Source organism: Pituophis catenifer, unplaced genomic scaffold, assembly GCF_029215685.1.
Source record: "Pituophis catenifer annectens isolate HBS135680 unplaced genomic scaffold, rPitCat1.0.hap2 SCAF_13, whole genome shotgun sequence".
Classification (NCBI taxonomy): domain Eukaryota; kingdom Metazoa; phylum Chordata; class Lepidosauria; order Squamata; family Colubridae; genus Pituophis; species Pituophis catenifer.
In genome coordinates, this window is record NW_027256893.1 from 1526871 (window position 1) to 1652353 (window position 125483).

At 45.3% G+C, this 125483-nt stretch overlaps 4 protein-coding genes across 6 annotated transcripts; 3 read left to right on the top strand and 1 right to left on the bottom strand.

The window, feature by feature from the left end:
- Positions 1 to 439: 439 nt before the first annotated feature.
- On the top strand, positions 440 to 42652 carry LOC139323394 (fatty acyl-CoA hydrolase precursor, medium chain-like). 2 transcript variants are annotated; one of them, XM_070952725.1, is made up of 15 exons: positions 440 to 556; positions 2006 to 2089; positions 6717 to 6921; positions 9031 to 9175; positions 9627 to 9760; positions 15542 to 15695; positions 20154 to 20258; positions 21037 to 21141; positions 21742 to 21777; positions 34924 to 35064; positions 35165 to 35245; positions 35640 to 35787; positions 38338 to 38469; positions 41399 to 41471; positions 42042 to 42652. In XM_070952725.1, the coding sequence occupies exons 2-15, from the start codon at positions 2026 to 2028 to the stop codon at positions 42214 to 42216; spliced, it is 1698 nt and encodes a 565-aa protein (XP_070808826.1). In that variant the 5' UTR covers positions 440 to 556; positions 2006 to 2025; the 3' UTR covers positions 42217 to 42652. The 2 variants fall into 2 exon arrangements, with proteins under 2 accessions (XP_070808826.1, XP_070808827.1); XM_070952726.1 differs by lacking the exons at positions 440 to 556; positions 2006 to 2089 and adding an exon at positions 2160 to 2284.
- Positions 42653 to 56945: 14293 nt separating this feature from the next.
- CFAP263 (cilia and flagella associated protein 263) lies at positions 56946 to 77755 on the bottom strand. 2 transcript variants are annotated; one of them, XM_070953018.1, is made up of 10 exons: positions 77380 to 77754; positions 72042 to 72165; positions 68813 to 68974; positions 68296 to 68451; positions 66959 to 67039; positions 61838 to 61993; positions 61384 to 61491; positions 60063 to 60218; positions 57587 to 57688; positions 56946 to 57304 (listed from the first exon to the last, which is right to left on the bottom strand). In XM_070953018.1, the coding sequence occupies exons 1-10, from the start codon at positions 77646 to 77648 to the stop codon at positions 57296 to 57298; spliced, it is 1323 nt and encodes a 440-aa protein (XP_070809119.1). In that variant the 5' UTR covers positions 77649 to 77754; the 3' UTR covers positions 56946 to 57295. The 2 variants fall into 2 exon arrangements, with proteins under 2 accessions (XP_070809119.1, XP_070809120.1); XM_070953019.1 differs by lacking the exon at positions 66959 to 67039 and having other exon boundaries at positions 77380 to 77755.
- A 463-nt stretch (positions 77756 to 78218) lies between these two features.
- Positions 78219 to 105465, top strand: CSNK2A2 (casein kinase 2 alpha 2). Its single transcript, XM_070952809.1, has 11 exons — positions 78219 to 78366; positions 79871 to 79982; positions 91887 to 91988; positions 92503 to 92553; positions 95324 to 95383; positions 96964 to 97047; positions 98109 to 98219; positions 99331 to 99432; positions 100444 to 100544; positions 102754 to 102902; positions 104170 to 105465. The coding sequence occupies exons 1-11, from the start codon at positions 78263 to 78265 to the stop codon at positions 104244 to 104246; spliced, it is 1053 nt and encodes a 350-aa protein (XP_070808910.1). The 5' UTR covers positions 78219 to 78262; the 3' UTR covers positions 104247 to 105465.
- Positions 105466 to 107937: 2472 nt separating this feature from the next.
- Positions 107938 to 111671, top strand: CFAP20 (cilia and flagella associated protein 20). The gene is made up of 6 exons (XM_070953105.1): positions 107938 to 108201; positions 108371 to 108450; positions 108606 to 108717; positions 108899 to 109087; positions 110493 to 110603; positions 111263 to 111671. The coding sequence occupies exons 1-6, from the start codon at positions 108118 to 108120 to the stop codon at positions 111266 to 111268; spliced, it is 582 nt and encodes a 193-aa protein (XP_070809206.1). The 5' UTR covers positions 107938 to 108117; the 3' UTR covers positions 111269 to 111671.
- The last annotated feature ends 13812 nt before the right edge of the window (positions 111672 to 125483 follow it).

A 125483-nucleotide genomic window follows, 5' to 3' on the forward strand; every position in this document is an offset into this window, starting at 1 on the left:
CCACCCATCTACTAACGGATTGGCTGAAAAATTGAACTCAATAGTGGAACAATACATTAGATGTTATGTAAATTATCAACAAGAAAACTGGGAGGACTTATTACCATTTGCAGAAATGGCTTATAATAATGCAGTACACAGCAGTACTGGGTTGACTCCTTTTCAGATAACTATGGGCATGGATTTTGGGCTGATGCCTGAGTTGCCTAGAGAGCCACCCACTTCCATGTCCCAAAAAGGGTTGGGAGAATTCTAAGAAAGCTTTAGCTGAATCAGCGGAAAAATATAAGGCCCAGGCAAGAAGTTTGGACCCAAATTCATAGGTCCCTTCCCTATAGTGAAAATGATTAACTCAGTGACTGTCCAACTTAGCTTCACTCGCATATTAGGGAAAGTACACTCCGTTTTCCTCAGTAGCTTATTGAAACCAGCAAGAGAATCTAACTTGGTAGTACAGTGGTTTAAAGCACCCTGTTATTAACACAGCTGCCTGCAATTACTGCAGGTTCGAATCTTACCAGGCTCAAGGTCGACTCAGCCTTCCATCCTTTCTAAGGTAGGTTAAATGAGGACCCAGTTTGTGGGGGCAATAAGATGACTTTGTATAAATATACAAAAGTATGAAGGCTATTGCTTAACGCATTGTAAGCCACCCTGAGTCTCCGGAGAAGGGCGGCATACAAATCAAATTAAAAAACAAAACAAAACTTAAGGCCCTTGCCAGCTGCTCCCCCTTCCTTTGGTAGTGCAAGGAGAGACTCATTATGAAGTGAAGAAGATCCTTGACTCTAGATTCTACAGGGGCCACTTACAATATTTGGTACACTGGAAAGGGTACCCATTATCTGAAGCTACTTGGGTGAAAAGTTGGGATGTGAATGCTGATACTCTAGTGAGGCAATTTCATGATAAATTTCCCGAGAAACCAAAAGGTCCCCCTGGGGGTGGGCAGAGGGGGTTAAGAGGTCCTGTACAAGTGTTAACCCCTTCTTTTGTGTTTTGTCTGTTTTATTTTTCAGGGTGTCTCTTTTTCTGCAGGGGGGCATGCCTGTCAGCTTTGGAAGCCATATTAGGCTGGAAACTTCCATGCTGCCATGTTCTCATGTGTGGGAAAGTAGGAGGGGGGATTTAGAAGAGGGGTTGTCTGTAGACATAATAGCATTCTTCCTGTCGGTCAAGGTCAGGGCGATCCTGCATCTGGAGAAGGAGTGGTCGGAGTGAGGTCTCGAGATGGGAAGGATGGTGATTGGAGCATGTGATCGACTGAGGAGTGAGGGGATGGTTTGGGGGGGGGTTTGATTTACTGAGGAAAAAACCTGGACCTCTCAGATTCGGGTTTTCCCAGATGTGCCAGTTTACCTATTCTAGTAAATAGAACTTTGAAAAATGCTTGCTTCAGAGTCTTTACTTGGAGCTGGGAGGGTTTTCTGGAATGCTGACACCTATTTTCCAAAGCATCAGGATAGAGGACAATGGATGGAAACTCCATTGAGAATATTCTATTATTCTGTTAGTTGTATCTCCTGACACCTCTAAGGTGATGAGAGTTTTAGGCTGATCCATCTCCAGGACATGAGTTTGAGGAAAGTTGGTCTGAGAAGAGATGATAAAGAAAATATAACCCTTGAGGTATTTCAAAACACTTGATATGCCACAACCCTGCCACTTTGTAGGTAGAATTAGATAACACCTCTGAGACAGCTGATGCCAGCAACTGCCTGAGCCAACTGCCCATTGGTTGAAGGAGCAGCTGTTCCTCCACCAGGAGCAAGCACAGGAGATTAAATCAAACCGACTTGTTTCAGCCAATGCCACCCTTCTGAGCTTTTCCTTGCTTCTTGGTTTCCCAATAATGTGGGAGGGAAAAAAGGACCATCTTAGAAACAAGATACAGAGACACAACAAGATACAGCCTGTCTTCCTTGAAATTTAACACTCAGAGATTAAAGGTTATGTAAGCATTTCTGTTTATAAGTTCCCACTCACCCTTCTGCTCGTATTTCAGGTTCTGAGCACTAAGCAGAAATGAAGCTGGTCTTGTGGTTGTCCCTCCTCCTGGTCTTTTGGGACTCGTTTCTGGCAGATGGAGGTAAGGTTACAAAATTTGAAAAGAATTGATCCTCTCACAGGAGCCAAAAACAGAGAAGAACCACTCATGACAGTAAACTGGAGCTCTGGTGGCTCAGCAGACTAATTAACATCCACTTACATCAGCTGCCTGCAATTACTGCAAATTCAAATCTCACCAGGCTCAAGGCTGACTCAGTCTTCCATCCTTTCAAAGGTAGGTAAAATGAGGACCCAGATTGTGGGGGCAATAAAGTCAATACAAAGTCAGTATAAATATGCAAAAGTATGAAGGCTATTGCTTAACGCATTGTAAGCCGTCCTGAGTCTCTGGAGAAGGGCGGCATATAAATCAAATTAAAAAAAAAAATCTGTCTTTGAGGTACTGATTTGGAAAACTAAATCCTGTTTTTGTCAATCTGGAGTCCCTTGATGAAAAATATAGACTTGTGTAGAAGAGCATCTGCCTGATTAAAGTTTTCAAGATTAGAAACTTTGGTTCCCTTACTCAGTACTTACAGTGTATTGCAGAGCTATGAAAATTCACTTTCAGCTTTGGCGCAGAAGTCTTTCCCAAATCCAAAGCATTTTTAGACAGAGACCCATCCTGGGTTGTATTTTTTAAAGCTAGTTGATAAATTCACTGCTATATGTATTCCTCATTGCTTGTCCTCATTCAGTAACATCTAGCTACCATTTGCACTTTTGACCTTATGGCAAATCTGTCAAGTATTTGCAAGCCATTGGCACATGTGTCATATAGACACCAATGGAGACAGAGAGTGTCTCCACCCCTATGTGGAAAGGAGGGGCTTACCCTGAGTATAAAACCCCCTCCAACCTGCTCTCTCCATCTCTTTCTCCATCTCTCTCTTTTCATGTTTGTTCCTCATGGGACTTGATCTCTGTTGTACATAGTTAATATGATTTATCATATGAATAAATACGTTTAAGACATTTATTTATGCATCTGCCTCTGAACTCTTCTATGCTCCTGGGTGTTTCTACGATCCCAATTCCACAAAATCCTTCTATGAATGACCTTTCATAAAATGAAATGACCCAGAATGATCTGTAAAGCAAAGGAAAGCTGAAGTAACATCATAAACTCACTTGAAGTTCCATCTAGTGACTGCTTCACTTAATGGTTGAGTTGCTCATCCCAATTGTGGTTCCTAAATGAGGACTAACTGTATGTGTAAATGTCATCCCAATGCTAAAGCAAAAATGTATTTAATCTTGTTTTATAGGAATTTCAATAACAATTTTAAAATTTTGATCAGTTGATATATTTTTAGACATCTCAAATCCTCAAGTCTGATCACGTGTTACCTATTTTGCTGTTGTATTGTTTTTCTGGGATCTTTATATCCCAGAATCGCATCATCCACTGTCAGCAATGCTCCAGCTGGAACAGGCAGAGGTTGTGGCTTAAAGGCCATGCCCTGCAAGTGGTGCTTTCCACATGCCCACCTCAAGACAAGTGAGCAGTGTGGGCAGGAGGGCGCGAATCATCAGGGCAGCCTGAAGCAACATGCTCTGGACCAGCAATCGGACTGCAACATTCTTGTCAGACCACCTCTTCAGCTGATCCCCAAGCCCCCCCGCCTATTTTGACTGCAAGCAAGACCAGAACACCAAACTTCCACACAACCATTTCTAAGTGGGTGGACCTTGAAACTGATTATTCCAGGCCTGTCTGAAAAAGTGAAATTTAAAATATACTGAAAAGACTTGGGTGAACTTCGTAGTGAACCCCTTTCTCAGAAGCATGTAGCTCCACAATCTACATTACTCTTGAGGACACTCAAGAGTTACAACCACTCCCTTTGCTGCCACCTATTGGTGGAACAGTTTCCTGCTCAACCAGGGGTTTAGGAACAATTTTTTAACAGATTCAAGTAGTTGATAAAACAAAGGGAAAGAAAAAAGAAAGAAAAATGCAGCATATTTCAGTCAAGGGTGCTCCTGTAATCACATGTGGAATGACCTCACAATAAAATAGCTCTCACAATTCACAATAAAATAGCACTGTTCCAATATTTGAGGGGCTCCTACAAAAATGAAGGGGGTCCATCTATTTTCCAAAGCACCAAAAGGCAAGACAAGAAACAATGGATGGAAACTAACCAAAGAGAGAAGCAACCTAGGATTAAGGAGAAACTTCCTAAGGGTGAGACCAATAATCCCAATGGAATCACTTGCCTTGAGAAGTTGTGGCTGCTCCATCACTAGAGGTTTTCAGAAAGAGACGGGACAACTATTTGTCTGACATGATACAGGGTCTCCTGCTTGAGCAGGGAGTTGGACTAGAAGACCTCTGAGGCAGGGATGAAATGCTACTGGTTCGGGCCGGTTTGCCTGAACCAGTAGTAAAAAATGCTACTGGTTCGCCGAACCGGTAGTAAAAAAAATGTAAAAAAAAAAAAAGTTCCGACAATCAGCTGGGCAACATGCGATCATCGGAAGTTTTTTTTAAGCATTTATTAAGCATTTTTTTACTACCGGTTCTCCAGAAATGGTAGTTAAAAATGCTTTAAAAAGTTTTTTTAAAAAACTTCTGACAATTGTGCATCACTCAGCTAATAGTTGGAACTTTAAAAAAAAAAAATTTAAGCATTTTTTTACTACCGGTTTGGGTGAATGGATAGTTAAAAAATGCTTTAAAAAAGTAAAAAAAAAAAGGCTCAGACGATCGCACGACACAGCTGTGATCTACTACTTACTAACTACTTATTCATCCAAATCGGTAGTAAAAAAATGCTTTAAAAGGGTAAAAAAAGGCTTCCAAGATCACAGTTGTGCCACACGATCATCGGAACCTTTTTTTAAAAGTTTTTTAAAGCATTTTTTTACTACTGGGTTGGGCAAATAGGTAGTAAAAAAATGCTTTAAAAAGGTTTAAAAAAAGGCTTGGATGATCGCACAGCATAGCTGTAATTGTCAGAACCTTTTTTTTACTTTTTAAAAGCATTTTTTACTACCTATTTGCCCGAACTGGTAATAAAAATGCTTTTAAAAGGTTTTTAAAAAGGTTCTCAAGATCGCGCCCCACAGCTGACTCCCCCCCTCGCTGTTCTATTTATCTTCCCAAGCCTCCTTTTAACATGTAATGTGCATGTGCGTGCAGCACGTGTTTGGTGTGGACTGTGCATTTGCGCATGTAGCGGCCAGCGAACCGTTAGCAAACAGGTTCAGATTTCACCACTGCTCTGAGGTCCCTTCCATTATTCTACGTTCTCTATGTTCTAACTTGGGTGTTTCACAGCAGAAGCAATACAGCTGGCTGGACCACACATGCACTACATTCAGGGCCCGTAGGATCAAGCTACATTATTGTCTCCTCCTGTACCTTTTCCCCCCAGGAAGAAACAAGAAGTAGCCAACACTGCAGCAGCTATAAAAGGTCTTGGGGAACTCCAGGGAGTATCAGCTGATGACAGAAGTGTAAATTAATACCCTTTATAATTGAAAATGTTTGTAATCTTGTCCTTCTTCCTGAAAGGAAGAGGTTAATCCCATCCCTAAATGGGTGATTGATGGGTTTTCTGGGTGTTTCCCTGCCCTAATCGTGTCAGTTTCTATTGTTTATTGACTTTATTCAAGGTGTGTGCCGGTTGCATTCCTGTGGTTTTGTTATCACAGCTAAGTAGCCTGTTAAATGGTTCTTGGCCGTCTGCCTGGAGCTATTAACTGACGGGAGAGAGAAGGAAAAAAACCTCTTTTGCCCTTTATTTTCAGCCGGTTCTCCGAACTACACAAGCAGTTAGCTAGCAGTTTGGCTGAACTAGTGCGAACCAGCTGAATCCCACCACTGGTTAAAGAGGTGTTAAGGAAGCAGCAACATGGTCTCATCACTTCCTTAACTCAAATGAACATTTTCTTGAGCTCAGGCAGTTTATGTGAGCCCAGAAAAATTGAGGATGTTGAAGGAGGTGAAGTTAAGGCCATGAAGTTCTCCACCATCTCTTCTGCCTTGGATCTGGAGCTGCACAACCCAAGAACTAGGTGGGCCCCAGCTGCAGTTTGGCATGATGGTCATGTGTAAGCCATGAATTTGTGGTGACACACTGGAGGAGATTTTGTCGATCACACTATCTGCAGTCTGCAACATATAGACTTTGGCCTCTCTTGACTTTCTGACCGAAAGATGCCATTAGGTTAGGGTAGAGAGAATGAAGGACTGGCTCTCCCTCACGCCCTTATCTGCTCTTGTGGAAGAGATGGCTAATCTGAGATTACTTTCTTCAGTCGTTCTTCTGGGGGAGGGCAGGGCTCTCTTCCTGTCTGACTGGTGGCAACTGGGTGTTTTCATCTGTTGATGATGCTCTAGGATAGATTTGATTTAAGTAGAAGAGGAATCATGGCTCTCTCTTTACATTCATAAATACTGAACACATACAGTGTTCTGCATTCCTCCAAAGCAACCGTTGTGTTTCTTTCAACTACTCTATTTTGGAGTTGATTTTTAAAAAACAAACAAACATGAAAACTATGGTGGTGCTTTCCAAGAAAAAAGTACACAGCCCAGCCACAACGAACTCTATAAGAAAATATGTGGTGTAACTATCTTATCTCCTGTGTAAGAAAGCCCGCGAGGTCTCTGGCTGGCCTTCTTATTTACAAGTGCCTCTTCCTTCCTTGCACAGGGAAAACTCCCGGCCCTCCCCGGGTCCTCACCCAAAACGGAGAACTCCAAGGACAGCGGATCAGGGTGAGAGGAGCTGAGAGGGATGTGGAGGTTTTCCTCGGAGTTCCCTATGCAAAATCCCCTACTGGATCTTTGCGGTTTTCCCCTCCGCAACTGGCAGAACCCTGGACTGGTCTCAGAGACGCAACCTCTTACCCACCCATGTAAGTCAAGAGCTTTTGCCAAGCCAGAGAAGGTGCTTCCCTCTCTGCATCTGATCATAGAGTGATGACGGTTAACCATCTAGAAAAGCCTATGGCTCTTAGCTTATGGCTCCTGACAATCAGGAAGGATTGTCAAAGAATTATAGGGGGGAAAGAGTCTCCATTCACTTTATTTCTTCATGAAACTTGAGTTTCCTGGGTGGCAAATTGGAGGAGGGGATATGATTGCACAGGAGTTTTTCAGATCCCAACCTTTTCTTGTCTTCCAAACACCTTACAAAACATGTTAAATCAAGTGGACCCTTTTTGAAAGATCCCTGCCAGTGCCATCGTCTTGAAGTGACCTATATTTTATTCCAAGGATGAAAAATCAACAAAATTCCCTTTGTCCCCACCCATAGAAATGCTAACTTGCCAACCTTTTCAGCAGCAATCTTCTCACACATCCATTTGTATTTGTGAACATTTGGCTGGCAATTTGAGCAAAATCTCTTTCTTGTAAAAGATCCCCTTTTCCAAATGACTGCCTGGTGGCTCAGTGGCTAAGACACTGAGCTTGTCAATCAGAAATGTCAGCAGTTCAGTGGTTCAAATCCCTAGTACAGGTCTCCTGTGTGAGAAGTGGGTTGGACTAGATGACCTCCAAGGTCCCTTCCAACTCTATTACTGTTAAAAAATGTGTCGACTATCCCAGTTGTGCCCAAGTTAGTTTCAGGAAAGAAAAACAATAACAAGAAACAAGAAACAAAATCAGGGCTGGAAGAGTAGAGCTCCTTGGCTTTTTTCCAAGAAAAGAGTAAATTGAAATTTAATGAGGTAGTTAGGTTGGATTTTTATAAGCTTGATATGTGTATTGAAAGAAAGCTCTAAGGTAGTTTTATATTTATAAAATGAGTATGCAAATGCATGTTTTCTGTCCTTTTATGTAATGTTGAATTTCTAAAGTTTGTAAAATTTGCAAATAAGAGAAGAAAAAGATTTTATTCCAAAAACTTGAGGGAGAGATTTAAATAATGAGCTAATTGGAGTTAATTGAATTTTTATTAGCATAATATATATAATTGAATGAAAGCTTTAATGTAGTTTTGTGTTTAAAATGAACGTTTTTTTCCCTTTATATATAATAGTTGAGTGATTTTTAAAGTTTCTAAAATATCAAAACTAGAAAAAGTGTTTTCTCCCTTTAGGGTTAAAAAAATTGAAATAATATAGGGAATTTTTTTAATATAATTAATCAGTAAACAGAAGTATATACTATTCCCCACACCAAAGAGAAGCAAAGATGGTCAAATTGACTCTTTTATCCAAAGACGGGTATATATTTAATTTTGTTTCTAATTGGAAATTGCTTCCAGACTTTGTGCTTGCAATGAAAAAAAAATTGAAACTTTGATTTTGTTTTTGTTGATTACATAGGTTTGTTGCTATAGAAATGGCTAGTATATACTGTTGTGTAAAAGTAAAAAGTCAAGGTTGTAATCAGTGATGGGATTCAAATAATTTAACAACCGGTTCTCTGCCCTAATGATTTCTTCCAACAACCAGTGTGCCAAATTACTCAGAAAGTTAACAACCGGTTCTCCCGAAGTGGTGCAAACTGGCTGAATCCCATCACTGGTTGTAATGTTATCTTCTACTGTGTTAAAGAGAGTTGGAAGTCCATGCCTGTTTCTTTCTTTTTCCTCTTTACACCATATTTTCTTTTATTTTTCCTTTCCCACCTCCTAGTTTCGTATTACTTTTTAAAATTTCTCTGTGTATTTTATATTTTGATAAACTAATAAAAATATATTACAGAAATGATTTCAAAGGCAGAAAAGCTTAGACAGGGTCCCCAACCCTCAGACCATGGCCCAATACTGAGCTGCGGCCCACTCAGAAACAGGCTGTGCAAGAGGCAGGTGAGCGCACACGCAATTCTATGTGTGCAGGTAGCGGGCACTCTCACACGCACATGAAGCTCCATTTATGCAAGTGGTGGGCGCACAAGGTTGGAAAAGCTGGAGACCACCGGATTAGACAATGCCTTAAGTGCTCTTAGGCAACTGCAGGCCACCAATTCTGCTGGTGGTTCAGACCCTGAAGACTCTTCTGCTTGGTTTCTACAAGGTGCCTGCAGGATCCGCTGGTGGGACAAGCTCTCTCAGATGCCTTTACTAACACAGGGCAAAGGATCTCCTTGAGCATCACGGAGGACTGCTTGTACCTGAACATCTACGTGCCAGCCCACACTGATAAGGCAGAGCAATTACCGGTAAGCAATTACTCTGCTAGGCAGTGTGGCTTTCTTGTTTCTGGATTTGATTTGGTTCCGTAGCCTAAGGTGAAATCAAGTCACATTCAATATTGTTTACTGATATTTTTAAGTATTGAATGAACGAGAGGAACCAATCAGGAGCGAGTAACTGGAGTGAGAAATTTGAAGGCGCGTCAGTGGCTGAAGCCGCGGACAGCTCCGTTTAAAAGGGGCTGCTGCGGCTCGCGTTCCTCATTGCTGTACTGAAGCTGAATAAACTGTTTCAATAGCCGAGCGTGTCCTGCCTCTTCTCTCTGCACCCACTACCCAACAAATATTGCATCTAAACCTACTTTTATTTCATTTTGTACAGTAAATCTCTCATTGTCTCCATTTGCAGAAGGGCTTCTAATTCAGTTCTCATCTTCCAGAGAGACACTTCCATTGCCCTGTTGCATTTTGCTTCCAGGTGATGGTCTGGATCCATGGTGGAGGACTTGTGCTGGGCTCAGCATCCACATATGATGGGTCTGTTTTGTCTGCTTATGAAAATGTAGTGGTGGTGGCGATCCAATACCGCTTGGGCATTCTCGGGTTTTACAGGTAAGCTCATATTGTCATCTTCATCTTCACCTGGATGATAGCACATCCCTCTCATCTTTGTTTTAATGCTGTCCTTCCTCTAAAGAGCTCAGGTTCCCTTAAATACTGGGTTTCACCAGCTGCTCTTGCTGTTCAGAAAGAGAGCAGAAATGCACAGCATGAAGTAGAGGGCATAAGATGCTGGTCTTTAATTTCTTTTAATTTATGCTGCCTAGTGCTTTTTCCTTTTGTCTTTGCCCCTCCTCATTGAGATCTGCTGGAGGATTGCTTACAACTGTCCACAAATCCTCCCTCCACAGAAACATCTCCATCTTTAGGCTCCATAAGAGATAATTAGTCTTATTAAGAGGAGCCACAGGAAATCTTCCTCCCATTTCCATAATAGATAGCATTTACAGACCAATAGTCCTCAATCTCCCTCAGGCTCATGAAGAAACTTTTATCTTAAAAAAATACTACTGGTGCTTCTGGACCCATAATCTGTCAGGAACTTGAACAGCCGGTGTCCAAATAGAGTCAGAGGTGCTGACACAAACTTGTAGTTTTATGTAAATAAATGTATTTTACAAATATATATACAGAAACTAGATAGCCAGGCAAACAGGAGCATCATCAGGTAAATCACCACAGCAGGAACATCTTGAGGTAAATTACAGAGCACACAGAGCACCCACACAGAGGAAAAAAGGCGGGAAACAAGGAAACTCCCCCTTTACATTTGCAGCAACCAATCACAGCTCAGGTTGCCTCACTCAGCGGCCGGCTGTCTTCAACCAATGAGCTACAACTTATTCTTATTCTTTGTCCAACCCTTCATTGCCCCAGCTATTAAATTGAATATCTTAGCAAGCTTCCTACTTAGCTACAGTCCATATACAGTTTCTATATTGATTCCAGTAAACATGTGACTGGTGATAAAGATGCTGGTTGGCTAAAGTTTTCAAGATATTTCACAATAAAGATTTATACACAGGTGAGCATATTTGCCTACAAGAGAGGGAGGTGTCTAATGATCATAATGCCTCATAATGTCTTTACAAAGTACGGTAGAACAGTGAAAATGGTACCATGTGGAAGTATATCAATTTATCTTCATTTTGAGAACAGCAAGGCAGATGACTATGAAAAACATGTGGAAAATATGCTTCAGTCCTCTAAAGCAGTGGTCCCCAACCTTTTTATCGCCGCGGCCCGCTGAGCGCGTGCAGGGGTGGGGGCACAGCCCAGGAGCTTTTGCGCACGGCCCATTGCGCACGGCCCAGGAGCTTTTGCGCACGGCCCAGGAGCCTTTGCGCTGCAGCGTTCATGTCCCCCAGCCGCTGCGCGGCCCGGTGCCAGGTACTCCACGGCCCGGCACCGGTCCACGGACCGGGGGTTGGGGACCACTGCTCTAAAGCACTTGGTGTAAACATGTCACTGAAAATTCACTTCTTACACTCGCATATAGACTATTTCCCTTTGAACAGTGGGGCAGTGAGTGATGAGCATGGGGAGAGATTCCACAAGGATATTGCAGGCATGGAGAAAAGTTACCAAGGGAAATGGAGTCCATCCATGCTTGCCAATTATTGCTGAAATCTCCCCAGGGATGGTCCTACTGCAGTTCACAAGTGAAAAGCCACTTGTGTTTAGTTACCGAATAAATATGGAACCTTGTTTAATCTGATTTATTTTATTTATTTATTTTTCAAACATGTATAAAATAACAGATATGTATAAGCATGATTATGAATACATGAAATAGATACAAATAAATGGGGACAGTAGGAAAGGGACAGTAGGCATTTAGGTGCGCTTATGCACACCCCTTACAGACCTCTTAGAAATGAGGTGAGGTCAACAGTAGACAGTCTAAGGTTAAAGTTTTGGGGGTTTGGGGAAGAAACCACAGTGTCAGGTAGAGCATTCCAGGCATTGGCCACTCTGTTGCTGAAGTCGTATTTTCTGCAATCAAGTTTGGAGCGGTTTACCTTAAGTTTGTATCTATTGTGTGCTCATGTATTGTCGTGGTTGAAGCTGAAGAAGTCATTAACAGGTAGGATGTTGTAGCAGATAATTTTATGTACTACGCTTAGGTCAGACCAGAGATAGGTTTCAACAGGTTCTGACCAGTCCTGGAGAACCAGTAGCGGAAATTTTGAGTAGTTTAGAGAACTGGTAAATACCATCTCTGACTGGCCCCGCCCCCATCTATTCTCTGCCTCCCAAGTCCCAACTGATCAGGAAGAAATGGGGATTTTGCAGTAACCTTCCCCTGGAGTGGGGTAGGAATGGAGATTTTACAGTATCCTTCCCCTGCCACACCCACCAAGCCACAGCCACAGAACCGGTAGTAAAAAATTTTGAATCCCATCACTGGGTCAGACCGAAGGCAGCATAGTTCTAAGTTGTCCAAGCCCAAAATTTCAAGCCTGGTGGCATAAGGTACTGTGTTGCGAGCAGAGGAGTGGAGGACTCTTCTCGTGAAATATTTCTGGACTCTCTCAATTGTATTAATGTCCGATATGCAGTGCGGGATCCAGACAGATGAGCTGTATTCGAGAATTGGTCTAGAAAATGTTTTGTATGCTCTAGTTAACAGTACAATATTACCAGAGAAGAAGCTACGCAAGATTAGGTTAACAACTCTTAATGCCTTTTTGGCAATGTTGTTACAGTGGGCTCTGGCACTTGGATCATTAGAGATGAGTACTCTCATCTCATTAGAGATGATGTTAGAGCTTGTCAGTTTTTCATGCAAAAAGCATGAAAAAGTTACATGAAAAACCAATAGATGAATGGAAAGTTATCTTATTAATATCAATAAAAAGATAAATTTATAATGATTGGTGTGGCACCATTCTCATTGCTATATCACATTTTGCAGAAAAGTTATGGAGCATAATCACACCTCCCTCTCATAATTTTGAATGATTTTGATATAATTTTGACCTGAAGCTGTATCTTGGAAACTGGAGTCTATTAATACTCAGGACTTATTTTTCCTTTATTAGGAAATTCTGGTAAATTAAAATACTTTCATTTCCGAGGTTTTCTCCTTGTACACCAGTGATTTTGGGCTCAATTGTGATTTTAAGTTGAGGACTACCTGTACTTAAGATTTTTACTCAATGGGGTTAAAGATATCGAACAGGCTGCTTGTACCTGCAAAGTTTATGAAGGGAGTTTCCGCTCTGGATTTCACAGGTTAAAGTGATGGGGGAGCTCTTGCAAAGGAGATCCTTCAGGACCTCCAAAGTCCTTCCCTGAGTGATTGCTCTTCTTCCCTGTGGCAAGAAAGGCAGACCTTTCCATCATCTTTTCACTCTGCTCCCTTGAATGGTTTTTAAAAAGTCTTTTCTGTCTTCACTGTTTGAATTCTTGTGTTTGTGTTTTAACATGGTTGTAATATTTGCTGAGTTTTATTTCTTTTGGGAGACCAGCTTGGTCACAAAATAATATACAGATTTTAATACAATTAAATAAATACCCCAGGAGAAATATACTCCAGGGGTGTTTGAGGAGGACTCAGAAAAGTCAACATGGCCTCTGATCAAAACCTCCATGGTATTTTTCATCTGTGCAATGCAGGTTAAAAACCACAGGTTTCAACCACAGGACCATACCCAATGATTGACTTTTTAACCCCCACCCCCAGTCCCTCCCCTCCCACGACAGAGTTTAAGGCTCAGGGTGGAAATATAAACTATGTGCATGATAAGTGTACATAATAGAGAGAAAACGGATTGGTTGGTTGGTTATATGTTGGTTGGTTGGTTGGTTGGTTGGTTGGTTGGTTATGTGCCATCAAGTTGGTTTCAAATCACAGCAACCAGGAGGATCCATCTTCAATCTGGTCCTGAAGGTGTTTCAGTGGTGCTTCCCTTGTATCAAAGCTTGTATTCCTTGCTGCTGGTTGTCCTCTTCTGCTCCTTTTTTCTTCCTTTCTCAGAACTATAAACATCTTCTCAGAGATGGATAATATGTGTGTGATCATTTCAGCCTGGTTCTTTGGGCCTTGAGTGAGAACTCCAGATGATTTCTTCCTTTCCTATGTGCTCAAGGTTGCATTTTCCAAAAGTCCCATGTGCCAGTCAATGCCCTACTGTAAAATGGCTCAGGCTGGCTTGATTCTAAGCCATCTGGAAAGTCCTGTCCAGATGGTAGTACTATGGATTGCAAGTATTCAGCCAGGGCGGCAAGTGACCACATCCTCTGACTGAGAAATTTGCTCCTGCTGGGCTCTCTCGACTTTCCATCCCAGGAAAACAATTGATGGGGAGTCAGGATTTTATTTATTTATTTTATTTATTATTCAAATTTCTATACCGCCCTTCTCCTTTTGGACTCAGGGCAGTGAACAGCCAGAATAAAACATTTATACATAAAGTACGATTAAAAATAGATTTAAAATAATTAAATTTGGCCCATAGTTTAAAATTTATCAATTTAAAATCCATATCAAAATTTAAAATCAACCATAAAATCATAAAATCAAGAGAGACCGGCTAACTGAAAGAGATGAGTTTTTAGGGCCCGACGAAAAGTCCGGAGGTCGGCGATCACTCGTATCTCTGGGGGTAGATTGTTCCAAAGGGTAGGTGCCACCACAGAGAAGGCTCTCCTCCTGGGGGTCGCCAGCCGGCATTGTCTAGCCGACAGCACCCTGAAGAGGCCCTCTCTGTGGGAGCAAACCGGCCGGTGGGAGGCTATTGGTGGCAGAAGGCGGTCCCATAAGTACCCCGGCCCCAAGCCATGGAGCGCTTTAAAGGTGATCACCAACACCTTGAAGCGCATCCGGAAGTCCACCGGAAGCCAATTTTAAGCAAGTACCCCAAGTAGGAAGTTAATGGCTGCCTCCAATCTTTGTTACCTAGTCGTCTGCACATGTTAAAATAGAAGGATTATAATAATGTGGCAAGCTTTTAGCCTTTCATAAACCTGGAGAGAAGAAGGCTAAACATGACAGCAAATACAGCATAATGACTGACTGGTATTTGGAAGCTCATGTTGGGCACAGTCACATCCAGCTATATTTTTAATGGTGGTCCTTACATTTTTTAAAGTTTGACAGCACCCCAATCTGGAAAGGCTGGCCTGTGTCTCCCCTAATAAAAAATGGGGGCCCTGAAAGAGTGGCTAAGTTGGCCAGGGAGCCTATTTTGCTTACCCAAAACTCAGGTCCTCTATTATACCCTGGGAAAGTTCCCACGCTTCATCTGGACCTGAAGAGATGACATTAGGGTCTTGTTTATTATGATCATCCTCATGTAGTGGTAGGATTCAAGTAATTTAACAACCGATTCTTCCTAGTGACTGGTTGGGCAGGTGTGGCTGGGGGGGGGGGGGGTGTCATGTGACTGAGTGGGTGTAGCCAACTCGATGTCAGTCAGTGGTGGCAGTGGTGCAATTAGCTGGTTCTCTGAACTTTGCAAAAATTTAACAACCGGTTTTCCTGAAATGGTCTGAACTGGCTGAATCCCACCTCTGCCCTTGTGCCTCTTGGAATTCTTTTCTCCCCTGAAAAGTGGGTTGCATCTGCACATGAATACCTATTGCATTTGATACAAGGTGGATCCAGAGAGGCCAATCTGGCATGGTGAGTTCCTGGGTGCTGGCTGATCGCAAACGTCTGGCCCAGATTTGCCCCTGTCACAGCCCTGCAGACCAGGAAGAGGGAGGGCATCTGCTCGTGTTATTTGGGGGCATTGTTTGAAGGCCAAGAGGGATAATGGTCTGGCTGCAGAATGACTCTGGATCTCCTCTGGATCCATATTTCCTTGCTTCTCTTTCTCCCCCCAGCACTGGAGATGAGCATGCTCGAGGGAACTGGGGCCTGCTGGATCAAGTGGCAGCTCTGCAGTGGATCCAGGAGAACATTGCAAATTTTGGGGGTGATCCGGGATCAGTTACCATATTTGGGAATTCAGCAGGTGGATTCAGCACTTCTGCCCATGTAAGTTCATGTCCTATTTCATTCTAGTAATTCCCATAAATTTTGGCCTATCTGTAATGGCTTGAGACAAGGTTACTGTCAGACTTGCCACAAAACTCTAAATAGAAATGATCCTTGGCTCCATTTGTTGAGATCAAGTGTGTTGCAGTAGTTCAAAATTGCACGCCAAAATCCCTGAATTCTCCTTTATTTTATTTATTTTATTTGATTTGATTTCTATACCGCCCTACTCCCGAAGGACTCTGGGCGGTGCACAGCCAAACAATAAAAACACATACATACAAAATTTAAAAGTAGAATAAAATCAAATTAAATAATTTTGGCCCTGACAAATTTAAAACCCCAAACTTTTAAAACCAATTTAAGATTGAATGTATAAAATGCTTGTTGCAATATTTTCAGGATCAGACTCAATAAATCATTTGAGAATTAAGAGTTCAAATATATCTCTCTTTATTTACATAAGGCATTCTATATTCACTGAATATTCACAGATAGAAGCAAGGAATGGGTGCGTGCAGCTCCTTATATATACAATGGGTGGAGCTAGATATGGGAGTGGTGAAGTATTAATACATTAAGAAGTGAAGAATAAATTAACCCCTGATATCCCGTTCATATACTATTTACATAATGGAGAATAAGGCATTTACTTGTGACAATACTAAAAGATATTTAAAAATTAAAAATCTTTTATAAAAGAGGGGGAAAATTAGGCCTGGTGAAATAGTAAGGTCTTTAAAGCGCGGCGGAAGATGCGCAGATCCGGGATCCTCCGTATCTCTGGGGGGAGCTCGTTCCAGATAGTAGGTGCCCCCACAGAGAAGGCTCTCCCCCTGGGGGCCGCCAGTCGGCATTGTTTGGCTGACGGCACCCGGAGGAGCCCCTCTCTATGGGAGCGTACCGGCCGGTGGGAGTCTATTGGTGGTAGTAGGCGGTCCCGCAAGTACCCAGGTCCTAAGCCATGGAGCGCTTTAAAGGTGGTAACCAAAACCTTGAAGCGCACCCGGAAGACCACTGGGAGCCAGTGCAGCTCGCGCAGGAGGGGTGTTACATGGGAACGCCATGTCGCTCCCATTACCACTCGCGTGGCCGCACTCTGCGCCAGTTGGAGCCTCCAGGTGCTCCTCAAGGGGAGCCCCATGTAGAGAGCGTTGCAATAGTCCAGGCGGGAGGTGACAAGGGCATGAGTGACCGTGTGTAACGAGTCCCAATCCAGAAAGGGACGCAACTGGCGAATCAGGCAAACCTGATGAAAAATCCTCCCGGTCACGGCCGTCAAGTGCTCTTCTAAAGACAGCCGTGAATCCAGGAGGACGCCCAGGTTGCGAGCCCTCTCCGTGGGGGGCCAATGATTCGCCCCCATTTGTCAGTGATGGCGTCAACTGACTATATCGGGATGTCGGAAACCACAGCCACTCGGTCTTGGATGGGTTGAGCCTGAGCCTGTTCCTCTCCATCCAGATCCGTACGGCCTCCAGGCACCAGGACATCACTTCAAGGGCATCCTTGGGGTGATCCGGGGTGGAGATGTACAGCTGGGTGTCGTCAGCGTACTGATGGTACTCCACCCCGAAACCACGGATGATCTCGCCCAGCGGCTTCACATAAATGTTGAACAGGAGAGGCGAGAGGACCGACCCTTGCGGCACCCCACATATGAGGGGCCTCGGGGTTGACCTCTGTCCCCCTGTCAACACAGATTGCGACCGGTCAGAGAGAAAGGAGGAGAACCACCGCAACACAGTGCCTCCCACCCCTAACTCTTCCAACCGGTGCAGCATGATACCATGGTCGATGGTATCAAAAGCCGCTGAGAGATCTAACAGGACCAGGACAGAGGAGCACCCCCTGTCCCGAGCCCTCCAGAGATCATCAACCAACGCGACCAATGCCGTTTCCATGCTGTACCCGGGCCTGAAGCCTGACTGGAACGGATCCAGATACGTTGTTTCATCCAGGTGCTGGGGAAGCTGTTGCGCGACCACACTCTCAACAACCTTCGCCACGAAGCGAAGGTTGGAGACCGGACGATAATTTACCAACATTGCCGGGTCCAGGGAAGGCTTCTTGAGGAGAGGCCTCACCACCGCCTCTTTCAAGGCAGTGGAAAAGTCACCCTCACCCAGCGAAGCGTTTATAATCCCCTGGAGCCAGCCTCATGTCACTTCCCGGGAAGCCAGTACTAACCAGGAAGGACACGGGTCCAATAAACAAGTGGTCGCGTTCAGTCTACCCAGAATCCTGTCCACGTCCTCAGGGGTCACAGGATCAAACTCATCCCAGATAACATTCTCAACATAACTTAACTTTTGTTTCCCCAAGCATTTCCCCTTCATTCCCCCTCCCCACAGTTCCCCTCCCCACAGTTCCCCCTCCCCACAGTTCATAGCAGTCTGTCACTGCATAGCAGTGAAGTACAAGCAAGACTAAGGTGGCAACTGACAATTGCAAATTATTATATTGCTTGTATTAATAATAAGAACTCAATGTAGCAATGTTAAAACCATAATTTAAAATGCAATTTTGGGTAGATTAACAAAGCATGAATTAACTGTCAAGACTTTAAAAAGTAACATGTGAATGAGTGACTTTTTCAGAGGCAGGGTCTTTTGTACAGTTAACTGTCAATGGTCCGACTAGCAGACCCAAAAGAAGTAAACACTCTCGGGAGCATTGAATTCCCAAAACGGAACGTTGGACCACCCCAACGATGCCCTTGAAGTGATATCCCAGTGCCTGGAGGCCGTACGGATCTGGATGGGGAGGAACAGGCTCAGGCTCAACCCATCCAAGACCGAGTGGCTGTGGTTTCCGACGTCCCGATATAGTCAGCTAATGCCATCGCTGACTATTGGGGGCGAATCATTGGCCCCCACGGATAGGGCTCGCAACTTGGGTGTCCTCCTGGATTCACGGCTGTCGTTAGAAGAGCATGTGACGGCCGTGTCCGGGAGGATTTTTCATCAGGTTCGCCTGATCCGTCAGTTGCGTCCCTATCTAGATCGGGACTCCCTACACACAGTCACTCATGCCCTCATTACTTCTCGTCTGGATTACTGCAACGCTCTCTACATGGGGCTCCCCTTGAGGTGCACTCGGAGGCTCCAACTGGCGCAGAGTGCGGCCGCGCGGGTGGTGATGGGAGCGACATGGAGTTCCCATGTGACACCTCTCCTGCGCGAGCTGCACTGGCTCCCGGTGGTCTTCCGAGTGCGCTTTAAGGTTCTGGTTATCACCTTTAAAGCGCTCCATGGCTTAGGACCTGGTTATTTACGGGACCGCCTGCTACCACCAATAGCCTCCCACCGGCCAGTACGCTCCCATAGAGAGCGGCTCCTCCGGGTGCCGTCGGCCAAACAATGTCGGCTGTCGGCCCCTAGGGGGAGAGCCTTCTCTGTGGGGGCACCTACGATTTGGAACGAGCTCCCCCCGGAGATACGTAGGATCCCGGATCTGCGCACCTTCCGCCGCGCGCTTAAGACTTTTCTATTTTATCAAGCTGGCCTGGCCTAAATCTTCCCCCTTTTTAAATGTGGAAATTTTAAATTTTTAAATTTTAAATTCGTCTTTTTATAGGGGTATGGGTAAGGCATTTTAAATTGGGGAGCCATTTTAGATTTAATTCTGTTTTAAACGTATTTTAATTGTTTATATTGTATGTTTTTAACTTTGGCTGTTCACCGCCCCGAGTCCTTCGGGAGAGGGGGCGGTATAAAAATCTAATAAATAAAATAAATAAATAAAAAGTATTGGATTTTATCGGATACACCATTTTGGTATTGAAGAATCAAAACCATCTCTGGTTTTCCTCATACAAATGCTTTCTTAGTTAAACAATAGCTTCCCTTGGGTGTTCACATTGTCCAATTATGGGTTGTCCTTTTGTAATGGGAACAATCCACCTCCTTCTCAAGCACCTGCAGTGGTGACCTTGATGGTTTCCAGGCTCTCATGATCCGTGCAGAAAATCTCAGCTTTCCATTCCACCCTTCCCTCCCCGCAATTCATTGGCATGTTGAATAGCGATACGGTTCGAAAGAAGCAAAGTGGTTCAATCTTGACACTAATGATTGAAGCAAATTGATTGGATAATCTCTTGCCAAATACAGTCAGAGCAAAACCAATACAGTTATTGGGTGATGCAATGGGTTGATTGAAAAAAGTGGCTCTTTTTTTTTTTTTTAATTTGATTTATATGCCGCCCTTCTCCGGAGACTCAGGGCGGCTTACAATGCGCTAAGCAATAGCCTTCATCCTTTTTGTATATTTATACAAAGTCAGCTTATTGCCCCCACAACTGGGTCCTCAATTTACCTACCTTAGAAAGGATGGAAGGCTGAGTCAACCTTGAGCCTGGCGAGATTCGAACCTGCAGTAATTGCAGGCAGCTGGTCTTAATAACAGGGTGCTTTAGACCACTGTACTACCAAGGCTCTTGCTTTCCTCCCTGGCCAGGTGTTATCCCCTCTGTCCAAAGGCTTGTTCCACAAAGCGATTTCAGAAAGTGCTGTTGCCATAACAGACGTGATGTTCCATGCCCATCCAGAAAAGCAGGCTAAGGTGAGTTTTGGAAAAGCAAGACAGCAATTGCTCTGGATCTGGGAATTTTTTTTCCAAGGGAAGATGAAAAGAGGAAGAAGACATGTAGGAGAAGGGGGTTCCCCTGGCCTCTCCTGAGGATTCTCTGGAGCAAAGCAGCTGGGGTGCCCTGGGGCCACTGGAGACTTGGAGATGCAGTATGTGCACCTGCTCCATTACATGGCCATTAGCTGGCTGATGCCACCTTCAGCCAGATGTTTCTAAACAGCTGCACAATTATTTGTTTCAAACTTACTATTGGAGCACAAATAGAATGAAGCGTGCTTTTAAATCATTCTGCTCTGCAAATTTTATCCACTGGCTTTTTTTTTTGTTTTAATTTGATTTATATGCCGCCCTTCTCCGGAGACTCAGGGCGGCTTACAATGTGCTCAACAATAGCCTTCATCCTTTTGTATATTTATACAAAGTCAGCTTATTGCCCCCACAACTGGGTCCTCAATTTACCTACCTTAGAAAGGATGGAAGGCTGAGTCAACCTTGAGCCTTGGCGAGATTCGAACCTGCAGTAATTGCAGGCAGCTGGTCTTAATAACCAGCTTAATAACAGGGTGCCTTAGACCACTGTACTACCAAGGCTTTGAGCCCAGTTTAGATAGGCAGCCAGAAGAGCCTTCCTCCCTCTTCCTTAAAAGACCTCCTGCACCTTCAATTTTCCAAATGCCAGATGAAGAACTATTGCAGGATGACCTGCTTCTTATTACATTTATTAAAACTGAATTGTTGGTCTGGATTGCAGAAAATTGCTGAATCGATTAGCTGCCCTACCTCCAGTTCGGCTGAGATGGTTCGCTGCCTCAGGGGGAAAACAGAGAGTGAAATCTTATTGGCTACTCTGAAGATGGTAAGAGGCCCCTGCAATGCATTGTGATCCTTTCTGGAGAGGAAGAGGGAGGGATTGGTCCTCATCTTATCAAAATAGAAGTTGGTCTGCCGGGTGTGGGCAGCAGATGGTGGTCACAATGGTGCTGTAGAAGCCCCACCCGTCTCCTGTGTATACTGGGTGAAGCTCCGAACACACACCCTGGGCGCCAAGACCCCAGGACTCTCTTCCTCTTCTGCTGATCACCGCAAGCAGGTCCTGCAGGCCTCACAGAGAGGCTCCTGATAGCACTGATCAGCTCTTAATGAAGACCCAACTGGGTTGCACAAGACCCAGCAGACCTCATCGCTGTCCATTTCTTTTTCAAGGACAGTTCAGGGGGGTTGCCATGGCCATGGCTGTTGTGGTCCCAGTGGGGGCGGGGGCAGTGGAATCATGTTCAAGATCATTTCATGTCATTCAGTCGATTGAGAATCATACTTATTTTTGATTATGTATAAAGAGTAATGATCATAAAGTGTAGACAGAGGAGGCTGTCCTATTATTTTCCGCAAGGCTGCTGCAGGACCTTCCCCTGGAGCTGTTCATCCTTAACTGATCTGCTTTCTACTGTGATTGCAGGATTTTACCCGGCTGCATCTAGGTGGAGAAGAACAGGTGAGTTCAAGCACTTGCCTCATCAAAAGGAGGCAGGAAGCAACAGGGTAGACCTTCTCCATCAGGAAAATGCTCCGAGCAAATCCAAAGTAGATCAAACCTAGAAAACTCCTTTTCACCAGAACAGGAGAGGTAATTCAAGATGTACAATAAGATAACAACATTGATAGTGTAAATTCCTCCCGCACCCAGGGGAACTTTTTCTGTAGTTGAACTGCTTTCCCTTGCAGGAGAAACCTGATTTCGCCTGGCCAAATAGGGCATAGCCAAGCAGATGCCCATATTGGCCTCCATATTCTGGAGAGGCTCAAATGTTGGCCTGGCTTTTTCTTGGCTAGCTACTTCTACCCAGAGTAACCTTCTTCATTAATTATCCAAACTTTCCTCTGTCTTTCTTACGTCATGGTGTTGCTGAGCAACCTTTTCTTCCAAGGCTGTGGAAGATCTAAACCCCTTTTTGGGAATCATTGTTGGGGAGTGTTAAGTGGGGTGAGTGAGGATGCAGCAAGCCAGAGTAGTTAGTGACAACAGCTCTTTATTATATGGTGAGACTCCAGCAACTGACCAGGGGAGCCAGCTCCCTTTATATACCTTGCAGCTGTGGTGGTCAGCCAATCAGCTGAGGGTCAGTTAGTTCAAACTTCCCGCCAAACAAACCTATTTACATAACACTCCTCCCCTCCCAGAAGTCACTTGGGGTGTTATTTGCATACAAAGTCTCTCAGGTGACTAGGGCGTGTACGAGTCCTAGTTGACCTGCGCAGTTCAGTCGGTGGGGCGGCGTCGAGCAGGTCGGAGGGACTTTCTGTTTCTCCCTGCTCCGCCAATGAGGCCTCCGGAACCTCCTCGTGGGCGGCGACTTCTTCGGCTGCTGGGACTACCTCGATGGGGTGGCGCTGGATACCAGGATCCTCAGCTAAGTCCTCCGCTCTATCTGGGCTAGTGGTTTGTGCCTCTGGTTGGTAGTCGTGGTCGGAGATGGGGTCGTCTAATGTATCGTCGGTGTTTGTGGTTACTCGTTTTCTTAATTGGTCAATGTGTCTGCGCCAAACTCTCCCGTCCCCCATGTCTACCCGGTATGACTTGGGGCCTGTGATTTCTGTGATTGTTCCTGCTTCCCAGAGTGGGCCCTGTCCATAGTTTCTGGCGTGTACCGGTGTTCCTATTGTGAACTCTCTAAGTTTCCTCTCTCCCCCCTTGAATACCTCTGGGGAGTAATTGGGGTTGAGTCTATCTAGTATTCCCCGGAGTTTCCGCCCCATTAATAGTTCGGCCGGACTTCGGCCCGTGGCTGTACAGGGTGTGGAGTGCTGAGCTATTAGGAACTTGTCTACCCTTTCCTGCCAGTCCCCGGGGCTTAAACGAGAAAGGGCCTCCTTTGCTGATCTAACAAATCTCTCAGCCTGTCCGTTACTAGCCGGATGAAACGGGGCAGAAAGGACGTGTCTGATCCCAAGTCCCGCTAAGTAACCCTCGAACTGTGTTGCGGTGAACTGTGGCCCGTTATCTGACACTAGGATGTCCGGTAACCCATGTGTGGCGAATAATTGTCTTAGCTCTCTAATGGTTGCGTCGGTGGTAGTGGCCTTCATTAGCTTGATCTCCAACCATTTGGAGAATGCGTCTACGACGACCATGAAGGTCTGTCCATGGAAGGGGCCTGCAAAGTCAATATGTATTCTGGACCAGGGTCCCTGGGGTCTTTCCCACTCTCTCACGGGTGCCGTTGGCGGGTCTGATCTGGACTCTTGGCAGGGCTGGCATTTCCCCACCCACTCGGTAATGTCTGCATCCATGCTGGGCCACCAGACGTAGCTCCTGGCTAGCCCCTTCATTCTTACAATCCCGGGGTGCCCCTCATGCAACAACGTTAGAAACTTTTCCCTTAAGCGTGAAGGAATAACAACCCGATCGCCCCATAGTAAACAACCCCCTTGCATTGTCAACTCGTCCCGTTTTCCCGCGAATGGTTTAAATTCCCCGTTCCCAATCCTTTCCGGCCACCCCCTCATAACCCAACTTGCGACTGTCCGGATCACGTGGTCTTTGGTTGAGGCTTTCGCAACCTCGGCTGATGTGGTGGGCCCAGAGTCCAAAGCGTCTATCAGCAGGATGGGGATGCCGGGTGTGGGGTCTTCTAAACTGTCGGGTAGTGGGCATCGGCTGAGTGCGTCCGCGTTGCCCATGTCCGCCCCTGGTCGGTGTACCAGGCGATAAGAGTATGCTGCGAGGAAAATGGCCCAGCGTGTCATCCTGGGCGAAAGTGCTGCCGGGGTTGGTCGATCTCCCGCGAGGAGACCCAGGAGCGGGCGATGGTCTGTGATCAATTCAAAGTCTCTCCCGAACAAGTACTTGTGGAATTTCTTCACTCCCGAAACGGCGGCTAGGGCCTCTTTGTCGAGCTGGCTGTAATTTCGCTCGGCACTTGATAGGGTTCGGGAGTAGTATGCGATGGGCGCCTCTAGGCCATTCGGGAGTCTGTGGCTCAGGTCGGCTCCCACCCCGAACGGGGATGCGTCACATGCTAGAACAAGGGGAAGCGTTGCGTTGTACTGAATTAGAAAACTCTCGGCTGACAGCAGTTTTTTAATGCCGGCGAATGCCCTGTCTTCAGCCTTCCCCCAATTCCAGGTGGCTTTTTTGGTTAACAGTCTATGTAGGGGTTCTGCCACTGTTGCCTTGTCTTTTAGAAAGATGGCGTAAAAGTTTAATAGTCCCAGAAAGGCCTGTAGCTCTGCCTTGTCTTTGGGGGTGGGTGCTTCTTGGATTGCCCTGATCTTGCTTTCTGTGGGGTGGATGCCAGTGCCATCAACCCTGTATCCAAGGAATTCGACTGAGGGGACTGCGATCATGCATTTGTTGCGTTTTAATCTGAGTCCTGCGTCCCTGAATTTCCTTAACACCTCCCTCAGCCTTTCTCTTAGCTGGTGCTCATTGTCGGCGGTGATGAGCACGTCATCGAAATAGGGCACCACCCCGGGGATCCCCTGTAGTAGCCGCTCCATGGTACTTTGGAACAGTCCGGGGGCCACGCTTACTCCGAATTGCAGGCGGGTGCACTTGAAAGCCCCTCTGTGGGTTACGATAGTCTGTGCTTCTGCGGTAGCGCCATCTACTGGCAGCTGCTGGTACGCCTGCGCAAGATCGAGTTTCGCGAAAATCTTGCCGGGGCCCAGGGAATGCAATAGGTGGTGAACGACGGGCACTGGATAGGCGCTCTGCTGCAGGGCCTTATTAATTGTGCATTTATAATCGGCACATATGCGCACTGACCCATCCGGCTTGACCGGTGTAACGATTGGGGTCTCCCATTTGGCGTGGTCGACTGGAACGAGCACCCCTTGCTTGATTAATTTGTCCAGTTCAATGTCTATTTTGGGCTTCAGGGCAAATGGTACCCGCCTAGGCTTTAACCGGATGGGTGCAATATTGGGGTCTAGATTAAACGAAATCGGGGTCCCCACATACTTGCCAAGCCTTTCGTCGAACACGTCCTGGAATTCCTGCATCAGGTCTTCCTTCAGGGTGCTTCGAACGTTCCGCACTCCGGTGAATCCCATGCCTAGGGCCCTGAACCAGTCCATGCCCAGGAGGCTGGGGAGGTTGTCGCTGACGATGGTGAGGGGCAGTTTCTCGGTAAACTCCCCGTACTGGACTTGGAACTCGCCTCTGCCTTCGATGGGTATGCGGTTCCCTTGGTAATCCTTCAGTCTGTGTTGCTGTGGCTGGAGTTGTCGCTTGTGTACGCTGGGGATGGTTTTCTTCAGATTCTCCCAAGACATGATGGATATTGGTGATCCCGTGTCTATCTCCATCTGGCACTCCCGTCCCTCGATCTCGACCGTGGTGTAGGTCTTTTCTCCGGGTGAGGTGCAGGTCTGTGCGATGCGTATGGTGTAGGCCCCAGCGTCTTCAAATTTCGCGCCCTTCCGGTTTCCGCCATCCCTGTTGGGCCTTCGGTGTGGCGCCGTCTCGGATTGGGCAGATTGGCCACGTGGTCTGTAGCTTTGGTGTGCCTTCGATCTGCAGACCCTCGCGATGTGGCCCCTCTTCTCGCAGGAACGGCAAACGGCATCCCTGAACTTACAGTTTTGTCGTGAGTGGGACCCTCCGCAGCTGGCGCATCTGTCAGGTATGCTTCCTTCAGTATCCAGGAAAGAAAACCCCAAACTCAAGCATTTTGAAGAATTTGGTACTTTTACTGAATATGAAAAGATTAACATCCCAGTGAAAAGCTGGAAGTGACCAAAACGCGCGAAATGCATCTACTAAGCTTCTTCCCCCCCTCGTGTTTATATTTTCTCAGCCAATCTAAAGGTCTTCCAAAGGTCAGGTGGCAACACGTCTGGCAGCGTCATCCATCAGGAATGTCGAGACAGTTGGTCGCTCATCCCCTTCTGAAATCCAGTTTCGATTCCCACGAAGTCCCCTCCTACAAAGACAAACCCCCTCCTGCTCTCTTCCCCCCCTTTGCTCCATACCTAATCCCTCCCCGTTTCTTATGGCAGCTAAAGCAGGAAAGCTGATGCTGACATTCGGCCCCTCTTGCAGAAGAGACGTTAGTCCTAATTAAAAGGAAAAAGAGAAAGAGAAACAGAATATATACAATGATCAAGGTTTATCAGGGTATTTGGCATAGAACTGTTGTACTTTCTTGGGAGCTCGGACATCCCGTTTATTCACCCATTCAGCCTGAGATAGTGGAAAATGTTTCCAGGCAATCAGATATTGGACTTTACCATGGTGTTTTCTAGAGTCCAAGATTTCCTTAACCTCAAAATGTTGCTCCCCTTCTATGAGGATGGGAATTGGGGGGTTGCTATGATCAACCCTTAGGGGAGATGAGTGTTCAGGTTTCAATAAACTAACATGAAATACAGGATGTATCCGTCTCAAGGTTTTTGGTAATTCTAATTCAACTGTCACTGGATTTATCAGTCTAATCACCCGGAATGGTCCTACATACTTAGGCCCCAGCTTTTTTGACTTCTGGGTGGTTTGTAAGTATTTGGTAGACAAATAGACTTTATCCCCCACTTTGTAAATGTGAGCTGGGGACCTTTTCTTATCGGCTTGTGCCTTATGAGCTCGGTGTGCCTCATCTAATGCCTTCCGAGTCACTGTCCAGGTGCTCCTTAATTGTTCCATCCAATCTATCAAAGAGGGATTTTGGGGATCATCTTGAGGTAACTCGGGAATGGGTACAAAATCCTGGCCCGATGCAACCTTAAAAGGGGTGAATCCGGTGCTACTATGCACAGAATTGTTATACGCCACTTCTGCAAATGGCAACAAGTCTACCCAATTGTCCTGCTGGTAATTCACGTAACACCTAAGGTATTGTTCGAGCACCCCATTGGTTCTTTCACAAGCACCATTTGTCTGAGGGTGGTGACTGGAACTCAACCCCTGTGCGGAGCCTATCAATCTTAAAAATTCTCTCCAGAACCTGGAAGTAAATTGCACACCCCTATCAGAAATTATTCTTTTCGGAGACCCATGTAGTCGGTAAATCTGCCGAATAAATAATTTTGCGAGGGTTTTTGCTGAAGGGATCTTTGAGCAAGGTATGAAATGTACTTGTTTGGAAAACAAATCAGTTACTACCCAAATGACAGTGCAGCCCTCACTGTCGGGTAAGTCCACCACAAAATCCATAGATATTTCCTTCCATGGGGCGTTCGGTCTAGCCACACTTTGCAGTAATCCAGGGGATTTTCCTGGAGGTCTTTTAGCCGAGGCACATACTGGACAGCTAGCCACATATGCCTGTATGTCCTTTTTTAGTGCAGGCCACCAAAACTGTCTCTTAACAAGATGTAAAGTTTTGACAAACGCAAAGTGTCCTGCGGCTTTGGCATCATGCGCATATTGCAATACGGTTGGTCTTAATGTGGCCGGAACATACAATTTTGATCCAACCCAAGCTAGTCCATCGCGAAGTGTGCATTCATTCGAGTGGATTTTAAACCACTCGTCAGCTTTTAGTGCTTCTCGTAACTTTTCGAGTAAATCCCCTGAGAGTTCTGGATCGGTTTTACTCTGCGCTCTGGTAGTGACAGGTGTTGCCAATTGCGTTAAGGGGAGCATTGGTTGAACCAGTTCCTTCTTTATGCTGTTGTACTGTGGTAATCTGGAAAGTGCGTCTGCCATGAAATTTTTTCCCCCAGGAAGGTAACGTAAAGTGAAATTGAAACGCTTGAAATGTTGGGCCCAGCGTGCCTGTTTGGGTGACAATTTGCGTGGTGTTTTTAATGCTTCTAGATTCTTATGGTCAGTCCACACCTCGAAAGGATGTTTTGCCCCTTCTAAAAATTGTCTCCATGTTAACAGCGCCCATCTAACTGCAAACGCTTCCTTCTCCCATATGGCCCATCTCCTTTCTGTTTCAGATAGTTTACGGGATGTGTAAGCACAAGGTTGTAATATTCCATTCTCATTCTTTTGCAAGAGTATCGCTCCTATGGCAACGTCGCTAGCATCCGCTTGTATTACAAAAGGTTGTTCTATGTCGGGGTGTTTGAGCACAGGTTCAGCTGCAAACAACTGTTTCAGTTTTTCGAAAGCGGCCTGACAGTCCATAGTCCATTCTAGTGGTTTCGAGGGTTTGGGTTTTATTTCCCCTTTGGTTTTGAGCAAGTTTGTAATTGGCAGTGCGATTTTTGCGAAAGAGGGGATAAATTGTCTATAAAAGTTAGCAAACCCTAAGAAACTCTGTAACTGTTTACGGGTGCGTGGTGCGGCCCATTCCATTACTGCCCGGACCTTTTCCGGGTCCATCTCTATTCCCTCATGCGATATACGATATCCAAGATAGTCGATTTTGTCTTGATGGAATTCACATTTAGAAAGTTTAGCATAGAGTTCAGCTGCTCTGAGTTTATTCAAGACCGCTCGAACCAATCTTATATGGTCGGCCATGTTGTCAGAATAAATTAGAATATCGTCCAAATAGACCAACACCCCCTTATATAGATGCTCATGCAACACTTCGTTGATCAACTGCATGAATACGGCCGGGGCCCCCTGTAGTCCAAAAGGGAGTACTCTAAATTGGAAACACCCCAGTGGGCAATTAAATGCTGTCTTCCATTCATCTCCCTCTTTTATTCTCACTCGGTAGTATGCCTCTCTTAAATCAAGTTTGGTAAAAAATTTTCCCTTTCCTAAATGGGCCAACATGTCCTTCATAAGTGGGAGGGGATAGACATTTTCCACGCAAATGGCGTTCATGTTTCTATAATCAACAACTAATCTGAAGGATCCATCTTTCTTTTCGCGGAACATTACTGGCGCTGCTACCTTGGGTTTGGCTCGTTCGATAAATCCCCGTTCTAAGTTTTTGTCAATTAAATTCCGCAATTCCTCCAATTCTCGAGGTGTCATGGGGTATATTTTTGGTTTGGGAAGCTTCACCCCTGGGAGTATTTCAATGGTGCAGTCAGTGGCCCTGTGGGGAGGCAGATTATCAGACGCTTTTTCACTAAACACTTCCTTGAGGTCCCAATATTCCTTTGGAATTTTCTCTTCTCCCTCAATATAGTTAATGGCTACTGCGGCCCCTTCTGGTCTTACGTCGTCCCTTAGGGAGGGGCCTTCCTTTTCCGGAGGTGGTTCTGCCGTACGGATGCGCAGGACCCCCGTTTTCCAATTTACTCGTGGGTTCCATTTACGAAGCCAAGGCAGTCCTAGAATTAGGGGCCTTTCCATGCCAGGTGCTACGATAAAGCTGAGCTTTTCTATATGATTCCCCAACTGTAGTTCAAGGGGTTCGGTCATAAAACTAGCTGGGCCCCCCCCTGCAATCGACCCATCTAATTGACAAAATGCAATGGGTCTTTTTAAAGTTTTCAGTCTCAGTCCCATTTCCTCCACTACTTTGGGGCTAATTATGCACCTAGTGCATCCTGAGTCCAACAGGGCTAACAATTGCGCTTGAGTTCCTGTGGAGGGCACCCTTACTTCTACGGGGATGAGTAAGGGTTCTTCCGTGTGACTCACCCGTTCATTGGTGTCCGAGTCGGAGTCTGTCTCGCTGTCGTCATCGTTGGTCGGAGTTCCCAACTCACGCTGGTTCCGGGGAGTGAACTCAACGACTTCTCCTTTCAGGGCGGTGCCGCGGGTTTTGGCGGGTATTTTATCGCTTTTCTTTTGGCTGGCCCCGGTGGCTTTTGGCGGTGGTTTGGAGAAACATTCGGCCGCCCGGTGACCCTCCTTCCCACATTTGAAACAGGTGAAGGGCTTTGACTTGGGTTTGAATTCGGTCTTCCCGCCAGTCATCTTGGCCGCCCCCTTACGGTAGAGAGAGGATGACTGGTCCCCCATTCGCCTTCCTCGGAGTTCGCTCCGTTTCAGCTCGATCTCCACATCCTCAGCTACTATGTACCATCTATCCAAATCATCGGGGACCCCCATGCTCCTGCAATCTCGATATATCTCATCATTCAATCCATCCTTGAAGCTCTCCAAAAGCGCCATTTCTGACCAGCCTGTCATATAAGGTGCCAGTTCACGAAACTCTTGGATATACTCTGCCACCGGCCTCCGGCCCTGCTGAATGCTCTTCATTCTGAGTCTCGCCTTTCGTTCAGCTAAATGGTCTTCAAAACGTCTTCTAAGGGCCCTCATGAACTGGTTGTAATTTCTCAGCAGGAGGGAGTTGTTATTGTGGAGAACTACCATCCACTCAGCCGCCACTCCCTCTAGGGCATTCGCAACGCTTCTGACTTTAGCCGCATCTGTTTCGTAGTCCTCTCCCCAATCCTGCATGTGGTTCCACACTTGGGTCAGGAAAAATCCCAAGGTTTTAGGATTTCCATCAAACTTTCCAGGAAGGGGGGGGATTTTTGGCTTTTTACGTCTGCGGGGGGGGGGGCCTGCAGGGCTGGGGTTCTCTGGCCGGCTGCATCTCTTCCTCGAGCTGCCGAAGCCTGGGATGTTCCCTCCTCAAACTCTTCCTCTCCCCCGCAGGCTGTCTCTTTGGCCTCCCCCCTGGGGTCTGCTTCCCCCTTCTCCACAGGAGTTTCAAAAGACTCACGGTTTTTTCTGCTTTCTTCCACATCACGGATAAGCTGCAAGGCTTGATCTATCATGAGACGTTCCTTCTGCTGTTGCATCCACACTGCCTCCCTTTTTCGGGGTCTGGAAGTCGTCACTCCCCGGGGATTCTCCCCCCAGTCCGGCAGTCTGCCCACACCTTTGGACCATCTAGCTTCCTCCAGTTCCAAACGGAGTTTTTCCAGCCATTCTGTAGTTTCTCTTTCCGACTGGAGGACGGTTGAACTCGCTGCCCCCATCTTCCCTTCGTCATCACTCCCTCGATCTGACATACTTTGGATTTTCAGTCCCCTCGGGTTTTGTCCGGGATGACTGAGATGACTTCCAGCTTAATGTCAGGTATGCTTCCTTCAGTATCCAGGAAAGAAAACCCCAAACTCAAGCATTTTGAAGAATTTGGTACTTTTACTGAATATGAAAAGATTAACATCCCAGTGAAAAGCTGGAAGTGACCAAAACGCGCGAAATGCATCTACTAAGCTTCTTCCCCCCCTCGTGTTTATATTTTCTCAGCCAATCTAAAGGTCTTCCAAAGGTCAGGTGGCAACACGTCTGGCAGCGTCATCCATCAGGAATGTCGAGACAGTTGGTCGCTCATCCCCTTCTGAAATCCAGTTTCGATTCCCACGAAGTCCCCTCCTACAAAGACAAACCCCCTCCTGCTCTCTTCCCCCCCTTTGCTCCATACCTAATCCCTCCCCGTTTCTTATGGCAGCTAAAGCAGGAAAGCTGATGCTGACAGCATCCGTCTCTGGGCTCCCTCCGGGCTGTGCGGGACTGCTCGGTGCGGTAGACCTCCTCCTCAGACTCCCCCTCGCTCGCGGTGCTTACGGCCTCTCGATGCACTGGCGCCGTCTTCTGCGTTGTCTTGGTTAGGTGGGAGCTCTTTAATCTCTCGGCGGCCTTTACTGATGACTCTTGCGCTCTGGCTTCGTCTAGCGCGATGAGTAGGGTCAGGTTTGACCTCGCAAGCAGCCTTCTCTGGAGCCGGCTATCTCTCACTCCGCAAATTAGTTGCTCTAAGAGCATCTCATCGAGGTCTCGGTACTTACATTGGGTTGCGGCCTTACGCAGGGCAGCGACGTACTCGCTGATCGATTCGCCCTCCTGCTGTAGCCGTTGCCGGAAATCATAGCGTTTTTTTTTTTTTTTTTTTTTAATTTGATTTATATGCCGCCCTTCTCCGGAGACTCAGGGCGGCTTACAATGCTTTAAGCAATAGCCTTCATTCTTTTGTATATTTTATACAAAGTCAGCTTATTGCCCCCACAAACTGGGTCCTCATTTCACCTACCTTAGAAAGGATGGAAGGCTGAGTCAACCTTGAGCCTTGGAGAGATTCGAACCAGCAGAAATTGCAGGCAGCTGTGTTAATAACAGGGTGCACTAAACCCTTGTACTATCAAGCGTTGGACGTACTTCGATGGCGTTGGTGCATAGTGGTCTTTCAGCAGGGTCTGTAGCGTCGACCAGGAAATGTTGTGGACCGAATTCGGCTCCGACAATGCTTCGGCTGTGTCGAAGACCCTTGGCCCGCAGTGGCTCAGGAACAGGGCTTTCTTCCGAACGTCCGGTAGCCCTTGCATGTCGTTTGCCACCATGAAGCACTCGAACCGAGACATGTAGGATCCCCACTTCTCTTCCTTGGGGTCGAAAGGCGCTGGCGGGGTGTAGGCAGACATCGTTTCAGGGATTCTCCTGTGCTCCGCTCGCTCGCCTGGCTGGATTCGGTTGCGGTCTCCGGTCCCTTCTCTGGACGTGGCTTCAGCTCTTTCTCTCGAGTGTGGCGTCAGCTCTCCTCTGCTTCTGGCCTCAGAATCCCACCTTCGTCGCCAATGTTAAGTGGGGTGAGTGAGGACGCAGCAAGCCAGAGTAGTTAGTGACAACAGCTCTTTATTATATGGTGAGACTCCAGCAACTGACCAGGGGAGCCAGCTCCCTTTATATACCTTGCAGCTGTGGTGGTCAGCCAATCAGCTGAGGGTCAATTAGTTCAAACTTCCCGCCAAACAAACCTATTTACATAACAGGGAGTGTCCAGATCAGGAGCTCCTGCAGGACCTGGTGAAAAAGATCAGTTGAATTGGTCTGGTCTTCATGCGCCTCACACATCTGGACTTTTTTACCAACCACTCCATGCACCCCCATCCCACCCCTACTGTACATCCTGCCCAGTCTAGCAATCCAGAGAAGCATCAACACCCCTCAGGCAAAGCTAAATGGATGGCAGTGATGTCCCCCCCTCCCTTTCTCTGGGGAATCTCAGGATCCCACTGAAATCAAACTCCATTGACCAGATCCTGAGGAAAGTCAGCACTGATTTAGGATCTGCAGAGGCTCTGAAGAGGCAAGGACATTGCTTCTGCACAGTTACACTTCTGCTGTACATGAGGCTGGTGTGTCTGACTCATACCCTGGATACTCCCATCCAAGAACTAAGCAGTCCTGGTTTATTTAGCTTTCTGGCTCAACAAGGCTGCCCCAGTAATTGAAGGAGCATTTCATGGATCTGCCTTTCCCTTGAAGATTGTTTTTCTTTGACCATTCCTCCCGGTTTCATCCTTCATGGCTAAACTAACCAAATTCCCCAGTCTCTTTTAGTAAGATTTAATTTCTAGCCCTCTGTTTGAGAGACCGTTCTGTATATCTCCTGCAGTTTCTTTGAATCATTCTTAAATTTGGTGTCCAGAATAGAATATGAAGCAACGTTCAGTCAATGCTGTTTCAGGCTACCACAGAATTTATCATGTGCTCTAGAGATAGCAGCACTGCTGGGCTAGAAATACTTAACTAGTTCATGAATGTTGTGAGAATGTTGTGAGATATTTTGTTTTACCAAATTTGAGGTTATGACAACAGCACCCCTCAATCAGCCATTCAAAAACTATCCAGTAAGAAGTCTCTTCAGGCTTTTGAAAAATAAAAGGAGGAAACAGTCTGCAGTCTGTTCATTGGAGAAGACGCTTTCCAGCAAGAAGCATAGAAAAAGCCAAACAATCCCACACAATTTGGAGATTTGTTTTCTTTGACATGAGAAATTCCACCAGACAACTGTGTAGCCTAGTAGAATGGAGTGGGACAACTTGCCACAACCAACTCACTGTGGCCAACTTACCACAGGATTCAATTAGTTCCTTTTATTTTTGTGTTTTTATTTTTGTCAACATTATTTTATCTCTCATATCAAAGGAAATCATTCCTATGACTACCAGCTTTTGTAATGCTTTGATGAATAATAAAAGGAACTAATCCCAAGTTTAATTGTTCCGTGGCGAGTTGTCCTGCAACGAGTTGGCCACGGCAAATAGGTTGCAGCAAGTTGACTGCAGCAAGTTGTCCTAGATCTTAGTGGAAAGGGCAAGGTTGAAGCTTCAGCAAGGCAAATTCATCGTCCAGGAGACTATGGAAGGCAGGAAGCAGAGCTGCAGACTAGGCACTGGTCAGACAAGGAGCAGCTAAAGCTGTAAAAGGAATGGGGCCTGGCAGATGCCTCAAAAGGGACCCTCCCTAATTTCTTGGACTGTAAGGACAAGGTGGTGGGGGAGATGCACTTTCGGTCTTGCATGATTCATACTTCTGAATGTCCTTCTTGTCGGAGCTACCTCACAAGGCTGACAAGCCTTATTACTGTCAATGTCATTTTAAAAAATTATTTATTAGGAATTTGATAGAAAGAAATAGACAAATTAGAAGGAAAAACCCCACCCAAGAAAGAAATACATGAAAGACTGCAATAAGAACAGAGAACACAAATGGGGGAGGGAACAATTGACTATATAATCTGAAGTTGTCTTCTGATGTAAGGAGAATTCCACTGAACTCACAGAAGGTTACTTCTGACTAAGCACATCTCAGATTTAGGACTGTTCTATATAAAGTGACCAAAAAATGAAAGTGAGAATTTATAAAAATACAGTATTGGACTGTAAGATGCAGAATTCAAGTTACAGCAATTTAAAATTGTAATTATATACAGAAATTAATAATGTTCTTCCATTTCTATTGACCATAACTTAGGAGGGATTTATTGTGATTTCCATGAAAATAATATTTCAAAAGATGTTAAACTGATTTCTTTTTCCTCTCCAGCATGTTATCTTTTCCCCTTCAGTAGTTGATGGTCGATTTTTTCCAAAGAGTCCCAGAGAGCTGTTAGCAGAAAAAAACTTCAATAATCTTCCATACATCCTTGGGGTCAATAACGATGAATTTGGGTGGATTCTTCCTCAGGTGGGCCTTTTCTCTTTGTTGATGAAGCTCTGCCGCTGCCTTTTTGCGTCCGCTCTCCTGATTGCACTCAGAATTAACCATTTGGTTTTACTCTGTCCAGCTTTTCCAGTTTCCAGATTTCACGAAGGGACTTGACAAAGAGACCGTGAATCTCCTGCTACGCAGCTCAGAGCAATTCACAGTAAGAGGCACTTTCTCGGTGCGGCTGAATTTATCGCCAGCCTCAGCCCCTCCTGCTCTCCCTCAGACCGCTGTGGACTTCAGCCATGGCAACAGAATTCCAGGGACTTTGTGGCCAACTGTACTAGGAGAGGCGCAGCTCCTGAGGACTTCTAGACTTGGGAGCAGGGTGGGAGGCAGGCCCACTAGGGAAAATCAGGAAAAGGTGATGAGTTTGATCCTTGACACTCACTATGATTATCTTGTTTATTTAGATTTCTTTATTTTTTGTGGTTTTACAGAATGCTGATAAAAGAAGTTCTGTAGACACTATGCTTTCCAAGAAATTGTTCTTGGAAACCTGAAAGCGAGTGTGGCTGCAATATTGATGGCCCACCTTTCTTTGACTGTTACAGAGTGTGGCTCCTCAGGATCTTCCTATGGTTGCTGATGAATATCTCCAGGATCTCCAGAACCCGATACAACTCAGAGATCAATTCCTGGCTTTATTGAGGGATGCCGTATTCCTTGCTCCAACCATTCTTACTGCCAGGCACCACCGAGGTCAGCTGCTATTGGAACTAACTGGGTTTGAGCAGTCTTAGCGAGATCTAGGACAAGGATCAGTTTCTTCTCCCCTCCCAGAATCTCTTCGATCAAATCCCTCTGTCCCTTCAGCCAGCCAGTTGCAAAGGCAGAAGAACAAGCCAGCAGCAACATTTTATAGGTAGTCTTGCGACCGCAGTTGGTACTGGAATTTCCTTTGGAATTCCTTTGGAATTACAGTCATAAAGTGGGTCCTCATGTGACTGGACCAAATTTTATGACCGTTTTTACTGTGGCAAAGCCAGCTTCCCCAATTGACCTTGCTGGCCAGAAACCAGCTGTAAAGATTGCTAATACTGATCAGGTGACTCAAGATGCCCCAAAGGACAGTAAATGCAAGTGGGCTGCCAACGAGCCAAACTGCTATTCCGTGCTACAAAGGTCATAAGTGCAAAGGCAAGTCATGTTTCCAAGGCCATCATAACTTTGAACCATCATTAAAGGAAGAGTTGTAAATTGAGGACTGCCTGTAGGCTTGCTTGGGACCATCTGCAGGCTTCCAGCAGAGTGTTTTCCCCTGATTTGTTATTTCTGCCTGAGCTATTAGCATTATGCAAAAAAACAAAAATTAAAAGAATGCTACTGATGTTCTCAAAGCCACAAGTCAAAGGGCTGCTGTAGTTTGGTGGCAAGGGGAGGGGCTCTCTTCCCCAGTACTGGCCTGTATGCTTGCCTGTCCTGCATTGCTTTTCTGAAAGTGTCCAGAAAAGATAAAGTGAAATATCTAGGGAGAGAGATTTTAATTAACAGATGAAGAGAGTTGGAAGGGACCTTGTAAGTCATCTAGTCCAACCACCCCCTGCTCAAGCAGGAGACCCTACACCAAGGGTGAAATGTAAAATTTGTTACTACCGGTTCTGTGGGCATGGCTTGGGGGGGGTTAATGTGACTGGGTGGGCATAGCCAACTTTTTTTTTTTTTACTTTTAAAAGCATTTTTTCTACAATCTCTTCGGCCGAAAAGGTTGTAAAAAAAATCCTTTTAAAAGCCTCTGACGATCAGGCAACTCAGCTGGGATCATCAGAGGCTTTTAAAAGCATTTTTTTCAGCTGAAGAGGTTGTAGAAAAAATGCTTTTAAAAGTAAAAAAAAAAAAAGCCTCTGATGGTCGTGCAGCTCAGCTGGGCATGGGGGCATGCTACCAGTTCTCCGAACCACCCACCACCATCGCTACCGGATCGGACAATCCAGTCCAAACCAGGAGCATTAAGAGCCTTGGTAGTGCAGCAGACTAAAGCACTGTTATGTAACACCAGCTGCCTGGAATTACTGCAAGTTCAAATCTCACCAGGCTCAAGGTTGACTCAGCCTTCCATCCTTTTGAGGTAGGTAAAATGAGGACCCGGTTTGTGTGGGCAATATAAAAAAGAACACCGCTTGGGGGGGGGGCGAAAGCCCTACTAAGCAGGTATATACAAAAGTATGAAGGCTATTGCTTAATGCATTGTAAGCCACCCTGAGTCTCTGGAAAAGGGCAGCATATAAATAGAACCAATAAATAAATAAATAAATAAATTTCACCCTTGCCCTACACCATTTCTGACAAATGGCAGTCCAGTCTTTTCTTGAAAGTCTGAAGTGATGAAGTTTCCACAGCTTCCAAAGGCAACTTCTGTTCCATTGGTTGATTGTTCTCCCTGTCAGAAAATTCCTCCTTATTTCCAGGTTGAATCTCTTCTTGAACTGTTTCCATCCATTATTCCTTGTCTGGCCTTCAGGTGCAGACTTTCGGAGTTTGCTAGCCTCCAATTTTCTGGCAGTTGTTTGCAAGCAGGAAATCATCCCCCAAAATGGACATATACAGGAGGGCAAAGCAGGGTTGGGGCTGGGGAGCTGGTGAGTTTTGACAGGCATCTGTCTATCATTCATACAAGAAAATTGGATAGGCAGCTCATGCTGCCCCTCAACAGCTGATTAGGAGCTGGGGACGAGGGTGGTCCAGTCAAGTCAGGGCAGAGACCTGGAAGCTCCTGCAGCCCCTACAGGCCCTCTCCCCACATCCAGGTGTCTGGCAGATTGTGGCCAGGATGAGCAGAGGCCCCTTCTGAGCACTGAATTGGGCACCTTATTTCTTTGATAAGAAATTGCACACTGAAACAATTTCTTGGAAAAGGAGGAGGAGGAGAGAGATCCCCTGCTTGCCTCAAACTGTGGAAATTTTAGGCTGGAGTCATATTAGGGTCATAGGGGTTGACAAGTGGCTTGAAGAGGCTTCTTTTTGTTACAGCAGAATTTCTTTGTCCAGATATATATATATATATATATATATATATATATATATATATATATATATATATATATATAGCAGATAAAGCATCACAAGCAGCTCAAGCTGTGTTCAGCTGCGCACAATCATTCCCATCCATAGGCTCCCTGTGTGTGCGCCATCTTCCTACCCGCAGCCTCATTCCCCCTCACCCAGAATGGCGTCTCTGGGGGTCTGGCTGTGGTAGAGCAAATCCTGGAGAATAAGAGATGGTGTCTCTGTGCCACATTCTTGTCTTTTCAGATGCTGGTTATCCGGCCTATGTTTATGAATTGCAGCATCGTTCGAGTGAACACAGCAGCCATAGGCCAGACTTTGCTAAAGTGGATCATGGGGATGAAATTGCCTTTGTCTTTGGAAAGCCCTTCTTCACAGGTGAGTCTGGAGCGTTCCAGGAATTCAGCACTGGCCCAACCTGAATGTGGTGGGCACATTCCTGCTGAGAGAAGGGCCACCACGTTTTGTGGATTCTCAGTAGCTTTTGCTCCAAGGTTAGCAGGCCAACCTTGTCAAAATGGGCCCAAAGGAAACCAGGTTGATGAAGGAAACCAAGAGTGATGATGATCAGGAAACTAGGTCCTTGTCAGCAGGTTATTTGGCCTTGAAAAGAGAGGCCTGATGGTGCCTGCAATAGCCCAGTGGGGAGCGAAGGAATGCCACGGTCTGTTCTCTGGGGTTTCAGAGGACAAGCAAAGGTCTTAAGACAGAATTTGGGAAATGGGAATTTTACAAGAGCAATTTGAAGGTGGAACCAATGACCTGAGAAGTCCTGGATGTGTTCAAACTGCAGCTGGGGCAATTCCTGTCTAATGTGGAGGCAGAATGGAATTAACAGTCCAATTCAATGATTCTGAGTCAAGAATAATTTCAGGCATGGTGGGAATAGATGTTCATGAAATGCTACACCATGCAAGACAGTAATCATACTTTCTTGTATTATTTGTGAAATGCCTAGCAGGTGATAATGCAAACTTTTTTGCCACTGCCTCCCACTGCCTTTAGCTCACTAATTTGTGTACTTATGTTATCCGGAACCAGTGTATTGGTAGTACTAGCCTGGGCTTATGGGAGACAATTAGCACATAGACATCCCTTTGTCTCTTCCTGGCAGGGCTCGAAATGTTGTGTGGTGTTGCTTTTTTCCTCCTCAACTTTGCTCTGGCCTTTGCTGTGGTGCTGGGGCTCATCACAGGGTGAAGTGTTTCCCAGGAAGGGGCCACTCAGAATCCATCCTAGAGACTGTCTCCCCACAAAGGGCACTTGCAACATGGAGAACCACATCAGCTAAGAAGTGCAGATAGATTGGAAAGGGCTACTTAGGGCTGCCAATTAAGTCTCCTGACAGATGCTCAAGCCTTGCTGGAACCTTCCTAGGTGATACAAGCTCTTTTGTTGCATTATTACGGAAGGGTTTTTTTGTGTGTGTGATTGAAGCAGAACCAGCCTCCCTCCAATGAGAGCCAAAAGGGTGGGGGGGAGGCTCTCTTCTCTGGGCCAGTCTTCCAGGACTGAAGACCACGGCCCCTCTCAGTTCTCTTGTCAACCATCACATTTGGCACATCCCAAAAACAAACTCATAGCATGTAGGAACTACCAAGACTAAAACTTTGTTAAAAGATCCATTTAGGCCCAGCAGACGCAAAGTCAGCTCTGAGGTTTTCTGCAAAAACCAAATAGGTAAAACCCTCTTTTCACTCCTGAGCCGCCCACAGTTCATTGTCCACATTCATTACTTTTGTTTTCTGTGCCAGCTGGTAGCTCCAAGAACTTGGCCTTGATGGGTATCTCTGCTCCAATGGCAGAAGGCTCTCATGCATTCCTCAGCCTCCCCCCACCCCCGCACCATAGGAATTTACCCACCACCACCACCACCAAGGTCACCCTGTGCAAGGGAACCATTTCCTAGTTAGAACCTATTTTTTTGTCTTCTGCCATCAGAATCCCCTTCCGTTCATCTGAGTCATTAATGAAAATATGGCTGTAGAGACCTTTTGTTCCTTCGGGCCCTAGTAAAACTTGTGATTAGTATTTTTCTTCTTCTTTCCTTCTCTCTACAAAGAGGAAGAGGTTGCTGGCACAATCCCTTGAAGCCATATTCAGCAAGCATCAGCTGCTCAGGGTGTACCTACTTCTCTCTCCATGTCTTCCCTTGGAAGGAGCTAGTGTTTTGGTGGCTCTTCTCTTCTCTACTCCCTCTTAAACCACAGGCAAATTCTCTTGTCACTCAGTCAGGAGCTTCTGGCATGACGGAACCTCCACGGGACTGTCCAAAGCTAAAGGCCATAACAGAAATTCTGGGTGAGCTCAGGAGGTGCACCTGTAGAATAGAGGACCTGTGGCCCAACATTGATCAGAAGAATTGGATATAATCTGGACAGACTATAGTGTGAAAAAAATAATGCAAGAAGTAGTTAAATGTAATTAAATTGATTACATTAAATTTCAATTAACATTTTTATTGAACATTTTTACACAATCGGGCTTTTTTGCTAGATTAAACTACTTTGTTCTTTTAGCCTTCCATAGTAAATTTTGCCCCATTTTACGACCTATCTTGCCCCAGTTGTTAAGTGAATCACTGCAGTTGTTCAGCTAGTCACACGACGGTTAAGTGAATCTGGCTTCCCCATTGACTTTGCTTATCAAAAAGTGATCTCGTGACCCTGGGACACTGCAACCGTCATAAAGATGAGCCAGTTGCCAATCCTCTGAATTTTGATCACATGACCTTGGGGATGCTGCAATGGTTGTAAGTGTGAAAAACTGTCATAAGTCACTTTTTTCAGTCCTTTGTAACTTTGAATGGTCACTAAATGAACAATTGTAAGTTGAGGACTACCTGTAGACAGGTAGGGATGTATAGAATGCCAATTAGAATGCCAATTGAAAGCTGTACTCAAAATTCACGTATTTCTCATCAAAAAAGGATTTGATTGTGGAATTCATATTTTTCTTGAAAAGATGTTCGTGAAAAGATTTTGATGCAGATAGAGGACCTCTCTGGCTGAGATAACAGAGCTTTGCCAGGACTCTAATTTCACTCTCCAAAAGCCATTTTCCCAGTTAGTTGGTTGTTTCTTAACTCGTAAGGAGATTTGACTGGGCTCCAGGTGTTCCTTTCTGAATTCATACACTTCTCTCTCGATAGAAGTCTGATGAAGTAATAATACATGCCTGGCAACAAGTTGCATTTTATTGAGATTCTCAAGGTGCTGATATTACTTCTGGATTTTATTTTTTATCTTTTAAACAATCCAAAGCTGTAATTCTTTTGCTGACGCCATCCTTATATCTCTGCCTGCAGACAATGCAACAGAAGAAGATAAAATGCTCAGCAAAGTGATTATGAAATACTGGGCTAATTTTGCTCGCAGTGGGTAAGTCAGAGGGTGTTTGCACATGTCCATAAATGTACTAGTCAGGTAGACTATACAACTGGTATAAATTGGCCTTAATAGCTATGAAGAATGTACCCCTCTAAATGGTCTCCTAGGGGACACCCATCACCTCCCCAGGTACCAGAGCTCTCAGACTTCAGCAGTGAGGCTGGTCGTATTGGAGCAGGGCTGTCAAACTCATGTAGTCACGGCGGTGTCACGTGACGTATCGGGACTTTCCCCCCCTTTGCTAAACCGGGTGTGGGTGTGACCAGAGCGTGACGCATCTGGCCCGCAGGCCGCGAGTTTGACAGAACTGTATTAGATGTTGTTAGCCTGGGGAGAAAAGTATGCACTGCTTCCAGCAGATGCCTCTGAAAAATGTTTCAAGTTTCTAGAATATTTTATTATTGTTTGAAAAATGATAAAGCTCTATTTGTGAAAGCGAGGAAGGGATTATCTTGGTGATTGTGAGGAAAGAAATTTCCCACCTTTGCTATTTATCCAAATGTAGATTTTACAGGACAAACTGATTCTGTGAACTAATTGATCATTTGCAATCATCTCTAGGGACCCTAATGGAGCTGGCTTGGTGACCTGGCCCAGATACGACCTGAGTGAGCAGTATCTGGAAATAGACTTAAAGCAAAAGGTGGCAAGAAAACTGAAAGAGAAAGCTGTTGCCTTCTGGACCAAGACCCTGCCGGAAAAGGCGACCAAAGAGAAAGGACACACTGAGTTATAATTTCTTCAGCCACACATGAATTCCAGAATTTGGTGCAACAGAAAACATTTCTCCAATAGAGGTTACTCACCACTGGGTTGCAAGTCTGGCCCCCTCTCTTCAACTGGGCAAGTGTACGCTGGCTTCCAAGGGCAAGCTAGCCTCACCTTCTCAAATGAAGTTGGCCGTGGGGCTCTTGAGGGAGGCCCATCACTTGCTGCAACCAGTGGCCTCCATAATACAAGCTTGATTGTTGCAAGAAGATAATCCTGCTCTGTCTAGAAACCCTTTAGAACTATCAGCTTTGAATAGGAATTGAAATTTTCAGTAGAACCAGCGGAATACTCTGGCAATAGTAATAGAATAAATAAGGTCAATGCTTTCAATATGTCATTTTCACGCTAATTGCCTCAGACTTTGCTTTTCTTTCGCTGCATTCAGTTCATACTCAGTTCATACTCAGTACCAATAAAAGTACTTTCTCTACAAACATGGAGTTGGGGTTTTTCTTTCTTAAGTTTTGAATGGAGGCACACCTGACAGTGCTTCCTTCAGTATCAATACAGTATAAATAAAATGGTTCATCCAAAAATTCAAAATCATAGAACAACATAGATTTTGAAGAGTCATCATGGTTGCAAGGATTCTTAACAAATCCTCTAAGGCACGTTGAAAACAAATGTATTTATTTAATCAGTGTATATACCACCCAAAATAAAAAGTGACCAAAAAACAATATCAAATTACTACTTGAGGGAAGAACAACATAAACATCAAAGGAAAACCTAACCTTTTCAGCAGCTCAATGACAGGGAGTTCATTCCTGAAGGCCTCGAAGGTACTTGCAAGTACAAATAAGTCCACAATTTAACAACCATTTGTTAGTGGCCACTTGAAGTTACATTGGCACTCAAAAAAGTGACTTATAACCGATTCTCACACCTACAACTGTTGCAGTGTCCTTGTGGTCACGTGATCAAAATTTGGGCACTTGGCAATCAGCATGTATTCATGACAGTCACAACAACTTGGAATCACGTGATCACCATTTGCGACTTTCCCAGCTGTTTTCCGACAAGCAAAGTCAATGGGAGAATCCAGATTTGCCTAACAACCACATGATTCACTTAACAGCTGTTGCAAAAAAGTCATAAAATTGGTTGCAATTTACTTAATAACCGCCTTGCTTAGCCATGAAAATTCTGGTCCCAGCTGTAAGTCAGGATTTATCTGTGTTAAAATAGATACAAATTTCCTCCCTCAGTCATGTAGTCTGGCTGGGCTCTAGAGTCTGCCCTGTAGAGTTGCTCTTGGGGGGAAATAGAAGAAGGGGCCTTTTGCACAGCTCCCTGAACTATATAAAATGATGTGGGGTATGGCTGCTTGCTGTGGCTTCATACAGGTGTTCAATAAGAAAAGTGGGAGCTCTGGGGCACCTGACAACAGAGGGTCCTAGGATACACCCTCACCTTCCCTGCGGGACCAGGGCCCATCACTGCTAAGCCTTGCAGTTCATTCAAGAGGTTGCTAGGATGGATGGTACCAAAGACACTGAAGGCAAACAGGACCAAGAGAATCATCTTTCATCTCTCGCCTTGCCCAGGTCTTCAAAAGAGGGGCCGATGTGGAGAGATCAGCAGATGTTGCGGCACTATCAGACGTGTGGAGCAGGTCTCCGTGCTCCCATGCCAAATTCTTCCTGTTGGAGGGCTCCAAAAGGAGCTAACACCACCCTGTAGGGGTGATGAAGAAAAGAGGAGCACCCTGTAGTTTGGGGAGAGCAACAACTCTCCTGTAGGACTCAAGGCTTCCTCTCTCTCTCTCTACAAAGAGAGGCAGCCATCATGGCTGCCATGAAGCTGGGACAGCCAAGGCAACAAAGAAATGTGCAGGAGCGATGCAGATGAACAGCGATTGGAGCTGGGTGAGAAGATTCTTTTTTATTTAGACCCTAACTTTAAAGAAAAAAGGAAAAGGAAAAGAAAAATCCAGGAAAAGAGACTCTTAAGAACTATTTTTTAAAGCAGCGAACTACCATAGAGAGAAAAATCCTAGACCCAAAAGAAAGGAACTAAGGGGAGAAAAGCCAAAGACCTTTTAAAACATAGAAAATTGGATTCTTAAACTGGGTAGGTGTTGTTTTGGAAAGGTATTATAAAATGTTGGAACTATCTACCTGAATCTACTTGAATAGCTGATTTTGCTTCAATTAAAATCGGATTAATAAATTTATCAGAATTGAAACAACATTAAAACCTAAGCTGAGGGCGCCATCTACTGGTGAATGGAAAATATACCATACCCCTACAACACTAGGAAAACTCATAAGAGAAACACCTAACATTCATCCGGAGGAATGTGGTGATACTTACTGTTCTATAACTATCCATTTTATGATTACTGGAAATTTTATTGTGAGAATAAGGAAGACTCTCAAGTAAAGAAAAGTGACTCTTGATTTGTGGAGGCTGCCTGGAGTGATTAATAATCTTGAGATATAAAGAACTATGATTATTGGACTTTCTGAGGAGCAACATTGGCTTTGAGAATATTGTTTTTGGGCTTGAGTAAGAGCGGGACTTAAAATAAGATAAGATGCACCATCAGAGAGAAATGAGTGAGATTTCAAGAGAAATGGTTTTGTTGTTTCAAAGCATTAGGGGTACTATGACAAAAAATCACAGAGAGATAAAGAACCGAATGCAAGACATAAATGAGAAAATAGAAAATATGCTACAACTGATAGTGAATGAAGACCAAAGAGTCCAGGAAAAAGGGAAGACAGTAGAAAAATGGAGGAAAAGATAGAACAGACAAACCAGCAAACAAAACAAGAGGAGGGAAAGGAGAAAGCGATAAAGATAATAATGATTGATGAAAAAACCAAGGGAAAAGTACTCCAAGAGTCCTAAAAATGGAATTGGATAACCTGGAAGATACTTTTGAAAGGGAAATAGGAGTCTGGGTGGATACTCGGGAGACCTGAAAGATTAGGAGGATAGAGATGGTAGAAATATTCAGACTCAACGATGAAGGCACAGATGCTGATAGAGACAAAGATCTAAGAGAGGAGTATGGGAGGCAAGCTAAAAAATGAATAAGAATTGAAGAATTGAAATAAAAAACTTTTTATATAAAAAAAAGAATTGAAGTATTAAAACGGGCAAGAGATGATGGATAGAAAGGAATTATCACTCTTTCTTTCTTTTTTTTTCTTTTTGTTAATACAATGATGGCCTCATTAGAAATAAAAATATACACCTTTATATAATGTAAGAGTTAGATGGAAAGATTGGAGGTTGAAAGATTATATTATTAGATATGTTTAAATAATAGGATGACTGCTACTGGAATGGTGTATTGTGACTTAGAACAACCAAATAATGAAAGACTATGTCTTAATATAAACAAGTGTACTAATGCTAGGATTAGTAATGGTGGCCTGATTAGAAGTTAGAATAGAGATCGAAATAAGAAAAAGGGGGAATATTTAGAGATTGAAAGATGGTATGATTATGTATGTTTAAGAATATCATTGGCATTAAAATGGAACATTGAAATATTGAATAACTACTCTAAAAAACAATCATGTATATTACATAAGTTTGATAAATGTAACAATTATGATTATCACTATTCTTGCGGTTTGTATCAAAATGAATTACACCCAGAGGCCACACTGTTCATGTATTGATATTGATGTATATTTTAAAAAATCCAGTAAAACTTAAAAAAAAAAAGAGTGGCCAACTTGGTGAGGGTGCCATGATCAGCCCTGAAAGAGAAGAATGCTTGACAACTGACTCATTTATGATGGTCGCAGCATCCTGGAGTCACTTTTGTGACCTTCTGACAAGCAAAGTCAGTGGAAAAGCCAGATTCACTTAACAACTGGGTTACTCATTTAACCACTGCTGTGATTCACTTAACAAATGTGCCAAGAAAAATTGTAAAATGGGGCAAAACTCACTTAATTTTTCACTTAACAACATAAATTCTGGGCCCAGTTATGGTTGTACGTTGAGGACTACCTGTATAAAATAGAAGAAGATGTTCTCATTTATACCTAGAAGTTCTTAATTATTTTGCCGGTATTCTTGTAATCTGGAAGCCAAGGATTTACAAACATTTCTCACCTATCCCTACTCTCAGTAATCTTGATTTATTTTGAAACGATATTCACTATCAAAATACATAAACATGACTTAAAATTATTTCAGGAAATTGTTAAAATTTATTTAAAGAGTAAATATCAAGTAAATGCTACCCGTTTTGTGTAAGGGTTGTCTTACATAGTTGTTCAAAAATTCCTTCAGGTCAAAATGGTGGGAAGGGAGACACCCAGGATTACCAATGTCATTGCTTCTGCTCCTTCCCATTTGCAACCCACTACCGCACCCACTTTTATAACAATTGTCTGTCTGCAACTGGAAACTTTCTGCTTCTTTGGGGAGTCATAGAAAACTCCTTGAAGGAAGATCTTGGGTGATGTAACCCAGTCTTGCCAGCAATGGATTGGATTGCTGGCAATCGAGACCCAGGAAGCCAGCGGGGAAAGGGGCCAGAAGCAGTGGTGAAATCTGAACCAGTTTATTACTAGTTCACTGGCTGCGCATGTGCAGTGTACACCATGCACCAAATGTGAGGTGTGCACACACAGTACACACCAAAAGGAGGCATGCAGTAAGTAGAACAGCGCGCGAGGGGGGGTGATCAGCTGTGGCACGCTATCTTTTTTTTTTACTTTTAAAAGCAATGCTTTTAAAAGTAAGAAAAAAAGCCTCTGATGATCGGGCAGCTCAGCTGGGCATGGGAGGTGGCAGGGATTTTTGCCACCGGTTCCCCGAACCACCTGCTGCCATCACTACTGGATCGAGCGATCCGGTCCAAACTAGGAGCATTTCACCCCTGGCCAGAAGCCTTGCAGAAGCTGCTGGGTCAACTGATGGAAGGCAAGAAAAAGGAGGCCTCCTTGCCCGGCAATACCTGCGTCCTACCTCTCACGCTGGCTGCTCATAGCAAATGGGGAAAATTCTCTCTGCCAGTGATGGAGAAGAGGCAGAATTCTGACCCCATGGTAACCATGGTGCCTTAACAGGGGCTGGCAATACAAACAAACACAGAACCTTAGCAGAAGATCAGTTCTGCAATCCTGGGCATTGCAGAATGAAAGAGACATCACATTTCTGTCTCAAACAAAGAAGGGAAGAAACTCGGCGATCCCGAGACCCAGTGAGAAGTTATTTGGTAAAAACTCTTGCCCTCTGCCTGGGAGGGTGAGTTCCCTACCATCTCTCCTTCCAAACTCTGGATTACCAGAGGCCTTTTTTCTCCCCCGACTAATCTCTCCACCAAAGATCCTCACGCTGAAAACTGAGCCCAGGACTCCCTGCTTCGCCCTAGCCAGAACTGCTGGGAACTTGCTGTGACCCACCCAGTGGCTGTGAATGCATGCATGTAGATGTCACCCAAGCCCACTCCTCCTAAATGCACTTGGCCACTGCAGATGAGAATGTGTTTTGGAGAAATTAACTCTTTTTCCTGAGGAAGCCCATAGAATCATTCACACACTGCCATCCACCCCAAGAAGCCAACAGTTTCCAGACCCAGCCTGCCTAGAAATACTCCATGGGAAACTGAGCAGCAGCTCCTCTTGGGGTACTGAGGCTGCCCATCTGACCAGAGCTGCTTGGCCTATGGGTGAAGAGACAGAGAACTGCCCCCCTCCCCAATTCACCATCCCTCTCTTTGACAGGGCCAGCATGTCAGAGTTCTGTTTCTCCTCTCTGTCTTCATCCTGCCTTCTTCTGGAGGAGCTGGTGAGTGGAGCTCCTGAGCCCAGATACACCTCCCCCCCCCCAATTCACAGGACCACAACAAGAGCTTTTGGGCAGAGGCTTTTGGAGTTGGGAGGTACAAGGAACACAAAGTGATGGAGAAACAGCATTATGCCGGTTTGTGCCCATGACTGCCCTCTGCTGCCATTGCCAGATCCTGTCCAGGGAGGAAAGAAGAGACTGGATAAACTGCTTTAATTGGTGGAAGTTTCCTTTCCAATTGCTGAAGCATTTTTCAATCCTTTTATTGCTTCTTTGGTGTTGCTAATTGTCTTCCTTTCAATTTTTACAGTCACAAAAACTTCACAATTGGATTGAGATTAATTTCTCAATTAATTTCCTCAGCAGCTGCATATAGTTGTTTTTGTATTGTTTATAACTGTTTTAGAAATGTTTGCTGCCCAGAATAACTGGACTGAGATGGGCGGCTATAGAAAATGAATCTTCTTTTCATGGTCACTATTGACAATCCCAATTCTAGGAAACACAACCAGTCATTTCACACAATGGGCGCCTTCCTAGAATTGGGATTATCAATAGTGACCATGAAAAGAAGATTCATTTTCTATAGCCGCCCATCTCAATCCAGTTATTCTGGGCAGCAAACATTCCTAAAACAGTTATAAACAATACAAAAACAACTATATGCAGCTGCTGAGGAAATTATTATAATTGTCATTGTAACCAAAAAACGGGTCTCTTAACACATTCGGAGCCCCAGGCTGGGCACATAGCCAAGTTTTTAAGGCCTTACGAAAGGCCAACAGGGCTGGGGCCATCTGAGTCTCTGAAGGACGGTCCAGAGGGCAGGAGCTACAGCAGAGAAGGCACATCTCCTGGTCCATGCCAGCCGATATTCCTTGAATGACAGGACCTGCAGCATGCCCATTTCTGCCAGACAGGATTGGACAGGTAGAAACCATGGAGAAAAGACACTCCAGGTAAGGCACTCCAAAGCTGGTAGGGTTTAAAGGTCATAACCAGCACCTTGAATTACATACTCCAGTAATTAATGCAGCTGACACAGTAGTGGTGTTATACGTATTGCATGTCTGAGGATCCTTCATTGCATTCTGTACAGCTGCACTGGTTCGGAACTGTGAGTGCGCACACGCTTTGCTTGTGCACAGCACTTCTACAGATCCACAGAGCGTCCGTGATGACATCCTCCTGCTGCCGTCACTACCAGTTCGCCTGAAGTGGGGCGAACCGGTAGAAACCCACCACTGGTACGAGGGCATAAATGACCATGAGCAGAGCCTCCCAGTGTGGAATGGGCACAAAAGGTGCACCACCCAAAACGGTGTATACACCCTCCTTCCTTGAAAGGAAGCCAGGAAGGAAAGCTGGGAGCTCTGGGAGAGAATTTGTACGCAGCAATTTAATGAGCGATCAGAAACAAGGGCAACATTGCAGGAAGTGCAAGGGACAAATTATAGCAGAAAGAATGGTAAAATGAAGCTGTGCCATTTGAGCATCCTGTAGAACAGGGGCCACCAGCCTTTTGGGCCCCAAGGACCAGTTCCGTGGAGAGAGATTTTTCCACGGACTGGTTTTGTGTGCTGCCTGCATCCTGCAGATGGGGCTTCGCTTGTTTGCATGGCCCGGTTTCTGGCATGCTGAGGCTCAGCGCTGGTCCACGGTCCGGGGGTTGGGGACCCATGCTATAGTTGGGAAAATGGGGAAGAAATGCAAAACCTTAAAGCAAGGACAAAGAGGCCTTGATGATGGACTTGCACATTTCTTTCACAAAGCTGCAGGTTGCGGCAGACAAGCCAGCTTAGTTCCCACAAACTCTGCCCAAGAGGTTGCTGCTGTCGGCGAATTCCCTTGGCTGGTCTCGCTGCAGGATCAGGGCAGCCACGTTGTGCTTGGTTCCATCCTAAGTCAAGACTGGATCCTAAGCGCAGCCTCCAGTTTCCACAGCAGGTAATGCTTAGGAGCTCATTCCAAGCAAGCAAGAAAGACAGCCCTCCTGGGATTTCACACACACACACACACACACACACACACACACACACACACACACACGTGGGAGTTCTTCCAGCAACATCCTTTCTTTGCATCTGGGACCTGGATATGCAGCCACGTTGCATTCATGATGGTGACAAAAGCAGCACTTGAGATCCTGGTGGAACACAAGAGACCACTTTTAAATGATTATTTTGAGATGGTAAAGATTCTCAAAATCCTGCTCATTTCCCACTTCCCATCAATTGTCTGTGCTTAGCTCCCTGGCATTCCGCAGGCCCACTGGCTCCTTTTTAAAAAAATCATTGGCTCTTGTTTTAGATTTTTTTGAAAAATATGTTTATGGATTTGACATGCATAGAGTGAAACAGTAGCGTATGCCACCATTACTGTGTCCCCTGAGGCACACTTAATAAATATGAATGCTGCTTGGAACCGGGGTGGCGCAGTGATTGGAATGCAGTATTGCAGGCTAATTCAGGTCACTGCCAGGAGTTCGATCCTGACCAACTCAAAGTTGACTCAGCCTTCCATCCTTCCAGGGTAGGTAAAACGAGGACCCAAACATTTGGGGGCAAGATGCTGATTCTGTAAACTGCTCAGAGAGGGCCGTAAAGCACCATGAAGTGGTATATACCGTAAATCTAAGTGCTATTGCTATTGCTTGGGCCCATTGCCACTTGCATTGGCTAGCAGGGTATGTACAGCTCCCTAAATTGCACCGCCAGTCAAGCCAAAGGGGCTGTTTGCCATCTTCTTCTTCCTGTCCCTGTCCTTCACAGCACTGGTGGTGTAAGAAGCAGATGGTAACAGACCAGGTGCCAGGAGGGAGGCAGCGGCTGTTTCAAGCAACTCGGTACAGCTGGAAAAGGCAGCATGTTCTCCTAATTAAAGGGTGCAGCACCATGGATTTTTTTGGTAGAATTCTTCTACAATGATAGTTTGTATTGATTACTTTGCAGCAGTGCATATATTAGTCAACCAATAACTATTGATACAAGCCAGTTTGGGGTAGACGTTGAGGCATCAGGTTAGAAACTGGGGGATGTGAGTTCTAGTCCCAGTTTAGGCACAAAGCTAGTTGAGCCAATCTTTATTTTTATTTATTTATTTATTTATTTATTTATTTATTTATTTATTTTCTCTCAGCCCTAAGAAGGAGGCAATGGCAAACCACTTTTAAAAATGTTGCCAAGAAAATGTTGTCCTGTCTCTGAGAATCCGACATGATTGAATGGGGGGAAAACTACCAACAAGTATAAAATATAATGTATTTTCTTATATATCTCTTTTCTTTTTTAGTTTATATTTTCAGTGTGTTGGGGGTTTGCCTTTTTATTTTGATTTAAAGAAAAAAAGTTTTTGTTATGTATGTTAAGAATAGTTCAGTTGTCCTCTTGGCGCTAGAAAAGAAATGGAAAGGGAGCATCAGTTGTTGTTGGTCCCAACAGGGCCTCAGCCCAGCCCTGTTCCTGCTTCTGACAACCACACACACACCAGCCATCAGCCAGGCAAAGCCTTTTTGTACCCGGACGGCCCTTTCAGGCTGCTGCCTTTAACATTTTTGAAGCATGTGGGAAAACTCTCAGCCAGGATGCTGATGAAAAAAATCTAATTTGACCCTGAGGTTGCTGTGTCTTCTCTGCTATTTGCATGTGGCTGGCTTTAAACAGGCAAATTTTCCTCCACTATTCCATCTCCAGGCAGCGGAAATTCATCTAATAAAATTTTGTTCCTCCAGCCCAGGAGATCTGCCAGAAAAATGTGGCCAAGCCCATCCAGAAAGGTGACCAGGGCTCCAGATTTACTGGACAATCCATGTTTCCTCCAGTACTCTTGCTGTTTCTTGTCCCAAAGATGCTTTTTCAAGAGGCAACTGGACTTTGGTTTTTTTTTTTGAAGATGTTTTGCTTCTCATCCAAGAAGCTTCTTCAGCTCTGACAGGATAGTGGGGAAGAGCTTCTTGGACGTTTTTTCTTCGTCTTCAAACAAAAAACAAGAAAGCCCAGTTGCCTCTTGGAAAAAAAAGCACCTCTGGGACAACCATGACCTGGAGGACTGAGAATCTCTACAGACTTTTCACTGTTTCTTGCTGTCCCTCCTTTGTTTGCAGGACCCAGATCTCTGCTCTGGCTGGAGGTTCAGATCCAAAAGGGCCCGGGGAATATCTGGTGCACATCCAGACTATCGTCCCACACGAGGCCTTTGACGAGATAACCCTGGTGCACAATATCGCTCTGCTGAAGACAAGCACTCCGCTCCGTTTCAGCGTGACCGTGCAGCCCACCTGCTTCCCCACCCCAGACTTCCCAGGGGCAATGCTGAAGAAATGCTTTGTGGCCGGCTGGCCGGACCCTCAAGGAGGTGAGCCAGAGCTCTTCTGGCAACACTCTCCCTCTGCCCCAAAAGGAGAGCCAAGAGGCGAAGGAGAATAGTTTGCCAACCTTTACAACTTCATAACGGTTCTTTGCTGTCTTGGCTCATCAGGGACGGGTCCCCTGCAGAAACTCTCGGTGGAAGATGTGGACCCCTGCCCCTTGCACAGAACCGTCAGCACGGAATGTTGCAGCCATCGGGAAGGTGACCGAGTGCCTGGATGCCTGGTGAGGAGGCCCTCAAGGGCGCATTAACCTCCCCTTGATCCCACTGGGGGCTTCAGAGGGCCACCTTTTCCTGCTCTTTCAAGCAAGCTTGCACGGAGCAAGAATCTGCCAGAAAGCAAGTATGCATTTCGCCATGTTTCTTTGGCAAGCCTCTCAGGTTAAAGAACTGAGTAACGTCTGTGTCTCTGGCCTTTAAACAAAATAATTGCTAAAATCTGGATTTGAGATAACTCTCGTATACTGTAGAGCAGGGGTGTCAAATTCAATTTCATTGAGGGCTGCATCAGGATTGTGGTTGACTTTGGGGGGCCAGCTGGGCGTGGCTGACTGGGTGGGTGTGGCCAATTGGGTGGGCGTGGCCATCTTGACACCACTCCCCAAACTGATGGCATGTTTCATCTTTGCATTGGGTAGACTGGGCCAAAGCAACATGGGCTGGCCCCTTACATTCTCCAGGACAGCCCATATCGTGGGCCAGATTCAGCTCGTGGGCCTTGTGTTTGACACCCCTGCTGTAGAGGATCGTCTGCATTTGCATCACAATTATTCAAATGGGCAGAGATTTCTGCAGGATGTTAATGTACAGTCATTTGCTTGTACCACTCCTGTGAGTGGCCGTCAGGAACCTCAAGCCCCTTCGAGAGACCTTGGGGCAGCCATTTGGGCTGATGGGCTCCTTTCTTCAAACCCTTCAGGACTCCACCTTGCTCACTTGGCTGGTCTGTTTTTCTCCTGTGGGGGCGCTGAGCCCCCGAGACATCCACCCTGCAGGGGAGTTGGGATCCGTGAGGTCAACTAGTTGTGCCTCAGATAGTCCAAAAGGGCCTCAAATTGTGACCTGTGTTTTCTCTCCAAGGGGTCAGCCGGCAACCCAGTCCTGTGTGAGGCGGACGGAAGGTGGGTGCTGAAGGGCCTGCTGAGTGAAGGGGGCGCCAGATGCTACGGGCCCTTCCTCTACAGCCGGCTCATCTACTACAGTGACTGGATTGTGGCCACCATGGCCAAATGGAGGGCTCCAGCATCCCCCTTTCCTGGCCAAAGGCATCCAGCCTTTAGGGGCCCAGCAGAGGAACAGGCAAGGCTGCTGTTTGAACCCTTTTTGGCGCTGAGAGCCCTGAATGTCTCCGATGTTTCAGAAGACCCCCTTAGCCTGAACCTTTCGGAGGAGCTGGAGGAGGGCAGCCTGGGCCCCGTGGAAGGACCCCCCGAGGCACGAGCAAACCCTCCACTCTACTACGACTACTATGGGGGGGAGCTGCTTGCCATCTCTTCAGCAAAGACCGGCCAACCACAGGGGTTGCAGGGCCTCCTCTGCATGGGCCTCCTGCTGCACCTCCCGGCTTCCTGAACTATTCCTGGGCCTCGAGATCAGATTTCTCTTGGGAGATCCTTTTATCCTCCTTGGTCTTCTTGCCCTGTGAGAAGTTGGGACATCACGAGAGGGAAGAACACAAAGCATCAACCACAGGAAACTTCATGACAGCCTGTCTTTGCGTGCCTCATGCAGGGCTTTGTCCCCGTGGCCACAGCTATGGGTTCCACATCCATTAAATCCTTTTTTGTGTCCTATTATTAATGAGATGTGCCTTTACTTGAGCTTTTGGCCAGGACGGAGAGCGGCCTGTTGCTAGACTGGGACCAGTGGTCACCATGTGTTAAGCAAGGGGTGCAAAGGTGGGGATTCCTGTGACACCTTGTACCAATTATGGATTTGGTCCACAACTTTGCACTTAGGGTATAACTCTGAGCCGCAACCTCATGCCTGAGATGTTTGGTTTTTTTTCCTGATCTCTGGATTTTAAAACATCTTGCCTAATGAAATTCTGGAGAAGAAACTCCACCATGAAGGGTCCTTGGTGCTCTCTGAGCTTGGCTGTTTCTTTGCAGACGTTTCATTACCCAAACTCATTTCAACCCAGAGCTACAAATATTCTCCTTCAGTGAAAGGCTTCCACCTCCTTGGAATGCCAGTTTGGTTAGATGACCTGTAAAGCAGAGGTGACATTCAGCCAGTTCTATCCGGCTCGGGTGAACCGGTAGCGGCGGCTGTGGGAGGCTCCACCCACCCACATGGATGTCATGATGTCACTTTTTTGTGACATTTTAAGCCTCTGCGCATGCGCAGAAAGCTTTGCGCATGCACGGATGACAGCACGCACATGGCTTGCACACATTTGTGAACCGGTAGGGAAGGTAAGTGAATTTCACCCCTGCTGCAAAGGCTTTGGCTGCCATCTCTGCCCTCGTGTTCAGCAGAGTGCCCTTTAGCACATGGCACGGAATCCGCCTGCAGATGCCCAAAGGCTGCACCTGGGTGTTTGTGCCACTGTTCTCCAGCAATTAGAAAATAAATCAGAAATAGAACCGAGCAACCTACATTTTTAAATGAAGTTTTTACGTGGGGTTTAGTTGGCGTTTCTATTATGTAGAACAATTGATCAGTGGAACAGCTCGTCTCCAGAAGTTGTGGGTTTTCCATCATTGGAGACTTTTAAGAGACCGGACAACCATTTGTCCTGAATGCCTTAGGGTCTCTTGCTAGCAGGGGTTGGACTAGAAGACCTCCAAGGTCCCTTCCAGCCCTGTGATTCCTATAGAAGCCAAGAGCTACAGGACAGAAAGTCCTGGGATTTCTCTGCCCTTCTTAGGGCAGCCCTGGGAGTGGGAGGCTTGGGGGGTGCTGCCTTTGGGGTCGGTTTGGGTCTGATGGGATTAGGCTTGACCCTGCTCACGTCCAAAAGACCAGGAGGGAGGAGATGCAGCCCCCATTTTGTTTCTTGTCTCCATGCTCTCCATCCTCCTCCTCCTTTCAAGGGCCCAGGGGGCTCATTTGATGCAGCTGAAGATCGGTGTGTGTGTGTGTGTGTGTGTGTGTGTGTGTGTGTGTGTGTGTGTGTGTGTGTCGGACTAGATGCCTTTCATTTCTGATTGTAAATTCCTAATGAATCCATCTGCATTTATTCTCAAACATTTGGTCAGCCATTTTCTTTGTACAGGCCAAGAAAAATTGGGGTTATATAACTCTTATTTTTTTCAGTTCAACATTTCTTTATATTCTCATATTTCAGCTTTTTTTCCCATTTCAACATGTTTAACTTGCAATATGTAAATTTAAAACATGCATCTCCTGCTAAAGATTTCTCACCATGAAACTTCACACAAGATTTTAAATATTCTGGACATTTTTAGATGCTGCCTCCAACCTATCAGTTTTGTTTTGTTTTAGTGTTTCCCGAACAGAGACGTAGCCTGTGCTGGAAAGTTCTGACCCAGGACGGTATCCTCGGGCAATGCTGACAACTGTTGACTTCACCCTATTCCTCAGAGGTCTGTAAGGGACGTGCATAAGCGCACCAACATGCCTACCGCCCCTGTCCTAATGTTCCCTTTTATTCGTACCCATTTCATGTATTCTTAATCATGTTTATACTTTTATCTGTTATCTTATATATGCTTGACAAAATAAATAAATAAAATAAATAAAATGTGCATTTTCAAAAGTTTCCTCTTTTACCTAAGTTGTCAAAGAGACATCCCCATATTTCTGCTTCAGGCGTTTGCCTCCTACATTTCCAGGGGTTTAAGCCTCCTCTTGCTTGTTATTAATTGGGGTTTTCCCTGGCATATTTCTAGGGTGACACCCTCAAAGCACTGGCAAACCGGATCACTTTTCCTCTTGCACTATTTTTCTCCTTTACCACAAAGAAGGCAACATCCATCTCAGCCCTCATTTCTTGGAAATACTGCCACTCTGGCTGGCTCACCCATGCTTGTTATACCAACTAATGGTACCATGCTCTTTGCAAAGGTGACACGGGGATGTCCTCAGGCTGCTTTGAAAGTGGCCTCTCGTTGTGTGGAGGACAATCCAAGTCCATCTTCCCATTCAGTCCTTCTCAGGTCTCATCACCCACTAACCTGATGGGGACCCCGATTGGTTGGCTCTCTCCGGGGCAGGCAGTTTACAGCCGGTGGCTTGACTGGCTTCACCTTTCATTTGGGTCCATCCAGCAACCCCCTCCCATGAAGTGCAAAACACCGGTGAGAAGGAAAGGGGGCTGAGCTCTTTAATGGCCCTGAGATCCGGTTCCTCTGGACGTGCACCTGGACTAGCTCTGACTCCGCATCTCCTTTTCCACTTTTTCTCAGGCTCTGGCAGAGAAATCCTCCCAGCAAGCTGTCCATTGTCTGCTGGCAATTGCAGCTGCACTTCCTGGTTGGCGCTTTGAGGGCCTGTCTTTGGAAAATGTATCGCATTAAGGTTTCAGACCCCTCTCCCCAACTTCCCAAGACTTTAGCCCAGTCTGGATGTATTACCACTCCTTTTATTCATTCTCATATTGCTGAGTGATTTGAATAAACTTCATAGCTCTGTAGTCAAGCAGGTCTATCGTGATCTATTAATAGCTTAAAAGAGATCAGTTTACTAACACACTATAAAAGCCAGTCTGCAGGGGTAGAAACAGAAGCCTTGAGGTCTGATGCAACGTGGAGAAAGCCTCCCTTTTGGTGACCTCCAGGGGCTTTGTGCCTATCCGAAACCTGCCTTGGCCTGGCCCGGGGGAGTGGGGGGAGGGGAGGGGGCGGAGAGAGGGCATCATCAGGATGAAGGTCTGCATCAGGACAATGCCGCGACGAGCACAGCAGACGGCTTGCGAGTTTCCTCCTGCCTTCCTTCTCCTTATTTCTCTATAGGCCCTGCGGAGACAAAAAGCCAGGTGTGACTTTAGCACAGCTGTGCATCTCTACTGCCAAGCCCTTTCTTTAAAGGAAAGAAACTGTGTGGCGGGGGGTGGGAGAAAATATCATGGGCCCCAAAGTCAGACTAGAAAGAAAAATGGGGGGAGGGGGCATCATACATACAGCAGGCACCCAAGAGAGGCAATGGAAGGCCATAGAAGGCCCTGCTGTGCTGAGGGGGCTCCTGGTCATCGTTCCCCACCCCCCGTCAAAGGCCAGGCGAGGGTCCCCCTTCCCCACCTCTGTTGCTTTTTGTCTCTCCTGTTCGGGCAGAAGCGCCTGCAGCTGGTGACTGGCCATCTTCGCCTTGTGCCAAACATTGCGGTAGCTTTGCAAGGCCATCTGCGAGAGGAAAGAAGGTGGGAACGGGTAGTCTCTCCTCCTCACAGCCCTTCCTGCCAACCGAGGCCTCCGCTGGCCTCGAGGAAGGGCAGAGCCCACCCTTCCCGCAGGAATCTCCACTTCTGGGGGGCCTGATGTGGACTGACGTGCATAGTTGAGATTTTCACAACACACTATGGATGTTCTCACAAAATGGCTAGCAGATAACCATTAAAATCGTTTACCAGAATGTTACTTACAGTATCTGCCCCCATGGCAGAATATTGCAGATCACCCTTTTATTCTTCCCCAGGCATGGGACAATTTCCAAACAAAGCACAAGTCACAGTGCCCACAATTTTTATTGTCTGGAAAGGCTGCCGGGGGCGGGAGGGAGCAGTTGGAGTCTAGAGGAATACTTGGGAACAGAGATGTTCCTGCAGGTTGGCACTCTGCTTTGCTGCATGCTAGTTTGGTGTACGGTAGTCCTCACTTAATGACCGGTCATTTAGCAACCATTCCAAGTTACAGCAGACTCCACGATGGTTGTTATTCAAGGGGCTACCTGTAGTGGTGAAGGTGCTGGCCTTGAAACCAGGGGACCATGAGTTCTAGTCCTGCCTTCCTCATGAAAGCCAGCTGAGTAACTTTGAGCCAGTTTCACTATCACTGCTACTACTACAACAACAACAATAACAACAGCAAGAATAATAAGAAAAAGAAAAAAGTCTGGTTCATTGCAATACCAGGTGATGCATGAATTGAAGAGAAACAACTAGAAAAAATAATTAAATACTGCAATGTGCAAATTGAAATTGAGCGATTGTGGAGGAAGAAACCCATGGGTGTACCAATAGTAATAGGAGCCCTTGGAGCAACACCCAAAGGGTTGCCTAGATACATGGAAATTCTGAACTTCTCAGACCCCAATATTCTGACTTTGCAAAAAAAAACCCGCCCTCGGAACTGCCAATATACTCAGACGTTACTTTAACAGCTCTTAGGCCCTTGGTTTGGACTTGAATTGTTAAGTTTTTACCAGTCCCAAACTGTGAATCAAATTGAAGATTAAATCAATAATAACAACAACAACAACGCCAGCTTTCTACTTTATTACAAAAATGTCCTAAAATGTAAAAAGGTCAAGTAAGCAGGGAAGCCGTTCAACCCCAGAGAAGCACATCATGATGTAGGCTCCAGGTCTAGCTCAAGCAGCCCTCTCAAAGGTGGGCATCCTCTCTCCCTCTCAGCAATGGGTGACAGTCTCCCTATCACGACTGTTGTGGCCTGTCGGCTGCCGGCCCCTCCAGCAGCCAACTCAGAGTAGGAGGAGGAGGCGTGGGAGTCAGGGTCAGCCTCAAGGCAACCTGAGAGCTCCAAGGGGGAAGAGGGAATGGAAGGGGCAGAGAGAGAGAGAGAGAGAGAGACGGAACCTGGGCCGTCCATCAGCCCTCAGATGGAGAGTCAACAGCCCCCAGGTCTGGAGGTGGCTGATGAGGAAGAGGAACAGCTGGGCCCAGTGCCTGATGCACAGATGTGCAGAAGGCAGAGGAGAGCAGTGGAAATCTATGGGCCGATCCTTGGGACGGAAGAGCCACTGCTGCTAGTGAAGCCCCACCCTAGCTCTGGGGATAGAGAAACCTTTTGCTGGGGCTGCTGGCGCTCCTAATAAAGGAATCTTTGAATTCACTTCAGAGGGTTTGTCATGTTTGGGGAGCTGGGTCAGAACAACGGTGTTCTTTGTGGCACAAGCGGCATGCAGATCTCTTGGATTCCAAAGCAGAAGCCAAAGTAACAAGGAGGATGGCCCAAGAACCTGGTGCAGGTCCTTCTTATGGACAAATGATCATTGGTTCTTACAGAAGATTAAATACTATCTTGTCCTCATTTTTATTTCTCTTTTAGATCTCAAGCACCTGAGCACCTAACTTGGCAACTCTCATTCTAAGTCTCTTTCTTTCTTGCATCTGTCAATGTTGGAGGATTCATAGCGTGATGTCCATTCAAAGTAACCAGAAAATCAGCCATGTCCACCTTCCACATGAATGCAAACGAACACCACGGTCAGAACTTACCTACACTTACTTTGTTACTGACCTCTTCTAATGCTTGGAAAGTTTAAAACAAAGGATGCTCTACAAACAGTGGAAAACAAGCTCCTGCCCATGGCTACCAACTAGGAAACACGGTCCTTCATAACAACAAACGCTTAAGCATATTTATTGACGTGATTTTCCCATGATCTTTAGGAATTCTCTCCAATGATTGTTGGTTTTCTTCAACCGGATGCCACAAACTGTCTTGTGGCACATCCACTAAATTGTATTCCTATGAAAAATGCAGTCGAGTATCAAATGTGCTTCCATCCAAAAGTGACCCACTATCACAGCCCTACCTCTACAATTTCCACCTTCCTCTCCCAGATCCTGAGGCTGTTTTCTAGATCGTGAACCGCCACCTTCTCGTGAACATAGTTGAGAACAGGAGGAACTTTGTACTCTGCCAGTTGTCGCCGTAGTTTTTTGTTCAGGACCTCAGCCTTTACCCGTTCCTGTGAAAGAGACGAAGCACTCTGAGAGGGAGTCTGATCTTGGCCCTGATCTCTTGCCTACCACTGGATTAACGTTAACTGGGACTCAGGATCTTTACCTGTATAAAAAATGGCACTGGAAAAGGATTAAACCCATCTGCCCTTATCCGGTTGCTTCCTTAAATACTGAGCCCCTTCCTGCTTCTTTGAAGAAATGGCATTCATAGTACACTTCATGGGTTCCTAGGAAAATCTACTATTTGTGATCAGGGAATTTCTATACTGTCACCATTTCCATTTTCCAATGATCTGTAAAGTGGTGTGAAAAAGTCCAATTGTCTTCCCTTCTGCCAACACAGAAATGCTGGGAACAAGGACTCAAAAGTGCTGGCCTGCTCCAGGTGGCCTCTGTTCTTGCAAGTCCAGTAGCTCCTGCCCCCTTTGAAAAAAACTGGAGCAGCTGCCGCAGTACAGGAAAGGAGGAAATGGACGTTCACTCCTCATGGCTGTGCCTCGGGCTTGCTCAGGTGAGCAACTGAGCAAGAGATGCCAAGCCCTCAAGGCCGCTTGTGGGCTGGGGGCAGCCAAGTTCCCTCCAGGGACGGAATGGGCTACCCCAAGTAGCACAGGGCTCCAGCCTGGGGCAGTTTTTCTTGCATCACCAGAAGGAAGAGGCAGACAATGGCAATCCAGGAAGGAAGCAGAAGTTCCCCAGGAGTCAGTAAACTGCTCTGTCTACAGAGTGGAGAAAGCTACGGCTTCCGGTGCTGAACAGGCACCATTTCTTTTTAACTAAAGGAGATCTGCTTTTTCATTATCCAAATTTGCCCTCTACAGGTTTTTAACATTTTATTCACACCCTGAAGCATGAAAGATGGTGAAGCCAATAATTCCAAGGATGACTCTTTTAATTTCCTGCCCAGGTTTTAGCACGCATGAACCTTTGGCTTGTTTAATTTTAATTTTAGGGCCTGGATTGATCTACAATTTGATCTACACTGATTGAGGAACCTGAGGAATCGATGGCAGCAGTTAAAGCAAGAGGGAAAAAAGTAAAACTACGGTAAAGATCGGATAATCAGATGGCTCTAAATGTCCCCTGGGGGCGACCTGGCTGTCTCCCCAGAGTAAACCAGCAGAAGCCCCCGAGATCTTTCTCCTCCTGGCCCCTGCTGGAGCCCCCTACCTCTTCCACAAGGATGGCCTCACGTGCAATTTTCTCCAGGGACTCCTTTCTCTGCGCAATGTCTCTCACCAGGTAGGTAGCCATGGCCGTTGCATAGTGCAGCTTCCTCTAAAATAGAACACGATCCTGAGGGTGGCATCACTGTCGAAGTACAGAAATGTGAACATACCTTGGTTGGACAAAACCGCCCCAAATACGGGATGGACTCTGCTTGTTTGGGGAGCCTTTCAGGTTTCCCTTTTCCTCCTCAGTGGTTCCCAGGAACACCCTTATTGGTCGCCTATCCTACACTAACACTGATCTCTCCCCCACAGGACTGAGCAGGAGAGCCGAGAGCGATGGGGGTCCATATGTGATGCAGGGATGGGGAGCGTGAGCTGGGTGATCTTTCGGGACCCTGTCAGCAGTCCTCTGGGAATGAAGGGCCAGAGCCAGGAGGACTCAATTATCTTACTTTGTAGAAGTTGAGGATCTGCAGGGTGTTGCCAACCGTCAGCTTCAGCTGCAGTAAATCTTGGTTTCGTTCATCTATTTTCTCTAGGAACTGAGCATTCTCAATCTTGAGCTGCTGGAAATCGACCTCGTGCAGCGCCTCTCCCAGCTCCTCCTTCTGCAAATCAGCCACAAATTTTGATAGACAGGCACCCATTTGAAGCATTTCAGAGCCAGCCCAGCCTGACCAGGCTGGAGGAAGCTGGGGCAGCCCTGGGACCTGACCTTTTGCTAGATCATTCTTTCATTCATGCTTCACTGCAGCAAAGCCACATTCAGATAAACACAGAGCGGTCTGAACTGCCAGAAGAGGCTGAAGAGCTGTGGCTGCCTAGACTGAGAAAAGCAAGAGGATTTCTGGAGTAGGGTAAAGAGAGAGAGGGCAGGCAGAAAGTGGGGTGAGTGACAGCACAACTTTAAAGTGCAGACCCAAGCCTGATATGCAAATACATTGCTCTTCTGTCCTGCAACAACTGAGGTTAGGCCAGGTTTTTAGAGACTTTTATTCAAGCCTTAACTATCCTTAGCTAACCATTTAGCTCTGGTTGGCTCTTTGTGGATAGTTTACTTAGTTGGTATTATGGTATTACTTAGTTAGTTACTATGGTGTATGAAATAAGTCCATTTGGCTAGTCTGCCCTGCTCAAACTGTTGCTTTGCTTTGTTCCTTGGTATCCCAGTTCTGGACATATCCTCAATTTAAGGACAATAGATGGAATGAATAACAGAATATCAGAGTTGGAAGGGACCTTGGAGGTCTTCTAGTCCAACTTCTTGCTTGGAACCATGGAAAATGAATCCTATCAACTTGCTCAGGCGCTTGTTGTTAATTTGGCCTTGGCCTGGCAATCAAACATGTTTGTTATAAATATGGGAGTTATATTAATATTGGTATGATTGAGTACTTGAAAATTCCACAAACTTATGGAAGAAGGCTAAATATTATTAAAATGAACCTTAATTCTAGATAACATTTCCTATGCTAATTAGTCTTAAATACTCAACAAATCAATACATTATTGAGAATATTTTTATAGGATGGAGAGAGGCAGCCTTCCCAGGTTTTCTCTGTATAATTGCAGCTTTCATATAAAGATGGCAAATTTTAGCTTCTACATTTTCAATTTACCAAGGGATTTATCCTACTGGACTAAATAAAATCTTAGAAGTTTTTACTTCTGTTTGCAATTTGTTTCAAAAAGCATTATTGGCATAATTAGAAAGTTATTGTCTGATCTCTCAGACACCTTGGCAGAGCTCAACTTTAGCCACAAATCTGTTGTTTTTCCAACAACGAAGGCTGCAAGATACAGTTGGAGGGATTTGGGTGAGAGCTGAAGTCTGAATCCTCTTCATTAAAAACTACTTCGGTTTTACAGATGGCATTTAGATCCCAAAAAATTATCCTGTATGTATCCTAATGTTCAGCCAAAATGTTGGAGATGTGATAGTCTAGATGCTACATATTATCATGTTTGGTGGAATTGCAAGAAAGTTAAGGCTTTTTGGATAAAAATATGGTGGGTTATGCAGAATGTTTTGAAGAAAAAAATTCAATTTTCTCCACAACTGTTTTTATTGGGTATAGTAAAGGGTTTTACATTGGATGAAACTAAGTTGATATTGTACATGATAACAGCTGCAAGATTATTGATAGGTAAATATTGGAAAAATGAAGCTTTACCCACCATTGAGGAATGGACTTTGAAGATGGCCAGTTTTGCGGAGATGGCGAAGATCTCAGCATATTTAAAAGATCGCTCACAAGAGACTTATGAATGGGAATGGAAAAAATGGATAGATTATGTGCAGAAAAAATATCAAGTTAGGAAGTATCAAATTGTTTTTCACTGAAAGTTATATAAAAATAGAAATATATGAATTGTTAAGAGAGAAAAAATTATAAGGGGGCTTGAGGGGTTCAAGTTTTTATAAAAAAATGGGATTTTGATGGGATTATATTCTGTGGAAGTCAGAGGGGGAGGGTTAGGGGGGGTTGGGGGGGGAAAAAGTGGGGTGAAAATGTAACTGTAAAACTTTTGCAATAATAAAAAAAAAAAAACTACTTCGGAATCACCCCAATTAAAAAAGCTAAACCTATGTTTATTTCAATAGGTCACTGAAGAATATCGCTAAAACAGAGAGCAGTGGAATATACCCTTTGGAATAGGAGTATTCTAACCAATGAGTCACCTTGGAAGAATGTGTCTGGAAGAATGTCCAAGGGTTTTTTGGTCCTCTTCAAGTGAGACCTTTCCTGCCCTGCAGCCGGATGCCCAGGCCGGCAACCTCTCAGCTGCTCTGAGCCGCGGGGGGGGGGGGGGTTGATGAGGGGGGGAGGGGAGGGGATGACAGGATGGGACGATGGGGGGGGGGCATCTGAACAGTACTTGTCCTGACTCGGACTGCTGGCTTCCTGCCACAGTGGGGGAAAAGCCACCATGAGTTTCCTTTTGTGGGGAGGGGGCCTTTAAGGACACAGGATTTCAATGGAAAGCCCTCCCTTGTCTTCCTCTCCACTTCAGCCCAATTGGCAGGAACCATTGAAAGAAGAAAATGACCAACGCTTCAGCTGTCCTGTAGCCCAGAGCCAAAGTGCCACCAGGGATGCCGAGGAAGGGGCGCTCCTCTTGCAACACGCAGTGAGGGGTTGCCTCACAATCAAAGGAGGCGCAGAGGCGGACTGCCGAGCCTTCGTGCACCAGCCCTCTTTCTGAAGTGCAGCAGGGAAGGTAGGCAGAGGTTGCTTCCCGGTGGGTGCCCAGAATGGGAGGGGTGGTAGGGATAACCTTGAGAGGCCGGATGGAAGAACCTGGCGTCTGGGCCAGAAATGCGGTTTGAGGAAGCGTCTCAGGCTTGGCCCTCCCTAGTTCTCAGGAAGACAAAGGGAGGAAAGGGAGCCACACCCAGGATGTCTCTGCAAGCTTATAATACAACTAAGTTTAGTATTCATGACTTTGGTTTCCTAATCTGGTCTACCTCGAAAGGCTGACAATGTGCTGTGGGGGCAAGTAGAGGACACTACATGTCTCTGCTCTTAAGAGGTAGTTAGTAGCCCTTGTTCATACTGGGACAGCTTGGATGTGGGATCAGTCCTATTTCATCAGAAGGTTTCCTGTCATGCTTGTTGGACACGTGGCAGGCTGGATGTGAACTTTTAGGCTGGAGTTATTTTTAAGGGGATTCTAATACCTATGATTTAAGCTGACCTGTTTTTGTCTAAAATTCACATTATTATTGATAAGCTTTAAGAAAGAGAAATAAGAATTTAAAATGTTAAGGCGATATCTAATTATATGTCACAAGTTGGAATTTATCCATTTATGAAGAACTTAATCTTATCAATTTTGAACTCTAGTTAAACTTGTAATTAAGTTCTGGGGCAAAAGGAATTCTCCCTCCAGAGCTGGAATTCTGGGTTGAAGGAAAATGTTCACACTACCAATCTCTGAAGCCAAATTACTAGAACACCAACTTACCCGTTTCCATCATGGGTGAAGCTCAACTAGTTGTTTTTATTCATTTATTTTAATACTCACACACCTTCTTTAGTTGGATTCCCCCTCTCCTAAGTTTTTTTCCTTTTTCTGCTTGCTTTCTGTCAGTGGTGAAATCTAAAAATTTTCCTTACCGGTTCTGTGGGCGTGGCTTGGTGGGGGTGTTCCTGTGACTGAGTGGGCATGGCCAACTTGACATCACTCACAGCCACACCCAGTCAGTCACATGACCACCCCCACCAAGCCACCCCCACAGAACCAGGTAGGGAAAAAATAATAATTTCTATTTTCTATTCTAAAACCTTATTTTCCCCTGTCACAAGATACCTGCAGCTGCAGTCTTTTTTTCGGTGCGCCTGGAGGCGCTTCTTGTGCCAAAAGACGCAGTGGCTGCAGGTATCTTGTAGCTAAACTTACCGGAGCCGCGCTCCCCTTCTTAAACGTGCCATCGCTGCCCTGCTCGATGCACTGGCCGCGCATGTACACACTGTTGCCACTGATGAAAGCAAGAGGCGGCGCCATGGCGATGCTCCAGAAGGGCAGGTTAACCGCGCACGTCCCGGGGCTCCTGCACATGCACCACCGCTGTTCGCTTTCTTCCTTCTCACGCCACGAAATGAAAACAAATGGCGGCGGGGTTGCTTCAGGAGGGCAGGTGGACGTGTGCACATTGTGCAGCCAAGCGGGGAGGCAGAGTGGTGGCGGCGGCCCCTTCCAAGTGCAGCGCACCGAGGCGAAGGCAGGCAAGGTAGCCCCGGTGCGCCTGTTTCTGCAGAGGCATGGTGATTGCTCAGCAAGGGTGGCCTCGGTGGGGGCTGCATTGGCCTCTTTGCCCGCACCATGTCCCGCCCTGGCCGGCTGCGCAACTATAAGTGCGGCGACCTGGCCTTCGGCAAAATGAAGTGCTACCTGCACTGGCCCAGCTGGGTAAGCGCTGCTGCCTGGGCTGAAGGGAAAGCAGTACATGCTCCGTCCTGGCCCTCTTCCTGTGTGGGGGGCTGCTGCCCCATCAGCGGCTTCTGCGCCTCTCGCTCCAGTTCTTCGTTTGCAGGAAGCGGCGCCGCGGATGAGCCTCCTTCCTCTGGAGCGCCGCAACACGCAAACAATCCCTGGCAGCTGTGCGAAGTCCTCAAGGCCGGGCACTGGGGTGCTCGCTAAGCTAAGCTAACCTTTTTAAGTGAGCGGCTGTTGGCAAGGCGTCCAAGCGGGCAGGCGTCGGCGAAGTGGCTGGGCCGTGTGGAAAAGGGGAACTGATATTGGCCAGGGATGGGGTGGGTGGGCCAGAAGCGCCAAGTAGTGGGAAAAGTGAGTGAGCCGGAAGGAAGCGGCAAGCGGACGATTGGGTGGACATGGGCGGGGCCAGGGATTATTGCTACCGGTTCGGCGAACCAATGGCAATCATCACTACCGGTTCGGCTGAACCAGAAGCACTTCACCCTTGTTTTCTGTTTGAGATTTTAAAAGGAGCTACTGTGTATGTAATGCTTTGTATCCTTCAGGTTTTTTATTGTTTCTACATTATATATAAAAAATTAAAGGCGCACGTTGGCTGGCATCGTCAAGAATGGGCTGCCAAAGGTCTGTACCTGCTTGAGTTGCATCTGCATCTTCTTCTTCTGAACTTTTAGAGAATCATTTTTCAAATGAATTTTTTCTTTCATAACATCCTGAAAAATAAAGCAACCTGGCTGATTTTCCAGACTTCTTCCTTTGGGAAGATCATTTTCCCTCCCATATTTGATCAAGACAACAGGGTGGATCAGGGATCTGGGACAGATTTCTGCACCCTGGTAAGGCAGAAAGCCATTTGTCCAGATTAGGGCTTGTGTAATCCATGAAGTTTAGGACTATGTCACATAAACTATATATTGAGTTATGTTTCAATTAGACAGCCATATAAATTGAATTAAAGAAGTAAATATAAATAAATATACCAAGTCATGTGGCTTTCAACATTGTGAAAACAAATCTTACAAGCCAGGACTGTCTTATCTCAGCCATCATATATGACAAAGGAAATCTGCCTTTTAATTCTGCTATAAAAATATAACTACCACAATAATTTCTGAGTTTGGGAACTAATTACAATGTCCGTATTTTCTGTGAAATAAAAATATGTGAAACACGTTATATTTATTTATTTAAGTCTGGCAAGATAACTGGAATTCATGAAACAGAAACCAAGTACACCTTAAATGGTGTTAGCCACAATACTCTGAGGAAGAGAAGGCACGGGGTCAATGGAAAGGACATTCCTTATTCCACGACAGATTACTTGCATTGGCTCAGGGATTACACCATTGGCACAGTTTATAAATTAACATGTCAATTACAGGTCAAGAGCTGCATTCTCATTTTGGGAGCGTTTCAGGAACTTTAAGGAGTGATGTCTGTTCCTCAATTATTTGGGAGGCTTAAAGCACCCTGAAACTTCCAAGCCCAAACTTCTGACCTCCCTCAGTTTGAATCCCTGAAAAGAATGACCACACTTTCCCCACATTTTACAGCTCCAATGAGAATTTCCCATCTCTCCATCTTGGAGGGAGAGAAGCTGTGACTACCATTAGGATACATAGAGCTAAATCAAGAAGCAAGATGGCATATTCTATTTATTTTGTTTATCAGATTATTCAATAATGGAGGATCAAGTAGACAGGAGATCTCCAAAATGGCAATCATATTTTTATGGAGCTCTATAAAGTGAAAGATTATTTATTTTTGAGGATGGTCTAATAAACGAACAATAATTCAATAATTCTCTGAAGGCAATGACAATTACAGATATCTAAAGGTGTTTCATTGTCAGGAACACTGTAAGAATGCCAATGGGAAAAGAGACCTTGTGTCCACATTCACCAATGTCAATATAATTTATAAGAATAAAATGAGAAGAACCGATTAACTGCCAACTTTCTCTACTGACCCTAGAGCGAATCCGGTCCTCCATGTATCGCAGCACCTTATCAGAGGCAATGACGCTCCCTTTCTTCTTAGTTATGGTTTTGACTATGTCTTTGTCAAACTCTATCATAGCTCTCTTAATTTCAACCAAGCGAATATCTGCTTCCTCTAGGATAGCCTGAAGAATTCAAATTACATTGGAAATAAATACATGATAAATTTCACTTATTTGCTTGGGGGGGGAGGGGGGGCAGGCCTTGAAGCTCAAGCCAGCCAAGCAAAGCAGACACCCTTACATAGGAGCCACCACCAACAGCCACAGCCACCAAGAACACTTGGCCTTGTTTTAACTCAGGGATGGGTGACAATCTGCCACCTTCAAGATAGTAAAGTACAACTTCCTGGACCTGGTGACACAGGCTGGGAAATACAGTCCAGTCCAGTGTTTCTCAACCTTGACAAATTTGAGATTTGTGGACTTCAACTCCCAGAATTCCCCAGCAGCATACCCCAAACAGCCATTCTAAGGAAAATGTTACCAGGTAATTCTGCAAGGTCCTTTCTGAGTTCTCCTTCAACAGCTGCAGATCTTCTTTGGTCTCTTCCAACTCCCGCTGCACCAGGTCACATTTCTGTTCCACTGTCAGGCATATCACACGATCCGTTGTGATTCGGGACTTCGACTTGCGCCTGCTCCGCGGCTACAATCCAAAGGCACGGTCCCGAGTCACCCTCCAGCAAAAGCCAAATTTTGGGCATTTTAATCCTAGAATTTGCCAAACTAGTTTTCAGCTTTCCTTTTCAAGATTCAGTATTAACTTTTAGATTTCTTAAGAGACATTGGGTGCAAATATGACTTAACATCTCACCATAAAATGTCAACTTAGAAAACATATTTTCAAATGTAAACATGGAAACAATTAAAATAACTCATTCAACAACTCCAGCAGCATATTCTACACTGGGCCCAACAGGGAGGAATCAGAATTAACCACAGGTATTAAATTTATCTACAGGAATACCTAAAATATGCCTTGCTGATGATGGAAGGGAACAGGATAATCCTGTTAATGGGTTGAGCCCTATGTCGTGATGTGTGTATGTGCTTGTGAGCATCTCAACCCATGTGCCTTCCAAAATGTCTTTATGAGCTGTTTCATGAAGTTCAACACATGAGTCACCAAAGCCAGTTTTTTTTCCCTCCTGATAAGAGACGCAATTGCTTTCTCAGCTGAAGCCAATAAAATGCCTTCCTTGCAACTGTTCTATCTAGGGCAGGGCAGGGCTGTCAAACTCCCGGTCCCAGGGCCGGATGAGTCATGCACTGGCCACGCCCACGCCCACGCATTCGCCCTTTAGCAAAGAGGGGGAAAGTCCCGATACGTCACGTGACGCTGCAGTGACAATGTGAGTTTGACACCCCTGATCTAGAACCTCCAGATCCTTAAGGAGAAAGCAACTCCGTCCATAATTGGCATTTCTCCCAAATCCTGAAATACAGTGTCCTCCATTTTGAGACCACTGAGTTTCAACCACATCCACTTCCTTACATTCAGGAGACATTCATTAGCCATGGAGATGCCCAACTTTAAGTTCATCAGAAAAGAGAAATAAGGCTCTCTACTATTAGTTCCAGAGTTGTGAATGAGCCTTCCAAGTAGCTTAATGTAGATTGTTTATATATAAATTTATATTTATATTATGTTATATTATATTTATAGAGGATGTAAGACAATAAATAACTTTGAATGCAGCAGGAGAAAATTCCCAAATGACTAAGCAGAATTTCTCCAGTATTATTTTCTGGAAATGTAGAAGCACCATAAAGTGGAACCTCAACTAGTAGCTCCCTCAAGCACTCCAGCAAGAATTTAAAGTCAACAACACCAAAAACCCTAGAGAGTTCAAGATTAACAAAAAAAAAAAAAAAAATATCACTATTTTTTTCCTCTCTGTAAAGATCTGGGTGACCAATGTTGTCTCCATGTCAAATCCCAGTCTAAACTCAGAATGAAAAGGATCGTAATAATCTACTTTATTTCCCTAAATCTGGAAAAATATAGAATACTGGACATTAGCTGATACTTAAGATTAAAAGATGATTTCTTAAGCAACAATATCACTGATGCATCCCTTAAAAATGATGAAAATCCACCTGTAAAAAAGAAGCATTTTGGGAGAAACACAATCATTGGTCAGATGAGGTGTTTGGAGGGAGGCTCTTTTATAAAGGAAGCCAGGGATAGATCCAAAATACAAATGTGAACTTCTTATCCATTTTTTCAAGTACTTAATTGTGAATTTGATTCAAATAAACATTAATGAGTGATGTGAACCTAATCACAACTTGATGGCATAATATTGGTCAAACTGGCTTCAACGCATTGGGACTATCTTATTCCAAACAGAAGTTGTGGATGCTCCATCACTGGAGGCTTTTAAGAAGAGTCTGGACAGCCACTTGTCTAGAATGGTATAGGGTCTCCTGTTTGAGCAGGAGGTTGGACTAGAAGACCTCCAAGGTCCCTTCCGACTCTCTTACTGTCATGATGTTGCCACAATCCCACTTGTATTTTATCCTTTCTGCTCCACTGCTACAGGCTCTAACATGGGTTGGATGCTTAGCGGCCATTTAATCAAATCTTCAGGGGACTCTGATGTTCTATTTCTCACCCATGTTACTTATAGGTAGCTGGCCAGGTTTGAGAAATTACCCCATTTGGAATTTAGTAGAATTCATAAATCTCCATGTGTGGACCACTCTAATCCAGGCTCTATCCTTGCTGAGGAAAAATGCTGCAACAATCCGAACCTTACCTAGCCCTGACAGTGTTGGACAAGGGATGGGGAATCCTCAATTCAATCTACTCTCGGCTGCCTGTTGACAATCCTAATTTCTCAGCCTGACTTCATTGGACTGTTGTGGCCAAACCTCCTCCCCCCCCCCAAAAAAACCCTGAGGCTGTGGAGGAATGGCAACCTGAATCTAGCAAATATCGAAAGCTATCACTAGATTGTGTTTTTCAAAGGGTGGGGAATCCTTAAAAGGAGAGTAATGTTTTGCACAGCGTTTTCAGCAGCTCTCAAGAGTCATTTTAAAGCAAAGCAATGCGAAAACTGGCCCTCTCTGTCTCCACTGCATTGCCAGAGGGGCCTTTCCTGAGCTCCTCCCTGGGCTTTTGGCTTGTGCCAGGCAGCCAAACCTGACTTCTGACCCGCACTCCACCTGCCCTGTTGTTGGGATCACCTGAGTTGGACAGATTTCATGGGTTGCAGTTGCAGGGGCAGGGCGGAGGATGCTCCTAAATTCAGGCTACCATGAACAAGTTGGAATTGCACTGTTGAAATGCAGACTCTGACTGCCATGGAGAAATTATATTTGAATGAAAGTTTTGGAGGAAAGATTTAAGATAAGGTAAATCTTAATAAGTAAAACAATAAAAATATAGCGTTTCAGGGTGAATTGGCAAGCTAGATTTAACTGTGTGGAGGAGTAAAAAAAAAAGAAGGTAAGTGTACCCAAGTATTAGATGAGCAAACAGCTAAACCAGGTTAGTAAAAACCCAATGGTTGCATTTGCACAACGTATTTTTAGTTTTCACTTCGACGGTGTTTTAAACTAAGACATGTGTGAGTGCTGCCCTTTGTGTTGGGCAAACAAAGACTATGGATACATTCAGTAACCAGTAAGCATGTGATGTAATTCCATCATTCAGAAACCTATCTCATCATTAAAATGGCAGCAGAGTAAATTATTACATAGCTTACATACGGTGCTTGTCCCAAGTCCAGCGATGAACCATGTCTTTCTGCTCCCAAGTCTTTTGGCTCCACTCTACTGAAAAATTTCTCAAACATTTCTGTTTCAATTTTGAGCATGGAGTTGGTATGGCTGAACACAGAGAAAAACTCAGTGAGTGAACTTATAGGCACATGGCTCATCTAGATGTCACAAATGAGAAAAAACGCCAGTAGTACTTGAACAAATTCTGAGAAAGACAAATTCCTTTCCTCAATTCAGCCCTTTCAAGGGTTTTAGGCATGTAGACCAAATAGCACCTTTCAGATTAGGAACAGCAATGTAAATTCTGAATGGTCACCTCTGGCAATTACGTGATCCCAGGACACTGCAACCTCTCTAAATATATGCTAGTTGGCAAGCACCTAAATTCTGACCACATGACTGCAGGGATGCTGCGACCGTTATAAGTGCGAAGACCAGTCACCAGTATTTTCAGCTGCATTGTAACACTGAACAGTTCTGAAATGAATAGTCCATAAATCGAGGACTATATTCCATAAATATTATCAAAACCAAGCAGTACAATTCAAGTTACCTTCTATTTATCTCAACTCAGGTAAAAAGGAAAAAAGCCCTTGGAGAATTCTATTTTAACAACCTCCCCTTTTCTTCACTTCAAGCAATTATTACTCACCCATAGAATTAGAGCTTTAAATACCTAACCAGCCCCCTCTCCTTTTATTGAGTTGCAACTCATTATAGAATCCTTGAAAATGGGCTGGGTGAGCTGAATTCTTGATTTAATGAATTTAATGTTGTTGATCAGATCTTCTATCTTTAAAATGGTTAGGGACAGTGTCTTACGTGTTTTTATATTGGTTTTTAACCTCTTTTTATTGGATTATTAGTCACTTAGGTGAGGTGGGTAGCCATACAATTTCAATAAATAACAACAACCATTCCTTAATTCTGGAAGCAAAAGATTAAAGTTGGGCATCATTTTCAGAACAGAAAGTGGCTTCAATGGGAAGTAGCAGACTATAATATGCAAAACTGTCCCAATGTTCCATGTAGCAATATTGATAATCTTTACCTACATCTCCCTAATGTTTACTGTGAATGTCTTTTAAATAGATTAATCTTCACTGAAAGATGTTACATTTCAAAGAACTTTTTTCCATCCCCCCTCCCCCGTTTGTTGTTGTTGTTGTTCCTGACCAAATGGAACTTGAAACACTCAAATGAGACTATTCACCATAAAATCCTAAGACTATACATCCCCTCTACTTAGACTTTTATTGAACTATACCAAGTTGATTGATTATGTCAGGTTATTTATTTATTTATTTATTTATTTATTTATTTATTTATTTATTTATTTATTTTAATTTGATTTATATGCCGCCCTTCTCCGGAGACTCAGGGCGGCTTACAATGTGCTCAGCAATAGCCTTCATCCTTTTGTATATTTATACAAAGTCAGCTTATTGCCCCCACAATCTGGGTCCTCATTTCACCTACCTTAGAAAGGATGGAAGGCTGAGTCAACCTTGAGCCTTGGCGAGATTCGAACCTGCAGTAATTGCAGGCAGCTGGTCTTAATAACAGGGTGCTTTAGACCACTGTACTACCAAGGCTCCTTGGTATAAATAAATATTTATTTATTTATTTATATTTCTATACCGCCTTTCTCCCGTAGGACTCAAGGCGGTGTACAGTCAAGAAAAATATAGACACACAAACATCATAAAATTGCTAATTAAAATTATTACTTAGGTCAATTAAATAAAACCCAGAATTAGATAACATTTAAAAAATCATTCACATGTTCGTATGTTTAGCCCCGCCTGTCTTGAGGGCACGGCGGAAAGCACGGAGATCAGGGATATTCCGTATCTCTGGAGGCAGTTCATTCCAAAGGGTTGGAGCCCCCACAGAGAAGGCCCTCCCCCTGGGAGTCGCCAGTCGACATAATTTGACTGACGGTACCCTGAGTAGTCCCTCCCTGTGAGAACGAACTGGTCGGTGGGAGGCTATTGGTGGCAAAAGACGGTCTCGTAGGTACCCAGGTCCTAAGCCATGGAGCGCTTTAAAGGTGATAACTAACACCTTGAATCGCACCCGGAAGACCACCGGGAGCCAGTGCAGCTCGCGTAGGAGAGGTGTTACATGGTTAGTGTAAGGTTAGTGTCAACTCTTGGCAATCTGTTGGGTCACTTCAGATTTACTGGCATAGGTTGGCTATTTTTCCTTGTTGCCATATTTCAGTGGGTATCCATCAGTTCCTGTAGCCTTCAGGAAGGGACCAGATTGCTGAGCTAACCATCTTCTATTACTAGAGCTTCTTGTAAATAATGGATGGTGATATGTCTACTGTGTAGTGTTTCAACATATTCCTTCCATCTTCCTTCCATTTCCTTTGAGTTGGTTACTATCTGTCCATCAGCATCCTTTAGCACATCAAATTAAGGTCAGAACTGCCTTCTGAGTTCAGAAATGTTTTGGAGGACTATCCTTATTTTTCCATATCTGCTTCCATCTTTTATTCTTACAGATGTTGCAATATTGCTTCTTGCTTTTCTAACTGTTCTCTGAAACTTTTTGTTAAGTTCTTCTCTAACATTTTTTAAAAGATTTTTCTTGCTTTGGCTTCTCTTCTCAGCAATTTTCATTATGCTTCATTATGTTCATCCATTTCTTTATTTTTGGCAGTTTTTACAGCCATCCTTAGCAACCTCTTTAGGTTCATTCCACAGTTCCTCTGGCTCTCTATCTATGAAATTCAGGACTTAAAAGAATTGGAAGGGACCTTGGAGATCTTCTATTCCAACCACCTGCTCAAGCAGGAGATCCTATACAATTATTTCAATAATGTTCTCTTTAAAAATGATGGGTATGCACTCAAGATTATATCATTGAAACTAATGGGCCCTCTTAGTAACTTGGAATTTGCACATACACAATTTTGTTATCTGTTCCACAGTCAGAACCTGGCTATGTCTTTGAGCTTAATCAGAATAATTAAGCTTTACATCCCCTTTTACCAATAATATAGTCTATTTGATTTCTATATGCTCCACCTGTAGAGGAGCGTAGAGAAGTCTAGTTGTTTCAAGGCAGCATTAGCTATGAGGAATTCATTGAAGTGGCAGAAATTGATAAATCAGTTTCCTGCTTCATTTTGTTGGTATCCTAAATCATAGAATGCAACTAAATCGTCCTCTTTCATGTTTCCAACTTTGGAATTTCAGTCTTCAATCACAAGTGACACATCTTCCTTCATGTTCTGTCAACCTCCTTTGGTGGTTGGAGCATAAATTTGAATAATCATTACATTAAAGGGTTGTCCACAAGTCTAACCTATATTATTCAGTTACTAATTGCATTGTATCCAAGAACTGTTCTTGCTGTATCCTTGGTAACTATAAAAGCAATCCTATTCTTTCAACATTTTTCATGTTAGATTTTCTAAGTGTTCAATCCCAGCCGACTTCAGCTGATGCCCAAGATATTAATTGGCACTTGCTCCATATTTCACCGAGTTGAGCTTTTCCAAGCTCAAGCTTCTTACACTCCATGTTCCCACTCTAATTCTCTCCTCATAGCTTCAGATTTTCTTTTTCCCCATGGCAACATCATCAACTAGCTTCCCAGAAGAGTTCAATCTAGCCCCATCACAAACATTAGTGCAAGCATTATCTGGCATTACCTCATCTATATTTTCTATCCAAGTAGTTTTCTCACAGAGATGGTTTACAGAACAGAAGCAGAATAAGAGTTGGAAGGGACCTTGGAGGTCTTCTCAAGCATGAGACTTTGTAGCATTCTAGACAAGCGGCTGTCCAGTTTCTTCTTAAAAGCCTTGTGATGGAGCACCCACAACTTCTAAAGGCAATTGTTCTCATTGTTAGGAAATTTATCTTTAGTTCTAGATTGCTTCTCTCCTTGATTAGTTTCCATCCATTGTTTCTTATTTTGCCTTTTGGTGCATGATTTTGATTCTATCTCTGTTAATGCAACCTTGGATTGCATTAGTTTTTTTGGCGGCTGCAGCACATTGCTGGCTCATATTTAGGTGACTGTCTACAAGGACTCCAACATCCTTTTGTTACCACTATTGAGCCAAGTTTCACCTAATCTTTACCTGTACATTTTTTTTCTTACCTATGTGTAAAACTTTATTTTTCTCAGCATTAAATTTCATTCTGCTAGATTGGGACCAGTGTTCAAATCTGTCGAGATCCTTCTGGATCTTGAATATATCTTCTGGGTTGTTGGCTATCCCTGCCAGCTTGGTGTCATCTGCAAATTTGATGTGTTCCCCTTCTATTCCCTCATCTGTCATTTATGAAGATATTGAAGAGTCTTGGGCCTAAGATGGAACCTTGTGGTACCCCGTTGCTTACTTTCCTCCATGTAGACGTAGACACATTAAGGACTACTTGTTGAGTACAGTTTATCAGCCAGTTACAAATCCATCTAGTGGTGATGCTGTCTATCCCATGTTTTTCTAACTTACAAAGAAACAGGTTGTGGTCTACTTTGTCGAATGCCTTACTGAAATCTAAGTATACCATGTCCACAGCATTTTGCTGGTCCACTAATATAGTCATTTTGTCAAAGAATGTGATAATATTTGTTTGGTATGATCTATTTTTGACAGACCCATATTGGCTACTGGTTATAACCTTGCTTCTTTCTAGGTATTTGCAGATCTGTTGCTTGATTATGTTTTCAAGGGTCTTCCCAGATATTGATGTCAGGATTTATTTATTTATTTATTATATTTCTGATGATAGGATGATAGGTCTTGTAGTTTCCTGTATTTGTTTCCCCTCCTTTTTTTTTCTTTTTTTTTTTGAAGATGGGAACGACAGCAGCTCTTTTCCAGTCCTCAGGTAATTCCCAGGTGCTCCAGGATCCTTGAAAGGTACAGTTCAATGGTTCTGAGATAACATTGCCAGCTCCTTCAGAACTCTGGGATTGTAACCCATCAGGTCCCCGTGATTTGAACTCTAGAGGAGTGGACAGGGGTTTTCTTACCCTTTTGTCTTGCTAGATCCCCCACTTTCTGCACTATGACGGACGCTCCTTTCTCCCTCGCCCCCAGCTCCTTAGATGGCTGCTGCCCAAGAGAGGCGCCTGTGGCGGGGCAGCGAGGGCGGCCTTCACGCCTTGGGGGGCCCTGCTGGGAGTGGGTCTCTCAGCCCCCCCACCCCACCCCAGGGGCCTCGAGGTCGGGCGGGGAGCGGCTGTGGCCTCCAATTCGAGGGCTGCCAAGGCGGCCTCGCGCGCTCCTTCTCGGCGGCGTCCGGGCACCGACCGAGCCGCCCCTTCCTCCTTCCCTGCCAGCGGCGGCCGCACCTGTTGTCCTCCACCAGGGCCACCAGCTGCTCGGTCGAGAGCTGGGCCAGCTCCACGTGCAGCTCCTCGGCCCCCTCGTGCGACTCGCCCGTGTGGACGCTGTCGCGCTCCGACTCCTCGTCCGCCATGGCGCTGCCCGAGACGCGGCCCACGGGCGGCCAGCAAACCGCCTCCCCCGGCCCGCCGCAGGACCCCGGCCGCCCCTCCGCGCCCGGCAGACGCAGCAGGCCCCGCGCCGCCGAGCCCGCCTTCTCCCCGAGGGCCTCCATGCTGCCGCCGCGCTCGGCCGCGGGGAACGGGCCGCGGGAGCGCCTCTCCTGCCGGGCGTCGGTTGCCGGGCTGGGAGCCCGCGGAGCCCCAGAGCCGCTCGCCCGCCCCGGCCAGAAGGCGCGCGAGACGCTCCCCGACTACGACTCCCATCGGCCCCGTCGGCCCGGGCCGATGGCGAGGCATCCTGGGAATTGCAGTCCGAGGCGCCGGGCGTCCTCCTGGGCGTCAAGGCGACCGGCCGGCTGGCGCGAGAGCCGCCTAGGCCCCGCCAGGGCTCGCCCGGGGTCCGCCGCGCCAGAGGGGTCGCTGCAGCGCCGGGGCGAGCCGGCAGGCACCGCGGGCTTCCTCTCGCGCGGGGCGGGCCGGGCCGTGTTGCCGCCGCCTTTGCCGCGTCCGGTGCGGCGGCCAGCGCCGCGGCCAGGCCAGAAGCGCCCTTCCGCCGCCGCCGGCCGCCCCGCTCGGCCCGGCCTGGCGCCGCAGCCCCCGCTCGCCGCTCGCGCCTCGGGGCTGCTGCTGCTGGCGGAGCTGCTGGGCCGCCGGTGGTGCTGCCGCTCCGTCGCCGCCCCCGCCCGCCGCCCCCGCCTGCTCCTCCTCGCCGCCGCCCGGCCCCGCCATGCCCGGCCCGGCCGCGGGGAGCAGGGCCCGCGTGTACGCCGAGGTGAACGGCCTGCGGAGCCGCGAGTACTGGGACTACGAGGCGCACGTCCCCACCTGGGGGTAAGCGGGCCCGCGAGGGAGGGAGGGAGGGAGGGCGGGGCGCGTCGGCAGCCGCCTCGGGCTCTCGGGAGACGGGCGAGCCGAAGGAGCGGCGCGGTCCCGTTGGTGCCGCCGGGGAAGGGGCTGCGCAGCGGCGGAGTCCCGGGCCTGCGCGCTGGGTGGGAAGCCCCACGAGGCAGCCTCCCCAGCCCGCCGCCGCCTCCTCCCTCTTGGGGCTGGTGAGGCGAGTCCGCAGGACGGTGGTGGCGATGGAGGGGCCGGAGGGGAAGGCGAGACGTTTGGACAAAGGCTCCTCGGGATGGGCAGCGATAAATGGCATTCATTCCTCTTGCCATTGGCCTCAATAGTTGTAAGTCGCTGGGCTCCGAATGGACCAACCCGCACTGGGCAAACCCCAGATGTCCAAAAGTGGCTGTACTTTGTTAGGTTCCTGCTAAAGCCCCCCCCCCCCAACCCTTCTTTTGTATGAAGCTCTTGGACGGGATGTGATGGGGGGGCTAGATTGGCGTTTCCCGCAGGCACTTCCCAGATGTTTGGGAAGCTTCAAATCCCATAATTCTTAGCCCAGATGGAAAAGACTCTTTTTTTTTTTTTAATTTGATTTATATGCCGCCCTTCTCCGGAGACTCAGGGCGGCTTACAATGCGTTAAGCAATAGCCTTCATCCTTTTGTATATTTATACAAAGTCAGCTTATTGCCCCCACAAACTGGGTCCTCAATTTACCTACCTTAGAAAGGATGGAAGGCTGAGTCAACCTTGAGCCTGGTGAGATTCGAACTTGCAGTAATTGCAGGCAGCTGAATGTTAATAACCAGCTTAATAACAGGGTGCCTTAGACCACTGTACTACCAAGGCTCTTAGGAGAGAATATGGCTGATAAGAGGAGCCTTCAGACTATCTAGAGTTCTGTGCAGTTTTGAACATCACTTCCATAGTAGGAATGAGAGCTCTTCTACGGTGCTGAGAAATTTCAGCTTTCCTCTCTCTCCAGGCTTCCTGTGGCCCTCTGAAGTTGCCAATGGATTTGTCCCCATCCCATTTCATTGCTGGCCACTCCCTTTTTTTTTCTCCCTTTCATCTTGGGGTTTGTTCTTGCCCTTTTCACAGAGCTGCTGTTTGAACCCCTGTTCCCCATCCACATCAGTTCCCTTTCTTCTCCCCACCAAACAGTAGCAAACAGAAGAGTAAGATGCCTGAGAGGTTGTGGGCTGCCTTCCTCTTCTCTTCAGCTTGTGCAATTTGTTTTATTTATTTAAAAGATTTGAATAGATTACCCATCAAATGCACCAAAACCAGTTTACAAGCAACACTAAAAAAGGTAAAAACCATCATGCTGATGGGTGGGGTGGTTGTAGAATCCTCCTTTCCAGCAGGAGCGGTCAAGTGAGAGCATACAGAAGAGGCATGGCTGTTGCTCACCTGAGGATGTCTTTTTTCTAGTTCCTCACTCTGAGGGAGCAGAGGATCTCTTCTCAGTCATTTCCCTCCCTCACTATTTGCAGTAATCAAGACGATTATCAACTCGTTCGGAAACTCGGCCGGGGGAAATATAGTGAAGTCTTTGAGGCTATAAACATCACTAACAATGAGCGAGTGGTTGTGAAAATTCTTAAGGTGAGTTCTTACTGGATACTTAGCATGGCAATTAGAAATGATACACTGATATCTTATTTTCCTAGTATTCTGATTGATATACAGATTGACATACAGGTTATCCTTGATTTACGACTGGTTGTAGTCATGGCAGCCATAGAACAGGTACTTTTTGACCTGTAAAAGCATTTCTGGGCATCATAAAATGTTGCCCTCCCCCCTTCCCAATTAAAGGACCGTATTTCAGATGCTGGCCACCTGTTTGCATTTACAACTAATTGCCAAGCGCTCTGCAATCATGTCATGATTTGCAATCCTCCCCGCCAGCATCCTCTCACAATGGTTCAAAAGGCCGCTTTCTCCAAATTGTGTAATTTGGGGAAGGAGCCTTCCGAACTATCGCGAGAATAGGGCCCACCTGTAGAATGGAGCATGACAACAGAAAGGTAAGTGGACCCACACCTGTGGGTGGGAAGAAGGTCGGCATGCCAATGGGCTTAGCCATCCAGCGCCTCCCGACTCATGGCAAATTTCCACCTGCAGGTGCTAGGCCTCCCAGAGCCTCCCCCACTGATGCACCCCATACGCTCACCTAACAGCCACAGTGGGAGAGCTCAGATTTCGTTCATCATGTGGGTGCCTCGATTAATGATTACAGTCATGACCAAAATTCCAGGCTCAATTGTCGTAAATCAATGACTACCTTAAGTAAATGAGCTCTCATTTTGAATGCATATTGAAGTGCTGGTTTCTCTGTAAATATAATGGCACTGACATTATAGTAGTTTCAATATTAGTAAAATGCTATTTAATTGGATTATTGTGCTGGATGTAGTAGTTCAGTATATGCCTATAAATATGTCCTTCAATATCCCTGTCCAACTTAATTTTAAAGCAAAATATATCTGAATACATTTCAGCCCACCAGTGGTGAGTAACATCTTCACAATCCTTTCAGCAAAGCATTTTGTAACTACCCAAGCCAATGATTACAGGTCATTGTGGAACACACACACACACACACACACACACACACACCTGTACAAGGTTTGTTACAGACCAAAAGTGTTTTCAAAAGAGACATGAAAGTGGGGAGCCACAATTTTTTTGTTCCCCATACCTGACTTACTAGGGATTCACATTCCCTGCAGTCACCATCTAGATCTTGAATTTTTCAACCGTATTTTCTGCTTTTGTGCTGCACCTGATGCAGGGAAGTAAGGAACCCAAGACCTGAGTTCTCTTTTGTGCTCTTTTGATTGCTCATAATAACAATATTGTTCAATTGGAAGGAGTTGCTTGGTTTTTTCTGGAGGACCTTTTCTGCGATTTGTTCTTAACTGCTCAGACTCGGGCTATTTCAGCCAGACCACCAAAAGAGCAGCTTGCTCTGAATTGCTTCGTGTTCGGCCTTTGGGTTCATCCTATGCAGCCCCTGTCTTTCCACAGGCTTCAATACCTGATGTTGTGAAAAACAGTTCCTTTTTCTTGGTAGCATCCCTCATGCCTCCATGCTGGTAATTGTTCATGTGAATGTGGTAGTTTGTGCTGAATTAATTGGAGTTGCACTGAGTAGCACCAAGAGATGGAGGGCAACACTTGCAGAGATTCAAAAGTAGAAATCGTGTGGTCTCTTTTTCTAGCTTCAGACAAGCAGGTGGGCTTTGGTGGTTGGAGTTTTCCAGTCTTAGATAGCTACCGTACCTGTTGAATTCATTATGAGAAATGTTAGACTATGGCTAGTAGGGAGCGGCAGATGAGTTTTGTCTCCATATCTGACAAAACTGAGATGGGGAAGAGTTGGGCTCAAAAATCTGTTTATTTATTATTCCAATTTATGTAGGTGCTCATCTCATATATATGACCAGAATAGAACAGTTAAAAATGATAAACAATAAAAAGCATATTAAAAATAATCATAAAATAAAATAAAATAATATTCATAGCCGAGGTGATCATATCACTACAACCACTGTGATGGCTCGAGTCTTTTCCTATCGTTCGTTCAATAATTCATTTTTTTCTCTTTTACACACCTGCACGCTACAGAAGGAAAAGCACTACTAGAGCTTCTCTTTCTCTCTGTCCCTCCACCCTCATCACACGGAGTCTCTTCAACAATGCACGTCCTTGCTAACTTGCACGTGCTTCCTCTTGTGGCCTCCTGTTGCGTGTCTTCCATTCTGGAGTTGCAGTCTGGTCACACATCTTTTATCCTGTGGCTAAAATCCTTTTCCTGGACTCCTGTCTCTGATCATTGGCCCTGTGCATTCCCTTAAGAGTCGCAGAGCATTGGACATTGGTTGTGAGCTGCAGCGATGGATGGCCCGGTTTCTCTTTGCGTAGAAAATACTGTAATTGTATTTATTTGATCAGTACAATGGGTGCTATTCATGCCATTTGAAAAAGGACAAATAATTGAAAAATTGGAATCATATATGGAACCAAGCCTGTGTTAAAACTGCAGTGGCCATTTTCACTCTCATCTTCCTATCTTCCCAACAAGATGCAGTTCAGGGATGAGAAAAGCCAGGTCCTGCACTTAGGCAAGAAAAATCAAATGCACGGGTGTAGAATAGGTGGTTCCTGGCTCAACACTAATCGCTGTAAGACAGATCTAAATGTCTTCCTGTAATGGTCCCTAACCTTTCCGGCTCCGCATAAAGGTGGCAGGGGAAGGGGATGATCTTGTGCTTACAACCTATCTCACATATGTGCGAATGGAGCTTCACACATTTGCTCGCTGCTTGCACAGCCCAGTTCCCAATGGGCTGTGGACCGGGGGTTGGGGTCCTAGTGGACAACCACTTAAGTATAATCCAAAAAAGCTGCCAAAAAAGCCAGTGCAGTTGTAGGCTGCATCAACGGAGGGATAGCATCAAGATCACATGACGTGTTAGTACCGCTTTATAATGCTTTGGCAAGACATCTCATGGAATATTGCATCCGATTTTGGTTGCCATAAGAGAAAAAAGATGCTGAGGCCCTAGAAAGAGTGCAGAGAAGAAGAACAAAGATGTTAAGGGATGTGGAGGCTAAACTGTGTTATGAGTGCTTAAGGATCCTAGGTATGACTAGCATAACAGAGAAGGAAGAAGAGAAGAACTAGGGCTAATGTAATAGCTGTCTTCCGGTACTTGAGGGGCTGTCACAGAGAAGAGGAGATCAACTTTTTCTCCAAAACACCTGGGGCCAGGACAAGAAGCAACAAGTGGAAGCTCTTTAAAGAGAGATCCAAGCTAGAAGGAAAGAGAAATGTTCTGCCAGCGAGAACAACTGATCAGTGGAACAGCTTGCCTCCCAGAGTTGTAGGTGCTCCATCGCTGGAGATTTTTGAAGAAAATATTGGACAACCGTTTGTCCGGGATGCAATAAGGAGTCCTGCCTTGGGCAGGGGGCTGGAGAGGCAGACTTCCAAGGTCCCTTCCAGCCTTATGCTTCCCTTCTCTGGACCTCATTGTCTTGACGGGTGGCTGTACTAATCTTACGTGAAATGATTCTCCTACATCACATTTAGCTCAAATTAGTCTGGTAATTCATATCTTGGAGAGTTGTTAGATGCAAATTCTGTGTGCTCACTCCCATGCTGCTAGGATCTGTACTAATAGCGGATTCCTCTTGGATAGGAAGCAACCTATTTGTGTAGGCAGAGGCTTATGGCCAGCATGTTCCTTACGTGGCACAGGTAAACTGGAGAGCAGGTTAATGTTTTGGTCTAAGCCAGAGAGGCGTAGGTTGATTGCTACTTGACCTTGGAGGTCACTTTGGTCCTCCCTCGTAAGGTGACAGTTGGAAGGATAAAGTAAAGCAGAATATAAATATAAGAAATAAAGACGATCCACCTCTACTTTTATTTAAACTGTAAACCAACAACTCTTATCAGCTTGCTGACAAGATTGGTTTGTGTAACTATAACAATACTGTAAGTATTGTGTTACTATAGTAACTGTCAGCTTTGCCTCTGTGCCCTCCAAGTGCAAATCCCACTTGCTCTGTGTAGCTGTTGGAGGCCCACGCCGTCTTTCTGATCCTGATTTCTTTGGGTCTTGCTGTCCAGCTTCCTCTCTCCACCTCCTCCCCTGTTGTCCCTCTCCAAAGCAAGCCTTTCCTATAAGTTGGCTGAAGTTATCTGTTGGCTGTTAGGAGTGTAAAACAAGGCAACTTGTTAGTTAAGACGGTGTGTAGAATGGCCGGGTTATGAGCAAGGAGGGACCCTCCCAAAACCATATTTCAGTCATAAAAGATGCTACTGTCTTTCATTAAGTCTGAAAGAAGACTGGACTCCATTGTTTAAAAAAATTGTTGAGTTTGGACACACTGCTTTGAACATTTTGGGAAAGTACTAGATCAATCAGGTGCTATAAATTTTGAGTTTTCAGAACTTGTCATTTTGCCCCCCCCCTTTTTTTTTTTTTTTTTGGAAAAAGGACAAAATTAAAAAAAAGAGCTAATTTAGTCTAGTGGTGGTGGGGGGACCAGGCTAGAAACCAGGAGATGGTGAGCTCTAGTCCCACTTTAGGCATAAAAGCCAGCTGGGTGATTTTGGGTCAGTCACTCACTCTCAGCCCAATCCATCTCGCAGGGTTGTTGTTGTGGGGACAATAGATGGAGGAAGGAGTATTAGGTTCATTTGATGCTTGTGTTGTTTATAAAAATAATAAAAGGCAGGATAAATATATATGAATATATGTATAACGAGGCCATGCCTGCACTTTTATAGGAATCATGGGAATAATTCACATATATGCATATGGGGCTCTGTCAGCTTTAGAGGTAGTGTTAAGTTTGTATATTAACAAGGAAACTCTTATTTCAAGTTGGAAAGACAGTGGCTGAACCAGATGGGGAACCAACATCGCTTATTTTATCCCAGACAGAGAGAAATGTCCAAACCAGCCCTGAATCTGGCTCTGAGGTCTGCAATTGTCTATAGTACTGTAGGAAAAGGCTTGCCATTTCTCAGCTCATATAGTTAATTATATACCTTGCCCTGGAACAATCTGAAAACTAACCCAGTCTTAAGGAAGACGAATAAACTGCTTTATCGGTGATAAAGGCATAAACATCCCATCAGCAACACACTTGTCAGGCAGGTGTGATGGAAGATCCTGTGAGGATGGCCGTTACTCTCTTGGGCATTCTTATTGTATAGACTGGTCTGGTCTGGCTATGGGAAGATTTATTTTATTTATTTATTTTATTTTTCATATTTGTATACCGCCCTACTCCCGAAGGACTCAGGGCGGTGAACAGCCATAATAAATACAAATACATATAGAAGTTAAAAACTATTAAGAAACAGATTAAGTAATTTAGGCTCAAAGATTAAAAAACATCCAAATTTATCTAAAGAGGTTTAAAACTCAATTTAAAAGACAGTTTAAAAGCCAATTAAAAAGGGAGAGTTAGGCCAGACCAGCTTGTTGGAATAGAAATGTTTTCAGGGCTCGGCGGAAAATGCGTAAGTCTTGGATGTTTCGTAACTCCGGGGGAAGCCCGTTCCAGATGGTAGGTGCCCCCACAGAAAAGGCTCTCCCCCTGGGGGCCGTCAGTCGACATTGTTTGGCCGACGGCACCCTGAGGAGTCCTTCTCTATGGGAGCGAACTGGTCGGTGAGAGGCTATTGGTGGCAGGAGGCGGTCTCGTAAGTACCCTGGTCCTGAGCCATGGAGCGCTCTAAAGATAGTAACCAAAACCTTGAAGCGCACCCGGAAGACCACTGGGAGCCAGTGCAGCTCGCGCAGGAGGGGGGTTACATGAGAGCGCCACATTGCTCCCATTACCACCCGCGCGGCCGCATTCTGGACCAGTTGGAGCCTTCGGGTGCTTCTCAAGGGGAGCCCCATGTAGAGAGCATTACAATAATCCAGGCGTGAGGTGACAAGGGCGTGAGTGACCGTGCGTAACGAGTCCCGATCCAGAAAGGGATGCAACTGGCGAATCGGGCGAACCTGATAAAAAGTCCTCCTGGCTACGGCCGTCATATGCTCTTCAAAAGACAGCCGTGAGTCCAGGAGGATGCCCAAGTTGCGAACCCCATCTGAGGGGGCCAACGACTCGCCCCCAATAGTCAGAGATGGCGCCAACTGACTATATCGGGACGACGGAAACCACAGCCACTCGGTCTTGGATGGGTTGAGTCTGAGTTTGTTCCTCCCCATCCAGATCCGTACGGCCTCCAGGCACCGGGACATCACCTCGAGGGCATCATTGGGGTGGTCTGGGGTGGAGATGTACAGCTGGGTGTCATCAGCGTACTGATGGTACTTCACCCCAAAACCACGGATGATCTCACCCAGCGGCTTCACATAAATGTTGAATAGAAGGGGCGAGAGAACCGATCCTTGTGGCACCCCACATAAAAGGGGCCTCGGGGTCGACCTCTGCCCCCCTGTCAACACAGACTGCGACCGGTCAGAGAGAAAGGAGGAGAACCACTGTAGAACAGTGCCCCCCACCCCCAACCCTTCCAACCGGTGCAGCATGATATCATGATCGATGGTATCAAAAGCCGCTGAGAGGTCTAATAGGACAAGGACTGAGGAGCAACCCCTGTCTTGAGCCCTCCAGAGATCATCAACCAATGCGACCAATGCTGTCTCTGTGCTGTACCCGGGCCTGAATCCCGACTGGAACGGATCTAGATAATTCGATTCATCCAGGTACTGAGGCAGTTGTCGTGCAACCACACTCTCAACAACCTTTGCAACAAAGCGAAGGTTGGAGACAGGACGATAATTTGCTAATACAGCTGGATCCAGGGAGGGCTTCTTGAGGAGGGGCCTCACCACCGCCTCTTTCAAGACGGTGGGAAAGACACCCTCACTCAAAGAAGCATTTATAATCTCCTGGAGCCAGCCTCGTGTCACCTCCCGGGAGGCCAGTACCAACCAGGATGGACACGGGTCCAATAAACATGTGGTCGCCTTTAGTCTGTTCAGTATCCTGTCCACGCTTTCGGGAGTCACAGGATCAAACTCTTCCCAAATAATATTCTCAGGACCTGCCCCTGTCATCTCCTCTGGATCAATCCAGTCAGAGTCTAGCTGTTCACGAATCTGAGCAATTTTGTCATACAGATATTGTACAAAATCCTCAGCTCTACCCTCCAAGGGGTCTTCCCGCGTCTCTTGATGGAGCAGAGAGCGGGTCACCCTAAACAGGGCGGCTGGGCGATTATCTGATGACGCAATAAGAGTAGAAAAGTAGTTACTCTTCTCTACTCTTATCGCCACTAGGTAATTCTTAATATGAGATCTTACCAGTGTTCGGTCGGATTCAGAACGACTAGCCCTCCAACTGCTCTCTAGGCGTCTTTTCCGGCGCTTCATCTCCCTCAGCTCCTCAGTATACCAAGGAGCCAGGTGAGACCGGCGCCGGGTCAGAGGCCGCAAAGGCACGACTCGGTCTAAAGCATCAGCCGCCGCCCTATCCCAGGCGGCCACTAAGTCCTCAGCCGAGTCGTGTGCTAGAACCTCAGGAAATGGCCCAAGCTCCATCTGGAATCTCTCAGGATCCATCAGGCGCCTGGGGCAGAACCACCTGGTCTGTTCTGCCTCCCTGTGGCGGGGTGTGGCGGTTCGAAGGTCCAGGCGAAGGAGGGAGTGATCTGACCATGACAAGGGTTCAATCATTTAATCTAGGGACACTGGGGGAGGATGACAATGTTGTGCTGGAATTCTTGATTTAAGGGAATCTAAAACTGAGTATAGTTGAATGGTATCTTGCAGAGTAAGAAACCAAATTTTAATAAATGTGGCAATAAACTAGGAGTCCATGGCTAGAGAAACTAATGGAAAGGAGCTCAGGATTGATTGATGTACATAAGGCACAATACCCACATGTTGTTCTGACCTAGGCTTCCTGAGTCATTAAAACACACAAGTACTCCCAAAAACCTCTTTTATTGCAACAACTGTGAATTCTGTTCATTCACAGATGAGTCCCAATTAGTTGTAAAGAGTCCTTCGGGAGAAGTCCTTTGGGATAATCACCCACCTTTATCTCCCTTGACACGCTGCTAAAGACCGAATTGGCAAAGCCACACGGAGTCCAGAATCAAACAAAGCTTCAGGCTTTAAGCTGAACAGAATGAACAAAAGTTGCTTCCTGCAAATGCCCACGTGCCTTTGCTCCTCTTTAAGTCAATGGGAGGGACCAATCATCTCCCAGCCCTACTCCCGAGTCGTCCCTTTTGTTTTAACTGTTCTTGCCTTCTGGCAGCTCTGCACATGCATGCACTGGGAACAGGCTCCCCCTGTTCCTCTGCCTCACTGAGGTCCGACTCTGGAGGCTCCAGAGGCAGCACGTAGCTCCCAGATGGCCCTTTCTCTGCCTCCAATGCAGAGCCCTCGTCTGAGCCTTCCCCAGACTCCAGGACTGGCCCATGGTCCTCCCCAGCCTCCTCACTGTCTGACTTTGCTGCCAGCTCCGCAGGCTGCTGGAAGACCACAACACATGTGTAGACTTGGGAACAATGACAGACAGCATCGTTTCTAAAATGGGATCTTAGAATGGAGCAGTCAGCAGCATTCCAAACTATTACTCTTCTTGCTGGGATGCACTGGTGGAATTTTTCTGGATTATTTTTTCCTCACAACACATGGCCAAATTTGGTCCATTTGCAAGCGCAGATTTCTTTTGCCAGTTTCTGTGCCATGTCAAATGTTATCATGTTCTGTTTTCTATGAGCCTCCAGCTGATGGTCGACAGAGAATGGTGTGTTTCTATATAATTTTCCAACCTTCCATTGGATTGGAAAAGATGAAAAGGGCTTCTTCAGCTATCTTCTGAATAAAGAGAACTAAACAAACAGCATCCAGGCTGCTGTTTAAAAGCCACAAAATGTTGATTAGTGATAAAGAGGGGAACTCCCTGTTCCTATTTTGGTTCAATGTTCTCTTTAATAGAACTAAACTTTAAAATGGATAATTTGGCCAAAATGTGCCTATTTACTTTGAGAGAATTTAAATCTCCGCAGCTAGATAAATTACCATATTTTTCGGAATATAAGACGCACTTTTCCCCTCCATAAAAGAGGGTGGAAATGTTGGTGTGTCTTATACACTGAATACAGCCATTTTTGGCCTCCCAAAGCCCCTCCCCAGTCGTCCCATTTTTGTGAAAAATGGGCCCATTTTTTTCAAAAACGGGCATTTTTGCCCTCCCCCAGCCCCCAGGAGCAGTCTGCAGGCCTCCCAAACCCTCTGCACGTCCCATTTTTTGCCAAAACGGGCCCATTTTTGCAAAAAATGGGGCATGCAGAGAGTTTGCGAGGCCTGCAGACTGCTCCTGGGAGCTGGGGGAGGGCAATAACCTTTTTTTTCTTACTTACCTCTTCGAATCTTGGTGCGTCTTATACACTGGTGAGTCTTATAGTCTGAAAAATACGGTACATCCTATGACTGAAGGACCTAGCTGGTAGTCTGGCCAAACATTTGTGTATTTTCTTTGAAAAATCCTAAGGAACAGCAGCTTTTCTCCAGAAAGGGGAAAAACTAGGGGAACTACATACAAGTAATCCTGATAACATTATTTGTGTAGAGCAGACTATTTAGAAGATTTAAACAAACAAGATAGTAATGGATATATCCAGAGCAAATCTTGCAAGGCCAGCTTACTTTCACTTTTGATCTGGTAAATTGAATGTATGATTTCAGTGAGGCATTTGACAAAATATCCCAAATCTTCTGATTAGGAAGCTAGTTAAAGGTAAACTGAGTGGCGTGACAATTTAGAAGGTACTTGAAAATCATGTGTCTCTTCATCAAATGAGAGATACCTGGTGGGATCTTCCAATGTTTATTAATGACTTGGAAAATTGAAAAGAATATTTATCAGATCTGTAGATGACACCATCTTGGGTGAGATACCTGCCATCTTAGAGCATCAAAATGTAATTCAGAACTTGTCAGCCCACCAGATAGGCCAGACTAGTAATCAACTCCGTAGGAAGCTTAAAACTGCTTTTATTAAGAATGTCTATAATAAGAGAATCTCACAAGCCCTCCTCTTCATTTGGCAATAGTATTTCTAGTATTAACTTCTTGGAGTAGAAGTTAATTGCAACCCGAGTATAAGCCACAAAATAGAGAAATGCAGTTTTACATTGATTGCATCACAACAAATGTATAATTTCCAAAACATCGAGTATGGAACCTAATTCTCAGCATCAAATTTTTAAAAAGGATTCAGATAACTGAAAGCAGTTCAGGGAAGAGCAACAGGGATGATTAATATCTGCAAGGGAAAATGGTGGAATATGAGAAGGGTTGGGAATCTCTTCTAACTATCTCATCCTGTGACCTGAGTCCCATTAATAGCTAAAGAGATTCTGGGTAAACAGACTTCGAATTGTCTTCTCTTTTTTGGGTCTTTGAATCTAAAGCCCTGCATAGCTCTACTAATTTCCATGACAACGAAGGTCAGAATAGTGAACGGAGTATTTTTCACAGTTACAGCTGTAAAAAAATCTGAAAGAGCAGGAGAAATGCTTAGAGATGATGGCTTTTGAGAGAGTTACTAACTAGATTACAAAGTGCAAGGAGAATTAATCAGTTTTTTGCATTAAAGAAAGCCTTACCTTTGCTTCCTGGCGATGACCAGGAAGCAAAAACTCAGCATATTTGGGGCAAGTGCTATGAGGGATGATGAATGAGTAAAACTATTCTTGGCAGAGCTGAGGGAAATAGAAGGAGGAGAGCAGAGTGAGAAAAGTGGGTGGATGGGATGGATGCAAGAGTCTGAATGGAGCCTGACTCAGGGACCCCTAAATTATCAAATATGGAAAAGCTGTATTGTTAGCTCATGAGATGCTAAACAATAATTTTTAACAATGGTTTGCTAAATGGCCTAAAGTGGCTTGTTCACAGATAGCATTCTAAAATTTTTAACAATTCTAAGCTACCACAACAGGGGTTTGTACATTACTCTGAAGTAAAAATGAAAGGCCAATTTATTGTTGTAACGTGTTAACTTTATCCTTGAAATGTGGTCATATCTCCAAGTTGTAAGACAACCAGGGTTTTATGATGGAAGCAAGAGGTAAGTCCCTTTGCCTTGTTGAGCTTTCATCCCTCTTCTCATGACATCCTTGGACAGGTAAAAATGCACTCAAGTCAAGCTCAACTTTAGGTGGACAGAACTACAGAACTAATCCTCTACTTTAAATCTGCCCATTTATGGTCATAAGTCGTGATGGTCATAAAGCAGGTCACCCCACAACTGTACCTGTTTTTAATATCATTTTTACTTAAGTTGTTTCTAAACAAACCCATTGTTTGCTGTGGGCCAGTTTTGGCAAAAACATGAATTGTCACGTGACTATGGGACACTGCAAACAGCCAAATGCAATCACATGACCGTGGGGGTGGGGGCATTATAACCAGTTGTAAGTTGTGTCATAATAGGTCATTTTATCTGTGTCTTCAGTTTTCTTTGCCACTGTATCAAACTGATTTGCCGTTCTCTTTGTCTGCATGTTCACATTTCTCAGTTTAGCTTTATGGCTTATATGGCTGCTCATTTCACAAGAGTGACTGGGTGACAAAATAAAGATTAAAACAGCAACTACAACTGTATCTGTTCAAATACCTCCATAACACCTCCTTAAATGAAATACACATTTGGCTTGGTCTTCAGAGATGTCTTTGAGCCCAGGAAAAAATGTTCCTCCTTTAAGGCCCAGCCGAGAGCTTCAGACAGTCTGTGCCGGATCCAAGGCACAATTGGCCATTTCTGGTCTGAATGATGCAGAGCTCTCATTCTCCTGCATTTATTTCCTAGTTCAAGAGTAACATATTTGCCACTAATGTGTGGTAACAATTTCCTCCTGATGTTGCCAATGTTGCATCAGCCCAGCTGAATTACTGGCTGCAAAGCAATGCTGAAATAAATCTCATGTCTAATCACTCTTTTGTATTTAAGCCAGTGAAGAAAAAGAAAATAAAACGTGAAGTCAAGATTCTGGAGAATCTGCGTGGTGGAACCAACATTATTAAACTGATTGATACAGTCAAAGATCCAGTGGTAGGTATCAAGATAAATGAAAGGTACTGGGATTCTTTGCTTCACCTACAGAACGGAATTACATTCTGATTTGTATATGTTTTATTTGTGTCTGTACACACACACACACAGACGCATGCATGTGCGCCCACACATCTGTTGGAAAAGCTGAATGGCCAGGCTGGGGTCAGATTATCCTGGAGAAGGTCTGACTGACTGACTAAGAATCAGCTGATCTAGCTGGCTTGATGGTGCATCCTCCATCTCACCGCATAGGGAATATTTGGATTCAGATTTCTAATTGGTTTCTGAAAGGTTTAATATTCTTTCAGATAAAACTCCCCTTCAGTCCTCGAGGTAGGTCAGGAAACAGGAGGAAACCAGCGAGTGTGAGATAATTCAATGCTGCTTGCTATATCTTTAATGAGAAACCAATTCGGCTGTTTAATTTGAGCCAATTGAAAAAAAAAATTGAAATAATTAGGAAAATGGACTAGAACAGAGTGTAATTAAATTGAACTGTTTTCTCTTTCAGTCAAAGACTCCAGCTCTGGTGTTTGAATACATCAATAATACAGACTTCAAGGTGAGTCAGAAATGCTTGGGAGATGGAATGTGGAGTTGCTCTTCTGGCAGAACAAACTCTGGAGCTTTTAAGGCAATTTGCAAGAAGCTGACCTGCCAACAGGAAACTGGCTGTTGTGGCACAATTCAAAGAAAGCTACTCAGAGCCAGTTTGTTGCCTTGCTTGGAAAATCCATCTCAGGATAGCATCAGTGGCCCTGCAGGGGGTCATTCCACACTCATCTCTGTGCAGTAATACTTCAATTATAGTTGCCCTCTTCATTTGGGAACTGGGCTAAATTTTGAAATAAACAGTAGTCCTGGTGGATTTAATTCAGTTTTTTTGAAAAATTAAGACCAGGCTGTAGAATGGTTTAGAATCTGGGACACATTTGTTGAACATAACATTGCAAAAAATTATAATAATTTTCTTTAGAGAGAAAGCCAAAAAGAATTAGCTGCGTGTTTACGCTGCTGACACTGTAATAAATCTTCAAGGTGGGAATGAGCTCACAGAGACAGCAGCAGCTGTTTAATAACAACAGAGAATTATGAATAAAATTGCACACCTAAAGGAAATTTGGAAGAAGAGCAGCAGATCTGGAATGAAGAAAATTAGGAAACACTGTACTGTATATTTTTTTTAGAAGAACATTGGTTGCATTAGAACAAGGGAGTCAAACTCAATTTCATTGAGAGCCGCATCAGGGTTGTATTTGACCTCAGGGTGGGGGTGGCCAGGGTAGGCGTGGCCAGCTCCCTGTCACTCCTGTCGGCGCCTGTGGTGGCCTGCTATGCTTCTGGCAGAAAAAAATGGGCTCCCGAGCTCTGTTTTCAGCTGCCACGGTCTCCTGCAACCCTCTGCCAGTGAAAACGGAGCTCGGGAGTCCTCTTTCTCTGCCAGAAGCACCGCAGGTCCGTCCTTCACTGTTTCCAGGATGGCCCTGCAGGCCAGATCCAGCCCCCGGGCCTTGAGTTTAACACCCCTGCATTAGAAACTATATACATTGTAGGAATATTATAGAGAGAAGGAGCCCAAGTATCAGTGAAATAATCAGTGGATATAAAATCTAATGGAAATACCAGCGAATGTGCCTTCAAATAGAAGGCATGGAGTCTAATAAATTAGAAAACTGGAATAGAACAGATACTCCACAGGATTATTGAAATTAAAATCCAGTAAACCAGAGTAGTACGAAGGATATTCCGCTTCCCTTGAGTTTCCAGGGGTCATCTGTGTTAGTGAGAGAAATGGGCTGGCCCGGTGGTCATGATGGGTTCCTTCTACTGCAATTAATGCTATTTGGGCAAATACCCAATGCCCAGATCTCAGGGGAAGAGGGGCTTCTCCACATTCACAGCCTGCCTCTTGAGGTTGTGGGTAGCAAGTATTGGGGAAATGAATCCTGCTTTGGTATCAGGTTCAGCTCAGTAGCCCTGGTCATACAAAAGAAGTTGTCTGCCAGTGTAGCTAATTAATTAACAAAAGAAATTAATTTCTGATGAATGTTATTCAATCCAGGTATATATAAATATGATATATTCTGGCAGAACAAGCTGAAGTTGTTAGTAATTTGAACTGGTAAGAAAGCAAGAAGTCCAATGCATTAAAACAACCCAATTTTGTTTTAAATAAAGGAAGCCAGCCAGTTAGGTCAGCTGTTGAAAAATAAATATATGAAGAAGTTGCTGAAGGATTTGTATCTGATCTAATTGATTATACTGATTGATGCCTAAACCCATTTTCTCCCTAAGGAAGGATCTGGGAAATCATGTCCGAGAGAGGCAATGAAGTGAGATTCTAAATAATTGGATGATACCTAGGGTCTTCCCAGAGCTCAAGTATGACACAATTGGCCATGCAATAAAATTGCTAGCATGTGTGCCACTTCCCCAGCTGGCGTTTGAAATGTAGCCACAGAATGTAGCATTTCCAAATTTTAGATTTTCTATGGACGAGTGTCAAGGTGGAGGTGATCAGGGTAGATTCTGTATTCATAAATCTGGCAGGATTTGGATGTGAGAGCAATGCCTTTTATGGGTTGTAACTTTTAATTGTGTAACATCCTGACTAATTTGTGAGGGGGCTGCTACGTGAATTACATAAGTAGAGAATATAAATCATTTTAAGAATGGAGGGAAATTAAGATCTTTAGTTATCCTTTCTACAAGCGGTGCCATTTAACTTCTTTGTCAGTAATTTAGGTGAGGGTTGGAGGGAGGACAGGGGCAACATTGCTGTCACTACAGTGGAGATTAGATTAAGGTGTTACTTCTATTCTCCCCTGCAGATAGAAGTATTTCCCTTACAGGGTCACCATAAACATTGGTGAGCAGGTTGTGGTGCCTTAAGTAGCAATTTAGAACAGAGTTCTAGGGATATTGCAGGGTTCTGACTGCCTTGTATTAATGTTGTTGTTCATCAATGGTCAGGTTAGCATGCAGAGAATTCCCTACCCCAATGCCATGTTAGAGTGCCAGCTTGTTTTTACCTAACCACTTGGCAATCTTCCCAGCATGAGTTCTTCACTTTAAACACCCCGCCTATCTCCATGGGAGCTTCATCAGATGGCAAATGGTGGGTAGAGAAAACAAGTGTTAGGATCCTGCCCCGTACCTTGGCTTTCCAGGGTCATTTGAGGCTTTGTCAGTCTCCTCTTAGGGCTCTTGCAGTCCATATAGACTTCTTGCTGAGTGCAGAAGAGCAGCTGCAGCCACCCAGTCGGAGGACCTAAGACGTAAAAGGTCATGGAGCCACAAACCTGATTTATCTTTTCCTGTGTTTCTTTTAGCAACTGTACCAAATTCTAACGGATTTTGATATTCGGTTTTATATGTATGAATTGCTCAAGGTGAGTGTTCATGATTTTAATTATTAGAAATTTTAAACTGTCTAGTAGCTGAAGTTCTTTGAGTGGTTTAAATGAGTGAGCAGAGACATTCATGGTACCTAAATTTACGTTTTCTCAGATGGGGAGCTGTGTAATGATGCCAAATCATTTTTTAAAATTTTCTCCAAAAAATAAAGAGAAAAGAAATTGGAAAGTTTGCAATCAGGCTTGAGAAAGACACCGATGACTTTGGTTGAGATCCAAAACATTGCAGGATCAGAATTGAACACATGTGGGGCTAAAGCCTTTGGTTGGTTCATATATCACTCTAATTTATCTTTAGTCTATTGAGTAAACGCCAACTGACCTAGTTTACATAATACTCCAAGCTTTAAAGAATAATTCACAATTAACTTAAATTCACAATTAACTGTTATCTTTAAAGAATAATTCACAATTAATTACTCTATGCTTTAAATAATAATTCACAATTCAATTTATGGAACCAAGGTATAAGTTTCTGTCTATGGAGGGATGCACAAAATTAACGGACTTGGGTACAGCTCTCCAGAAGGGCCATGCTTTGAATTCCCAATAGTTTAATGTATTTTAGACTTCATGCTTCTGGACATGCTTCTTCATGCTTTGTTCCCAGGTCAGTTAATTTTGCATAGGATGGAACCATGGCACAGCCAGTACAGCCCCCCCCCGTACATTTTGATTTTCTTCTCTGTCCCACTCCGTCCCAAATAACTGCCATGCAGGAGATGGGGAATGGGGGTCTTTCTTCTGCCTGCTCTTGCCCGTTATTTGCTTCCACTTAAGTTTCTGGAAGGTAGAGCAGACTCTAAAGAACGTGTGGGCACAGAAGGCATAACATGGGGGTTAGTAATATAGAAGTAAAATCAAAGACCCTTGTTGGCACCCCAGTAGCATTTCTGCTTGAAGCGTTTGTTTTGAGAACAGGTTGTTCCTGCCCTGTTAAGGAGGTTCCCCAGAGGAAGGGCTGGGCACAGATCTTGAGATACTGGGTGTCTGTTGTGCCCAGGCTGGGTTTACTCAGGCTAAAATCTGGGCAACATTGGCCCACACTTACTCTTTCAGGAGCCAGAAGATGATTATTTCTTGAAAATGTTGATACTTGGAACTAAGTGTCTAACCAGATACCATGCAAAAGAAAGGGATAGGGAAAGAAGGGGAAAAGATGAGCCCATCTGGCAGAGAGCAGCATCAAGCCATTGGGTGCTGATCCAGACTGGGAAAGGCAGGCTTGCTCTGGGGAGTTGCAGGGGTCCTGGTGAGCTGGTGAAAGGGCTCTCCCATCCGCCCCCCTTGCTTCTGCAGCCATCTCAAATGGCCTTGGGAGGGGGCTTCCCAGTCTTGAACCAGCTGCTGATTCCTTTGTGAGTGGGGCTGGTGCCTGGTTGTGCCTTCCAGGTTAACCATTGTGCTTCCAAGTTTTTTTTAAAAAATATTTTTGACTTTTTTTTTTTGCATTTGGTTTTTGTAATATTTTGTTTTAGTATTGTTGTTCATGGCACAAAGCCATTTGGAGTTGGACAGCATTACAAGCATAATTTCTAAGCAAATATTTTTTTCAGGCCTTGGATTACTGTCACAGCATGGGGATCATGCATAGAGATGTCAAGCCCCACAATGTCATGATAGACCATCAACAAAAAAAGGTAACGCTTCTGAAAGGCATCGGAGGGGCCCCATCACCCTCCATGCATCAGAGCTGGGTGGCACAAATATCTTAAAGAATAGAATCTTTAGTGATTAAGTTATTTAACCATGTCAATTATATAAAACTAATAAAAGTATATCAATGATAGAAAACAGTAGGATATGTTTTCAGAGTAAGTCATCACCCCTATAGTTAACCTCAATCTGATCTAAATATTTTGTCCTCTTCAAAATGTCCTTCCCTGCAAAAAGTAAAACCGTTTCTCTTGAATGCTCCAATATTTTTGAGTTTTTCAATAAGAATCAGAATCAGAATAGAGCTGGAAGAGATCTTGGAGGTCTTCTAGTTCAAGCCCCTTCTCAAGCAGGACACCCTATACCATTCCAGACAAGTGACTCTCCAGTGTCTTAAAAACCTCCAGTGATAAAGCGCCCACAATGTCTGAAGGCCAGCTGTTCCACTGGTTAATTGTCCTCATTGTTAGGAAGTTTCTCCTCAATTCCAGGTTGCTTCTCTCCTTGATTAGTTCCTTTTCTCTTTGGGACCCAGCCATCCCTGTGCTTCCCCAGCAGGTCTCCTGGACCTACTTGGCACCTTCCATTTCCTTTCCGGTTCTTCGTCTCCTTTCCTTTTGACATCCTCTAGTCTAACGCTGAATCAGGCCAGGAAAATGGGCTTCCTCCCCCTTTGTGCCATGTGAATGTTGGATGCAGCTGGTTTTGAATCCTTAGGAGGAGAAACTTGAGAATAAGGTGGGAAACCCAGCTTGTGCTTGGAGGCAGACCTGGTGCCTGTTGCAGAAGCTTCCCTCTTGCAGTTGACTTTGTGGGTAGAAGCTGATGGGAGCCTTCTGGCTTAGATGTCCCCAACAGGCATCTGGTCGGTTTTCTAACAGTGAACTTTCTTTAGGTGAGTCTGGTGAGTCATCCAGCAATTCTCAATCAGACTGGTAGTACAGGACTAAATTTATCAGGCCGAACAGAAGGGCAGAATGGAGCTGTTGGGCAGTCTTCATTTGCCAGAGTGTATTCAGTAGCTGACCGTGTTGTCTGTTCACAGTTGCGGCTGATAGACTGGGGCTTGGCAGAATTCTACCATCCAGCTCAGGAATACAACGTCCGGGTAGCTTCGAGGTACTTCAAAGGGCCAGAGCTTCTTGTGGACTACCAAGTAAGATTTGCCCTCCATTGTGGGTCTTGCTCTGAGAAACTGATGTGTGCCAATGCTGCTTTCCACTCCTCCCCACAGAAAAAAGGGTTAGCAGGGTTTGCCACAAATATATAAAGAAATGAAATTTTAAAACAGATTAAAAATATGGGATAAAACCTCATGAGATCTGGCAGAAGACACAATGCAGCTTAGTGTGCATTTTGTAGCTGCCGCTTTCCCCTCCTCCCCCAACTAGTGTAGTTTATGATACCAGGAGCTTAAGTTGTGTGCTGGCAAAATATATTTTAGGAACATTTGGGAAACCATTGAGTATCCTGTAGTTGTGCTACAGATGTGATAGCCCCAGCCCAAACTGCCTTGCTGTGTCCCTTAGGCTGGGATGTTAAGCTGGCAGGCTTTTCCAGCCTGCCAGAAAGGGAAAGACCAGCTCTCTTTCCAAATCAGTTACTGGTATCATCAAGAGGGATGTTTTTGGTAACACATCCGAACCATTGAAAGCCACCTGGCCCCAGACTCCTCTAGGTGTGCAGGAAATACCTGGTTGCCAAAGGAGGTCTTGACAACACTGGGTGGGAGGAAAGCAAAACAAAACAAGGGCCTTAAAGACACGAGAACGGGTTCCCTTTGGCCGAGAGTTCCTGTTCACTGGAGTGCCCGCTCCTCTTTGGCCCGTTAGGTGGTCATTCTGGATGCACTTCCTGAAGTTCAGGAGCTTTGCACGGGGAGCATCATCCCTTGGGTAGATTTGGGTAGAAGCACAGACAAAGGAAAAGGGAATCAGGAGGTAATAATATTAGCACAAAAGAGGCAACTGGACCCGACTGCCTGGGGCCAAACCTGAGTATGTGCCGTGTGTTCCTGATCTGCGTTGAGCACCTCTTGGAAACTGGTGGTGGCCATCCATTCCGATAACACACAGCCTGGAGGGAGAAGCAGAGAGCCTTGGCTGGAATTCATTTTTGAAACCGCTGCCTTCCCTGGTGCTGGACAGAACTCTTACATAAAAGGTGACAATAGCATGTTTTAAAATTTAGCAGAAAGTGAAGAAGGCAGAGTGGACATTAGGGTGCATTTTCATAGTTTTCTTTCTGCTGTTTCCTCTCCTTCCCAGATGTATGACTATAGTTTAGACATGTGGAGCTTAGGCTGTATGCTGGCCAGCATGATCTTCCGGAAAGAGCCCTTTTTTCACGGTCAGGACAACTATGACCAGGTGAGAAACAGTGGGGCAAGGGTGACTGGGGTCTCCAGCATCTGCCGTTTGCTGCGCTTTTTAGTGGAGATCAAAACCGAAGAATCTCTGAATCAGGCAAGGCTCTTGGGATGCAGAGTGACCGCCAGCCTTTGGCAGAACCAATGGTGTCTCTCTTGGGGATGCTACAGATGGCACTCAGAAGTTGTAACTGAGGCCAACCAGAAATAAGAAACCAACCAACATTCATTATGTAATAAGACTTTCAAAGTGATATCAAATTAATAACAACACACAACCACTTATAATTAGACAGAATCCATGTTCATTCTGAAATACTTTGTATATTATAAAGAACATTATCTTTCCAAAACAAAGATCACTGATCTGCTGTGAAGTATTTTAAGGTGGGTAGTTGAGTTTGATACTTGTTTTGGTTCCTTTTAAAGACAAATTCCACAAATTTAGCTTATTGTATTTTAAACCACAATTCCATGCTAGAATTTATTTTGGAATTCTCTGGTGCTGCATTCAGATATTCTGTGCCCGAATATCTTTTAACTGTCATTGTTCTGCTCCTGACAAAGTAACAGTCAAGAAGACTCAGACTGGGCCATTCCTTGGCTTTCAGGAGCCAGGCTTCTGCTCACAGGTTTTGACAAGCCTTGTTTGAGTAAGCTTGTGACTCTTAGAAGGGATGACATATCTGAGAATACTCTTGGTCTATCAAGAACCACTTTGGAGTAGCTTCTTTTTAATGGAGGTGGTGAGGCTTGAACCTGGGAGCATATTTCTCCATCGACCATACTCTGGCTGAAGTCCTTCCATAGTCCTTCTCTATGGGTGAGAATAACTTCCAGAACTATCAAGGTTACTGGACAAAGGAAAAACCCTGCATGCAAAACTTGTATAGTTTCAAGTTGTTGGCTCAGGAAAGCAGGTCATTAACCCTTCCGGATTCTCCCTGCGGAAGAGTGGAGCAGGGTCTTATTATTTGTTTTTCTGGTGCTATACATCTATTCTCTGTTGCAGTTGGTTCGCATCGCAAAAGTTCTGGGTACAGATGAATTATATGGTTATCTGAAGAAGTACCATATAGAACTGGACCCCCACTTCAATGATATCTTGGGACAGTAAGTTTATTGTGGCATATTTTTCTCTTGCGTTACCCAGACTGGGACCCTTAGTTTGAAGGATGACACCAAGTGAGGTGGACTTTCCTGGCAGGCAGACCTTTGGGCCTCTCTCTGAGTAGGTGCAGCCTTTCCTTCTTGTGAGAGGGCTTCCAAATACCGTATGGCCAATTCTATAGTCTGTGGATTTCCAGTGCTCAGAGTCTTTACAAGTTCTTTTTCCTCTTCCGGTTTCACGAGGTTTCAATTTCATGGCAACCTGTGATTACCTTGACTACATTGCTTACTTTGGAATGCCAGTAAATGCCTCGAGGTATTTGTTGAGGTCTATAGATTGTTGATAGAATCCCCCAGAATTTGGCTCTGCAATTTTTATGGGAATTAGGGTTCCAGATTTCAACATTTCTGGATGTATTGATAATATGAAACTAATATGAGTGTACGGTGCTTATTTTTTTTCCCTTTCTATTCATTTGTGTCCAATTCTCAGAAACTGCCTGGATAAACCCCTGCAATTTTTTTAGCAAGATTTTCAGAAGTGGTTTGTCATTGCCTCCTTCCTAGGGCTGAGAGAGAGGGACTGGCTCAGGGGTGGGTTTCAAAACTTATTGCTACCAGTTCACTCATGGGCGCGGGCACACGACACTTCTGTGCATGTGCAGAATTGTCTGGGCGGGTGGGCGGAGCTTCCACCACCGCTGCTACCGGTTTGCCTGATCCAGGGCGAACTAGTAGCAACCGACCACTGGACTGGCCCAGAGTCACCAGCTGACTTTGTGACCAAGGCAGGACTAGAACTCATGCGTTTCCTGATTCCGAGCCTCATGACTTAACTACTATACCTAACTGGCTCTCATAATGTTGATAAATAAGTTTTAATTTCTTGGATAAAATCAGAAATAGAGTTGTCCCAAAGGTGTTTTTTCAAGAGTCAACTGGACTTTCTTGTTTTTCTTTGACATTTTGCTTCTCATCTAAGAAGCTTCTTCAGCTCTGACTGGATGGTGGGGAATGGAAGGGTTTATATTCCTTGCAGACAGCTGGTCATTTGCATTCTATTAGAGAGCCATTGAGGCCATTTGGAGATCTGTGTCCTCAGGAGTCACCCTGAGAATCTCCATAGACGATCAGAAATAGAGTTCTGCACTGAGTGAGGGGCTAGACTCAGTGTCCCTAATGACCCCTCTTCAACTCTGATTATGCACCATGCTGAATTGTTTCCCCTTGGCTTTTTTTAGCTCTGATGTCCATAGTTAATTTTGGGTTATGTGTAAAACAGGAACTCTGATCTGCCTAATATGTTAGAATCATGGTGTAAATCATTACGTTACACTACCCAAATCACAGAGAGAGCATCCAGATTGAGTGAATGTGTGTGGCTTTGTCTCTCAGGGTTCTTAGCACTCTTTACCTGTAGAAGGCAGGAACCAGAATGCTTCTTATAGTGTCAGAGAGACCCAGCAAGCAAGCATTACGTTCAGTATTTCGAATTCTCACAGAAACCTAAAATTAATGAAAACTTTTACCTCAGATATTGCAATTGCAATTCAGGTTTCAATTCATTTTTTGAATTGGAATTTGAAGGGAGACCCAGAGTCTATCCTGTAACCCACGTTTACTCTAGCTTTCCAAGGTAGGTTAAAGGTTAAAGGTAGCCCAGAAATGCACTGTTTTGTTGTCATATTCCTTTGATGTAGATCAGTTTTGGACTTCTACTAACAAAGTTATTAGAAGGCCTTTTAGCTTTCATCAGACATGTTAGGATATGATGTGGCTAGTTTTACCTTTTTTAAAATTGGTGTTGTGGTTTTAATGTATTGTATTGTGGGTTTTCCCCTTAGGAATACCATGTTTGATTTTCACAGTATACAATATATATTGTATATTGTGGAAGATAGTTCATATTTAACAGATATTTTATGTTTGAGAATTGGGCTTAATGTACCTTCCAGAATACATATTAGGTTTGTTAGCTAGTTAAAATGTAGGTTTAAATGAATACCACAAAAATAAGAAACAGCTAAATTATTTCTGTGATTCTGTTGGTAAAAACTAACCGCCAAGGAAATTTGATCTTGCGGTAATGAAAAAAGGAAAAGATGCTTTTGCAAAAGAACCCAACTTGCCAACTGCATTGCTGAGCATCTACGTTCCTGCACCTGCCTCCTCTTCGTTTCCCTCAGCCCCGGCTTCTCCCCTCTGTTTTCAGGCACTCGCGGAAACGCTGGGAGAATTTCATCCATAGTGAAAACAGACACCTGGTCAGCCCAGAAGTCTTGGACCTTCTGGACAAACTCCTGCGATATGACCATCAGCAGAGATTGACGGCCAAAGAAGCCATGGAACACCCCTATTTCTGTAAGTATTGGGGGGAGATATGGAAATGCAGGTGCCTATTCAGCATTTCTTTATCAGAAGAAACTCCATTTCTTTATCTTTGGAAACTCCAATTGCTTTGCTATGTGGGAATATTTTCAGAAAACTTTCCACATCCATATTTTGCAAAACCATTTTATCTTGGTCATTGATTACTAAAGTGCCACCAGAGGCTGTTGCAGCAGAGATGGGGCTGCTGTCTTAGAAATAATTATCCAAAGGATGTGGGTAAATTTAGAAAGTAAATTTAGGAAGACATTTTTTAGAATTTAGGATGCAGTCCCAATCTTTGAAAATACAAGATGTTCTAACAGGGCTAAAAATTTGATTTAATTATGTTTATTTAAATGTATTCGATTTTTGGAATATCTGTTCTCATAACGAAAGTTTTTAGGATTCAGATTTTTCCTGCTACATGCATTACAGTACAAATCAAGAATAGTTGCTAAACCCCTTGTTCCCAAGCATCTACAGATTTAAAAGGCAGTGATAGCCACTGAGATAAATCTTTCCAGAAATGGCATTTTGGATCTCCTCATTCAGCATCAGGAGAAAGCAGAAAGGCCCAGGCACCAGTAGAAAATAGGCCTGGGAGCCTGTTTGGACTGAGGAGTTCAGCTTCCGTTGGAAGCTCCCTTGCTGAATTGCTTGGGCTTGTTTGGTATATAGACGCTTACTGGATCACATCAACAATTCTTCCCCACTAATGGCTAGCTGAAAATGCAGAGGTAGCAAGCAGGAGGAGAATGGGGAATGCAGAAGACCACAAGAGCATTGTGAAATTATAGTGCCAAGGCTTTGTTTTCAGTCCATCTGCTAAGCACTGAAAGTTACAGAGTGAACAGTTTTATGTGCCCGTAGGCATTGAATAATATGTTAGTACAGCTTCATTTATTTCATTTGAAGGCATTAAAGCAGCTTAAAGCAATTCTTAAAAGCTCAAAAAGTTTTAGGGATATGCCTAGGTTTCATCACAGATGGTCTTAGTGTCTCATTATATACTGTACTTCTAAATATGAGTTACCTAAAAGAAGTCAAAGATGAATTATTGCTGAAGAGCATCATTTTCCCAGAAAATTGTCAGGTATAGCAGGTCTCCTGGCAAGAGTGTGGAGAGGAAATGTTTGCATTGGATAAGTCCTCCTCCAGGAACTCCAGGCTGGGAATACCTGCTACCCCAAAGCAGAGCCAGATGCATTATGACGGGTTCTTTGGGTTCCAGCAACTCTCCTCTCTTCTATCTCCACAGACCCAGTTGTGAAGGAGCAATCCCAGCCTGGCTCTGACAGCCCTGTGCTCTCCAGTAGCCTCACAGCCACACGATGAAGTTTGGGTAACAACGGGTAATTCCAGAGGTTTACAAATACAAACACACCCTTCTGCCACCTAAGGAAGGGATGAACCCAGCCCCTCTCTGCCCAGCAGAAGCCTCATCTTGAAGAGAGCTAAGGCTTAGCCGCCCTCTCTCTTCAGCACTTGTGGCTATCCCAACTTCCTTTGTGTGTTACCAAAGTCCTGATCCCAATGGCTGTGTAAGATTTACATGGATCCGAGGGTGTCCAAAGGTCTGCATGACTGACTCGAGGATGATTCTGCAGTTTCCTAATCTGCCTTTCCTAACCTCCTGTTGGGCCACCTTCGTTTTCCCCCTCCCATGTGCACTGGGATGTAGCCTGTCTGCATAGAAACAGACCCTTCTGGGGTCATCAGCAAGTGCGGACCTGTGCATGGGGAGGCCCCCCTCCCCCCTCCTGTGGTTTGGGCCCTTCACCCCCCACAAATCAGAAGTCTTGGTAACGAATTGAGTCAGTCAAGTTAATCTGCATCAAGACCCATTCAAAACAGGCAGCCGTTGAGGGAACCCAGTTACTTTTTTCCCTTGTAGGGAACTGCCAGCCTGAGCTTGAAGAAAAGTTGTTCTTTGAGACGGAACAAGAGCTTTTTTCTAGTGAGGCATGTTCTTATTGCTAAAAAAAAGCCAACGGGGCCCATTCCCATCAATGTCAAATTTAGCATTGCTTTGATTACAGCAGGTTTGAATATGTGAAGAAGCAAAGAGGGAGGGGTTTCTGCAAAGAAAGCAGTCAGATTCTGGAAGCAGAAACTGGGGGTTGCCCAGAGTTGGTCTGCAACAAACCTGCCCCGTCGCATTTGCACATGTCCAGCCCTGCCTTGGAGCCCTTGGGGTGCAGTCCTCTCCCTGGGGGGGGGGCATGGGTGAAATGCTCCTTTTGGTTTCTTCCCCCTCCCCCCCCCATTGGGTCTCTTTTGAGCCCTTTAGTTCAACCCCACCTTTGGGGAGATTATATTGTGTGATTCTGGTGACTTCGTAAACCTAAATTCACACATTTTTGTCACCATGCTTAAATACAGAATTTTTTTCTTTATTACATTGTCAGATATTTAATTTTAAATGATGCAGTTAGACTGTTTCTATTTGAAGCATCTGTTTACATTCCATATCCCAGTAATGATATGTTGGCATTGACATCAGGTCAGATCCATTTGTACGATTCACTGGAACCAATAAATCTCTATGTACAAACTTGTGTTTTCCTTCCTCTCGTCTCCGAGGCTTCTCTGGAGGGAAAGACTGGTTCAGGCCTGAGGTTTTGCATAGGGAGTTAAGAGGAACGTCTTATTGTTGACCTCCATTTAAAAGCTAAAGCATTTAGCTGAGTTTGGCAGACCAATTCAGTAGCTGCTTTCCTGCACTCTGTGGACTCCCAGCTACGTGGAGTTTCTAGTGGGTGTAAGAAGAAAAAGTGTTCCTCCGGCTCTCAAAGTAGTCTGAGCTGTTTCTCTCTTGCCTTTGTGGTTTGCAAGTTTTTCTTTAAAAAAAACCATGATTTACATTTATAAATTCCTGATGTTATAAATACATTTATAAGTTTCTTATTTTTCTCTGCCTGGGAAGAATGAGAATGAAAATACTCAGGCTGGTTGAAGCAGCCCATATTTGTGTCGATTTTGAAGTGTTTCATAATCTAGGCGGCTAGAATGATGGGGCACTTTGCAAGGTTTGTGCACTCTCGGAACATTCAGGAAGGTTGCAAGACTTCAGCCTTTTCACCAGCTCTTTGCTCCCAGGGCTTAGAAGCAGCACAAAGAGGATAGCTTACAACCATCCACTTGGTCAAAGTTAAAACAGCACTAAAATAAGTGACTTACAACTGATTTTCCCAGTTAATGACCATTGCAGCATCTCCATGGTCATGGGATCAAAATTCAGACGCTTGATGACTGACTCATATTTATGACAGCTGCAGTGTCCCATGATCCCCTTTTGAGATCTTCTGACAAGCAAAGTCAATGGGGGAGCCAGATTCACTTAACAACCAGGTTACTAACTTATCAACTGAAGTGATTCACTTAACGATATGGCAAGGAAAGTCATAAAATGGGTGAAATTCACTTAACAACTGTCTCAGTTAGCAACAGAAATTCTGGGTTCAGTTGTGATCATAAGTCAAAGAGTTCCTGTAAAGAAGATACAATTTTTGTATCAAGGCAGATGAGACCCTCTGCTTTAGGGTACCTGTTCAAGCAGTGCATTTGCAAAACTAGCAGCTGGAAGCAAAGCTCTCAGGTGCCATCAGTCCCAGTATAACATCTGTTGTATCCTATTTATTTTCCTAATGGAAATAGAAATTCATGGAAAGTTGTACTCTGTTGCCTTTGTGAGTCTGGGCTGTTTCTGCAGAACTCACAACCATGCTGTCACCTGCAGGAGTGGCCCCATAGAAAACTTCAGCAAAGGGACCTGCATCTTTTAATAGAAACCAATGGGTTCGGTCCTCATTGGGGCTAGAAACACTTAATTTGAAAGGAGGGCCCATCTCTGCTTGCTTTGATGCTCTCTGGGCTTGCTTGCTTGTTTGCTTGCCTTGACCAGGTAAGGTTATAGCTCAGCTGTGTATCCTCAGGCAGCATAAGCTGCTGCAAATAAGAAGAAGGGCTGCTTCAAATTCCTTCAAATTAAAGAGAAAACCGCACCAGGAATAGAAATTATAGTGGAGGCCAATCTGCAAGGACTTTTGAAAGCCACCTCGTAATCAGCCTGAATATCTGGCAGCAGTTCTGCTTGCCTGGTTGCTCCAGTGCAGGCGTTGAAGGAGATGCCCCTGCAAGGCCTCTGCCCGTTCCAAGTGCCCTGGCAGGAAATGAAGTCACGGAAAGTCAGGATTGGGCCCAACCAAGCACCCTTAACATCGGCAAGAGACAAAAGCAGCACCCCCCTCCCCCCTGCATTGGCAGTTGTTTCTGTGACCCAGGCAGGGTTTCCTCACCACCTTAGGAGCTTTTGCTGCCAACATTATTTCCATTGACAAAAATGGATAACATCATGTTGAGTTGTCCTAGATCCAGCCTGGCAGCAGGCACAAATGTGCTTTGAATGTCCCAGTGGATGTGAAAGGGATGTTGCTACCTTAGACCAGGGGAGTCGGTCCAACGTGGCACGGAGGGAACCATAAACTCCTGAGCGGGTCTTTCATTGGAAACTTGCTGTGGCCACAATGCCTGGCTCTGCCCAAACCCCGCAGCTTTCCAGACGGAAGGTTGAGCTGGCAGCTGGATTGCTCCTTCCGTGGAGTGTGGCCACAGCCTGGGATTCCTGGGTGCCCGGGGTCTGATCATGCCACCCCTGAGCCTCCAGAACTGGAGGCAGCCAATTCGGAAGGCCCCAAAGGTCACAGCAGGACATTCCAAGGACGGAGCAATACTTTTTTTCTTCGCTGCAGTTGCATCTGTTGCCTTCCTGGGAGGGGCGCCTAGATGACCTCTAAGCCCCTTCTGGAGATCCATTCTGATTTCCTCCTGCTGTGAATCCACCTGGAGGGCGCCGGGTTGGGGAATCGTTTTAGAGGCCCGGCAGCCCCGCCTTTCGGTTCCGGGGAACCCTCCCCCTTTCTGAATTTCAGGGGCGGGGTTTGTGAGCCCCTCGCCCCGCCCCTGGTTGCCGCGGCGACAAGAGGTCTCCGACAACACAGGGCGGGAGGCAAAACGAGTCCCGTTCGAAAGTAGTCCGTCCCCTGGCGACGGGGCACCGCTTGAAAGCGGCCGGCGCCGGCGGAGCGGTTTCTTGGGCGCGTGTCTCCCTCCGCGCCGGGGCCTCGGCGTGAGGGAGGCGCGCGCGCGGCGGCTGACAGGCGGCCGGTCCTGAGGCGCCCTGCGGAGCAGCCCCCGCGGCGACGGGATGTTCAAGAACACCTTCCAGAGCGGCTTCCTGTCCATCCTCTACAGCATCGGGAGCAAGCCGCTGCAGATCTGGGACAAGAAGGTGCCGGCCGGCGGCTGGGCCTGGCGGGGAAGGGCCTCCTCGGCCTCGCCCGCTTTGCGCGGCCGCTTGAGCGGGGCGGGGAGCCCGAAGGCGCCGGGCGGAGGGCTGGGCAGGCCGCGCGGGGGTCCGGCCAGGCGGGCGACGGTTGCTCCTCTCGCTTCCCTCGCAGGTGCGGAACGGCCACATCAAGCGAATCACCGACAATGACATCCAGTCGCTGGTGCTGGAGATCGAGGGCACCAACGTCAGGTAGGCGGCGGCGGCGGCTGACCGGCCCCGAAGGCCTTTCCGGGAGGAGCTGCCTCGGGACTTCTCTGCTGGCTCCCACCGGCAGGCCTGGATGTCGCCGTTGGGGGATGGGGGGGGGCCGGGGGTCGCCAAAGGCCGCTCTCTTCCCTCCGCAGCACCACCTATATCACGTGTCCTGCTGACCCAAAGAAGACGCTGGGGATCAAGTTGCCGTTTTTGGTGATGATCATCAAAAACCTGAAGAAGTACTTTACTTTCGAAGTGCAGGTTGGTGTGCAGCGTTGTCCAGAGGGTGACAGCCAGAAGGAGCAGAATCCTGGCTCCCCCCTGGGGATCTTAGTGGCTTCACACACCCACCCCGGGGCTGGGGGGGGGGTGTCCGGCTGCCCTTCATCTTACTCCTCCTCAATGGCATCCCCATACTAGCAGAAGGGTCTCCTTCTCTTAGGTGCTGGATGATAAAAATGTGCGCCGACGGTTCCGTGCCAGTAACTACCAAAGCACCACCCGGGTCAAGCCTTTCATCTGCACCATGCCCATGCGCCTGGATGATGGCTGGAACCAGATCCAGTTCAACTTGTCGGACTTCACTCGCCGGGCCTACGGCACCAACTACATTGAGACCCTGAGAGTCCAGGTAGAGAGTTTGAGGGCCGAAAGCTTCCCGGGCTGTGATTAATTCCTAGTGATGCCAATGAAGTTACTTCTCCTTAAAAAGGTTTGGTATACCAAAGGGGGAGGGGGCCAGGAAAAGAAGAAAAACATGTCTCTCTGGAGAGCTGGTCCTCCTGACTGTTGGGTAATCGGATAATTCTTCCAATCAAGTTGTGTTATAAAATATATTCTGTAGCAATTTCCTTTGTCCTGTTAATTTCACAAACTAAAAAAGCATACTTTTATTAAAGCCAAGGAATCTTCTGAGCAAAACTATAGGAGAGAACATTTGTTTTAAGGAACTACAGCCTCTTCATATGAGCCAATGTTGGGTTTTGATGGCATTTTCAACAGTTATTTGAATTCCCAAAATATCAAATTGACACAAAATAATGAGGTTCTGTTATTTCCTGTTAAAAAATTTACCAATAATGTAAGATGGACCACCTAAAATTTCATTTATTGCTTCAAACGGCTTTGATATTTTTTAAAAAATACTAATATCTAATTTTAATTCAAGATACTCTTTTCCTTAGGAATGTTTAAAAGGTTTTATAATCATTATTCTTTTACAAAAGCAAAAGTGAGAATGGGCTCATAACTCCCATTTTTCTTTTTACAAAGAAATGTACCATAAGATGATCCTCTATTTTCTTTGTGGTTTAATTTGTCTTTGGGCACACTACAGTACAGTTACACATCAACCCCAGTTTGACCTTTAGGCTGAATTAAAACAGGGGAACGGATCCAAATTTGGAATAGCAGCCCATGCAGAACAAATGAGAGTGAATAGCTCAGTTGATAGGATTAGGCATAAATGTTTGTTATTGGAGGATCTGTAATTTGTCAGGGAACACAGAACGCCCCTTTCTTTCTGTAAAAAAATCAGGCAATTATAACATCTTTTGATAGCGATGAGTCAGCAACTTCAGAACTTGTCAACACTGAAGGATCTAGGCTTTTCATCAAAGGACATTTCCAGTGAGTTTTGTGCAACTTCTCAGCATGGATATGGGTAGAAGAAACCCTTGAGTGGAAAAGAAGTTCTTTGCACTCAGGAGCTCTGGGTCCATCTGAAAGGGAGCTCTTGGGCAGTGGATCTGCACGACTGCCACTAGAAGCTCACTAGGTAGTTGAGCCTTGTAGGGAAGTTCAAAAGGCCATGATTGTTGAAACTATTGTTTGCATAAGCCCTCTAACTATCCAGAAGTAAAGGTCCAGATTGGAGATGCCATCCAATAAATAAATAGTCCTTTGCCTGCTTGATTTTGTTCTCCAGGAATTAGGCTGTAAAAATTTGATAATTTGGTTTGAATGAAACGCCAGGCCATTTTTAGATGGTAGGATTGGAAGTATTGCTGCATCTTCAGATATGATTTCCTTTTCAGATCCATGCAAACTGTCGCATCCGCAGAATTTACTTCTCTGACAGACTTTACTCTGAGGACGAGCTTCCTGCTGAGTTCAAACTTTACATTCCTGTCCAGAACAAGGCAAAGGTGAGCAGGTGGGGGATGGATGGGATGTTCTGTTCCGTGAAGAGTCCTACAACTACAAGTTTCATTAGGGCAGTTGTGGATGAGAGACCCATATTTGCATTTGGTGCTCTTAGCAAAAATGTCTGAGGCCAAGAAATTGCTTGCTCTCTATGGAGGATGGTGTCTTGCTTGTGTTCCCAAAATAAATTCTGGAAAGGCTCCCTCTGCCAATGTTCAAGCACTGCTCAGTGCAGGAATTCACTCGGAAGCATCTCCCCAGAGAAATGGCTGTCTAGTCCCCGAATGAAAAAGAGACCACACTTCTCTTAGTCTCCCCTTTGAGCTGCTCTTCCTGTTAGAATGTTTTTCTAGCATTCAACATTTGAAGGAGGCATTTTAGTAAAGGAGTTGGTCTCTCACAGTCTGTGGGCACTGCTGCTGTTGTGAGAATGCACAGCTCAGGGGCCCTGAGAGGTTTAGGGAGCCCAGCAGGTTCCCCCTCAGCAGGCCACATTTCAAACCCCAGTTTCATTGTGGTTGAGCACCATGTTCCCAACAAATCCTGTCTTGTGTTTCTAGAGATGTATGCTGCCCAAAGAGTTGACTTTTTCTGTCCAAGTAAAAGATTGCTACGTGTATATTGAATAACATTGTCTCTTTGCACATGTTGCCCAATGCAGCAATGATGGCGTGATGGGAAGCCTCCGGCAGAAACAATGTGAAGATGCTGATGGAAGAGTATTTTTTTTTAATTAGAAACAAAATGTAGGTGTGGATTTCCTTGAGTAACTATATTTAATAACAGTTGGTATCTGTGATGCTGGGACCAAACAAAACAAAATATATCATTGTTCCGTGTGAGAGATGGATCGGGCTCCACTTTGAAGTTGTGGATCACTCCTAGGGAGACCATGAATCGTGGAACTGATTTGCCTAGCAAGTGGAGGCTTTTGTTGAAGCAGTTCTGAAACCCTGGTGCCCTCACAGATGCCAGTGGTTTCCTTCTTTGCTGTCTCTGTGTTTGCCCCAAGTGCGTGTGAGCTACTCTTGTCCTGGAAGCTGCTATTAAATATTTGATTTTCTTTGTAAGGCTGTGCTTGGTCTCTCTTGGCCATTCGGAGCCAAAGGTTCCTCCCTGCCAGTGCAGTGTAAAAGCACAGGTTGACAGCTTCTCTGTACACCAAGGATAGGTGTAGAGTCCACAAATTAAACTGAACCATAATAGTTGGTCCATAAATCATGCTAAGCCACAATACATTTTTGCTTCTTGCTATGTGTCCCTCCTGAGCAACAGAAATGGGCATTTTATTGATTGGAAAAGCAAAGGCAGCCTTTGTCTTTGAGGAGACCTAATGGGCAGGGCTGCTTCCAGTCCCTCTAGAACAGTGATGGCTAACCTTTTTGCCGTCATGTGCCAAAAGCGGGGGAGCATGGGGGAGTTGTGCGCACGGGTGCCCACACCCATAATTCAATGCACCCCCGCCCCAGCCCCCTTGCGCATGTGCGCGCGACTCCCCACACTTCCCCCGCTTTTGGCACATGACAGCAAAAAGGTTACCGGTGGGCTTTCTTGGAGCCTTTGGAGGATGAAAACTGCCTCCCCACCCCCTGTTTCCCGACTTCTGGTGGCCCAAAAGGCCCGAAAATCAGCTGGCTGGTGTGTGCTGGAGCTGAGCTAGGGCAACATTCACATGCCCACAGATATAGCTCCATGTGCCATAGGTTCGACATCACAGATCTAGAGGATAGCCAGGCTGCAAGAAGTTTGGGCAAGAAGCCTGGCAGAAAGCATCCTTCATAGGTTTGCTGAGCAGCAGGATGGCACTGTAGGAAGAGACCTTGCTAGTCTAAAAGAGATTCTGTCAGCATCTGTCTTCTGGTGACCAGTTGATTTTTTCCGGAATGGCATTTGCAGGCTGGTTCTCCCTGATACTGGAGATGCTTTCTAAACTTTGCTCTTTCATTAATCAAGGGACCATCCCAGATAGCGTGGCTTGGCTTCTGCTACAGACATCTGACAAGGGACAGAGCTGGTCAGTTTTTGTTCTGGTTAACTTTTGGTTTGCAGCAAGAACAGGGCTTGGATGAGGGGGAACTTAACGCATTCTGATAAAAATTTGACCAAATGCGATGTTGACTGACCATGATTACCTTGGTTTAGTTTGATTGGTTGATTCATATGTTGCAGCCAATAACAAATAAAGTTATAACCAGAAGCTAGCATTGGTTTGTTAAAAGCAGATCTTGCCAAATCATTCTTATTTCATTCTTTGACAAAGTGACTAAATTAGTAGACCAGTAAAATGCTGTGGACATAGTATACTTAAATTTCAGTAAGGCATTTGACAAAGTAGACCACAACCTATTTCTTGGTAAGTTAGGAAAAAGTGGCATAGACAGCATCCCCACCAGATGGATTTGTAACTGGCTGACAAACTGTACTCAACAAGTAGTCCTTAATGGGTCTACGTCTACATGGAGGGAAGTAGGCAATGGAGTACCCCAAGGTTCCGTCTTAGGCCCAGGATTCTTCAATATCTTCATAAATGACTTAGATGAGGGAAAAGAAGGGGAACTCATCAAATTTGCAGATGACGCCAAGCTGGCAGGGATAGCCAACACCCCAGAAAAGCTCAGGATCCAAAAAGACCTTGACAGACTTGAACAATGGGCCCTATCCAACAAAATGAAATTTAACATGGAGAAAAGCAAGATTTTACATCTAAGCAGGAAAAACCAATGGTACAAGTACAGATTAGGCGAAATCTGGCTCAAAAACAGTAGCTGAGAGCAGGGTGGATTTGATTTAAATCGAGTTGATTTAAATCACAATTTAAATCATGATTTAAATCACTAGTAAAAAGGCTTGATTTAAATCAACTCGATTTAAATCATAATTGTTAAAGAGCAACTGTCATCTCTGCTACTCCTTTGACCCGCGGTTGACTCACCGATAGTCCCAGTGTTGCAGAATATGCAGCCTCATGCTACATAACTAAGCTCCATTCCATGCTGAATAAACTGAATTATTTGTGTATCTTAAATAGAAAACTATCTTACGATAGATTTTTACCCCAAAAGTTTTTTATTAAAATAAATTTGATAAAAATCAAAAAAATCCAATTTAAATCAAAAAAATCTGATTTTTTAAAAAAAATCATTGATTTTTATCCACCCTGGCTGAGAGGGACCTTGGAGTCCTAGTGGATGATTATTTAAACATGAGTTTGCAATGTGCAGCAGCCAAAAAAGCTAATATAAATCCTTAGTAAGGCCACACGTGGAATCCTGCATCTGGTTTTGGTCACCACATTACAAAAAATATGTTGAGACTTTGGAAAAAGTGCAAAGAAGAGCAACTAAGATGATTAAAGGCCTGGAGACTAAAACATGTAGAATGGTTGCAGGACTTGGGTTTGGCTAGTTTAGAGAAAAGAACGGGGGGGGGGGGAGTGACATGAAAGCAGTATTCCAGTATTTGAGAGGCTACCACAAAGAGGAGGGGGTCAATTTCTTTTCCAAAGCCCCAGAGGGCAGGACAAGAAACAATGGATGGAAACTGATCAAAGAGAGAAGCAACCTAGAACTAAGGAGAAATTGCCTAACAGCGAGGACAATTAACCAGTGGAACTTTAGAAATTGGGCTGCTTCATCACTGGAGATTTTTAAGAGACTGGACAGCCTATGGTTGAGGGAATGAGGCCGTCCAGCCTGGCTGAGCTCGGTGCAGATTTGAGAAAGGGAGGAAGTCCAGCACAATGGCAAGATTCTGTCAACAACCCTTGGAGTTGATTTCCTGCTCTGGTCCACTTTGGGCCAACGTGCCCTGAACCACTTCTCGCCATCCAGCTGCAGCCGCCCGCCAAGGCCTGCTGCAGGCAGAGTGAAGTCACAGGGAAGATTGGCAGGCTGGTCCTCCACTTTGGGCAGTTGGGCCGGCCAGACAAATGAACAAGGAGGAGCACGAGTACTGCTAGTCCTTGACTTACAGCAGTTCATTTAGTGACCGTTTTAAGTCACAACAGCCCTGAAAAAGAGACTTCGAACTGTTTTTCACGCAGGATTGTTGCAGCAAACCCGTGGTCATGTGATCGAAATTCAGACTCTTGGCAACTGATTCATGTCTATGATGATCACTGTCCTGCAATCATGATCACCTTTTGGGACCTGGCAAGCAGTAGGAAAACCAGGTTCATTTAACAACTGTGGCAAGAAAGGTGGTAAAGGGGAAAACTCAACAACAGAAATTTTGGGCTCAGTTGTCATAAGTCAAGGTCTACCTGTATAAGATGCACACATGCCAGCCATCAATTGCTAGCGAGTGAATTGCTGGGAGTGGTCCCATTCAGATGGTCTCTAACTGAAGGGCTGCTCGGCCTCAATCCTTGTGTGTCTGCCAAAGACAAAATGGAAGAAGCTGCCATTGCAAGCAGGGCAGGAAAGGAGCCGCCAAAGAATACCTAGCAGCTGGTTTCCAATGAGGAGGAAGCATGGTTTCTGGCTGGATTCGCACCTAACTCTTCTACCTTAGGTAGAACCAGTTTGGTATAATGGTGAAGGGACCATGCTAGAAACGGGCAGAACGTGAATTCCAGTCTCACCGTGGGCACAAAGCCAGTGAGTGATCTTGGGCCAGGCCCCCTCAGTCCTCCAAAGGAAGCATGGCGAACCATTTCCCAAAAAGCTTGCTAAGAAAACTGCAGAGATTCATCCAGGAGTCAAAAAACCAAAATCAAATCTCCGGATGACTCAGTGTGTTTTTAACCTCCCTCCCTCTGGGCTAAAGTGCGAGCACAGGAGTTCCGTCAATTCATCTGAGACGATTGATAACATGACAAAGTTTGGTGCCAGTGCAGTGGAAAATAAAGTGATGAAAGGGCTGCAGTCTAAATGCCACAAAACAGAACCCCCAGCACCCCTTGACGGATGGGGGCCTGCAATTCTGCTCCCCCTCACTCAACACTCTTTCTGCTATGAATGGAAAGGAAGTTGAACATCATGAAGGGGCCATGAGAACCTTGCAGGTTTTTCCCTGCAAAAGACAAATACAGTTGCCTTTCTGTTCTTTGAAGTGGCCGCCAGGTGGCGCTCTTCTGGTGTGTCCCTTGAGACTGTCCAAGGAAGAAGGTTGCTAACTCCTGAAGTTCCTCCAGGCTCCCACTTCCAAAGCCAGGAGCAGGGCCATCTTCCCCCCTTCTGAGTGCTGGACAGGCTTCAGCATCTCTTACTGGACTCCCAAGACTCCAAACGGCAACAGTTTGGATGGCTGGTCAAGGAAAAGGCCTGAAAAGCCTCGGGGTGGAGGGCAGTGATTCGCCACTCCCGGGCTGCGTCATCAGCTTCCCTGCTTGCTTGGGAATGGTTCAAGGTGCAAGATGGAAACGGCTGGCAGCCTCTCTCTAAGGGGCTCGTGTGGGTTAGCGGAAAGCTGATCGGGAGCCCAAGTGCAGCCCTGAAAAAGGCTTCTTGATTACTGAGCTACAAACAGATTTCTGAAAACAGTTCAGATTAGCATGGTACAGGGAGAACATTGTGGCTGTCTTCACACAATGTGCCCTAAGTCATTGGTACACAACTCAAGTCAACGGAGGCTGCCATGACAAGCCAGCCTGCTTTCTTGGTCAGCTCCACTGGAAGGGGGTGTTGGATGGAACCAAACAGATTCGTGGTGTGGAAGTCAAGAATTTCAATGCCGAGTCTCGGAGTGCTCCATCACTGGAGGCTTCTAAGGAAGGACTGGACAGCCACTTGTCTGGAATGGCATAAGGGGGTTGAACGCTGCCAAGGTCCCTTCCAACTCTGTTACTCTTATTCAGAGTCACTTGGTTGAGTTGGGTGGCTGTAGAAATTGAGTAAAATAAATTTTGGAGTTGTAAAAAACTAAAAGCAAATTTGTGAACACAATGTACTTTTTTGTTAATGTTAAATATATGTTAATTATAAGGGAATGTAAATTAGTAAAAATGGCATCCTATTGGCAGAGAATGCCAACCCATAACTTGTGAAGGGGAGGTTTCTGGTCCTATGATGGGAGCTAGAAATGTTGTTTAATCTCTTCTTGAAAACCTCCAGTGATGGAGCAACCACAACTTCTGGACGCAAGCCATTCCACTGATAACGGTTCTCACATTTGGACAGAGACTGCAAAAACAGCCAGAGGCTGTGGGGCCCAGGCCTTTCTCCTGCCAAGGCTGACTTGCCAGCTCCCAGGGATTTCTGGCCCTTCTAGGCTGCACCTGGATGCAGAGATCTTGCCAGCCCCCCCGCCTGGCCAGAGCCCTCCCTTGCTCCCAGGTGGGCTACTGGTTCCTCTTCTTGGGTAAAACACTCATCCTCCCCCAGTCACAGGCTGGATCTGCCCTCCCAAGTGATTCCCTTGGGAACCCCTGTGGAGCCCCTTGCCACCTTCTTGGGATCCACCAAGACCTGCTCAGCTGCTCCTCCCAGGGCACACTTCTTGGGGCTGCTATGGGAACAGGAAAAACTGCTGAAGCTGTTGCATGGCCAGCTGGAACAAGGTGGGGTGAGGGGACTGGCTGGACAGCAGAAGGCCCTCATTGTCCTCCACTCAGCATCTGGTGCTAGTCCTCCTGACCTCTGCCCGCTTCCTGGCGCCTTTTTCTCCCCTCCCTCCGGGCTTAGCAAGACGGGCGCTGGGCTTGCTTCCCTTTGTCAGAGAACCCCCTTCTTCAAAGGCCATCGAAGAAAGAGCCTTTTTGCTGCTTCCGACAGAGCAGAGGGAGGAAAGAGGCCGAGATTGTCCTTTCTGGTAAAATTAGGGAGGAAAGGGTGCCCTGGTGGGTCTTTGCTGGCCGGAAGAGCAGCTCTGCTCCAGGCCGTGGCCTGGAAGTGGTACCCACTGCCAATGGACAGAGCCCTGGGGTGGGAGGGAGGGTGCAAATGCCTGGGGGGTTCTCGGGATCCCTCCTACCAGCTATGCTCCTGGCAGGGCTGGAGAGCCAGGGTCCCCCTTGGTCAGCAAGCAGAGTGGCTGCCCGGTGCTCCCTTCGTCCAGTTTTGCCAGCTGTTTCTGAAGTGTCAACTTTCAGCAGTGGAATAGACAGTGTCAGATGAGCAAATAGAAAATGTTGAAAAAAAATCGACTTTGGGAGAAGCATCTCCATAACAAATGTCAGCCGCAGGACAGGGATCTCAGGAGTCCGAGCAGAACAGAGGAAGAGCCTCCAGGCTCTTGAGCACACATTTTTCTCCAGGGGTTGCTGCAGGTCTTGGTAGTGCTTTACAGCAAGGGTCTCCAACCTTGGCAACTTTACGCCTGGAAGACTTCAACTCCCAGAATTCCCCAGCCAGCTGCACCAAGGTTGGAGACCCCTGCTTTACAGCACTCTCTGGGCAGTTTACAAAGTCAGCATCTTGCCCCCAACAATCTGGCTCTTCATTTTACTGACCTCGGAAGGATAAAGTGAGTCAACCTTGAACCCCATCAGCCGCGGGCAACGCTTGCCTGCAATACTGCCCTTCAGCCACTGCGCCACCATGGGGATGTATGAGGTCCTTGCAAAAAAACTCTAGCTGATTATATATCTGAATATGGTTGACTGTATTCTTGCTCGGATTAACCCTTTTTCTGGTTCCCAGCCCAACGAAATGTTGGAAAGACACACTATAAAGAGGCTGGAGACCCCATTTGTCAGTCTGTTGCTGTCAGCAGGCAAACCTAAGCAGGAGGTGTGCCATATGGCACAGAACAGGAAAAAGGCTGGCAGGAGAAAGATGGTGCTTGAAAATGGGCTGATTCCATTGACCAGATCCAAGAAAGACCTGCACCACGGTAGCAGGTAGGCACTCCAATGTGCAGAAAGACGGGTCCCAGGCAGAGCTGGCATCAGCTTTGGGTCTCGAGACATTAGTCGAAGGTTCCTTTGGACTTCTGCTTGCAACTGTTCGCTGGCAGCCAAGTGGGCATCTCGGCAGATGCCACAAACAGGCCTATCTGAGGCCTTAAAGTCTGGGGCTGCATTAGGCTCCACATAACAGTTTGTGGGGTTTGCCACAGATTTAAAGCTATCATTAATTCCTGGGTTTATCTGTTCCTGTAATTATCCACAGTATGAGCCCTCAGGACTTCATTTCACAGCAGGACTTTCCCTGGTTTGCAGCCTGGTCTTCAGCTGTTCCTCAATGCCTGAACCTCCAGCAGCTGCCTCTCTCCTGAATCACCTGGACGTCCTGCATGTTCCAGTCAAAGCATCACCCAATGTTATCCTACCATCAACCTCCTTCCGGGCCTAGAGAAGTTGGAGTGCAAGTGGCAGATCCAGGCCAAATATCTGAGAGGCATTTCTCTAATTAGCTTCCCCTAATTGAAGAGTCACTGCCTTCCTCTGCCTGGCACAGCTGTGGGGTAGTCAGTCAGAGCCCCAAACGTCTGTGTCATGTTGGTCCAGAATCCGCTTTGGCCTTAAGCTAATTGGGCTACATGAAAACTCTTGCTCTGTAGTTTTTGTTTCAAATTGGAAATCATTTTGTCACAAGCACAAGTATTTTTAACTAGCTTCAGCAGCCCTTAAAGATAACCCCTGAATTAATTTCTTTAGTCTGGAAATAACTGGTTCCATAAGCTAAAACCTGGTTTTCTTCTTTCAACTGGACAATTTCATCTAAGGCTTTTTCTGGGTGACCCGGATGTGGCCCAGGGGCTTCTCAGCTTGTTCCAGCAGAGAAAAGTGCTGTCGTTTTCTTCCGCGCCCCCCCTCCCCATACACACACACCCTGCTGGCTTTCCTTTCACACACACACACACACACACACACACACACACACACACAACCGGCTGGTCCGAGGCAGCTGCAGGAGGCGGCCTTGTTCTAAGAGCTGGCTGGATTCCAGACTCTCTCACTCTGTTGCAGACTTGCTCCACTGGAGCAGCGGCTTCTCCTTGGCACGCCTTCCAGCTCCTGGCACTAAACCTGGAAGAAGAAGTCTCTAGAGATTCTCAGCAAAGGACACATGATCCTTGGCAGATCTACTTCAGGGGCCAAAAAGATTCAGCCCGGATGACTAGCTGAAGTTCTTCTTCCAGGTTGTCCCAAAGGTGCTTTTTCAGGAGGCAATTGGACTTGTTTTTTCTTTGAATAGTGTGGGAGTAGGAATGGATTTCCAGAGTGAAAAAAAATTGCAGACTACAGGAACCATTAGCACAACTCAGGTGACCCTGAGGACACAGACAAACCTCCAAGTGCTTCAAGGACCCTCTAAAAAGGATGCAAATGACCAGCTGTCTGCAAGGTGTATAAATCCTTCCATTCCCCACCATCCAGTCAGAGCTGAAGAAGCTTCTTAGATGAGAAATGAAACGTCTTCAAAGAAAAAACAAGAAAGTCCAGTTGCCTCCAGAAAAATCACCTTTGGGACAACCTGGAAGAAGAACTTCAGCTAGTCATCCGGGCTGAATCTTTTTGGCCCCTGAAGTGGATCTGCCAAGGATCATGTGTCCTTTGCTTTGGGATCCCTCCATTAGAGCTTAATAAAGGCAACAACGACCAGTTTTCTCATTCCTTGATTTCCTGCCCTTCAGCCATGGCACCGTGATTTGGGTCCCCGCCTTGACTGTCAGCCTATGATCACTGATAAGATGGGCATCAATCCACCTTGCCCAAAGTTTCCGTTGTTAAGTGAGTTTTGCACCATTTTTCAACCTTTCAACCTCACAGTTGTCAAATGACTCACTGCAAGTTGTTAAGTTAGTAGCATGGTTGTTAAGTGAACCTGGCTTCCCCATTGACTTTGCTTGTCAGGTCGCAAAAGGGGGTCATATGACCCAGGACACTGCGACCGTCATAAACACATGCCAGTTGCCAAGTGTCCACATTTTAATCATGGTTGTTAGTGTGAATGTCGTTTTTTTCAGTGCCATTGTAACTTTGGTCCCTAAACAAATGGTTGTCAGTCGAGGGTCAAACCCGATGCCCCATCTCAGGGGGAGTCTGAACTGATTTCCTCGGCACCAGTAATGGTGTGTCTTCAGTGGAGCCAGGCTTCAGGAAAATCCTCCTCCCAAATTCTAGCTTGGGCCATTCTGCCTTCTGGCTGGAGTTATGCAAAAGCAGGAAGGGTAAAGGGTAAACATTTTATGAAAATGACATTGTTTTATTGCATTTAAAACTGCCCAGGACTAGGGCCAATTTTGCCCCAGATTTAATGAGCAAAAAGGCTTTGCAGATTCCTGATGGGCTCATCATTTGCTGTCTTTTGTGGCTGTGTGTTTAGCAGTCATCCTGAGGATTTTTGTTGATGTTCTTGCCTCTTTGGATACAATCTCCACCTTCTCATGGTCTCTTTCACCTCCATCCTTCCAGTTATTGAGTGCATCTATAACAACAATGTTCATACTTGATCTGCCAGGAACTTTGCTGTGGAAATTTCCACTTCCATACGGATTGATCCTGCCTGCCAGCTGGAAAGAACAGTCTACCATTTATTTGCAGATGGGCACGGCCTGAGTGGCCTTTTTTATTAATTACATGAGCAGCTGGATGGATTTGTTCTTGTACCATCCAGAATTCTCTTAAGGAAAGACGTTAACAGGATGCAGATGATGTACAAAATATATTGCTGGAATGTCCAACGGTCAGCTCAAAGTCGAAGACAGAAGCTGCTCAGTGTGGACTTCAGCAGAGCCCTGGGCCTGTTTCAACCCTCCTTCTCCTCCTTCAGGGGGAAAGAAAGCTGGCCTTTGTCTTACGCTTGTAGGCCAGCTTCAGATTCAAGGATTGGGCAAAATTCCTTCCTTCCTCCACAGTTTCTCATCACAAGGACTTTCCTTTGCTTTGGGAGGTGGGGGTGGGTAATGGCATTTGGCGTCTGCAACTGGAGCCCTGAAGTGCAGGATTTCTAGGCAGATGTAGAAAGTTGCGTTTGCCCAATTGTCTTCTCACAATACAAATGTTTGAGGAACCACAGTATCATAGTGTTGGATGAAATATCCATCTGGTTCTGTTCCGAGGAGGAAGAAAGGCACTGGATAAAATGGAGGGTGGAGGCTGATTGGAAAGATGGTTTAATGATGAAGCAGAACCACCAAGCACATGGTTCTGGTGCATCTGACCACATGGAATTGAGAATGGGTGGTTTTTATATCTTCTCTTGGGCTTTGCACGTGAACTTCCTGTGCCTGTACAAGAACATGTATTCTATTGGCTGTTGTCATACTCCCATGGGATCATGTAGGAGTCATAGCTGGCTCTGTAGGTTGTCTGAGCTCCCAGGTTTGGTTGAGGTTTCTGAGGGTGTTGCAATGTCCTTAGGAGATTGTGCAGTGAAATGATCTCTGTGTTTTAGTGGGTTAATCCTATTATGTCCTGAAGGGTCATGTCTTAATCCCTTCACCCTGGAGCTGAAGGTCTTTTGTTTTGTAGATAGGCTGGCCCAGTCTTTCTTAATGGGCACCAAATATCTGCTGCGGGCAGGGAGCTGGGGCTCTGAGTTTCTGTCTCCCTTAAGATTTTTTCTTTTTCTTTTAGGGGAAATATTTTATCCTATCTTTTTAAAATATTCCTCAAGGTATTTTATTCTTCTAGGAAGGGGGGTGGCAGCTTCCCACAATAGAGTTGGAGGGGACTAAAAAGGTCACCTAGTTTAACCTTTTGTGTCACTGATGACCCGCCAGCTTCTGTAGAAAGGCCTCCTGCAAAGGATAATTCCACTTATGACATGAGAGCATGTTCTTCTGGCTAGCAGCTTGTACAGTCAAGCTCATGCCTAGCCAGAACCTGCTTCCTTCTACTATATTAGGAATAGTAATTTATTGATTGATGGCTCTTGTGGCCTTATCAATAAGATAAAATAAAATACAGTACATAGTCTAATTTTGAAAAAGAAAAGGAGGAATTAAAGTGATAAAATAAAAGTGTGTTGATACAGAGAGACAGTAATCAGATAAATGAATCTCCCTTTGCAGGGTACCTCAATTTGTTCAACGTGTAGGATGATTGCCTTAGTTATAAACTTAACAGTGCTATGTCCAGTATACACATTTGAGCCCAGGAGGAAATATGTCAATCTGAGGTTCAAATTTCACTGAGCTGTTCTTTCCAAAAGGGATGCTAAGTATTTAAGCCTTATGGGGGCATACAATTGACAGTCAAACGAAATATGGGAAATATTTTCAGTGGCTAGATATACATACAGGTTCTCTCAAAATGTGACACGGTGGAAGCATCCCTATTTGGCCATGAAGTCCAATAACTCAAATCTTGCTCTTGAATAGGCCCTTCTTAAAGAATGTATCGGATTCAATGACAAGTATTGTTCTAAATAAAAGAACACTTTTATTCTTGACCAACCAATTTAGAGATCTCTTTTCGGCTAAAAATTCCATGTCAGTTTGATATTGAAGACTCTTGGTTTAAAAATGTCTCTTGCCTGTGAGGCCAATTGAAAGCGGATGGATCATCTGCCTCTCAACTATGTGACAATTTTAGTTATTAGACTGCTATGTAAGGAATTAATACTTTTTTCTGCGGTGATCTCAAAGGCAGATGGGTTCTTAACCATTCTCAGGATACATCTTTAAAATGGCCTGTACCTGTTCAAGTGGGGCAGCTTTATTCAGCCCCCACAATTTCTGCCCACAGGATAGCACTGAGACTATTTCTGCCCTGAATACTTTCAATATAGGGATCAAGGTACCTGGGTAATTGTAGTTGTATAATCTTTTAATACTGACCTCGGCCCTTGCCAAGCTTCTTTTAAAATGATTTAACTTAAGGTGACCAGACGTCCCGCTTTTGGCGGGACAGTCCCGATTTTTAGCAATTTGTCCCGCGTCCCGCGGTGTTTCAAAAAAGTCCTGATTTTTCATTCTGCCTCCTGAGTCCCGCTGCCTCTTGAGCCCCAGCTGATGGCTAGAAGAAAAAAAAAACTGTTTAAACTCTTGCCCGGGGCTTCAAAGGGCCGCCCTACAGGCAATCAGTGTAAAGAGTTCCTGAAGCAGTTTTTTTTTCCCCCTAGCTAAGGTGCAGAAACGAAACCGAAACCAGGATCTTTGGTGCAACGTGACAAAATGAGGCAGAGAGAGATTTATTTTTATTTTTATTTTTCCTCCCCAAAAAAGGTAGATGAAAAACTGCAAACAATGGGAAATTTAGGAGGAGATTTCACAAAAGAAAAAAAAGCTGTATTTAACTAGGGAATTGTAATAATTGAGATACTATTAATTGTATATTGTGTTGAAAGCAGAAATGGTTAAGTTGTGGTTCAGAGGAATATATGGGGGAAATTATTTGGTTTATTATTATTGGTAAATATAATTAATTGATTTGTAAGAAATTGGATTGCATGGAAATAATTGGAATATTCATGTTCATATTGATTAATATACAAAAAAGATAGTTTTATAACTAATTGATTTATATTAAAATGTTGAATTTGTATTAAACAACTGTATTACATAATTACATAATTAAACAATGTGAGGATGGATATAAAAATAGATGACAATGGAAAGGGGCATAATATAGAATAGAAGGGAAAAATTGAATTTGATTAAGATTAGAGATGAGGATGAAGGGTAATATTGGTTTTTTTAAAAAATAGATGAGGAATAAATATGGCAAAAAGGAAATATAGAAATTGTAAATTTAATTGAAGTGACTAAACACTGTTTAAATTTGTGAACCAGCCAAATACTCTGTTCAAAGAAAATACATTGTATGTTTGTATGTGTGTTTCTAATTACTGCTATTTATTCATATTTGTTCTCTTTTATTCTTTAAAGTTTAACCATTCATTCTTTATCTTAATATCTTTATATTTGTTTGGGGTTGGCTTTCTTCCCTTTCCTCTTTTTTATTGTACAGCAATCTTTCTCCTCAAACCTACCACCTCTCTCTTTTCTTTCCTTCTTACTTTCTCTTCCCCCCTTCTTCTTCTCCTCCCTTCCTCTTCCTTTCTCCTTCTCCTCCTCTCTTCCTCCCCCTCTTACCCTCCCTCCTACTCTAATTTCCCTTCCCTTCCTTCATCCCTCTCTATTGCTGTATCCTTTTATGCATATGGACTACTCAGAGGGCTGAAAAAGTTATTTTTGACTGGTCCTCGCACTTTTGACCAGTCCTCGAACTTACAACTGTCTTCACATTTTACGTTTTTTGCCCTATCTTATCACCATGGTGAAGAGAAGCAGTTGTGAAATGAGTGACATGGTTGTTAAGGATGCTGCATGGGCATAAATGTGAGGATGGTCATAAGTTTGAGGACCAGTCAAAAGTGCGAGGACCTGTCAGAAATGACTTTTTTCAGCCCTCTGGTTAGTCCTTTTGTGCATATGGACTACTCAGAGGGCTGAAAAAGTTATTTTTGATTGGTCCTCGCACTTTTGTCCAGTCCTCAAACTTATGACTGTCCTCACATTTTACGTTTTTTGCCCAGTCTTATCACCATGGTGAAGAGAAGCAGTTGTGAAATGAGTGACATGGTTGTTAAGAATGCTGCATGGGCATAAATGTGAGGATGGTCATAAGTGTGAGGACCAGTCAAAAGTGTGAGGACGTGTCAGAAATGACTTTTTTCAGCCCTCTGAGTAGTCCCTATACACATAGTCATGGCCACCCGGTCACATGACCAGGTAGACACGGCCACCGTCACACGATCAGCTAGCCACGCCCACAAAATAAGCCACGCCCACAATGGTGTCCCTCTTTACCAATCTTAAAATCTGGTCACCTTAATTTAACTACAACCCAGTTTTGGTAAAACAACTCCTAACTAGGTAAAAAAATTAATTTATTCAATAGGCTCCCCATTTATCTGCCAGTTATATTTCATACCTTTTTTTTTTTTTTTTGCTAAATAGCATCAATTTAAATTTATTTTTGTTGATGTTTAAAGAATTAAGTAGGTATTTAGCTTCTGCAGCAGTCTTCCCAAGCCTTTTTGGAAATG

Coding starts and splice junctions, on each gene's coding strand:
- LOC139323394 (XM_070952725.1), top strand. CDS start 2,026: ATGAAGCTGGTCTTGTGGTTGTCCCTCCTCCTGGTCTTTTGGGACTCG. Junction 9,176..9,626: donor ATAAGGCAGAGCAATTACCG/GTAAGCAATTAC, acceptor TTTTGCTTCCAG/GTGATGGTCTGGATCCATGG. Junction 15,696..20,153: donor GATTCAGCACTTCTGCCCAT/GTAAGTTCATGT, acceptor CTCCCTGGCCAG/GTGTTATCCCCTCTGTCCAA.
- CFAP263 (XM_070953018.1), bottom strand. CDS start 77,648: ATGGAGGCCCTCGGGGAGAAGGCGGGCTCGGCGGCGCGGGGCCTGCTG. Junction 68,452..68,812: donor GGACCTTGCAGAATTACCTG/GTAACATTTTCC, acceptor TGAATTCTTCAG/GCTATCCTAGAGGAAGCAGA. Junction 61,994..66,958: donor TGCAGATGCAACTCAAGCAG/GTACAGACCTTT, acceptor GCTGATTTGCAG/AAGGAGGAGCTGGGAGAGGC.
- CSNK2A2 (XM_070952809.1), top strand. CDS start 78,263: ATGCCCGGCCCGGCCGCGGGGAGCAGGGCCCGCGTGTACGCCGAGGTG. Junction 92,554..95,323: donor TCAATAATACAGACTTCAAG/GTGAGTCAGAAA, acceptor TGTTTCTTTTAG/CAACTGTACCAAATTCTAAC. Junction 98,220..99,330: donor AGCTTCTTGTGGACTACCAA/GTAAGATTTGCC, acceptor TCTCCTTCCCAG/ATGTATGACTATAGTTTAGA.
- CFAP20 (XM_070953105.1), top strand. CDS start 108,118: ATGTTCAAGAACACCTTCCAGAGCGGCTTCCTGTCCATCCTCTACAGC. Junction 108,202..108,370: donor TGCAGATCTGGGACAAGAAG/GTGCCGGCCGGC, acceptor CTTCCCTCGCAG/GTGCGGAACGGCCACATCAA. Junction 109,088..110,492: donor TTGAGACCCTGAGAGTCCAG/GTAGAGAGTTTG, acceptor TTTCCTTTTCAG/ATCCATGCAAACTGTCGCAT.